This window comes from Salmo trutta, chromosome 3, assembly GCF_901001165.1.
Source record: "Salmo trutta chromosome 3, fSalTru1.1, whole genome shotgun sequence".
In the NCBI taxonomy this organism is placed as follows: domain Eukaryota; kingdom Metazoa; phylum Chordata; class Actinopteri; order Salmoniformes; family Salmonidae; genus Salmo; species Salmo trutta.
Window position 1 is genome coordinate 56367017 of NC_042959.1, and position 144179 is coordinate 56511195.

Genomic DNA, 144179 nt, shown 5'->3' on the forward strand with positions numbered 1-144179 from the left:
CTATCTATCTATCTATCTATCTATCTATCTATCTATCTATCTATCTTTCTGTCACGTCTGCTCCCGCTCGCCCCCCCCCCCCCCCCTGCATCCCCCGCATCAAGCACTCCTATCATCCATTACGCACTCCTGCCTTCCCTCGTCACGCGCATCAGCGATATTGGACTCACCTGGACTCACTCATCACCTGTTATTACCTCCCCTATATTTGTCAGTTCCCCAGCTCTGTTCCCCGCTTCTGCATTAATAGCTTTTTGACTGTATTATTAGTTTGCTGACGCGGTTCCTGTCTCGTTCCATGTCCGTTATTTATTAAATGTTTTACTCCCCGTAACTGCTTCGTCTCTCCAGCGTCAATTCCATGTGACAGAATGCAGAAGCCTCTGTCACATGGAATTGACGCTGGAGAGACGAAGCAGGTACGGGGAGTAAAACATAGATCTATCTATCTATCTATTTCCCCATGGAGACATTTTCCAGCTTGCAGATGTCAACATTAAGACCGCTAATTAATAGTTGGTGAATTCCCTCCTTTTCTCCAGTGTTCAAAAATCCCTAATAAACTCCCCATGTGTATTCTAGTGGTGCGTGCTTTGTTATTGAACTTGGTGACGTGGAAACCCCACACCCTTGAGCCTGCTACACATCAAACATTTAAATATAGAGTATTATTGAAGAATATACTACATAGGACCTGACAGTCACAAACTGTTCCTGACACAACAACAAAAAATAGAATCCAAGCTATCTTAAGCCTGTTTCCTGTAAGTGGAATCTTCCATATAATTTTCCATAGGACTAGGAACAGGGATTTCTGGTAGTGTCTGTTGTCACATGTTGGGTTGTGTGGGGAATATATATGTTTTCATCCATTTGTCCCCTGTCCCCACAGAAATAGACTGTCATTTCAAATTCAACTTGGCATTCATTTGATCTGTGGCAGGTGTGACTCCTCCAGACAGGATCGTCCGCAGCTTCTGGCACAGGGAGCCCTCAGGGAATTGCATTCGGTTTACCCCAGAGCATACAGTACTGAAGAAGACAGGACAGTACTATATGAGTGCTTGAAGTTACACAGCTATCTGTAGGCTCTTTGGCAACTGTTCCCATTTTTTATACTGAGTTCACGCTCTGGGTTTATATATTAATACTATAGTCATCAAACCTCATACTGGAAGTATGAGAACAGGAAGCTGTTCGTGTGTGTACTATTTTTCCAACTTTTGTGTCACATCTTTTTTCTTACACAAGATAAGACATTGCTTGCTCTGTTGTAACAGACCTATGACAGACAGGAATGACAGAGCTATTTTGGAGGATCGTCAGATGATTAACCCAGGTTAATTATTGGTCATAGAGAGTGGAACAAAATCTGTGCTCCTGAAGGTTTGTTTCCATTCTTTCCCACACAGATTATATCAACATGAGACATTTTTTATTCAAATTGTCACTCAATATTCATCAAGATGATGAAGTTGATTTAGTTCCATAATACTTTGCATTTCCAACAAACTGAGATCTAGGGGCTATATTCAATACGTATCTTGTAAGATTAAGGTCACTATTGGTCAATTGCACACAAGGTCCAACTGAAACTTGACCTCTGCTTTTAACCCATCCCCTCCTACAGGTTTTGGAGAGACTTGGGGCCTGGGGAGTTGTTATTGTGAGGGGTTAAGTGCCTTGATCAATGGCAGGCAAAGGCCTCAATGATTTGATACCAGCAATAAACATCCAGTTGTCAGCTCACTTCCTGTCAGATTTTTCCCGTTGGACCCAGGATTCAAACTGGCAACCCGCAGTTGCTGGCCCTCCTCTAACCACTAGGCTACCTGCTGGCCCCCTAGTGTGTTTGAAATGTTAAGGTCATTTCTGATTGAGCCGACATGAATGCGGGAACACTTCCTTCATTTCAATTGCGCTATTGTGCGGGTATTGCGCGATACGGCTTGTATCTTATGCCCTAATTGCTATCCCTCAACCTTTCAGACAAAACTGATGACAAATCCCCCGCCCTTTTGTCAGCAAAGCATGCGCAAGATTTAACATTTCTGGCTTATGTAATCTGACTCCGGTACACCCTATGTAGGTGGTGGTAACAAGCCTTTTTTTAAAGACAGTAAAGAGCAATTTGATCCTCCTTTCCTGTTAGGAAGTTTACCTTTAGTTGACTTGACAGTGTGTATGGAACGTTTTGGGAGTCTGCTGTGACATGGTATTGATTTTCATTTTTCAGTCTCATCTCTAGAGGGCCATTATGTTATTCAGGCCTAACCATGGAAACAACCTGCAGATAACACACAATACAGTCCAGGATTGGAAGGACTTCTTCTTGGTGTGCTTGGTGTGCTCTGTCAAGACTGTCAAAACCTGAGTGATTCTGCCATTTTAATGATTTGGTGACTGGATCTCTGGACATTCTTCTCAGCATGTTCCACAGGCAATGCCCCGGTAGTTGTAATCGCGTTCGCAAACTTCCAACTTAATAATTACAAGCAATAATTGCATCTGTACAGCTGCGCATTTCAATTTCGCACGCTCAGACTGTTGGCAGTGTTTTAGAAATAAGGAAGAAAGTAATTTATGAATTAACATGGAGTGGGGGATTGCACAGGCCTTCTGAGAGATCTGGTGAAGGAGAAGATGGACAATAAAAAAAAGACATGGAATATTTTTTTGAGTGAATATGGGATGGAGGATCACACAACTTTTGGAAGAGCTTCAGGAGGAAATGGAACATGACGAGAGTGAAGATTAATTAAAGGTGGTGGCAGGTGCAGTGATGATTGCTGAGACGAAGGTGGGTGTCAAGTGCAAAAACAAGGAAATGTGCTCCAGTAGTTCAGAGATGGAACTTGTTGAGAGTGAGGCTGAAGTACCTATGGCTTTCGGGCCTCATCCCAAGGATGATAAAGATGATTTTGTTGGAGTAAGATTTGTAGAGAATGGATCCTTGCTGTTTGGTTGATCCATATGGGGTGTCAGGTTGGGTGGAGGCGAGTGTTGGGGATTGTTGAGATGGTGAAGGTAACTCTGAGTGGACTCGTGAGGATTTATTGTGTTTCTTCCACCCAGAGGGAGAGGGTGCTCCGGATTATGAGATTAGGGACAAGAATTGTGACATGCTTTGCTCTATGGAGCAGGGCGACATTGAGAGGAGTGATAACGGGTGTGGCATTACAGTAGGTGTTAAAGAGGAGCAGTTGAAATTGAAGATCCCGGTGTCTGACGCCCGCCGCTTGATGAGACGTAGATCTGGTGGGGAAACTGAGAAGACATTATCTGTCATGCTGAGCTTTGATGCAGAATCAATACCAGATAAGGTCAAGGTAGGAAGTGTCAGTTATCCTGTTAGAGTTTATGTTCTGAAAATATTACAGTGTTTTAGGTGTCAACGTTATGGCCATATTGCAGCAGTGTGTAGGAGGGCATGAGACTAAGGAATGTGTGGTATCGGTGGAGAAAGTTGTGTGTTAGTTGTGGGGGTGATCATGGGGCTTATAGATCAGAGGTGTCCAGAGAGAGAAAGGCAGCTTGAGGTTTCCAGGGTTAGAAAAGTACAAAAAGTATCGTATGCCAAAGCAGTGAAGAGAGTACTAGAGGAAGATGGGTACAGCGTGAGGGAACCTGAGAGGATTCCTGTGAGTAGGCAGAGATCAAGAGAGAGTGAAGAATATGTGCTTCAGTAAGGTGGGCTTTTTAGCATTCATAGCCATGGTTGTTAACTGTACTGCAGAAATGAATCGAAACACACAGAAAATAGAGGTTGTAGTGGCAGCGGCAGAGAAGAACTTGGGATTGCGAGGATTTACTGCAGAACAGCTGCAGGAGGTGTTGAGTGGTAGAGTTATGTCCTCTCAGACTGTTTGTCTGGAGTAGGACTAGGTAGGGTTAAATAGTGGAACGTGTGGTGTTTTTTTCGAGAGGGCTAACAGGTGGTAGGGTCATTTTCCTTTTTACCCAATCACGATAAGCACAACCAGGTTACAGCTGAGACTGATTGCGCAATGTCCACCAAAGAAACCCAGCTGTTAGCTCTCATGGCTGGTAAGTTTACATGTCTTTCTTTTATGGCTAGGTAGCATTATTTGTTTTTTATTTTGAATGTTTTTGGAAGCTATTGTCCAAGTCATTGTAATTAAGAGTTTGTAACTAACATTGGAGTCTGATGCTAGCTACTGAAATTGACTAGGTAAAGTTATGGAGCCATAGCTAGCTACAGTAGCTAGCATTATCATTAGAAAATGAGTTCTACTAAGAACTAGCAACTGACAGAATACCATCCAGTTAGATCTGGAGTTTTAGTAGAAGCATGACTGAAGGAAGAAATCTATTTGTTTATCTTTGACATTGGTTGCATTCTGTGAATGTGCACTGCCCTTTGATTAATGTAAAACCCTATCTAAACCATTTACAATTGTGTGTCCCCACTCTCCTATTCTATATTTATTGCAATTCGATACTGTGATTTTATTGCGTTCCAAACATAATGCTCACCATATTGTTTTCTGCAGAGAGCCATAAGAAAATGAGTTTTGATCAGTCATGGAAATGCTGAAAAGATGGGGGAAAATGTTGCAGTTTTGTGTAGGTACAGCCAACTAGCGCAAAATAATATTACAATATTCTCAAAACGATACAATATATCATCAAAAATAATAACCCAATATGTATATATATTTTTTAATGTACTGTAACACCAATCAGTGATATTACATTTACATTTAAGTCATTTAGCAGACGCTCTTATCCAGAGCGACTTACATCTGGGCACTAATCCAAACTATCTACCTAACTGTCTACATACCACCACAGACCAGACCGATGCTGGCACTAAAACCGCACTCACTGAGCTTAATACCGTCATAAGCAAACAGGAAAACGCTCATCCAGAGGTGGCGCTCCTAGTGGTCGGGGACTTTAATGCAGGGAAATGTAAATACATTTTTCCTCATTTCTATCAGCATGTTAAATGTGCAACCAGAGGGGAAAAAACTCGAGACCACCTTTACTCCACACACAGAGATGCGTACAAAGCTCTCACTCAACCTCCATTTTGCAAATTTGACCATAACTCTATCCTCCTGATTCCAAGTAAAAATTAAAGCAGGAAGTACCAGTGACTCAGTCTATAAAAAACTGGTCAGATGAAGCAGATGCTAAACTACAGGACTGTTTTGTTAGCACAGACTGGAATATGTTCCGGGATTCTTCCGATGGCATTGAGGAGTACACCACATCAGTAACTGGCATCATCAATAAGTGCATCGAAGACGTCGTCACCACAGTGACTGTACGTACATACCACAACCACAGGCAACATTCGCACTGAGCTAAAGGGTAGAGCAGAACTCTAACCTGGAAGCTTATAAGAAATCCTGCTATGTACTCCGACGAACCATCAAACAGGCAAAGCATCAATACAGGATTGAGATCGAATCGTACTACACCGGCTCCGACGTTCATTGGATGTGGCAGTGCTTGCAAACTATTACAGACTACAAAAAGAAGCACAGCCGAGAGCTGCCCAGTGACACGAGTCTACCAGACGAGCTAAATAACTTCTATGCTCACTTCGAGGAAAATAACACTGAAACATGCATGAGAGCATAAGCTGTTCCGGATGACTATGTGATCATGCTCTCTGCAGCCGATGTGAGTAAGACCTTTAAACAGGTCAACATTCACAAGGCCGCAGGGCCAGACGGATTACCAGGACATGTACTCAGAGCATGCGTTGACCAACTGGCAAGTGTCTTCACTGACATTTTCAACCCCTTCCTGTCTGAGTCTGTAATATCAACATGTTTCAAGCAGACCACCATAGTCCCTGTGCCCAAGAACACTAATGTAACCTGCCTAAATGACTACAGACCCATAGCACTCACGTCTGTAGCTATGAAATGCTTTGAAAGGCTGGTCATGGCTCACATCAACACCATTATCCCAGAAACCCTAGACCCAATTTGCATACCGCCCCAACAAATCCACAGATGATGCAATCTCTATTGCACTCCACACTGCCCTTTCCAAAAGGAACACCTATGTGAGAATGTTATTCATTGACTAGAGCCCAGTGTTCAACACCATAGTGCCCTCAAAGCTCATCACTAAGCTTAGGACCCTGGGGAAAAAAACCTGAGACAGCCTTATAGGGAGGAGGTCAGAGACCTGACCGTGTGGTGCAAGGACAACAACCTCTCCCTCAATGTGATCAAGACAAAGGAGATGATTGTGGACTACAGGAAAAAGAGGGCCGAGCACACCCCCATTCTCATCGACGGGGCTGTAGTGGAGCAGGTTGAGAGCTTCAAGTTCCTTGGCGTCCACATCACCAACATACTAACATGGTCCAAGCACACCAAGACAGTCGTGAAGAGGGCATGACAAAACATATTCCCCCACGGGAGACTGAAAAGATTTGGCACGGGTCCTCAGATCCTCAAAAGGTTTTACAGCTGCAGCATCGAGAGCATCCTGACGTGTTGCATCACTTCCTGGTATGGCAACTGCTCAGCCTCCGACCGCAAGGCACTACAGAGGGTAGTGCGTATGGCCCAGTACATCACCAGGGCCAAGCTTTCTGCCACCTAAGACTACTATACCAGGTGGCGTCAGTAGAAGGCCCTAAAAATTGTCAAAGACTCCAGCCACCCTAGTCATAGACTGTTCTCTCTGCTACCGCACAGCAAGCGGTACCGGAGCGCCACATCTAGGTCCAAGAGGCTTCTAAACAGCTTCTACCCCCAAGCCATAAGACTCCTGAACATCTAATCAAATGGCTACCCAGATTATTTGCATTGTAAGTAAGCATTTCACTATAGGGTCTACACCTGTTGTATTCGGCGCATGTGACAAACACAATTTGATTTGATTTGTTATTGTGCATCTACTGTAGTTCCAACCACTGTCAGAAACATTACAATAGAAGGTATGATTTGACTGGTGCCCAGATAACACTGATGCTACATGAGTCATAGAGAGCGCAGTACAGACGCACTTTTGTAAATATGAATTGAGGACACAGGTGAAGCGGTACACAACCTTTTTGGCCGTCAGGTCCTCTTTAGTCAGTTCCTGCACCCTCACGGACACAGTTTTGTGGTAGAACTTGAAGAACCTTTCAAGGTGTTGTAATGTGTTGGGAAGCCTTGCCCATGGCGCGCTGCAGCACTAACCACAGTTGCTTGACCAGGTCGTCCGACAGGCCCTCCACCCTGCCAAATTAGTTTCGAATGAGGTTCATGTTGTGCGTGTTCTTGCTGCCCATGTGGTACTGATCATACATGAGGTCATTCCATGAGCACTCCAGGTTCATCAGCTTGTGGTGGCCCTCCAGTAGCCCGGCTTGCTCTATCATTAACCTCAGTCACTGCACAGGAAAGTAGGAGAAATATTATTACACAAATACATTGTACATTTGAAGTCTGAAGTTTACATACACCTCAGCCAAATACATTTAAACTCTGTTTTCACAATTCCTGACATTTAATCCTAATAAAAATCCACTGTTTTAGGTCAGTTAGGATTACCACTTTATTTTAAGAATGTGAAATGTCAGAATAATAGTAGAGTGAATTATTTATTTCAGCTTTTATTCCTTTCATCACATTCCCAGTGGGTCAGAAGTTTACATACACTCAATTAGTATTTGGTAGCATTGCCTTTAAATTGCTTAACTTGGGTCAAACGTTTCAGGTAGCCCTCCACAAGCTTCCCACAATAAATTGGGTGAATTTTGGCCCATTCTTCCTGACAGAGCTGGTGTAACTGACTCAGGTTTGTAGGCCTTCTTGATCACACACGCTTTTTCAGTTCTGCCCAGACATTTTCTATAGGATTGAGGTCAGGGCTTTGTGATGGCCACTCCAATACCTTGACTTTGTTGTCCTTAAGCCATTTTGCCACAACTTTGGAAGTATGCTTGGGGTCATTGTCCATTTGGAAGACCCATTTGCGACCAAGCTTTAACTTCCTGACTGATGTCTTGAGATGTTGCTCAATATATCCACATCATTATCCTCTCTCATGATGCCATCTACTTTCTGAAGTGCACCATTCCCTCCTGCAGCAAAGCACCCCCACAACATGATACTGCCACCCCCGTGCTTCATGGTTGGGATGGTGTTCTTCGGCTTGCAAGCCTCCCCCTTTTTCCTGCAAACATAACGATGGTCATTATGGCCAAACAGTTATATTTTTGTTTCATCAGACCAGAGGACATTTCTCCAAAAAGTACAATCTTTGTCCCCATGTGCAGTTGAACCATAGACTGGCTTTTTTATGGCGGTTTTGGAGCAGTGGCTTCTTCCTTGCTGAGCGGCCATTCAGGTTATGTCGATATAGGACTCGTTTTACTGTGGATATAGATACTTTTGTACCTGTTCCTCCAGCATCTTCACAAGGTCCTTTGCAATTGTTCTGGGAATGATTTGCACTTTTCGCACCAAAGTACGTTCATCTCTAGGAGACAGAACGCCTGTCCTTCCTGAGCGGTATGACGGCTGCATGGTCACATGGTGTTTATACTTGCGTACTATTGTTTGTACAGATGAAGGTGGTACCTTCAGGCATTTGGAAATTGCTCCCAAGGATGAACCAGACTTAATCTTTTTTTTTTCTTTTGATTTTCCCATGATGTCAAGCAAAGAGGCACTGAGTTTGAAGGTAGGCCTTGAAGTACATCCACAGGTACACCTCCAATTGACTCAAATTATGTCAATTAGCCTATCAGAAGCTTCTAAAGTCATGACATCATTTTCTGGAATTTTCCAAGCTGTTTAAAGGCACAGTCAACTTAGTGAATGTAAACTTCTGACCCACTGGAATTATGATACAGTGAATTATAAGTGAAATAATCTGTCTGTAACGGAGGCCTGAATGGACCCTGTCTAACTGGGAGTGGATTGCAGCCTGGAAAGTGTGGACAGACAATTGTAAATGGTTTAGAGAGGCTTTTACATTTATCAAAGGGTAGTACAGTTTCACAGAATGCAGCCAATGTCAAAGCTAAACTAATTATTTTCTACCTTCAGCCCCAAACAAGTCCCACCTCCCAGAGCCTCTGCTCACTCACTCTCTCACACACAGAAATCACTGTTTGCAGATCTACAAATAAAGCACTGACAAAAGTCTGAGTGCGTGAAATTGACATGTGCAGTTGTACAGATGCAATTAATGCTCGCAAATATTAGAATTTGATTACAACTACAAACTCATCAGTTACATGTTTGAGAATGTGCTTACTACTACAGATTATTACTTCATGTTCACAACTAATAAGTTACACACTGGCAAATTGTGCTTACAACTACAAATCTATTCCACACACTCAAATCATTATGCCAAGGATTTACCTTCAATATTCTCTATTTTCCACACCAATTGTCCTTCTGAAGGACAGTTCCCTGTGTGTGTGTGTGTGTGTGTGTGTGTGTGTCCTGCCCATTGTCTCAAAATAGCCCTGTTAGACAGCCAGAGATTCATATCTCTCATCTACCTTTCAGCCAGGAAGATTGCACGCTGACAAAAACACTAACCTTTGGAGTGTCCTTGTTTGCGTCAAACATTGTTTATTCCCCTCCACACTCCAGGATATTCCCTGTATAGCTCATTAACAAGGAATGAAAGCATTCAAGTGTTCCAAACATTCAAATGAAGCACTGTGCGTAGGGAAGCAATACAAAGTTAAACAATGCTAGTGAAGAGATCATTTCCGGAGCCTGTTTATTCGGTAGGACAACTGCTGCTTTGATGTTACATTTGTATATTTCTTTAATCCATTTCTCTTGAAATCAAAAGGCATACTTGGATACATCTTCATTTTGGAGAGATCTTTACATTTTTCCCCTTTTTATTCAGCTATCAAGACAATACATTTGAAGGCTGTCATATAGGATCCAGTACTCTCCGAATTACATTTCTTCTCCATATCGCTATCTCTTCACTAATAAGAGCTGTGCTTATGCAGCATTGCATTAGTGTAAACCAAGACTGTTCTCAGGGCATGCCTGGTTGTAACTAGATACACTACATGACCAAAAGCATGCGGACAGCTGCTTGTTGAACATCTCATTCCAAAATCATTCCATGGGCATTAATATGGAGTTGGTGCCCCATTTGCTGTTAGAACAGCTTCCACTCTTCTGGGAAGGCTTTCCACTAGATGTTGGAACATTGCTGCTGGGACTTGCTTCCATTCAGCCACGAGCATTAGTGAGGTTGGGCACTGATGTTGGGCGATTAGGCCTGTCTCGCCGTCGGCGTTCCAATTCATCCTGAAGGTTTTCGATGGGTTTGAGGTCAGGGCTCTGTGCAGGCCAGTCAAGTTCTTCCATACTGGTCTCGTCAAACCATTTCTGTATGGACCTCGCTTTGTGCATGGGGGCATTTTCATGCTGAAACAGGAAAGGGCCTTCCCCAAACTGTTGCCACAAAGTTGGAAGCACAGAATCGTCTAGAATGTCATTGTACGCTGTAGCGTTAATATTTCCCTTAACTGGAACTAAGGGGACCAAACCATGAAAAAAAGCCCCAGACCATTATTCCTCCTCCATCAAACTTTCCAGTTGGCGCTACGCATTGGGGCAGGTAGCGTTCTCCTGGTATCCATCAAACCCAGATTCCTCCTCGGACTGCCGTCCTCAGACTCCAGAGAACGCATTTCCACTGACCCAGAGTCTAACAGCTACAAGCTTTACACCACTACAGTCGACACTTGGCATTGCGCATGGTGATCGTAGGCTTGTGTGCGACTGCTCGGCCATGGAAACCCATTTCATGAAGCTCCCGACGAACAGCTCTTGTGCTGACGTTGCTTCCAGAAGTAGTTTGGAACTTGGTAGTGAGTGTTGCAACCGAGGACAGACAATTTTTACGAGCTGTGCGCTTCAGCACTTGACGGTACTGTTCCATGAGCTTGTGTGGCTTACCACTTCGCGGCTGAGCCGTTGTTGCTCCTACACGTTTCCACTATAACACCATAACCGTACTTACAGTTGACTGGGGCAGCTCTAGCAGGGCAGAAATTTCACAAACTGACTTGTTGGAAAGGTGGCATCCTTTGACGGTGCAACGTTGAAAGTCACTGAGCTCTTCAGTAAGGCTATTCTACTGCCAATGTTTGTCTATGGAGATTGCATGGCTGTGTGCTCGATTTTATACATCTGTAAAGAACGGGTGTGGCTGAAATAGCTAAAACTATTAATTTGAAGGGGCATACTTTTGTATATATAGACTGTTTTCAGGTCAGGCCTGGTTTTAGCTAGATACGTTAGTCGTTTTGGGGACAATTTTAGTTAACCCTAACCCTTTTTCTAACCTTAATTCTCCTAACCTGCCACGTTAATTCCCATAACAACCTGCATAAGTTCTCCTAACCTGCTACGAAAAGACACTTCTGCTAGTCAAATTCGGCAGACTTGCCCTGAGAACAGTCTTGGTTTTCGGTCCTGAGCCTCATGTTATCTTTCAATGAAGTATCGACCAGGAAGGACATCAAAGAAATATGTAAAGATCCAATTAGTATTTATGGCTCTGAACTCTGGATTTCAAGGGTTGTTTTACCTCCTAGTCCAGGGTTTGTGAAAGTACGGAGGTTAAGCAGTGTGTCCTCAAGAGAAGGGTAGAAGAGGCTGGTGATTGACTGTGGTGTTTTACACATCATAATGCTGTATCATGGTGAAGGTCTTGGCCGGTGTAATACATCTCTCTGTTGCTGCTCAGGCATTAAGCATGAGCCCATGTTGGTTCTTCTCAGCATTGGATAAATAGGAATAGAAGACAGCCTCAAACATATCACCCTTATTAGTACAGTATATGCCTTAAAGGGCACGGAATGGACATTTCCAATGTTTTCAGTCCCTAGCTTTTTGGATTTGGGAGTAGAGGTCTTCTCGGGTGCAAAATGTTTGTCCTCGGGTCCATCAGACCCCGAACCGACTTGATTGTTTTTAATGTAGGGGGACCCAGACAGACCCTGAGAACAATCAGACCCCAACCCGAAAGGACCTGACAACAACCAGACCTAGACCCGACCCCTACCCTAACCAATATCTGATTGGATGCGAGTGACAAAAACAATGATGTTATTCAGAAGTTGCTATTCTGGTTAACAAATAGGTCTTCATATGTTGGCTAGGCCTTCTATAAGTCAATAAATTCACATTATTAGCGTAAAATAAATATGCTATAGGCTATGCAGGGCTGTGGTCGGGTCCACTCAGGTCCATCAGCTGTAGTTACATAGACCCGAGACCTGATGACAATCAAACAGGACCCGACCTGGACCTGAAAATAATTTTGGACCTTGACCCTCTCGGGTATTCGGGTTTGGGTGGACCCGTGAAGACCTCTAGTTGGGAGCAAACCATTTAAGTGTTCTGTTGCTTCAAATTAGTTTTCAAGGACAGAACTCCATAATAACATGTTAGGGCATTAGATGCTTTAACAACCCGCTAGATTAAGAATATTATCTTGAGCACCAATGTTTGGGGCATTTTAAAACTCTATTGAGGAATTAAAAACAGGATTGATGTGACAAATCCTCAGAACCTAAAGCCTGGAAAAGGTTGCCATGGAATCGAGAAAAGCAACAGGGGAGAAACTTTGATGGTACTTGCTTAATTATCAAGACGGAGCCCGACGTGTGTGTGTTTGCTAATGTAATGCATCATTGTTATTTACCCAATGTGAATCCTTGCGTCTAATCACTTGGCAGGGTGTTGTATGAGAATCTGTTTCTTCTAAAGCACAGCTTGGCCTTCCACACTCTGCCTTCTTCAGCTGTCACCAAGCATCAATCAAACTCAACAGCAAGTATTCTGAATGTACATGTTGTTCCTACAACCTCCTCCAATGACAGACAGTGCACTTTTCTAGCCTGTAACTGCAAGACTGCTGTCAATCTCTTCCTTACTGTATGCACAGTGCTTGATTGGGACAGTCTGTCACTCACACCTACACTTTTTGTCACCATTTTGTTTTAGATAGTAGTATGGAAAGTATGAAAAAAGATAGTATTCTTCCTATGAAATATCTTAGCACATATTTTTTATGTGTGTCAGACGGTATGATGAATCCTTCTCATGGCATGCAGTAATGATTCCTTTCATCTCCATGTTCACACTTTCATGTTCTCACTTCCCACTGGGCAAAAAACGTGTTGAATCAACTTTGTTTCCACATCATTTCAACAAAAACATTCAATGTGATGGCGTTGAATCAACGTGGAAAACTGGATTTGCAAAAAGTTATCAACAAAAGGGAAATTAGTAATTTTTTTTCACCCAACTTTGAACCTAAATCCAGTGACATGGTGACATTTTTTGTTGATTTCACGTTACAACTCAACCAAATGTAAATCAAAACTGGACGTTGAAATGATGTCTGTGCCCAGTGGGTTATTACCCATAACTAGCTGGGAAGGAGGAGGGATTTCATATTCCGGTCTTCCAGGACAGTCTTCCAAGCCTCTGGGAGAATCCCTCTGCACATCCCCTGAGTCTGGTGCTCTCTTCCCTTCTTGGAATATAATAATCAAGAGACAACAAAAAGCACACACACGCTCGTGCTTGCACATGCACACACTCACCACCTGCCCTTTTTAATGAGCAGCCTCATCCTGATGTCGTGTGTGTGTGCGTGTGTGTGTGTGTGTCTCTCTCTCTCTCTCTCTCTCTCTCTCTCTCTGAACTGCATGGGGAGCCATTATGGAGACCTTCCAGTAGATAAGAGAGCAGTTCTGTTCCTGGTTAACTAAACCCTGTCAGCTCAGCAAACCTCTTCGGCCTCTATGGACCACAGGATGGTTGTTACCCCCACATGTCACTAACACTGGCAGCTATGATAGATTCATTGATTTCTAGTTGACACTGGTTTCCTCCTCCATCTCTTCCTTTATCTCTCTCAAGCTCTATTTTCACGGTGATTATTAATGATACGATTCATTAATATCGACCACATGGAGCATTCAATAAATGTGCAACTTCTGTGACTTCTGGAAGATTTTATACCCACTTAACTTCTCCATGTTTTCACGATCATTGTAAAGCCCTAGATTATCATTTATTTAATGTGATTAGTATTTCAATTAAAGTATGTATGGCCATCATTTTAAGGTCAATCTTGTTACGTGAACTGAACTCTCGTTTTAATATAGTGAAACGATTACTTAAAAAAAAATATATATATATATATTGTACATTAATAGTCAAATCAGTGTAAAAGCAGGTGAGCTGGTGGGCATTTTCTGGTGTTTGGTGGTGGGAAACTGAGTGGGTCGAGCATAACATGTCAACTCTGTTACCCATAGACAGAAAGGCTAGAAATGTTTAAACAAATGTTTTTATTTAATTTTTAGCTTGCATTCAGTTGCCACTCCCTGTTGAACACACAGAACAAGCTTCCATTCCCCCTGTCACAAGGGGATTTGTGGCTGATTTTAAGATGAAGTCATCAACCCTGTTATTGTCAACCCTGTTACTTTATAACCCTGTGAATTCCGAACAACAGTAAACAGCAAATACTGTACACTGAACATTACAATCATTCCAATGCCTTACACAGACGTACATTGTGTATTGATTCTAAATGCATTTCCATACCTTGTTATCTTGCTACCCTGCTTCATAAACAACGTCCTTTACTTGAAGTGGGTAAAAACAATTATGTGTCGACATTAGTATAATTGTCTTTTTTTGTATACTTTGGCAAATGTCTGTTTTTCCCCACAAGGTTCAAGGCAAATCTCAAATCAAATCACATTTTATTTGTCACATGCACCGAATACAGGTGCACACCTTACCGTGAAATGCTTACTTACAAGGCCTTAACCAACAATGCAGTTCAAGAAATAGAGTTCAGAAAATATACACTAAGTAAACTAAAGTAAAAAATCAAATAAAAAGTCACACAAATAACAATAATGGGGCTATATACATGGGGTACCGGTACCGAGTCAATGTGCAGGGGTACAGGTTAGTCGAGGTAATTTGAACATGTAGATAGGGGTAAAGTGACTATGCATAAATAGTAAACAGCAAGTAGCAGCAGTGTAAATGTAAATGGTTCGGGTGGCCATCTGATTAATTGTTCAGCAGTCTTATGGCTTGGGGGTAGAAGCTGTTAAAGAGCCTTTTGGACCTAGACTTGGCACTTCGGTACCGCTTGCCGTGCAGTAGCAGAGAGAACAGTCTATGACTTAGGTGACTGGAGTCTTTGACAATTTTTTGGGCCTTCCTCTGACAAGGCCTAGTATATAGGTCCTGGATGGCAGGAAACTTGGACCGAGTGATGTACTGGGCCGTGTCCACTACCCTCTGTAGCGTCTTACGGTCGGATGCCGAGCAGTTGCTATACTAGGCGGTGATGCAACCGGTCAGGATGCTCTCGATGGTGCAGCTGTAGAACTTTTTGAGGATCTTGGGACCCATGCCAAATCTTTTCAGTCTTCTGAGGGGGAATAGGTTTTGTCGTGCCCTCTTCACGACTGTCTTGGTGTGTTTGGACCATGATAGTTTGTTGGTGATGTGGAAACCAAGGAACTTGAAACTCGCCACCTGTTCCACTACAGCCCCGTCGATGTGAATGGGGGCGTGTTCGGCCCTCCTTTTCCTGTAGTCTATGATCAGCTCCTTTGTCTTGCTCACGTTGAGGGAGAGGTTGTTGCATACTCTCCCTTTATGAGAACTCTTACCGGCTCAGGAACATACATATATTGATATTCAGAACATTCCATAAGAAGGTGGGCATACAGTATGTGTACTCTGTATACCCCCAGGACAGACATCCCATGATATTCTTCTTACATGACTCTATCAATCTGGCTGCCTCAAGCCTCAGAGCATACCGTAGCTACAGGAGAATGATCAGGAGAATTGATTTGTATAGCCTAATGACTATGGCTTAGCCCACTACTTGTGACCCTACTAACAAGTATCTTCTTGGCCCTTTAGCACAATGGTAAGATTAATGGGCTTGATGCATTATTGATTCCACCTGTCTGCACTCTGCTGCCATATACAGTGACTGTACAAAACACTGCTCTTCCCGTGACATAGACTGACCAGGTGAATCCAGGTGAAAGCTATGATCCCTCATTGATGTCACCTGTTAAATCTACCTCAATCAGTGTAGATGAAGGGGAAGAGATAGGTTAAATAATGTTTTTTAAGCCTTAAGACATTTGAGACATCGATTGTTTATGTGTGCCATTCAGAGGGTGAATGGACAAGGGAAAATATTTAAGTGCCTTTGAAGGGGGTACGGTAGTAGATGCCAGGCGCACCAGTTTGAGTGTGTCAAGAACTGCAACGCTGCTGGGTTTTTCACGCTCAACAGTTTCTCTCTCGTGTGTATCAAGAATGGTCCACCACCCAAAGGACATCCAGCCAACGACAGGCCAGTGGTCAAAAAAGGGTCATTGATGAAAGAGGACAGAGGAGGCTGATACGAATTGTGTAGAGCGTCAACAGACGGGCTACAGTTAACCATGTTTTCATGGCTCACATTGGGCCCATTGATAAAAGTGGAGCAACATTTGAACGCCACAGGATATCTGAACATCAATGCCAATCGGGTGCATCCCTTCAAGGCAGCAGTGTATGACCCATGCCACAAGGCTAGGACTGTCCAGGAATGGTTCCACAAACATGACAGATATTTCAGCTACTGCAGTGTCCTGCCCAGTCACCAGATTTCAATCCAATTGAGCATCTGTGGGATGAGATGGAATGATCTATTCAGAGTAGAGATCCACTACCAGCCAACTTAACACAACTGTGGGAAGCATTGGAGTCAACATTGGCCAGCATCCCTGTGGAACGCTTTTGAAACCTTGTAGAGTTCATGCCCCGACAAACTGAGGCTGTTCTGAGGACAAAACGGGGTACAACTCAATATTAGGAAGGTGTTCCTAATGTTTTGTACACTCAATGTATTATAATATTTTCTGTAGTTGTGCTTTGGTTTTCAAGCCTGAATGGCTGAAGTGAATGCATGAATAGTAAATACAGTACAATTATGTTTTTCTCCATGACATGCAATGAATGTGACAGTTCTCTGGACTGTTTGTCTTCCGAGTGAAACGGCCAACCATTTTATTGTACCATCAACTGCATTTGTAAATTTGTTTGTAATTTGACAGTTTTGTATAGTGATGGTTGGCTATGGAGATCATCTCATGCAGCCTGGCATTGTAAGGACACAGTGTTGCATTGAAAAGCAACCTGTAGGCAGACAGCGAGCAGTGTGACATACTGTAAGCAGCATGGTGTATATATATATCAAGGGACAGCCAAGGGTTTTAATGGTTCGTAGAAAGTTGTGGAACAGCACTTAAAATGAGTTTGCCTTTCCATTTGATAGTAATTGAAATAGAATGGCATGTGCTTAACTGTTGCTGTATAACTGGATATGCAACGTTGGCAGAAACGTGTTGCAGCCCAGTTGATTCTGTTCTGCCTCCCTCTGGACCTCTTGGACACAACAAACCATTAATGTAAGCTCGCAACATCAGGGTGGCTCCTAGGTCTACCTCTGAACTGCCTTAGCCATGGTGCTTAACGCTGTAGATTAGGCCCAGAAAACATGTTTTTTTCTGGGTAAAGTAATCCTGAAGGATTTGAACCCTTCAACCCTTGACTTCCAAGATAGTTTTGTCTCTTTATCCATCTATCCCCTTTCATCTCAGGTTGGGCTTGACCCCTAACTCAAGTGCCTCTTCCCATGCTTCAACAATGTCCTCAAAATGTCAAAGATGGGCTTACAATCAGAGGGGAAATATTTTGGTGGTGCTGTTTAGCCTGTCACTGTCTTCACCTCACACAATAAGTAGGTCGGTCTACATACTCCTTAGTACCGCTCATTTCCAAGTCTGCTCTCCCTCAGCCCTCCAACCTTACAGATGTACTTACTGTCAGCGCCAGTCATCTACCGTCACCTCCAGTCTCTTTGGTCTGTTCCACACCGGGGGCGTCAGAGTCCTGCTCTCCGCTGTGGGGGCCCTGGTGGGCGGACAGGCGGTCCAGAGACCTGGGCGACATATTAATATCCCTTCTTCTATAGCACCAGCACATGGCCAGATCGGCCCGGAACGAGGGCGTGTAGAAGCCATAGATGACCGGGTCAAAACATGTGTTCAGGTTGCCGAAGACAAACAGGGCGTGATGGATGTATTCAGGCGTGACCTGCAGCATCTCCGGCTGGAACCAGTACCAGATACCCAGGAGGTAGTAGGGCGTCCAGCAGACCACGAAGGACATCACGATGATGATGGTCATCTTTAGAGTCTTCATTCGTGCTTTGGGGAACATGTCTGTGCCACTGCGTCTCAGGCAGGACTCGCCAGCTGGAAAAGTATGGCGCTGGTTAGTAGCTTCCTAAAGCTAATGTAGCTATCATATCTTGCCTAAACATTGTCAATGTATAATTCATGTTGGAACAGCATATAGGCCTACTGAGGTTGCCATTTTGGACATGCAAGTATTGTGGTTGCCAGATTAGAATAGCTAGCTTGTACCTTTGTTCCTGTGGAGTTGCTGATTGATCTCAATGAGGATGCGTGTGTAGCAGAAGCTCATGACCAGCAGGGGGAACACGTAGAGAGTGACGAAGTAGAACATGTTGTAGACCGTCTCCTGCCATCGCTCTTTGAAACTGCCATGGGTCACACACTGGGTGAAGTCTACGCCCTCTGCCTTGATGGCCCGGAAGATGAACAGCTGGGGAACAGGAAGTCACTGAGTAACAACAACCACAACATCTAAGATGTATGACAATCCACCTACTGTAAATACAGTAGTACCTTTCACACAGATATACACTGGGCTACTACAGTACTACTTTAGGTTGTGTTGGGGATCATTTAATCTACCTTCAAAGTATAAAACTCAATTGAGGCCTTGGCTGCTATTTTGTGCTGGAGCACTGGGCAGAAATGGGTGGTTTAATGAGAAAATGCAGTGGCTGATTCATGTCTGCAGTATTTTCTGATTAATGAATGCAGTGGTCAGTAGCATCACAATAACTTTCAAGGTGGATCCATATTCTGCAATGGCTTTCAAGATTATTTGGGGACATAAATCACCATGACAGACATATATAAATACTGAATTGATATATGATTTTATACTTTCAGTTGTATCCAATCTGAGTCGGGGGCAGAGTTGTTTTCCAATCCTCCATGTATTAATAAAACGTTAGCTTGTTTTCAGTGTTTAAATACTTGCTTTTACAACATCTTCCTCCTTCCGCTGCTGATGTGGCACTTTCCTAATTCTCAGGAATATAATCACATTTCACACTCTGGGGGGGCACAATTAACTAACTAATATCAGCATGCCAGGAATTTTAAGATTTCTCGCTGAAATGCCTCCTCATTTCCAGGAAGACTCCAGAAGGCATATCCCTATCTGTCTATCTACCCCCTTGTCCTTGCCCCTCGGCTGCATAGGGGCGGTGATTACGTGGGATCTCTGACGGTGTGGCACTGATATGTAAATCCTGTTATGCCCCTCTGCACTCTACAGCCCTGAAAATGTAATTAGAGGGGAAGAGCCTGAGGCGAGACATTCAAGATGCTCATGCACTGTGGTGAATCACTCACCTACCAGCAGGTGCACTGATAAAACTCCCAGCAGCCCCGGCGCCACTCAGACAACAAATTAGGCTTATTTGTCTACTCAGATTCATAAATCTATCCTCATGAGGGACGCATGCCGTTTCCCCCCCCCCCTTTGAACCTCCCGTCCCACACCCTGACACTCCCCCTTCAAGCAAACAGTCACTCTCCCCCCTTCAAGTAAACAGTCACTCTCCCCCCTTCAAGTAAACAGTCACTCTCCCCCCTTCAAGTAAACAGTCACTCTCCCCCCTTCAAGTAAACAGTCACTCTCCCCCTTCAAGTAAACAGTCACTCTCCCCCCCTCAAGTAAACAGTCACTCTCCCCCCTTCAAGTAAACAGTCACTCTCACCCTTCAAGTAAACAGTCACTATCCCCCCTTCAAGTAAACAGTCACTCTCCCCCCTTCAAGTAAACAGTCACTCTCCCCCTTCAAGTAAACAGTCACTCTCTCCCCTTCAAGTAAACAGTCACTCTCCCCCTTCAAGTAAACAGTCACTCTCCCCCCTTCAAGTAAACAGTCACTCTCCCCCCCAAGTAAACAGTCACTCTCTCCCCTTCAAGTAAACAGTCACTCTCCTGCCGCTTGAAGTAAACCATCCAAACAATGTAGAGAAGCTTGGACTACTTTGAAGTTGTGGTGCAGTAGTATGCCATTACTCTTTGAAACCATTTTACACACTGTGCAAGAATATACCCAAGAACAATCCTAGCTATGGTAAGTTATGTACTGTACATTTTATATTTCCTTAGGCTACATTCTAAATCAGATGACTTGTAATATATTTATTTATGTATTTTCAACAGGGAAACAAAAGATGCCCCGCAGTGTGATCTTGAATTGGTTGTAGCCCAAAACAAATTCAAGATCACACTGTGGGGCATAATAATATATTACAAGGCATAAACCACTCTGTCAAGTTCAGAGGAAATATTTCATTTCCCTGTCAAAGCGAATCAATGAATGCATCCATCCACATTTTCCTCTACACCGGCTGTCCTCACAGACCAGTGCACCATTAACTATCGCTTTCACATAATCCTTAATGCACTGTTTTTGTCAAGGGGTTTTCAGGAAAGCATTTTTCAATGACATAGCAGACAGGATTGTGTTTTTGATTCAAGGAACACATTGCCAAAGAGCCAGGGAGATCCCCAGCATATATTCATTAAATCCCCATCTAGATCCATCAGTATGTGTGCACAGTAGGCGAAGCGGTTTCAATTTCTGGATGAGATGACAGTTGAGTACAGCACACCATGCAGGAACAGAATCGTAGGTAATGCCTCCTCGTTTGTCACTGTGTGTGTATGTGTGTGTGTGTGTATTAGATGTACGCTTGACCTTGACCGGATTAAATTCAGTATCTGTCACAAATGGTGACCTCAGCCATCCTTTCACCTGCCATCTCCCATCAGCCACTGGGTCGAGAGTGTTAACTGGCACTTGAAACATCTGTGCAAACTGATTGATTATGTGTACACTCCCACTCAGCCCAGTCAAAGCTTCTCTCTTTTCCTGGCACCCCCAATTGTGGAACGAGATTCCCCCTGAAGCTAGGACAGCAGAGTCTCTGCCCATCTTCCATAAACAACTGAAACCCTACCTCTTCAAAGAATATCTTAACAAACTTCTGTATTGAAGCAAAATGTACTTACGACAACTGTGATATGTGGTTCTCACCTAGCTATCTATTTTTTATTTATTAATGTAATTTTTACCCCCTTTTTCTCCCCAACTTTGTGATTAAGATCATGTCTCATCGCTACCGGGCTTGGGAGAGCCAAAGTCGAGTCACGCATCCTCCGAAACATGACCCGCCAAACCGCGCTTCTTAACACCTGCCCGCTTAACCCTGGAAGCCAACTGCACCAATATGTCGGAGGAAACACCGTTCAACTGATGACCGAGGTCAGCCTGCAGGCGCCCGGCCCGCCACATGGAGTCACTAGAGCGTGATGAGCAACATAAACCCACCCCCGGCCAAACCCTCCCCTAACCCAGACGACGCTGGGTCAATTGTGTGCCACCCTTTGGGACTCCCGGTCATGACCGGTGATCAAACCCCAGGCTGTAGTGACGCCGCAACACAGCGATGCAGTGCCTTAGACTGCTGCACCACTTGGGAGGCCCCCACCTAGCTATCTTAAGATGAATAAGTACCTAAGATGAATAAGTACCTTTGGATAAAAGCATCTGCTAAATTACTAAAATGTAAACACATATTTCTAAGTGCCTTGACTAAACCACAGCTAGAGCTGCACTTGGCATGAACACGTCATCTCAACAACATACCAGGAATGAACAATATCACTTTAATTTTAAGGAATTGACCTTGAATTTCTTGGAGTGCCACACTATTTATAGTAAACAAGGCTACCAGGGTTTTAACTCACCTGTGGTAAGGCCAGAAGCACGCTGAGGCCCCAGGCCAGACCCAGCATCCTCTTGTTCCTGTGGTGGGAGTTGAGTGAGTCCAGCGGGTGCAGGATGGCGTGGTGCCTGTCCAGACTGACCACCACCAGAATGAAGGCTGACGAGTGCATGGCAAACAGCTTGAGGAAGCACAGCATCTTACACATGGCGTCTCCGCCATACCACTGCACCGTGATGTTCCAAATGGCGTCCAGTGGCATCACCACAAAGGTCATCATCAGATCGGCGGCGGCCAGGCTCATGATGAGTGGTCGCAAGTGAGAAGCCAGGCGCCGACCACGCCCCCGGCACACACTGACCAATAACGCAAGGTTGCTGCAGGCAGCAAATAGGAAGAGGATTAAGGTGGCGCCGACACGGAATTGGGCGGCTCGGGTGAAGGTGGGCGCCTCCCAGTCAACCAGAGGGGGAAACTGGGACATGTTTGAGAGGGCGGGTTGCATTGACCTGGTGGCACCCACTAAGGGAGGCCTCAGGAGGGACAGGTTGCCAGACATCCTGGGTTGGAAAAGACAAGGTTTATATGAATGACTGTAGATGACAAAGTAAAACATGTATGTCATTATCGTGATTACATACGTTATTATCATATACACATCAAAGTTTTTATGCGTCGTCAGATATTCTACGTTGCTCTGGATAGTATAAGTGATTATTAATGTAAAATAAGACCACATGCGACTGATACACAGTCCACAGTCCACAGTCCACCAACCAACTCATCAGTGAGAAGCGTACCCACTGGGTACACCACATAATTTCAACGTGGATAATTGGGTAATATTTGGTTGAGATGTTGATCAATTAGATTACAACATATATTCACCCACTCAAAAAGCAGTGGTGTAAAGTTCCTCAGTAAAAATATTTTAAAGTACTACTTAAGTCGTTTTTTGGGGTATCTGTACTTTACTATTTATATTTGACAACTTTTACCAAATATTTTACCCCATACAATTTCCCTGACAACCCAAATAACTCGTTACATTTTGAATGCTTAGCAAGACAGGAAAATTGTGAAATTCATATACTTGGTCATCCCTACTGCCTGTGGTCTGGTGGACTCACTAAACACAAAGGCATATTTTGTAAATAATAGTGATGGAGGATGCCCCTGGCTATCCATACATTTTAAAAACAAGAAAATGCTACCTCCTGCTTTGCTTAATATAAGAAATGTGAAATGATTTATACTTTTACTTTTTATACTTAAGTACATTTTAAACCAAATACTTTGACTTTTACTCAAGTAGTATTTTAATGGGTGACTTTCACTTTTACTTGAGTAACTTTATATTAAGGTATAATACTTTTACTCAAGTATGACACATAGGTACTTTTCCACCACTGTCAAAAAGAAAGCCAAAAGTTAGTTGAATTGCCAATGTGTTATCACTATGCTTTCAACCATCTAAAAGCACAACCAAATTCCAATGGAAAAACATCTGATTTTTGGTTTAATTGTCACCCAAATGTCTATCACTTCACTTTCAACCATCTTAAAGCACAGCAAAGTTCAAATGAGAATACAGTGTCAGATATTTTGTTAAATGTGTTATCACTGTGTTTAATTCATCTAATAGCAGAACCAAATGACCGGTATTGCAGTTGAGATTACATTAATGCCATTTGAGATTCTGTGCAGATTGTGAAGATCTCCATTGACCTGCAACATCCTATGCATACTATCTTGAACATGCATGCTTTATGTGATTACATAAGAAGAAATGTATAGTTACAATAACATCAATGTGCCAATGGACGTATTACTAATTTTAAGGTGGAATGTTATATTAGTTTGGAAGATAACTTTAGGCTAAGGCTATTTACTGTATTACAAAAGTAATATTAAATTCTGTTTGGTTGACAATGCAACCAAATACCAACATTTAAAGGAGATGCACTGTATATATCAAGTATGAAGGGAAGACCCAGATGCAGACCACATCGAATAAACAATAGTTTAATGATCCAACAGGGGCCTGCAAGACAGGTATGGGTCAGAAAACCAGAGGTCAGGCAACAGTACCGGACTCCAGGCAGGCTCAGGGTAAGGTAGAGGTCGGTAATCCAGAGGGGGGCAGAGGTACAGGGCGGCAGGCAGGCTCAGGGTCAGGCAGGGTGGTCAGGCAGGTGGGCTCAGAGTCAGGACAGGCAAGGGTCAAAACCGGGAGGGCAAGAAAAGAGAGACTAGAAAAAGCAGGCGCTGAGACACAAACCGCTGGTTGACTCGAACAAAGAAGACGCACTGGCAACGGACAAACAGAGAACACAGGTATATATACACAGGAGATAATGGGGAAGATGGGCGACACCTGGAGGGGGTGGAGACAATCACAAGGACAGGTGAAACAGATCAGGGTGTGACAGTATATACTGCTTGGATAGTTAGATCTAAGCCACTGTCTTAATCCTATTCTTTAACTTATATTTTTGGCTGAGTTAGAGACGTGAATCCAACATATAATTTGTTAACTTGTACCAACATTTGAAGGAGATTTATATTCTGCATGGATAGTTCCATCTGTGCCACTGACTTAGTCTGGCTTTAATTCCAGTTTGTCTACAAATTAATTATTGATATGTTGGATTCACGTCTTTATCTCAATAAAAAATAAAAGGTAAAGAATAGGACTAAATCAAATTAAATCATACTTTAAATGCATTTTAAATTAAGTTTGTATTGTCTATTTTTTGTTGAATTCTGGGTTTAATTTAAACAATAGCTGTTGATAACTTTTCAAATGCTATACAGGCCTAAATAGCATCATTGATGTTATATGATTGATAAAGTATGGTCACATTTCATTTGCTCTGTTAAACTACCCTGTGGAAGGACTTCGATAGCGACAGTGAATCTATTTAGTTTTAAGTGGAGATCTCCCAACAATAATTCTCATGATAGCACATTAGTAATAGTTAGTGAAAAATAGCATAGCTAAGCAGGGCTGGGATTAGTTAAAACCTTAAAACCCTGGATGGGAGACCAAAGGGTAGATTCTCCAGTAGGAGGTGCTGCCCAGCCTATTGTTGTTTTCTGACAGTGGATTTTTTAACGTTGAAGATCTGACGCTGTTTTAAAGGTACAAATTCAACATATTTTACAGGAGGGTTGTCTATGTATAAATTTCGTTACCATAATGACATAATCCTGAGGCTGAAATTTCACCCTCAAAACCACAGTTGATGACTTTTTTCAAATCTAATGTATTTTCCATGCAGATTCCACATCACAATACGTTGACAAATTAAGTCGAAACAACGTTGATTCAACCAGTTTGTGCATGGTGGGTAATAGCATCAAGATGATAAACAATTATCCCACTGACAGAATCGCAGGGTAACATATTGTAATCTCCTGGTAATCAGAATATGACGCTGCCTGTTATTGCTCAACTATACACAGAAGGCCAGTGGAGATGTATGGGTATTCAACACACTGTTTTGTCACTAATGAGACACGAGGCAGCCTCCCCTGCTAATAACAAACCTCTGCAGTATAACTCACACAGTAATCGCACCAGCGCTGCATCTTCCCTACTCATAACTGCTGTTTTTATGGCTCTAGTTGGCCTCCCAAATATCCCTCTATTCTGTTAGATAGACACAGGTTTGGCATGTCAGCTAAACTCTTGCCCAGTGTAACATATTTATCTGAAGTCCTGAACACCAGGAAAATGGCCATATAGATACTACTGTACTTTTCACGACAGATGTTTGTGAGGAAATGTACATAGGATGTATGTTTGAATGGAAGGCTCTGTGTGGAATTGGACTCGGGATAAATGCACTGTATTGAAAAAACAGACATTAAATCATATGCTCAATAAGAAATACAGGACCAGCTGTTTCAAATAGGCTGTAGTGTTGGTGATAAGCATTGCAATCATTACTTTGGAAAACAATGATCCAATCTGATCCGATTCAGTGACCCCAATTGGGTTGTAATAGAGGCCTACCTACCAGTGAATAACCCCGTTGACTCTGACCATGATGGATCTGTATTTATACCACTTTATGGCCAATGCAAATCAGCCCACACACAGAGCACAATAACCTGGCCTGTGTTGTGTCCTAGCCCCAGAGGACTGCAATCAGTGCCCTAAAGCATCATTGTGTGCACTGTTTGTGGACTGTGATTCATAATGGCACAGTGATGTACAGAACAGCATGGACCATAGTGGGGGAGCGAGATGTCTTTGCACATTAAAGTGTAATGACAAAGCCTCAAAGTGAGAGGCTGATCCAGGAGGACTTCATGTACTGTATCACACACATCAGAGGTAATAAGGTTGGAAATAGGATTATAATAGAATGATCAGATAAATGATCTGTATTCATCATCATTCATTTGATCTTACAGCATAACATCAAATGAGATAAGATGATCAGACAGTATGTCACAGTGACTGTACATCTTCTCTTAGCAAGTGCAGTAGATTTAAACACCACCAATCAACAATCGTCAAAACATTATTAACGACTACTCAAACACATGAACTGTTCACCTAGAGTAAGATGGAATGACACTGAACCTGGAAACAAGAAAAGCCAGTGTTGTTTAGACTACATGTGCCGTCTGCCTGCTGACTATTGGCTTGAAAGTCGATGTAGAGGACTGCAGAGCCTGAACTTACCCCACTCCAGAGCTGTCAACACCCTCTCCAAACACATTGCCCTGTGAATACTAAAAAAAATGAAGAAAGATCATGTGTTTCTACAGCAGGGACATTGGGACAGGGAGACTTCTGCTCTTCGCCAGAGAAAAATGTCACACCAGAATGTGCTGAAAAGGCCGACTGGTGCAATGGATGCCTCATCAGCTCATTTCGTTTGTCAGCCTACCCTGGGAATTATTGGAGTTTATAAATATTTTACAAAGGGCATTGTCATGTGTAATGACTCATATGCAGAGATGGTGTTTGTTCTTGGTTTGTAACACAGGGAAAGGCACATTAGATTGATATAATGGTAATTTTCAGCCTCTTCTGGCCATGACTTGCTTCAATTCGGCCCCGTCAGATCCCTGATGGCCCCAGTACTGATGCTGAGAACATTGACACAGCACTGCACTTAAAGTAGCAGCACAAAGACAACCTTTCTCTCTGTCTCCCTGATTTAGAATACCCAACCATATCCCCCTTTCAGTTTAGATGACCTTGGACCAAGTGTGTGTGTGTCCTATGCCACACACACACACACACACACACTTTCTCTCTCACCATCTCACTCTCATTAATTAAGTATTTCAACAGTGATCCTCACTCTGCCTCCTCTCAATATGTTAACGTATTCAAAATGAAGTCTTGAATAGGTGTTAATCACGTAATAGAATTATGTGAGTTATTTTTTGTGGGTGTGGTTGTTCTCCCATCCACTGAAGAATCCCTGGCACCGGCACGCGAAGGTGTCTGAAGGACATTAGGATCAAGTTTAACGCAGTAAATCGATCATCCCAGCAGCCTACTTGGGTCTTCAATCAGTGTTTACGGTGTACATTCATGAATTATTTTTTGGCGTCACTGCACAGCGGCGGTAATGTAAGTCCTATATCGAAACCCCGAGCCGTTCTACTCTTGAGCAAGGCAGTTAGCCCCCAACATCAACTGCTCCCGGGGCGCCGTGAACGTCGTAAGGCAGCTCCCCGCACCTACCTGATTCAGAGGGGTTGGGTTAAATGCGGAAGACATATTTCGGTTGGCGTCACTGCTTTTGCTATAGTGGCGTGTATGCACGGAAAAACGTCGCGGTCCATTCGGAAACTGCAGCAATCTGATGGATGGGTCAATGGGATTCTAAACTTTAAACTTTACCTAACCTTTGAAAACGGAAGGTAAAAAAATGAAAGTATAAAACCTATATATTTCCAACGTTTTGCCTTTATATTTTGGACATTTGTTTGTTTTCATGGAGTAAATGGACAAGAAGCGTAGATATGCAGGGTTATTGCATATTTTATTCTATTGATTGTTTCGTACCATATAGTCCTATAGCAAATTAGGATATTTATTGTTATGCCACTATAATGTAGGCTATACAAGTTACTCCAATGTATCCTATAGCACGTTTATGTAGGCTAGTCATCTGTCCAGATAATGACAACATGCAGTGAGATATATTACAGGACTATGCTCACTCTTACCTTGTTTAACGCTCAACTCACTTGGAATGCGCGCATTCCTCACAATACGCCACAAAGTACAGTTTCTCTCCGATACAGTGTTGCCTCTTCCAATTGATCAGCTAAGCCGTAATGCAATGAAATATGTGTTTTATCTTCAGTTGCCGCAGCATGAAAGATAATTGAAAACCAAAATTACGTATTCGTCTCCAAAGTAGGCCTACAACAATTTCAGCGTTTCGGTTGATCCATCTTTCACTCAGTTTTCTTTTTGTATATCGCAATATCCATGGGAGTTTCAAAAAATGATCCAATGTCCAATCCTTGTCGGGCTCCGAGGTTGGTGAAATAGGTTCTGCAGCTACAGTGCAGTTCAACAGACCACTCTATCCCACTACTTGCGTTCATCAAAAATAGACATGGGAGGGGAGCTGTCCATACACGCAGGTGCTGAAGTGCTGAAAAGAAACCTGGTGCATCAAAAGCATAGACTACAGATTATTTGGCAATACTGTTTTGCAGGCGCGTGCACAATATGGGTCTACCTGTGCCAGAACACCTGCCCCTTTTCCCTCCCACTTGCCAAGTGCTCTTTTGTGTGGTGGTATTTTTTTATATTTTTGTACAGTTTTTGTCATTGTTGTTCTGAACCCACTTCCACCTAGTTGTCATGATGACGTCAAATTCGCCACCCCCTGTATGGAGATTAGTGCTGAGCGATTAGGGTTGTTTGAGGTAGGGTCAGTTTCGATTTCAGTTGATTTTTTATACATTAAATGCACTATGCATTATGTGGGTCGAATGTTGTAGCAACACAGAATAAAACAATTAAAAGTAAACATGTTAGTGATGCCCATTACTGCTTATCACTTATTAACCAATGTATTCACATTACTTCACTTTAATAAAATAGGTTTTATTTGATTACTTTATTATTTCATTCCAAGTAATCATCTCATCTCTATAGAGCTGCTGCCTATGCAGTCTGCCAAATCAACATTTTAGTAGTTCTTCAAAGTAAGTAAGACAAACTTTTATATACTAAAGTGTCCACACAAGCCCCATATCATGAGTTAGAAGATTTCATAATATACCCTAATACAGCGAGGGGAAAAAAGTATTTGATCCCCTGCTGATTTTTTACATTTGCCCACTGACAAAGAAATGACCAGTCTATAATTTTAATGGTAGGTTTATTTGAACAGTGAGAGACAGAACAACAAACAAATCCAGAAAAACACATGTCAAAAATGTTATAAATTGATTTGCATTTTAATGAGGGAAATAAGTATTTGACCCCATCTCAATCAGAAAGATTTCTGGCTCCCAGGTGTCTTTTATACAGGTAACGAGCTGAGATTAGGAGCACACTCTTGTTTGTTACCTGTATAAAAGACATCTGTCCACAGAAGCAGTCAATCAATCAGATTCCAAACTCTCCACCATGGCCAAGACCAAAGAGCTCTCCAAGGACGTCAGGGATAATATTTTAGACCTACACAAGGCTGGAATGGGCTACAAGACCATCGCCAAGTAGCTTGGTGAGAAGGTGACAACAGTTGGTGCAATTATTCGCAAATGGAAGAAACACAAAAGAACTGTCAATCTCCCTCGGCCTGGGGCTCCATGCAAGATCTCACCTTGTGGAGTTGCAATGATCATGAGAACGGTGAGGAATCAGCCCAGAACTACACAGGAGGATCTTGTCAATGATCTCAAGGCAGCTGGGACCATAGTCACCAAGAAAACAATTGGTAACACACTACGCCGTGAAGGACTGAAATCCTGCAGCGCCCGCAAGGTCCCCCTGCTCAAGAAAGCACATATACATGCCCGTCTGAAGTTTGCCAATGAACATCTGAATGATTCAGAGGACAACTGGGTGAAAGTGTTGTGGTCAGATGAGACCAAAATGGAGCTCTTTGACATCAACTCAACTCGCCGTGTTTGGAGGAGGAGGAATGCTGCCTATGACCCCAAGAACACCATCCCCACCGTCAAACATGGAGGTGGAAACATTATGCTTTGGGGGTGTTTTTCTGCTAAGGGGACAGGACAACTTCACCGCATCAAAGGGACGATGGACGGGGCCGTGTACCGTCAAATCTTGGGTGAGTACCTCCTTCCCTCAGCCAGGGCATTGAACATGGGTCGTGGATGGGTATTCTATCATGACAATGACCCAAAACACGCGGCCAAGGCAACAAAGGAGTGGCTCAAGAAGAAGCACATTAAGGTCCTGGGGTGGCCTAGCCAGTCTCCAGACCTTAATCCCATAGAAAATCTGTGGAGGGAGCTGAAGGTTCGAGATGCCAAACGTCAGCCTCGAAAAGAAGATCTGCAAAGAGGAGTGGGACAAAATCCCTCCTGAGATGTGTGCAAGCCTGGTGGCCAACTACAAGAAACGTCTGACCTGATTGCCAACAAAGGTTTTGCCACCAAGTACTAAGTCATGTTTTGCAGAGGGGTCAAATACTTATTTCCCTCATTAAAATGCAAATCAATTTATAACATTTTTGACATGCGTTTTCCTGGATTTTGTTGTTGTTATTTTGTCTCTCACTGTTCAAATAAACCTACCATTAAAATTATAGACTGATCATTTCTTTGTCAGTGGGCAAACGTACAAAATCAGCAGGGGATCAAATACATTTTTCCCCTCACTGTATTCAGTTATTATTTAACAGCATTGAAGATAAATCCCAAATCAGTAACAAACATAATCGAGCTAGCCAACTAGCAGATTTATATCAATTAACGATCAGCTGATAGCCTACCCTATTTTCCCAATGTCAATCATGTCTTTAGGAGGCACTGTAACTAGCTTGCTTTCAATTTGTGATGAGTTAGTGTGTTGTTGCAGAAATAAATAGGCATATGCTAAAAAATAAAAAATAAATGCTAGAGGCATTTAGTAGGCTATGTTCTGAATTTCTAGATGGTTAACAATTATGAAAGTAAAAAATAAAATAATCAAGGGGGGAGGAGGGGGTGCCCTTTTTTCATGTTGACCACCTGACCCCTGAAAGGTCTGTGCAGAGCCCTGCTAATTTGTGAAAAGTAAAAAAATAATGTTCACTCGCTTTCAGATTGAAAATTGTCCGACCACGTTTTATTACCCATTTAAATCGAACCAGTTTATTAACCAGTTATTCGAAGATCATTAGATATTAGGTGAGATTCGATTGAGTCAGAATCCGAAGAGTCAGAAGTTACGACAGCACTTTGTCAACAAAAGGCGGGATTTTAATTGACCAGTTGGGCAAAGTAAACTTGAGCCTACATCATGAGTGACGCATGTTTCAGGGTAAGGGTGGTTTGATGGGTCCTGGTAATGGAGGTCGGGCTGCTCATATGTATTATTCAGGTTCCTGGAGGTGAGAGGAAGAGGCACGCTCAAACATGAACATCTCAAAAATAACTTTTCAAGAATAATTTAAAATGACAAGCAGCAGTGTAACATTGGCCACACACACACCGGAATGCCAAGTTAAAGGCATATATGATATATGGTTACTCTGGGAACGGGAGAATAACAAACAGTGCAGCTATGCAGAAATGAGTGTGTGTGTGTTTACAGGGGGATGGTAGTGAATCATCAGTGGAGGCCAAGGTCATCGCCATGTACATGAATTATGTATGCGGTTTTGTTTTCTCTGCTGGTGCTCTTATGATACATCTGTGGCTGGCTAATAACTCACCATTTCCATATTATTCAATTCTTCTCTGCAGAGCAGACACTCACAGAGCTCATCTTCTTCAGTGTAATTTAAGAAAACCCAATAGGTGTTTATACCTTAAAGACATTCTGCAAAAATAAACAATTTAAGAGGCCAGAGTCTGGTGGCACGAAATGAAAAAGCGTTTGATTTTCCAGTGTGCTAATAAAGAATCAAAGTCAATCACAACAAGTAAAATTACCCTGGGTTTCTTTATGAGTTGTCTGGATGGGTGTTATTGGGCGTATGCACATGTGTGTATAATGGTGCATCTGTATATGTGTGCTAATGTGTACAGTAAATGAGTGATAATGTGCACTGTGTGAGCATGTACGATGATGTTTACAGTGTGTGTGTGTGTGTGTGTGTTAAATGCATTGCCTGTTTGCCCCTGGCAGCACAGTCAGATATCTTTCACTGAGAAGACGGGCTCTTGTCACCGGTGACTGGGAGTCACCTGCTTCTCCCATCGTCACTGTGTGTGCCTGTTCTCCATCTGGCCCCGGGGCTTCCTCCTCCTTCCCCTGCTCTCCGGCAGACACCTCTGCAGAGCCAGCTCCACTCACTAGGGAACAACAGCCCAGTCAGTACACTGGAGATGAAACTGTATAAACGCATGAGTACACTTACAAGTTCTACAAGAGAGTTGAAAGTGGCTTGAAATGGAAACATATTTTTCACAGTCAACACACACACACACACACACACACACACACTACATTATAGTTCCCACCAACAGACCAGAAGATGGTTAATACAGTGCCTTGCAAAAGTATTCATCCCCCTTGTCGTTTTTCCTATTTTGTTGCATTACAACCTGTAATTTAAATAGATTTTTATTTGGATTTCATGTAATTGACATACACAAAATAGTCCAAATTGGTGAAGTCAAAAAAAGCACTTGTTTCAAAAAATTGGTGCGTGCATATGTATTCAAACCCCTTTCCTATGAAGCCCCTAAATAAGATCTGGTGCAACCAATTATCTTCAGAAGTCACATAATTAGTTAAATAAAGTCCACCTGTGTGCAATCTAAGTGTCACATGATCTGTCACATGATCTCAGTATATATACACACACACACACACTTGTATTGAAAGGCCCCAGAGTCTGCAACACCACTAAGCAAGGGGCACCACAAAGCAAGCGGAACTATGAAGACCAAGAAGCTCTCCAAACAGGTCAGGGACAAAGTTGTGGAAAAGTACAGATCAGGATAGGTTACAAAAAAATATCCGAAACTTTGAACATCCCACGGAGTACCATTAGATCCATTATTAACAAATGGAAAGAATATGGCACCACAACAAACCTGCCAAGAGAGGGCCGCCCACCAAAACTCATGGACCAGGCAAGGAGGGCATTAATCTGAGAGGCAACAAAGAGACCAAAGATAACCCTGAAGGAGCTGCAAAGCTCCACAGCAGAAATTGTAGTATCTGTCCATAGAACCACTTTAAGCCATACACTCCACAGAGCTGTGAGTTACAGAAGAGTGGCCAGAAAAAAGCCATTGCTTAAAGAAAAAAATAAGCAAACATGTTTGGTGTTCGCCAAAGGGCATGTGGGAGACTCCCCAAACATATGGAAGAAGGTACTCTGGTCAGATGAGACTAAAATTTATATTTTTGGCCATCAAGGAAAACGCTATGTCTGGCGCAAACTCAACACCTCTCATCACCCCGAAAACACCATCCCCACAGTGAAGCATGATGGTGGTGGCATCATGCTGTGGGGATGTTTTTCATCGGCAGGGACTGGGAAACTGGACAGAATTGAAGGAATGATGGATGGCGCTAAATACTGGGATATTCTTGAGGGAAACCTGTTTCAGTCTTCCAGAGATTTGAGACTGTGACAGAGGTTCACCTTCCACCAGGACAACGACCCTAAGCATACTGCTAAAGCAACACTTGAGTGGTTTAAGGGGAAACATTTAAATGTCTTGGAATGGCCTAGTCAAAGCCCAGACCTCAATCCAATTGAGAATCTGTGGTATGACTTAAAGATTGCTGTACACCAGTGGAACCCATCCAACTTGAAGGAGCTGGAGCAGTTTTGCCTTGAAGAATGGGCAAAAATCCCAGTGGCTAGATGTGCGAAGTATATAGAGACATACCCCAAGAGACTTGCAGCTGTAATTGCTGCAAAAGGTGGCTCTACAAAGTATTGACTTGAGAGTGAATAGTTATGCACTCTCAAGTTCAGTTTTTTTGTCTTATTTCTTGTTTGTTCACAATAAAAAATATTTTGTATCTTCAAAGTGGTAGGCATGTTGGGTAAATCAAATGATAAAACTCCCAAAAATCAATTGTAATTCCAGGTTGTAAGGCAACAAAATAGGAAAAATGCCAAGGGGGGTGAATACTTTCGCAAGCCACTGTATATTATCTGGTTACAGTGTTGGTATATTAGCTAGATACTGGCTGATAGATAAACAAATCATTTTGTTTTCCTGCAACTGAGTATGATGGTCAGGAGTGTGGTGTCCAGACAGTACCTACCTGGGGTTTTCCAGGGGTGATCAGTGACAGCCTGTGTTGCAGGGCCTCACTCAGCTTGTTGACCAGACGCTCCTGGACCGAGCTGGACGAGTCCTGGAAATGAAGACGGCAGTTAACCAACGTTATATGGTCTGATAAGGTCTGAGCAACCATATATAACTGAAAAAGTATATTCTATCGGGGATCAATTGTATGGGTTGGTGTATTTGTAGTAGTGACCTCTTTACCTTGCACTTTGACAGTAAACCCAGAGATTGTTTGTAGTAGAGGGTGGCTCTCTCCAGGTCTCTCAACTTAAAGCGAGCTTCCCCTAAACCCTCACAAGCCTGCCATTGGCCCTTATAGTCATCTAGATAGATAGATAAGGAGGAAGAAGAAAGATAAATATAAAGAGATATTGAGAAAGTTGAGTAAACAAGATAGAGAGCGAATGAGGGTGAGACTTAGTGTCAAAAGGGGTCAATGGATGTAAAGAGTCATTAATAGTCTGTTTAAACATTTAGAACACACTTCAACATGAAAAATGTGCTTATTATTATTATTATTCTTATAAAGAATAAAGTTGGACTTGATTTTGTACCAGTGTCTTTGAAGGCCTGCAGGGCTTGGAGGTAGTGCTCTGCTGCCTCCTCATGCTCCCTCAGCCGACTGATGGCAAAGGCCAAGTTACTGAAGCAGCGGCCATGAGCATGACGACTGCCCAAAGACCCTGACGCAGACACACAGAATGATGGGGAGAAAGGGGGAAGGGTATCAGAGAGAGACAAAGAGTTTGAGAGAAAGATAGATTACAAAGGGAGAGGGGTTACTACAGGGAACAAGAGACAATCTTTACAGCGTCATCACTTTTTCACCCACTTAAAAAAAGCACAAGTAGCTATGTCACGTTCACATCCCCAACAGCATGTGGGCTGATGAAAAAAATACGTCTTAGAATCGTCACAAGCACATACGCACAAGACATACCAGTGGGTGAGTCACTCAGTGATGCTGTGGTAAGCACTCTGTAAGTCCCAATGGGATTGCCTCAGTGGAATCTCAGCCACACACACCCCTGCGCGTGCGCGCACGCACGCACACACACACCTCTCTTGCTAATGTGAGAGCTGCTCACAGAGACAGATCAGAGGCATGAAGAGCACTGGACACACCTAGATACTGTAAAGGATTAATCAGGGTATAATGAAATGTTTGAGGAATGGTCTGCCCCTCTGCCTAAACAATTACTCCTTTACACGCCTCAGGTGACATGTTCCTCACACACACATGATCCTCTTTGGCTCAGTTGGTAGAGTGCTTGCGCCACTCATACAAAAAAATATGCACGCAGAGTACTTTGGAGAATAGCGCATGCTAAATGGCATATGCACGCAGAGTACTTTGGAGAATAGCGCATGCTAAATGGCATATCATTATTACATGCAGTACATAACAGCACTGAACTGTGCAGAAAATACAGTATAACTATACTTTCCAGCGTAATTGATGTAATAAGCTCACCATGCAGGCTGGCTGCCTGGCGGTGGTAGTCCGGGCCTGCCGGTACTGGCTCAGTGTGTTGTGAACAGCTCCCAGGTTCTGTAGGACCACGGCCAGCCTGCTGGGCCTGGTGCTGACCAGGGGCAGGGCCCGCTCATAGCACCCGGCTGTCTCCTGGAACAACTTCAGCTGGGAGAAACTCAGGCCCAGGTCGTTGTACACCTTACCTGAAAGGCTGAGGGATAAAGTCACAAAACTGTGACTGTTGTCAGTCAACAATTTGCTGTTACTCATTTGTTTTTTCCTCAATTCAGTTAATCTGACAGTTTACCTACCGAGCAACTGTGGGTCTTTGATGTTGTGCTCACTGATTGCCTCGAGCTGAGCAACAGTGATGATATCATCCATGGTGAAGTCATCTGATTGGAGCATGTGACTCCCTGCCTCTTTGAAGGCCGTGGCGGATGAGTCCAGCTTGCCTGCCATCCTGTAGCTCTCCCCAGCCCTCTGGAAGCTCTGAGCTGCCTGGGTCCAGTCCTGAAAACACACAGCTTGAATCAGAACCAGCTCTATGTAGGACAGTCAGTGAGCTGTCAGTATATAGACCTGGCTGCTACACATCTCAAATGAGTCAGTCAGACATTGCAGAAGCTCTTAAAAATGAGGGATGTGCATCTTTACCTTTCAAGACAATTCAATACATATAGATACATGGGCTACAATACCATACAGGAACGATAAGTTTGAAACGATCTGTGCGATTCGGTTTGTTTATAGGAACGAATCAATGCAATTCAGTTCGATGCAATGCACTAACATCTGTTGCATAAACACATTCCTTTTCCATTCTAAATTAAAATATGCTGCTGATGGAGCTTATGAGCTGGGCTTCTCTGTGTGTGTGTGTGTGTGTGTGTGTAAATGATGTACTGTATATGTCTATGTTGTATGTAGGCACCTGGGCTGAGCCATAAGGGAAACTGGGTATCTACCTTGCTTTTGATCTGAAATCCCCATCACCCACTAATTCAGTCGTCATTTTTGCATATTAAAAAAGTGTTAGCTAGTAATGTATCAATATTTATTTGTAAAAAATTTGCTATGACATAGCCAATGAATATAAAGCACAACTTTGGATTTCACCCCCGTCACAGAATGGAATGGTCTAGATCTTTTGGAAGTTGGACCTTTTGGACTCGAGTGAGCTCCTCTTCCTCTCCCGCTTCGACCATGCAGTGCAGGTAGCAAAAGTGATTGCTGTCCTCATTATGAAATGATCAACTTTACCTTGTATATCTAAAAATGACCGTATATACTCATTGTTTCAAGCAAACTACCAAAACTATTGCAGATGGTGAACCTGAACAATCAAAATAAAATCCAATGTAAGCCCTGATCAGCATGTATCGCCAGATGAGAGCCGTGTGTCCCACGGTAGCTTAGGCTACTTTATTATGGTAAAACACCATTTTCAACAGCGCATTTGATAAAAATAACCTCGCAAATTACATTGGTTGTCACTCAAGTGATAAAGCCTAATATTGCACAAGACATTTTCAAACATCTGAACGCTGAAGGTGAAGCGCAGATGTGCCAGATCAGAAATAGGCACGCCTCGCATTGGCCAGCGAGCGAAGCTGCTCGCAGTTTGACTACTGATTGTGCTTGGCGTTGTTCGGCATGCAAAATGACTTGTAGATCAATGACTGTCAACACAATTGTATGCTTAGTTTGACACTAAAGGAGAGGACACAGATGTCACAAAAGATGAGAGGCATTTTCGGGGAGTCGGAAATAAAGTAATTTGAGCAACAACAAAATTGTGAACAGGCGATTTGTAACGTTTGAATTGATTTTCGGACATATGCATGTTACATTTGGATCGGTTTGGGGTCCCGCTGACTGATGCACTCAAATCTTAAACATTTGAACCAGGGACTGATGCATATACAGTTGAAGTCGGAAGTTTACATACACTTAGGTTGGAGTCATTAAAACTAATTTTTCAACCACTCCACAAATTTCTTGTTAACAAACTATAGTTTTGGCAAGTCGGTTAGGACATCTACTTTGTGCATGAAACAAGTAATTTTTCCAACAATTGTTTACAGACAGATTATTTCACTGTATCACAATTCCAGGTGGTCAGAGGTTTACATACACTAAGTTGACTGTGCCTTTAAACAGCTTGGAAAATTCCAGAAAAATATGTCATGGCTTTAAAAGCTTCTGATATGCTCATTTACATCATTTGAGTCAATTGGAGGTGTACCGTGGATGTATTTCAAGGCCTACCTTCAAACTCAGTGCCTCTTTGCTTGACATCATGGTAAAATCAAAAGAAATCAGCCAATAAATTTTTTTTTGAGACCTTCACAAGTCTGGTTCATCCTTGGGAGCAATTTCCAAACGCCTAAAGGTACCACGTTCATCTGTACAAACAGTAGTACGCAAGTATAAACACTATGGGACCACGCAGCCGTCATACCGCTGAGGAAGGAGACACATTCTGTCTCCTAGAGATGAACGTACTTTGGTGCGAAAAGTGCAAATCAATCCCAGAACAACAGCAAAGGACCTTGTGAAGATGCCGGAGGAAACACGTACAAAAGTATCTATATCCACAGTAAAACGAGTCCTATATCGACATAACCTGAAAGGCCGCTCAGCAAGGAATGCATAAGCATCTTATTATCTTTGCAGAAGATATGGGTGGGCTTCTAAATTCTGACTCAGCACAATCTTAATGTGCATGAAGGCAAATCTCCTGGTGGTAATACCTCATTATAAAAAAGCACAGCTTGGGATTTTCTCGGAATGTATTGGATTGGTGTTAAATCTCTTTAGGGGAGTATTCCACCTAAATTTTGGAATGGCTTAAGGTGAGGAAGATAAGTACAGTTTACTGCTGTTTTACAGTTCTCCTCTAATGGTTAGGGGTTGATATTTTTGGCAGGGTAATCTGATTCTCGAGCTGGACCATAAAAAACATACACCTTGAGCTGACTGACCTTTAGGAGCAGGTGACAGTGGGACATTTTAATGCATGTCTCCCCCTCACTGGCCCCATCCCCCTGGGAGTGGTACAGCTGGGCTGCCTGGAGGCAGTGACCAGCCACTTGGCTGTGGTTCCCCAGGGTCTCATGGGCTACGGCCAGGTTGAACTGGAGGTCTGCTATCTGCTCGTCCCTCTCTCCTGGCTGGGCCCACTTCAGGAAGTCCAGCCCCTTCAGGGCTTTACCCGCCTCCACGTAGGCAGCTCCCAGGTTAAAGGCACATGCCCGCTGGACCCTGGTCTCCTTTAGCTGTGGGTGATAGAGTATGGTAAGAGAGAATACTTAAACATTATAAAAGCTAACATAAGTACCAGTAACTATTATGCAGCATATTTCACTTTCTTCCATACAGTATGTCTAAATATTGTGGTTGTCAGATGTATGTCATTGTGAAAACCAAGTACTATTTGGAGACAATAAAGATTGTGTAAATACTGTAATTCATTTGGACTTGGAACCAGACAAGTTTTTGTTGCCTGGACATTTTCCAAACAATAAAATCAGGTGCTCAGTTCTCCCTCTCACAGTTTTAGCAAGCCCTATATTATATGGGTGAGGTGCAGGACAAAATGTCTCAAAAGGGACAACAAGGAAGTAGCCTAAGTAATGTCACCTCTATGGAAGCTTTGAAGGCCTTTTTGATGAGGCTGAGGGCTTCTTCACAGTCCCTTGCTTTAGGGCAATGTGGCCAGAGGCTGTGAGCTTCTCAATGTCCACCTGGACCTTCAGGACATCAGCCTCTTTGTCTTTGCTCTTTACACCCCGTCACTCTTATGTTTCCTGCCCTCATGTGATGGGTAGCTATCAGATGCCATGTTGGTTTCGCCAGGGGGTGGCTACAGTATAGCATTATGAGGAAACTGATGGAAAGAGGAGAGCGAAATAATTATGAAGGTCAGATTGTCACACTCACTCAGGTCATGACACTGACAGAACTGCCCTCCTTTGGTGATAGTGAAAACTTGCTATGTGGCAAACAACATGAGGACTCACTCAGTGCATGTCCTTTTCAAATAAAATGTTTAACCAAGTCTATTATGAGCTCACTGAAAGGCATTTCTTTTAGGCATATATAGCCAGAATTATCGCATTCAAATAAACATTTTTGAGAAGTAGCATGGACAGTTGTTTAACTTACTTACTTGAAACCACATGACTAATTAACGCATTAGGTTCTCGAGTCTTGGTAACATGGCTAACGTAGCTAGTTTAGTTAGCTATTTCACTCACAATTCAAGAAGAACAGCCGTCCAAGACAGAGCCGTTGAAATTAGTTAGTTAGCTTGACATTGGTCAATTATCCGTACAGCCGTAAACCCTAGTTAGTCTATATCACACGTTTTAGCTGGTATTTCTTGCTAGCTAGCTAATGTTAGGGTGTTACTGGTTTGTGGAGCCAGGGAAAGCTAGGAAGTATCAGGTCTGTTGCTATGGCAATATTAAATAGGAAGTGAGTAGTTGGCCATATACATTATTTTCGGCACAATTAACAAGGAGACTGAAGCAGCAACTTAAATATCGTATTGCTGGCTATGGTTATTTACAAAATGTTTACATTATTATTATTTATTTTTGTAAGTAACAAGTAAACAGCTCCCAGAAAGTTATTTATGGTTATCAGGTATGTTTCGAACGTTTCTAAAATACACTTCATGTACCACAATACAAAGTGACCAACTGTATTGGCCAATCAGAACAGCTTCTGATTAGCCAATGAGTGGATGGCGGGATATTCAAAGTTCAAATTTGACGGAACCTAAACAGAAAAATGTGTGCACTGTAGTTGAATCAGTAGGAAGGATTGTGTATATTTTTTTTGAATGTGGAAACAGCATCAACAATTTAATTAAAACACTATCCACATGCGAAAATCATATTGATAACTTGAGACCAGAAAATATAACTAGCGTTTTGAGAGAACGTGCCAGTAATCTGTCGTCGTCGGAAAAGTCAAGAAAATGGGAGATTCGGGCACACATACGCGTTCAGGTGGATGTAAGTTAAGCGACCTTGCAACCTAATTAACATTACGTTTGTTAGACAGTAAATAGTAAACTGGTTGTTTTGCCTGTTTTAGGTGGGTGGCTAACTATAGATCGCAGGTGACATTAGCGAATGATCTAACCTTAACGTTAAAGGCTTACTGTAACGTTATAGCTAGCAAACTTGCAAGGCTCCTAATATAACCTTAGCTAACTTGTCAAGGTTAACTTGGGTCAAGTTCATGTCAGCTCAGGTATTTAGCTAAGTTAGCTAGCTGGATGGTACTTTGTATAAAGTTATGATTGTTCGACATTTTGTTACAGATGAGCGGTTGACAGCTGAGGAGATGGATGAACAACGCATCCAGAATGTTGCCTATCAATACCTGTGCCGTTTGGAAGAGGCTAAAAGGTAAGAACAGTTGACACTTTCGTCTCAGTTGGTTTCGGACAATAACTGACGTGTACTTCAGACTATATCAGTATTACTTCACCCTATCATGGATAGCTAACTTGCTTTTGAAGACCGAGGTAAAGACAGTTTCAAGATGGATATTCGACGGATATTTGCGCTTTCAAACTACTTGTGCCACAGACTCCAAATAAGTGTTGGAAAAATTGCACACAACATTGCACAGGTCTTATTTTAACGATTTGGACATTATTTCGCTTTCCAAAGCTAATAAACATGTGGAAAATTGAGCAATATTTTGTATTCCTAGTTGAATTAGTTAGGGAGTGTAAACAAAGTACAATTGTTATTTTTTTTTACATTCAAATTTCAATAGCTCCTTGGTCATGTGACCTACTTGACTCAAACAAGGTTCAGAATGTTCACTGACTACCCTTCTATATTGCACACCCTTTAGTTTGTCCATTTTCATCACATGATTTTACATTAATTATTCCAAATTTTGAATTTCAATAGCTCCTTGGTCATGTGACCTAGTGACTTCAAACAAGGTGAATAAATGTAGAGCGTTTGTAGACTTTAAGAAAAAAATATTAGGTGACAGTTTCATTAGTACGCGCTTAAAGAAAGTCATATCACAAAGATGAGTGTCCACCAAATCTATGACAATAGAGAATGAATTGTAAGCACCAAGGTGTGTTTGTCAAAATAATATCTGAAAATGTCAGTTGTTGAACATAATACTTCTATTTGCAATAGCAATTTATGATATATGCAGTTGAGGAATATTCCATGTACCAACACTACTTATAGGACAGACATTTCCACATACAGTATTTCATTTATTTTAAAAAATGTATTTTTTATTTAACCAGGTAAGCCAGTTGAGAACAAGTTCTCATTTACAACTGCGACCTGGCCAAGATAAAGCAAAGCAGTGTGACACAAACAACAACAGAATGGAATAAACAAATATACAGTCAATAACACAATAGAGAAGTCTATATACAGTGTGTGCAAATTAAGTAAGATTAGGGAGGTAAGGCAATAAATGGGACATAGTGGCGATATAATTACAATTTCGCAAATAAACATTGGAGAGACAGATGCGCCGAAGATGAATGTGCAAGGAGAGATGCTGGGGTGCAAAGGAGCAAAATAAATATGAATAAAATAAATAACAATATGGGGATGAGGTAGTTGGATGGGCTATGTACAGGTGGAATTATATGTAAGCTGCTCTGATAGCTGATGCTTAAAGATAGTGAGGGAGAAGAGTCTCCAGCTTCAGTGAACTTTGTTTGAAGTCACTAGTCACATGACCAAGGAGCTATTGAAATTTTAAATTGAGAAAAATTCATCCAAAATGTGTGAGATGAAAATTGACAAACTAAAGGGTGTACCATATAGAAAGGTAGTTAGTGGACATTCTGAACCTTGTTTGAGTCCAGTAGGTCATATGACCACTGAGCTATTGAAATTAAAAAATGTAAATAAACAATTTAAAATGGTGTGAGATGTAAATCTACAAACAAAAATGTGTGCAGTGTGTGTCTATGCCATCGGGTTAGCTAGAACCAGTTTTGAAAGTTTTAGGAGTAATGGTTAAATAGCTATTGAAATGAGAAAAATGTGATGTGTCACTGTTGACGGTTCCTAACTGCTGTTGGTGGCGGTAAGAAAAACTACAGGTGAATATCCAACCTGAAACCATTTTTACCTGTCTTTTGAAGTGAATTGGCCAATTCTCTGTCTGCAGGACATTGCAAAAGCAACTATCTCTGTCATTAAGTCTGATTGCTCTTACTTCATCATGTTTCAACACATCACATGCAATACTTGGAAAAATCTTGCGTTAACATTCGCTAGTAAGTTAACATTAGACGTATGTTCTCTCTTTATAGGTGGATGGAAGCTTGTCTCCACGAGGAGCTGCCTGCCCCTACTGAGCTGGAGGAGGGGCTGAGGAACGGGGTGCTGCTGGCAAAGCTAGGCCACTGTTTCGCCCCCAAGATAATCCCCCTCAAAAAAATCTATGACCTGGACCAGGAACGCTTCAAGGTCTGCTCTATTGTTCACAGCCCTATGGTTTTACTGAAATGCCTCTGTCAGTAAGAAAGACTGAGTTTCCTGCTGAGAAACTATCTTTTGACAGTCTTGTCATTTTATTTTTCTCTGAAAAATAACACTCTGCCTCTTGCTTACCTTCGCGGTCCTTTAGAACTACCTATTTTGCCAAGTACCTGCTTTTCTGCTCTAATGCAGTCTTTTCACATGTGACTGTGATTGAAAACCAACTCCATTAGAGCTGATATTTGAATTAGTGCTGAGCAAGCGTAATACTCTATTTTAAAAGGCATTGAATAGTGTAGCTGAATATCAAAGAGGTGTCATAATGCAGATTTCTCCAACGGATCGTATGTTTCTCCCTCAGGGTATGGGATTGCAGTTCCGCCACACGGACAACATCAACCATTGGCGCAGTGCGATGGCGGAGATCGGACTACCAACGGTACATTTTAAAGGGAGAAATAAACTCTTTATTAGGCCTCTCCTCACGTATAACAGTAGCTATCTTGTTTACTGTTATACCTGAACTGCACCTAACCTGTCCTTGTTGTTTCAGATGTTCCACCCAGAGACGACTGACATCTATGATAAGAAGAACATGCCCAGAACTGTGTACTGCATCCATGCTCTCAGCCTCTACCTTTTCCGACTAGGTTTGGCCCCTCAGATCCATGACCTCTGTGGCAAGGTCAAATTTACAGGTAGAGTCTTACTTAGTAGCCCCTTACTATTCAATCACAACTGGTAACTGGGTTAAGGGGAAAATATATTAATATTCTTCTCTCATTCCTGTGTTTTTGGGGTAATATTTATTCTCCAGAGGAGGAGATTAACAACATGAAACGGGAGCTGGACAAATATGGCATCCAGATGCCAGCCTTTAGCAAGATTGGGGGAATCTTAGCCAATGAGATAACAGTGGATGAGGCTGCTGGTAAGCACAGATGTTTTGCTTTGATGTTTTCAGATGTAGAAAATAAACCTTATTTCAAGTTAAATTATGAATTCACACTGGTCCAAAATGTTAGTTTTAGACAAGGGGTTGTCTGTTGGCACATTGGTACTCTCTACTTAAACTGATATGGATAGGATTCCAAAATTGAAACGCCTTGAGACGCATCAGATACTGTTGAAGTTCCTTAGTCATCGACTGTCATCTAAGAGTCAATGTTTTCACTGTCCTTGAATAGTTTATCAAAATGTTGCCTCCATCTCCCTTCTCTCTCCCTCCAGTCCATGCTGCAGTTATAGCTATCAACGAGGCGGTGGAGAGTGGGCATGTGGAGGTCACTGCCCAGGCCCTGCGGAACCCCAGCGCCATGCTCGCCAACCTGCAGGAGCACCTGATGCCAGTCTACCAGGAGATGCTGCGCCAAGCACGGGCACAGAAGGCGGCTCTCGCCTACACCAAGGTGACTGACTGAATTAATATGATCATTTAAAAATGCATTTATAGCCGTATCCCTGGTACAGAGTTTCTGTTGGTGTCAGGATGGTAATCGTGTACTGAATTTCTAGTGTAAAGGTTCAGAGGAGAAGGATATCTATGAGGAATACCTGACCCAAAGTGAGATTCAAGAGAACATTGACAAAGTGAATGGTGAGTAGGACTTAACCATCAAACAGATAAATAACAAGATGACGGAAAAAAATCGGAACTAAACCAAATATTTTTGTTACTGTTTGCAGTGCGTGCGGCCATAGAGCAGGTGGACGAGGCCCTGGATTGTGGGGACTCTCTGGTCCTCCTGGCAGCCCTCCAGGTCCCCTGTCTGGCCCTGAGGGGTCTCCAGAGAGACCACGGGCCCTGGTACCTGGAGCAACTGGCCACTGACCGTGAACAGAAGGCCCTGGTGAGAAACTGCACATTAACACCACGCGCGCGCACACACACACACACACACACACACACACACACACTGACCCCTGACCTTTGCTCACTGACATGTGGCAGGACCTGGGCTGTGTGGACCCTCTGGAGCGAGATGAGCTGCAGGAGGCGGTGTGTGAGGCTAACGAGGAGGCCCAGCGCAACCAGACAAGTCAGTACACACTTAATTAAATACTGTATCGTAGTCGGTTCTTATAACAAGCGGCATTCACTATATCAATTCCAGTGACTCTTGAGTTGCTGCATGTGTGTGTAAGTATATTAATGACCTGTCCTTTGCAGTCACAATGGTCCGTTGTAGATCCATCCAAACAAAGTGTGGGTGTTTATTCAGTGCAGAAAGCTGTAAGGTCCATCAATGAGGCCCTGCGTGTTGGGGAGCCCAGGCAGACTGTTCGTGCTCTTATGGACCCTGATGCCCACCTCCCAGACGTCTACCCCTTTGCCTCAGCGCTCTACCAGAGTGAACTGGCCCCGCTGCAGCGACAAAGTCCTCAGGTAGGTTAGGCTACCATGGCCACCTAATCTCCCCCATCTCACTCAACTCCTTTTCTCTGCAATTCTGTCTTGGCTGTAAACAAGACTGTGTTCCATTAACATTTTGGTAAAAAAAAAAAAAAAAATGGATAGAAATATACTATATTTTTTATATAGTAATATAAACAATATAGGGAGAAATGACCAGGTTACTGAAATTGAATAACTTTGTTGTATGTAAACTAACTAGTGAATGTGGTCCTCTGTGCCTGCAGGGGGACCTGCAGCAGGAGGAGCTGTACGTAGCAGTGGAGATGCTCTCGGCGGTGGCACTCATCAACCAGGCGGTGGAGGCCAAAGATGCGGGAGCCTTCTGTGCCACGCTGATCAGCCCTGCAGCCGGTCTGGCTGATATTAACGACAGCCTGGTCCAGAGGTGGGTTTCCAGTACCACTCTCCTGACAATTCTCCGTTGTCTCCATGTAGCCTGGTTGCAGATCTGTATACTTTAACAAACTCCTTTGTCATTTGCCTCAGGTACTTTGAGGCGCTGGGTGATCAGAGGAGGAAGGCTGGGAGAGCTCTGCTGTCATGGAATGATCTCCAGAGAGGACTAAACTCTGTAAATGCAGCAGCGCAGGAAGAGCATGACCGTACGTTTGGAGAACTGGACACCAACTCCCAGAAACACTCTGGGTTTAGGTCCATTGACAGAAATATTTTGTTGGATGCTATTTGATTCTAAAACCACGGAAACACCTTGTATTTGACTGGATCTGCTTCCTGTTTGTCCCCAGAGGTCCTCACCATTGGCCTGATTAACCAGGCCCTGTGCCGAGGCGACCCTCAGAAGACTCTGGCTGCACTGCTGCTGCCTTCTAGTGGCCTTGAGGAGGTGACGACACTCAATGCCCGCCGCTACCATGATGTACTGACCAGAGCCCGGAAGCAGAAGGCTGAGGTATGTCAGCCAGGAAGACATAATAGTTTAAAACAGGGAATCTAAACAAGATTTTGTGGTTCACTATTCAATGCTGTGCCCTGTTCTATCACAGGTGAACCGTGACCCAGGAGCAGAGTTGTGGTTGGCTGACATTCAGGAAGGAGTGAGAAGAGCCAATCAGGACACTCAAAGAGCCCTGAAGAGTGAGTTGGCATAATACCCTCCACATCGTGTTTTTAAAGCCATGGTGAAATTCTATGCTAATGGGTTTCCTCACAACAGCTGTAATTCATATTGTCACAAAATGTATACCGTTATCTTAACTGTGTGTGTGTGTGTGTGTGTGTGTGTGTGTGTGTGTGTGTGTGTGTGTGTGTGTGTGTGTGTGTGTGTGTGTGTGTGTGTGTGTGTCCCTTGCCAGTGTCCCTGGGCTTGGCGGCCGTGAACCAGGCAGTGAAGGAGGGCAAGGCGTCCCAGACTCTGCGAGTCCTGCGTCTGCCAGAGGTGGCGCTGCGGAGCGTGGTGGCAGAATGTGCTGGAGGGTACCAGGCTGAACTCGTCGCCCTACTCAGAGCCAAATCTGCGGGAGGTCCGTACCCACTACCCTGATAAATTTGCGTTCATGCTGGTGGTGATCTATGCACTTTAGTAGCATATTAGCTGCTCATAATTGGTCAGGATTAACTGTAGACTCAGCGACGCACAAAGTAAATGTCAATTTCAGCAACAACTACCTTGTTTTGGTCCCGTAGCCGCCACATTGTAGCAGAGTGAAGCGTACCCGTGTTCATGCGCAGCTACTATGTTGCATCGTGCTCATCTCAGTATCTGTGGTGCTGCTCCTGGCAGCGTCATAACACTGAGTCTACCTTTAAGCTTCTAGGTAGTGACAAGCCCTAATCTCTATGTACTGGGACTCAGGGGACAACCGGAGCCCATGGCTGAAGATCAAGACTGAGGACAGCCCCTACTACTTCCACCTGCACAAGCTGGAGGGCACCTGGGAGAGACCGCAGGGCTTTGTCCAGTGCACAGTGTTCCTGGCCCATGAAGAAATACAGGTCAAAATACAAAATGACCTGTAAATTCAGTACAAACAAGTATGGCTGTAGAGCTAGAGTTTGTATTGATTAGATAAGCCAACAGTTATTATGGCTGACTGTCTCTGTGGTCTGTCTCCCTCTACAGGCGGTGCTGAACAGTGTAACTGCGGCCCACGGCCGGGAGGTGCATTGGAAGGCCAGCGAGGGCCTGGTGGTGCAGCTGCAGGCCAGGGCCCAGGGATTCCTCCTCAGACAGAGGCTGGGTGCCCGTCTGCACTTCCTCAACACCCAGCTACCAGCCATCATCACCATCCAGGTCAGATTTCTGAGAACCATAGAACTACAGTGCAGACTAACGTTACAAACCCAAATACTTTTTTCAAAACTGAAAGGTGCTCAGTGTGTGTATTTGTTTCCAGTCCCACTGGAGAAGGTTCGTACAGCAGAGAGCCTACAGAAAGAGGCTACAGTATCTCTACCAGAACTGGAGGGCTGTGGTCAGGGTAAGGTTGACCAAATAATCTCTTTGTAAATTAGAAGACGAACCCTGTGTTGAAGTTGACATCGGTTGTTCTTACTCTCTGTGTGTGTGTGTGTGTGTGTGTGTGTGTGTGTGTGTGTGTGTGTGTGTGTGTGTGTGTGTGTGTGTGTGTGTGTGTGTGTGTGTGTGTGTGTGTGTTAGGTCCAGGCCAGTGTGAAGATGCGGATTGCTCGGAGGAAATACCTTTCTCGTCGGCGCTTCTTCAAACGTCAAGTGAGTACAACCAACCATCACCCCTGTACACAACCCCTCAGCTCTAAAAATGGCTACATACCTTGAAATGTAGCCTGACCTTGGTCCTTCTACAGGTGGGCGCCATTATAAAGATCCAGGCATTCTTCCGAGCCAACAAGGCCCGTGAGGAATACAGAATGCTAGGTAGGTGGCCACAGCTCCACTCACAAGTCTGCTTGGTTTCCCACACTTAAAAAAAAAAATAATATATATATATATTTACAATGATCATAACTTAAGTCCAATGTAAATACCAAGTCTTTTGCATAACACCAGTCTCACTTGCATTGACATCCCCCGTATTAACACCGTGATCTTGCTCTCTTCCAGTCCACTCCACTACCCCTCCTCTGTCAGTAGTGAGGAAGTTTGCCCACCTGCTGGAGATGGGTGACAACGACATCCGCCAGGAGGGGGAGCTGCTCCGTATGAGGGAGGAGGTGGTGAGGACCATTCGCTCCAACCGCCAGCTAGAGACTGACCTGGACCTAATGGACCTCAAGATAGGACTGCTGGTCCGCAACCGTGTCACGCTGCAGGTCGGAGCCTATTTCATTCCATTATTACTACACCGGTTTCAGAAGTTCTATTCATTTTTGATTTGGAAGGTACCTAGAAGTGTCCGTAGTCCATCACACTTCTCATCCATTTATTTGATTAACTAACGTGACTACAGGAGGTGGTTTCCCACTGCAAGAAGCTGACCAAGAAGAACAAGGAGCAGCTGTCGGACATGATGGCTCAGGAAAAGAGCAAGGGCCTCAAGGCCCTGAGCAAAGACAAGAGGGAGAAACTGGAGGCTTACCAGCACCTCTTCTATCTGCTACAGGTGAGCTGATGGAAACAAACATTTTTTAGTAGGTGTTATCGATACAGGGTCGACTATTTTATTTGCCCCCTCGTATGTGGCCTGTGCTGAGTTTTCTCCAATGGCTTGCTTAATATAAGTGTGTGTGTGTTCTCCAGACTCAGCCTCTGTACCTGGCCCAGCTGATCTTCCTGATGCCCCAGAATAAAACAACTCTCTTCATGGAGACGGTCATCTTCACCCTGTTCAACTACGGCTCTGACTGCAGGGAGGCCTACCTGCTGCTGCAGCTCTTCACCACCGCGCTGCGCCACGAGATCAAGTCAGTGTTCACACACACACTACACACAGGCTGTCAGGGGGGTCAAGTTGCACTGAACACAACTTCTCTCTTACTCACTCCCTCCCTCCTCTCTCAGGTGGAAGGTGGACCAGCCCCAAGAGGTGGTGACTGGGAACCCCACAGTCATTAAGATGTTGGTGAGTTTCTACCGCCATGCCCGCGGTCAGACCGCGTTGAAGGAGATCCTGGGGCCGGCCATTAGAGAGGTGCTGCAGGACCGCACCCTCAGCATCCGCACGGACCCCTGCGAGATCTACAAGAGCTGGGTCAACCAGACCGAGTCCCAGACCGGCCACAAGAGGTCAGCACTGAACCAGGAGCAAATGTAGTATCACAGCGGCACACACTCGTTCTCCTATAGAGAGCCATCTACTAGAGTTGACTAGACAATTTTAGCTTGGCCACTAGAGGTCAGCATACAGCAAGAAATACATATACTATGCAGACTGATTTACTTACATTAGTTGAATGCACTGATTTTGATTTTCTCATGACTAGTATTTTAAAGATATGTACGCTTACACTCTCAGATTGGCTTCAAGAGGTCCATTGAGAAACGTACATCTATACAGACACAACAACATACTCTGTCTCCTCTCCCCAGCTCCCTGCCCTATGAAGTGAGTGCAGAGCAGGCCCTGGCCCACCCCGAAGTGCAGCGTCGCCTGGACATCTCTATCGTCAACCTCAAGAACCTCACAGACCGCCTGCTCAACGCTATCACCAGCAACCTGCATAAATTACCGTAAGAGGCCCTTCATATGCACTCTGCAGAGCTTCCTTTTCATTCTCAGTGCAATTCATTTGAATTAACAGCAACTTAATCAAACAGCTGTTGGGCATTCACATCTTCCCCTCACCAGATTTGGCTACTAATTGATTTAGTTTGACTTGTTTCTCTGATATGTTCTGTGATGAGAGTTCAACACTCTGACGTTCTCCTTCCTCCCACAGATATGGGATGCGCTACACAGCCAAGGTCCTGAGAGATTCTCTACATGAGAAGTTTCCTCAGGCCAGCAAGGATGAGCTTTACAAGGTACACTACTGACCAGACTCGATGATTAAATCACTTCGATACGGTTATCAGCTAGACAGGATCTGAACCTTCCATGTGTGATGACGTGCTGTTGGATTGTGGGGAACCAGAGGGGTATTCCACAAAGATGGTTTAACAAATTCAGGATTTCCCAAACGTATCCGGCTTGTCTTAACCAGATGAGGGAGTTCAGGATTTCTTGGTTCCAGAACCGTTGCTTCTCGTTTAAATTATTAGGCTAAGCAAAGCTCAGATTGGTTGATCTGACAACTGGCTCGTGCACGCAACATTTTAAAAAGGTCCTCATGTCGATAGATATGGAGTCAAAAGACTGAGCCCAATATTTAACAAGTCTGAAACAATTGTAACACAACAAATATTTTCACATACCCTACATGACCAAATGTATGTGGACACCTGCTCGTCGAACATCTCATTCCAAAATCATGGGCATTAATATGGAGTTGGTCCCCCTTTTACTGCTGTAACAGCCTCTACTCTTCTGGGAAGGCTTTCCACTAGATGTTGGAACATTGCTGTTGGGACTTGCTTCCATTCAGCCACAAGCATTAGTGAGGTTGGGCGATTAGGCCTGACCCGCAGTCTGCATTCCAATTCATCCTAGACGTGTTTGATGGGGTTGAGGTCAGGGCTCTGTGCAGGCCAGTCAAGTTTTTCCACACCAATCTTGACAAATCATTTCTGTATGGACCTTGCTTTGGGCACGAGGGCATGCGTTGTCATGCTGAAACAGGAAAGGGCCTTCACCGAACTGTTGCCACAAAGTTGGAAGCACAGAATTGTCTAGAATGTAATTGTATGATGGAGCGTTAAGATTTCCCTATACTGGAACTTAGGGGCCTAGCCCGAACCATGAAAAACAGCCCCAGACCATTATTCCTCTTCCACCAAACTTTACAGTTGGCACTATGCATTCGGGCAGGATGCATTTTCAGCTCTTGGAGGTCCTGTTCTGTGAGCTTGTGTGGCGTATCGCTTCCCGACTTAGCCGTTGTTGCTCCTAGACACTTCAACTTCAAAATAACAGCACTTAAAGTTCACCGGGGCAGTTGACTGGGGAGAAATTTGACAAAAGTGACTTGCTGGAAAGGTGGCATCTTATGACGGTACCACGTTGAAAGTCACTGAGCTCTTCAGTAAGGCTATTCTACTGCCAATGTTTGTCTATGGAGATTGCATGCCGGTGTGCTCGATTTCATACATTGGTACTGTACTGTGGTGTATTTACCAAAATAAGTAATACATCCACTACTGCAAAAGCCAGAGGGGGAGCCTGGCAGACAGAGTAAATGCGCAAGTGAAGTGGCATGATTCCAATATTTAATAGGCCTAGCTTACACACATGGGTGACTAATGTTTTCACTTCATAAGCATTTTTATTGCAACGCTAGTGATATATTAAGTGTCAAGGCTATGGCCTAATATGTAAGTTGTAGTAGCCTATGTCACAAATGCAATGCTAGGCCCATTCCATGGCCTATGTAGGATGAATAATCATTTATTGAATTCATAGTGCTTTTCATGACCACCCGGGCAACAATGTGTTCTATGTTTAGTAGTCACAGATCATCTGACCAAAGAAGTAAGGAAAATCATTGAATTGAATGACTGTTTCTGAAAATGATTTGGTTTGCTGGAAGTGTTGGCTACAATATTCAATAGCTACCTGTTTATGCTGTGAAATTCACTTAGTCTCCTTTATTTGGTCCAGAGGGTCTTTGAATTTGGAATATGTGTCCATTTATAACACCAATGACTTTGGAAAATCTGAAGGCTGAATTAGGCTATTTTTATCATGTTGTTAGATGTGCTATATATGTGTTGAGCAAATTGACTGGATATGAGTGATTGTATTTTTGAATGTTATTGTTTTTCTGCACAGTCTTCTGAATGATCTAAAGGATGTATTCGAGGTCCAGTTTGTCGTTCTTCTTTGTAAAGAATTGCCAAAGCCCTCAGGATCCGATGTCAAGTGGATTTTCTAAGATAGGAACAAGTCATAGTGCTGAACAATCTTATTGGCGGAGAAGTCCCGTATTTATTCACCAAGACAGGCTAAGATCAAGTTAACCTAGTAGGTAGCAGTTTTACTTCAGAGAATTCAGTGCTACTATGGTTTCTGATCAGGCTGTTTTTCAAGCTCTTTTTCTGGAGCTGGAAAGTTCTGGTTTGACAGATCTCGCTAAGTCACTAGTCCGGCTTTCTGGAATACTGCCGTTCTGGTCAGCTTGTGGGGATGCTGGTGTTGTGGTCAGATTGTAGGGAACATGATGGTTGTGTTGTGGTCAGATTGTAGGGAACATGATGGTTGTGTTGTGGTCAGATTGTGGGGAACCTGGTGTTGTGGTCAGATTGTGGGGAACATGATGGTTGTGTTGTGGTCAGATTGTGGGGAACATGATGGTTGTGTTGTGGTCAGATTGTGGGGAACATGATGGTTGTGTTGTGGTCAGATTGTAGGGAACATGATGGTTGTGTTGTGGTCAGATTGTGGGGAACCTGGTGTTGTGGTCAGATTGTGGGGAACATCATGGTTGTGTTGTGGTCAGATTGTGGGGAACCTGGTGTTGTGGTCAGATTGTGGGGAACATGATGGTTGGGTTGTGGTCAGATTGTGGGGAACATGATGGTTGTGTTGTGGTCAGATTGTGGGGAACCTGGTGTACTACCGCTACATGAACCCAGCCGTGGTGGCACCGGATGGTTTTGACGTGGTCGAGTTCTCGGCCGGCTCCTCCCTGCTCCCTGAGCAGCGCCGCATCCTGGGTTCCATCGCACGCATCCTGCAGCACGCCGCCGCACACAAACACTTCCACGGTGACAGCCCTCACCTGCGCGCCCTCAACGACTACATTACCCTGACGCACTCCAAGTTCCGGTGAGTCGTCCAGGCATTTTAGCGCAGCCTCCACCCCTTTTCAGAGGAGAGCTTTATTACTATAATTAGGCTATACATGCTAAATGGTTCTTAAGCATTGTTCATATATCTTCCGCAGTAAGTTCCTGCATGCTGCGTGTGACGTGCCGGAGCCAGAGGAGCGTTTTAACATTGATGAGTACTCTGAGATGGTCATCCTCAACAAGCCTATCATCTATATTTCCATCAGTGAGCTCCTCAACACCCACAAGGTCTGGATGCCACATAAGATGAAGACTCATCCAAACTTTTAGTTTAATGGGTTCTGGGGGACGTTGGTTGGGTACAAACCTTTTCATTTTAGTAGATCCTGTGCACTAAAGTAAGTGTGTGTGTGTGTGTGTAGCTTCTGCTGGAGCACCAGGACTCCCTGTGTCCCGACCAGTCTGACCCGTTGCTGAATCTGCTGAGAGACCTGGGGAAGGTGCCCACTATCCACGCTCTGGTTGGGGATGGGGCTGTGAGCGCCGCGGAGCCCCAGACAGAACAGACCCTGGCCCAGTACAGTAAGATGGAGGTGTCCCTCACCCTCACCAGCAAGTTTGATGTGTTCAGAGGCTCTGACGATCACCCTGACGCCAGGGGGATTCTCCTCAGGTAGGGGCTTAAACCATTTAACATTTCACTGTGGTACGACTATCGCACTATGAAAATGGCATGTCTAATGTGAAGTGTGCTTGTGTTTTGCAGTACCAAACAGTTGATCATCGACGTGATCCGAGCCCAGCCTGGAGACACACTGAGTGAGGTCCTCAGAGCCGCCTCCTCTCAGGATCAGGTATATTCCACAGCTCTTCACTGGGCTCCCACACACCCTCTTCCTCACTCTCATCCCTCCGCAGGGAGTTGGTAGTAGTTAACCCCCTAACTGCTGGTGTATTCCTCTCCTCTCAGGAGGTGCAGCATGGGTGGATGATGCATCGCCGTGCCCAGAGGGACGCCCGCACCCCCGAGAAGATGAAGAGGAACCAGTCAATTGTTGCCGACGGCAACCTGTCTCTGGAGGAGAAGAAGCGGAAGATCCAGCGTAGCCTGAGGAGGCTGGAGAGCCTGGGGGTCCTGACCCCACCTGACTCTGAAACACAGATACTACAGCTCATAGCCAAGGTGGATAGAGACACTACACATCACACACAATGGCATTTTAATTAAGTTATCATACCAAATCAACTACACCTAAACCAAGATGGTGTAGCTCGTCACCAATTGGTCGCCATTTGGATTTGCCCCCCCAAATGTAACCCTATCTTTCCAAACCATCCTTCCCAGGACATCCGCCACCAGCGTCTGTACCGGCAGCGTCGTCAGGCTGAGCTGGTCAAGCTGAGACAGACCATGGGCAGCCTTCACTGCAAGAGCTCCTTCCACAGCGAACAGGTGGACTTCTACAGCCAGTACATCACCACCTGCCTGGATAACCTCACCGCCAAACACAGGTACACATAAACACATGTGGGAGTGTGACCACACTGTTTGAAGTTCAGTAGTAAAACGACTGCAGACTGCTACTGTGCTGAGCTCTATCTCTCTCTCTCTCTCTCTCTCCCCCCTCAGTAAGGTGAGTGGAAAGAAGGCAGCAGAGAGCAAAGGGAAGAAGAGCAAGCAGCCCACTCTGACCTACACTGCTGCCCGTTTACATGAGAAAGGAGTCCTGTTGGAGATTGAGGACCTGCCAGTCACACAGTGCGTATACACACACACACACTCAAGCAGGAACGTTACCTAGGGCCTCAAATCAAATATATTTACATTTCTTATTATCTCTCAGGTTTAAGAATGTGATCTTTGACATTGTGCCCGGTGAGGAGGGCGGCACGTTCCAGGTAAAGGCTCGCTTTATGGGGGTGGACATGGAAAAGTTCCCCCTCAAATACCAGGTGAGTCTGGGTAGTAGTAGAATGAAACTAGAACTGACATTTCAATACAAACCTATGGACTGTGATTGATGCATATCCCAGTCTCACTGAAATCAGTGCTCTATATTGTAGGTGCTGTAATGGTAAATTATTTAGTGTTGCTATTTTGAAAGATCTTGGATTTCAGAAGTGTGTGTGTGTGTGTGTAGGACCTGCTGCAGCTCCAGTACGAGGGAGTGGCGGTGATGAAGATGTTCGACAAGGCCAAAGTCAACGTCAACCTGCTCATCTTCCTTCTCAATAAGAAGTTCTTCAAGAAGTGAGGGGTTAGAGGAAACTGCCAGATCTGCCACCCCAAAATGCTATTTAAAAAAATAATAATAATAATTGTACTTTGGCTACTTTTTGTAAATGTACCAATGGACAGATTTAGTTCATATCTAACTACATTTATCAAATCAGTTAATTTAGAGTGATGTTATTCAAACAGGAAATTCAAAAACGTGGTCACAAAGGATGAGGGTTGCTCATTTAATAATGAACTTGTGTGAATTGGAAATGTGTTTTTGCATATCCCAACTCCTGAGACACCCTCAGCGAGTTGGGGTCAGAGCCAGCTAGGGGCAGACATAACCCCAATTGCTCCAGGTAGGCCGTTAAGGTTCTTGCCCAAGGGCATTATACAGATTTTTCACCTTGTCAGCTTCGGGATTTGATCCGGCGAACATTTGGTTATACTGGCCCAACGCCATTGTCTTATGTCAGATCGTGTCACTCTTACGTGGTGCTTGTCCCTCAACCTCAATTCAGCGCAGACTGCCGTCGTGCTATCTGACATGAGACAATGGGGCCGAACACTAACCTTGAGGTTACCTGCTGCTCAACTATTTGCCTTGAGTGATGTTGTTCCTCATTTTGCTTGTCTAGTGGCGCTATCTGTGTACAAACGGCTTCATCTGTTATCATTTATTTAATCCTCTGATGTTATACGACTGTATCCTAATCGTTTTTCAGCCGGCTGATTTCGCCACCTTTCTCCCTTTCAAAAACTCACTGAGCAACTTCTCATACATTATGGATGGATTTGTTTAAATAGAAACACTACAGTTTGCCACGTAGCAGCCGACACAATCCTCTAGTATTTTGTGCACTACTTAAAATGGGCACAGGACCGCCGCTAAGCTACATATGCCTCCCGCTCCACATACATATGCTCTCGGGATTTTATGTTGTGCAGCTTAATGTTTCAAATGTCACATTCATTAGCCTAGCAACAGGAAATGGTACTGTAATATGTGCCTTGGGACTTCCTGTGATTATGGCTTATTGTCTCCTTGATGTGTAGGTTACTGACAGGTCTGGCTACATTGTAAGGTATTTGACCCTAAAGACAGATGATATTGCAATGAGGGTGACTCCATTTAGCTAGGCTTCTGTCAGCTGGAGATGTGGTTGAGCCTTGTTGTCCAACCTTTGACATTTTGTTAGTCTGGGCTTGAAACTTTGTTCAAACTTATGTACATATTTTCTGTCTAATTGTTTCTGTTCTCTTTGTATTGTCATTCTGCTACCCTAATGTTAGTCTTGATTAGTTTTATTCTTTCACTTTTTCTTTTCAACACTAACATGTTCAGGCCAGTCACAATTGGTTGGTAAATATGAATGTGGACCAACATGCCAATACAACTGTCATTTCTTTACATATCAGTGCTGTAGCTGTAAGGGACATTTAGTCTATTGTCTGGTTAGATGAATTAACCAACTGCCTGATTGAAGTTGTTGTAATGAATCTTACTATGCAATGGAAACTGTTAACACTCCTGTTTTTTACTTTTATATTCAAATAAAAATGTATTTTTTCTGTCATAATTTTGGTTTTACATTCATGATTAATCTATTTTCTTCACCTGTTATTCTTAATGATAGTTTATTTCTAATGAGAGCTTTATTTTCATAATGGCCATAAGTTTATTTTTTTTATGATTTGTGCTGTGAGCTTCACAAACTGGTAAATAACAACACCCACCATAGATATTCACCATGTATACTACACGACCAAAAGTATGTGGACAGCTGCTTGTCAAACATCCCATTCCAAAATCGTGGTATTAATATGGAGTTGGGTCCCCCCCCTTGCCGCTATAATAGCCTCCACTCTTCTGGGAAGGCTTTCTACTAGATGTGGGAACATTACTGCGGGGACTTACTATTGCTCTTGTGGCTGAATGGATGTAAGTCTGGCACTGATGTTGGGCGATTTAGGCCTGGCTCGCAGTCGGCATTTCAATTCATTCATAAGGTGTTCGATGGTGTTGAGGTCAGGACTTTCCACTTCACAATAACTGTACTTTGACCGGGGCAGCTCTAGCAGGGCATACATTTGACGAACTGACTTGTTGGAAAGGTGGCATCCTATAACCGTGCCAGGTTGAAAGGCACTGAGCTCTTCTGTAAGGCCATTCTACTGTCAATGTTTGTCGAAAGAGATGGCATGACTGTGTGCTCGAGTTTATACAACTGTCAGAACGAGTGTCGCTGAAATAGCCGAATCCACTAATTTGAAGGGGTGTCCACATACTTTTGTATCTGTATAGTGTAATTGGTCAAATATAATGCCTCTACTATACAGTAATGTGTCCGCGCAATACTACCAGGTAGCCACTAGAGGGCGCAGTTAGCATTGCGGTCAATAGCTTCCAGGCAGCATCCTGTGCAGAATAAATAGACAATGGTTTAACAGTATTTGTTCAACTAAATTGTAGAAGCATAGGGCTGATAATCTTTATGTTTAATGGTAGCTTACAAAAGTTGGAATACCCATTAAAATGCAAACAGATTTGCATGTAGGCCATTAAGTGTTGATTACTCATGGCAATTAAATGACCTTTGTTTATTGTTAGACCGGGCATAATGCATGCTGAATGCGGGTCCCATACTGGTAGCTTACCTCAGCCGTGAAATATGTTTAACATAAATAAGGTCCAAGTGATTGCATAAGAAATAGGCTACAAAAACCTGACAAAATTGTCCCTTTACTAACAATAGTATAAATGCATCAAACAAAGTAGGCCCAGTAGGCTACAATCAATTAATTCGACGTGATGTCTACACTAGAATAACTGACGACATGACTAGAACAACTGACGACATGAGCATATGTCACATTTTTGATGGCATATAGCCTAAATGTTGTATTGTTCACAGGATGGGCATCTCGGTCAATTTCTCCTCTTTTCTCCCCTCCAGACAACAACATACACCTTTGAGTAGAGGCGCGTCAGTGACACAAGCGCGGTCCAATAATTTGTCTGTCTGGTTACGGACAGAGCGTGAGAGCTTGTCGGGGCCCAATCAGCGCTTTTGTATTGCCTGCCAGTACCGGGGACTGACTGGTTGTGAGTATTTACTGCAGCGCCCCAGGATCCCAAAGCCAAACCCGAAGCCAGTGGAACCTGCGGGGTGAAGGCGAGTCAGGTGAGACCGAGGATTTTGCCGCGGCCTATCTGAAGTGAAGTTTAACTAAAAACCTCAATGCCCGGATCATGGTTCTAGATGTGATGAGGCTCCAGACTTCAGTCCAACTGAAGTACTGGGACAATGTGAGATGAGTAGCGAAATAACGGTTACATAGTAGTTCTATTGGGTTAATAGTGATGAGCTTTGCCGTTATTTTTAGTTACAAAATGTAGGTAATGAAAGAGGTCTGCCTAAAACAGCGGACACAAACGTTGATAATGTTTTAACGTTGCAAATTTGTTTACATTATAGCAATAAATGATACAGTGAGCGCGGATCATATTGATAGACATAGAGCAGAATACTTTTATTGTTTAATCTCGAGTCCCTTGAGGTTAACCTAGATTGGTTGGGGGGAAAAAATGCGTCTTCGTGGTGTCGTTATGAACAAAATGTTAATCTGAAACCGATGATTGTAATTTGATTGTTGAAATATATTTATCAACGTTGCTACGATCGAGTTTGTGAATATGAAGGATATTTTTTGAGCGAACTGGAGACAAATGGCATGAAGTGTTGTGCATATGTCATACAATAAAATTAATTCAAAATGCATCAGCCATTTACGTAAGTGAAGACGTGTTCACCCTCTCAACTTGTTTCCTAGCCCTATGCAAATGGCCACCATGGTTGGCGATGACAAGTGCTGTTGAAGGAATCTGTGAATGCCTGTAGTGATACGTGGGGCAACCAGATGATCAGAGTTCTTATCAGTTTACTTTAATCAAATTTTGTTCAGCTGGTGTCAACTTCGTTTTTTTCTTTGAGTTTCATGAACATTTCAGTGGCAGGTCAATGTATGACAGGTTAATGTATGTTTCAGTGACAGGTCAATTGATGTATTTTTGCATGAGAAATGTCACGTGTGAAAACCAATAGATAAGCAGATAATCTATTTTGTGTATGTAAGTGTTTATTTATTATCATTTTGTAACTTTTGTATTTATTCCCACTAGGGTTAGACTTTACCTCTGTTTTTTTGTGACCAACACAGAGGGACAATGTTTCACTAGTCAGTGCCACTTTTTCCAGGAATCCAATAGTAAATCTTTTCCATCCTTGTGAACCACTTGTTCAAACTATCATGGCATTTACTGATGGAGGTCAAACAGAGACCTTACCACTCCTATTCAGTAGAACTGAATTATACAAAGATATAACAAACGGATAAAAAGCCCAAATCTTTGATTTATGCCAAATTTTGACTGTCATGTTCCTGATGATTTATTCCTACAAGAACTTGTCTAGTTGACTTTGACTTTTGCAGGTGAGATGAAAGTTTGGAGATTCCTCTGCCATACATTTTATTTTTGGAATAGAAATGCAGTAAGGGGGTGGACAGGTGGTTGTCTACCCTTCTGTGCTCTTCTGCCATTCTAGTCTCCATTTGTATATCCCCTGGCTGCAAATGATAAATCTCTTGGGCTGTTTATCTCCAGAAGCAAATTGGACTGAAGTGTGCCATTAAAGGAACACAGCCTGGGTTGAACTGAAGTGGGACCCGAACTGGCAACTCTTTAGGGTTCATATACCTCACATCATCATCACAACACAAACCCTGACATGAGTGGTTGGCAGACGATGTGTGGGTTAATGTGGGTTAGAAGCAGTGTGGATGGATTGAAAGTCTTCCACAATACAAACTCCATAACTAATCTGAATTTCGCACATCATGCGTTTGTACGCCCCCCCACACACATACCCACCTCTCAATCTCTCTCTCAATCTCTCTCTCTCTCTCTCTCTCTCTCTCTCTCTCTCTCTCTCTCTCTCTCTCTCTCTCTCTCTCCCCCGTGTGACGTCACTAAAGGCTTCACATTAAGAGATCATTCCATATCCTGAGGTTATAGACCGGCTCAGACTGGCTAGTGCGTTAGGACAGTGCTTGGCACCACAGGGGAACGGAAAGGAGAGATAATGGGTGACACTTGTTCCTAAAGGGACAGGGGGCCCAACTCTGTGACCCATGTTGTAGGCTAGGCCTTATCTACCTAGATGGGATAGGCCTTATGGCAGATGCAATGCATTTGTGTATGGGCAATTCCACGGTAACAGAATGATGCTGAGGCTCACATGTTTCACTTTAAAATGTATGTCAAACAAAAACCAATGATTGCAAAGCTAAACAAACGATACAACAATGCAGAATGACTACTTAAACAATTTCCACAGAAAATTTTACAAAAGCACATGTACTTGAAGAACAATGCAAATGCAGAATGATGGTTGTGCCGTCCTTTTACCGAACTTTGCATCTGCACTGTTCTTCAGCTAAATGTGTTTTTGTAACATTTTCTGTGGAAATTGTTCAAACTCATCCATGTGCATATAATTTTTGGTTTGTTGGTTTGCAATCATTGGTTTTTGTTTGGCATACATTTTAACCCAATGAGTACCATCGTCGCGTTTTGGACTTTTGACCTCCTTTAAACATCATGTGTTTGACCTACAGACCATCGGGCTCTGAGTGGGGCAGCGGTCTAAGGCACTGCATCTCAGTGCAAAAGGCAACACTACAATCCCTAGTTCGAATCCAGGCTGTATCACATCCGGCCGTGATTAGGAGTCCTATAGGGCGGCACACAATTGGCCCAGCGTTGTCCAGGTTTGGCCGGGGTAGACCGTCATTGTAAATAAGAATTTGTTCTCAACTGACTTGCCTAGTTAAATAAAGGTTACATTTTTTTAAAACGAGTACGAGACAAGGGTGGATCCCGAAGGGGCCCAGGGCCGGATCTTTTTATATCTGTGCTACAAGTTACTAAAAGCTATCTATGGAAGGCTGAGACCCTCACAAACACTTACATGCAACACGTTTTGCTCTATGACGCTCACAAGCTACACAAGAGTCGTTAGAAGATAAGGGGTTCTTATAGATATAACATCATAGGAAATCCCAGGACATAGTGTCTATTATGCTGTAATAAGCATACATAGTTGCGGTCACAAACTCCAAACTCCACACAGTTGTCACTGACTAGCTGCATATTCATTTCCCAGTGAGCAAACAATTTCTGTACTTACAGCATTCATATAAATGAATTTTTATCAGGTTTCTGCTTTGGCTGACCTTTTTTTTTTTAATTGACATTTGTCAATAAAACTCATGAATGCAACTGTTTGTCAAACTGATTTGAGTTTTACTTGTGCGCAATGGTTGTCCTGAAAATAAAACGGTAGGCCTAAAACACTTAATTGGCTTAATATAAGGGCTGGACATGCAGATAATTGAAAGTCGGATAAATGAAAAGCAGATTTTTGCTGGGGTCTTGGGACTGATAGGATTAAAGTGAAAAATCTGAGTCTCAGCATCATTCTGTTACCTGTGGAATTGCCCGTTTTCATAATATGCATGTATATGTCTGTCCATCTTGGTCCATTTCAAAATCCTCTTAACAAACCTTCTGTCTCGATCAATCATGGTTCGGCTATGAATGATCGGCTATGAAAAGCCAACTGACATTTACTCCTGAGGTGCTGACCTGTTGCACCCTCGACAACCACTGTGATTATTATTATTTGACCCTGCTGGTCATCTATGAACATTTGAACATATTGGCCATGTTCTGTTATTATCTCCACCCGGCACAGCCAGAAGAGGACTGGCCACCCCTCATCACCTGGTTCCTCTCTAGGTTTCTTCCTAGGTTCTGGCCTTTCAAGAGAGTTTTTCCTAGCCACCGTGCTTCTACATCTGCATTGCTTGCTGTTTGGGGTTTTAGGCTGGGTTTCTGTACAGCACTTTGTGACATCAGCTGATGTAAGAAGGGCTTTATAAATAAATGTGATTGACGTATCATTAGGACAAAGGTATGGATGTCTTTCTAGGAAATTCAGCATCTCCACTGTAAACAGAACACAAAACTCTGACATCTCTGCTCTCTCCTCCTCTTCTTCTTGCTCCCTTTGTCCCTTGCTCCCTCCTTTGCTTAGGAAACCGCAGAAATTAAATTGATTAGTGGTGTGGTCTATAAATAGACAGGCCATAGTTGCCATGGCAACCATGTGATAAGTGTTGTGTGATGAAGAACTGGGCCTCCTAAGTGTTGTTGTAGTGTTGTGGGAGCAGGAAGATGGGTGTGGGTGACAGTGTGTAGGTTCGTTTGTCTGGATTATGTGATCTGACACTAACAGGTGTGTGTATGATATGATATCACAGTGTAATGTTGGACTGTGTGTGTGTGTGTGTGCGTGTGCATGTGTGTTTTGCATTTGCTTTGTGCTAGATTCATTGTGTGAGTAAATGGATTCATCCAATTGAATAGATTCAGATTTTTATAAAAAATGTCTGACTTTTTTGTCAAGGTGACCAGCTACCCCTTGGTTTCCCATGGACACTGTTTCAGTCTAATCAGTCTCATGTCAGGAACCCTCTGTACTCTGGGGTTGATCGTGTGATGAAACCCTATTGGTTGTAGACAACAACCCCTGATGCCATCACTGCCATGTCGTCATATATTTTTCCCTTTCTTTTCAGTCAATACAGATTTCGTCAGGCTACATTTATGAGATAGATAAACTTAAGGCCCTGTTAATTATTTGTGTCCTGTCCTAATTTCTCTCCTCCCCCCATAAACACACGGATCTTGAATGGAGTTAGATATGATTGTGTTTGATTCCCTCTTAATGACCACAGTGACCCGTCAGGAACCACCCATGTTCTTTATGAACGGATCATTACATGTTATTATAGTAATAATGGTGATTTATAATGATGATAGGATTTTTAGATTAGCCTTATAGTCATTCTAGGGATTCAGTCTGACAGTACATATTCATTTAAATTAAATACAACTTTATTTAACCCCTCGGGGGCAATTATGAAAGGCAAGTCAGTTACAAGTATCACAACACAACACATATACAAGTAGCACAACACAACACATATACAAGTAGCTAGTTTTAATATTACACAGACCAAAGAATAAGTACAAAATATCACCTTAGCAGAGGACAGAAAAATTTATATTTTTAAACGTAATTTCCAGCTATTATACAAATGTTGCCATGGAGCTTTTGCTGTTATTAGCTAATCTCCTGCAATTCTATGCATTTTTGCATGTCTAATGCTGTGTTCTTATGCTCAAACATTATAACAAAATGAATGGGACATTATAACAAAATGAATGGGACATTATAACAAAATGAATGGGGGCCTGATAGTCTAGCATTTATTGTGTTGTATGTTCTCAAAGATTATAGGCTATTCTATAGGTCCATTATCTTTTCTACATACTTTCTATTTGGTTTTAGTCATTTAAGTTGACACTGAAAGCGTTTTTCCATTCCAAAAAGCTATTTCTAAATATGTGCAATGCGCAAAAAATTCAAACATGCGACCCACCTGGTCCTGACCCACAGTTTGGGAACCACTGCTATATGGTATTATGTTTGAACAAAGGTTAAAACAAGATTGTTTGGTGTTGGTATTTTTCAGAATTTAGCTCAGGGTTCTCCCACATTAAGTCAGGACTCATATGGGTGGGATCATGGCTGATTCCTTTCTTCCATTTGGTTGCACCTTGCTAACAATGTGTTGTCAAATGTGTGGTGATCATCAGTACTTCAGTATTTGCATACAACCTGTGCTCCCTCGTTGACAGGTTAGGCTGAGATTGGTGGGTTTCTAACGCTGCTTCTGCACTGACTTCTGCTAGGACCAAGCAACAATAAGGTTAACGAAGGAAATCACATCTCTGTTTGTAATCTGCTCCTCATTCACCACGTACATGCACATACTTGGTCCCTACATAAATCAAAGCCCTTGGGACTATATTGCTAACAGTACGACATAAGCCCTTATTCTTCACTTCCCTTCCCCCCTCGGGGTCTTGCAAACACAACTATGCAGCATATGTTTACGATAAAAAAAGTTGTATTTGCTCCCCAGTGTTTTTTGAGGGATGGATGGAGGGAAGTGGAGTCAGGACAGGGAAGGGGGAGGGAGGGGAGTGTTTATACGGGTGCTTTGTTGGCATCGCACAACTGTAGGAAAATGGAGGAGGGGTGGGGGTTGAGGAACGGGAACAAAGGAGCCTTATGTTGGCATGGTCTCTGAAATCCCAGTGTGTGTGTGTGTGTGTGTGGGTGTGTCCGTGTGTGCGTGTCTTCTCGCAGGGCTGGGTATGGCTGAAGAATACTGTACATATCTTTATCTGTTACTGTGTCGAAGTCTTCTTTTGTATAGCTCTCTTTTACAGGATATAGGCTACAGTGACTATGATATATACTGTATCGTAGCAGTCTGTCCGTTGTCCCTGTAGGATTGTTTATTTGGAATGCCAATATGATCATTGTAAAAAAGAAAAAGGACAGTAAGACAGATTTGTGTATATCACTGCATCTTTTATCCGAGGGTGCTGGTCCCAGTAGAATGTATTTTTGTCCAACCTCTACATCACTTCAACAGTAGCTTCACTTTGCAGGATAATGATTATGTAGCTTTGGGGAATGTTAGTGTGTATGTCTGACTGTCTGTCTGTGTCTGTCTGTGTGCTGTTTAAGTATGTCTGTGTGTGTCTGTGCTTATGCTGATCATCCCCTCTCGTTTACCATCCTTCCATCTTAGCACCCCCTTTTTCTTCCTCCTCTCTTCCTCTCGCGGTATGGAGGCGTCTGACTTGTGTTGTTTGGCAGCGGGCCCAGAGTGTGGTGTGTGTGTGCATGTGTGCGCGCATGTGTGTCGATGCGTGTTGGGGTTGGGCGCTGTGGGAGGGGACTGGTGAGAGAGGGAGAGAGAGAGAGATAGATGGTGGTTTGTTGCAGCTGAGGGAAACAGTCATCACATTATATAAGGAGCAATAGGGACAGAGAAGGGGGTGGGGGGGCAAGAGGTGCTGGGTAAAGATGGTCACATGTACACACACAGACACAAAAACACACACCACAAGACAATTCTGATTGGCTTGTTAGCCACGTTTGGTTTTACTCACACTTACTCACTATTCTACCTTCTCATCTCTCTCGCTCTTGCTCTCTGTCTCTCTCTCTCTCCACAGTTTTCTATGTGGGTTACCACTTCCTTTTTCCTTTTGTAAAGGAAGTGGTAACTTCCATGTCTCAGGCATGATGACTCTCTGGACCTGGAGAGAGAGTAGTAAACATATTTTTTAGTATTTTTTTAATTGCTACATAGTATGGTTTTTCTATGTGTCTTTCCTTATAAATGGGTGTGGTAGTGTGTGTGTGTTAGTGTGTGTGTACACAAGAGTGCTACCATTTCTACATAGCAAGGCATTATGCTCTAATTATAACCAGTCCACCATCCTAGTCCCCTGACAACCCCTCCCCCCACTCCCCCCCCCCCCTCTTCCTGGCCAATCCTCATCACTCTCCAACTTCTTCAAGCATATCATTGGTCGAAGTTGCAGGACAAACTAACTCCCTGTGGCACAACCTACATTGTCTGCCTGTGCATCCTCAACCAGCCTTCGTATGACTCAAGTGTGTCAAATACAATCGGATTTGCGCACACACATGGGGAACCATTTCAGGGCCTGATAGAGGACATGACATACTCATTAATTGACCGTCTTTATGCGCATGTGTGTGCATGTTTAAGTCATCATATGTGCCCATGCATGTTACAGTAACACACACACACACACACACACACACACACACACACACACACACACACACACACACACACACACACACACACACACACACACACACACACACACACACACAGGGTACATCCATATAGATACATAAAGCTCTCAAGCATGTTCTGTCTATCATATTACATACCCTTTCAACTCAGACTGGAGAAGGTCAGGAAGGAAAAAGTGTGGGTGTGTGCCTTTTACTGTACCTTCCACCATGTTCAAGGACAGAAAGTATTTCTCCCGTTGTTTTCTGTTGGCTTTGATGGAAAAATGAACTTTTAGGATAGAAGTATGAATTATTGGAGTTGTAACACAGTTGTTACACGTGCTTATTTTACTCTTAATTCAATAGGATATGTGTGTGCTGTACTGTGCTAGCCTGCTGCTAGTCTATGGTTATGGGACAGGGGTAATAACAGCTAACTGTTAGCGCTGTCTGAGGTGGCAAAACAAACAATATGGCGGGAGAGCAGCAGACCTGTCAGCTATCCTTCACTGTGGTGGGTGCAACACTAATCCATTGAAAATGAGCAACTTATTATAAGTTGGGGAATTTTGATCAGTCGAAAGGGTCCCGCAGGGATGCTGGCCCATGTTGACTCCAATGCTTCCCACAGTTGTGTCAAGTTGGTTGGATGTCCTTTGGGTGGTGGACCATTATTGATACACACAGAAACTGTTGAGTGTGAAAAACCCAGCAGCGTTGCAGTTCTTAACACACTCAAACCAGTGCGCCTGGCACCTACTACCATACCCTGTTAAAAGGGACTTAAATATTTTGCATTGCCCATTCACCCTCTGAATGGCGCATACATATACAATCCATGTCTCAAGACTTAAAAATCCTTCTTTAACCTGTTTCTTCCCGTTCAGCTACACTGATTAAAGTGGATTTAACAGGTGACATCAATAAGGGATCATAGCTTTAATCTCGATTCACCTGGTCAGTCTATGTCATTGAAAGAGCAGGTGATCCTAGTGTTTTGTACACTCAGTGTTTTACTGTATTCAGTTTGTCATGTTAACGACAGATATCCAAGCTGGGGTGCATGCTAATCGTCATTAGCATGCTAACCGAAACCCATGCCATGTCAATCGGACTAACAGGCTAATTCGCTAGCTAGCCATGTAGATTTTACTTTTTCGTTTTTCGTTTTGGATAGTTTTTTTGTATGTTAAACTAGTTGGATAGCTTGATGAATACCATTTACACTCACTAGCTTAGAATTGTGAAGCAAAACGTTTGCTAAATCTAGTTATCCTTATGTCTGCATTGCCATTGTTGACTTGACTGACAGTAGGTTGAGTTCTTTGTTGCTTGTTTGTTAGCTGACAAATTCCAGTACAGATGTGTCAGTCAACAGGCAACAAAAAGCTATAGGAGATGAGTAAATAAATGGGGAAATGTAGGTTTTAAGTTCATATGCTATTCATGGCCATATTGCTTATAATTGCTCCAGTGTCTCATACCCCACTCCGTTGCCAGCAATATTGTCTCCAAAAATTGCGATTGTATCATCAGCTCAAGTATGCCCACTGTACGTACAAGTGAAGATATTTTCTTTCTTTGCTTGAGTAGAGGTTTTTATTGTTTGTGTTTGAGTTGCACATTTCAATATATGTCATAATCATGTTGCTCTTTTGATCTTAGAAATTCTTTGTTTTATCTTAGGACAAATAATCACGGGTAACTTAGAGATGTTCCGACGTACTCCTTTCCATCCCTTTATCCCTGTCTCTTGTCTCTCTCTTTCATCCATCCAGTCCAGTATGGAGCGACTGAATGAGGAGGCGGTGCGGCTGAGCCTGCTGAAGCGAGGCCTGGACTCCTCCTCGCCTGCAGGCGGTGCCACGAGCAGTGAACGAGATGAGCTGCTCTCCAAACGCATCAAGATGGAGGGCCACCAAGCCATGGAGCGCCTCAAGATGCTGGCCTATCTGAAACGCAAGGACCTGGCCGGCCTGGAGGGGGGAGGATTGGGAGGGGTCTCAGGAGGCGGGGCCCTAAGGGGTGAGGTCAAGGGTCATGGGTCTTCAGGGGGAGGGGCTTATGAGGAGAAGACCAATGGGAGCCTCCGTGGTCAGGTTGTGGGAGCCCATGGCATGGTGGGAAAGAGCGGGAAGGAGAACATGGGCGAGGAGCCAGTGGATTTCAGCGCCCGGAGAGGGTGAGTGGAGGAGGAGAGAGGGGGAGTACAAGAGGATAGGAGGGAAAATAGAAATCCTTCTTACAATTAAGAATCAGTCAGTCAGAGTTGAAAGTGTGTGTGTTCCTCCACAGTGACGTGGACCGGGAGCGACACACACCCTCCCCTGATGTGATCGTCCTGTCAGACAATGAGGCGTCCAGTCCAAGAGGGCCCAGCCAAGGGGAAGAACGCCTGAGGGCAGCGAACCTGGAGATGTTTAAGGTGTGTGTGTGTGTGTGTGTGTGTGTGTGTTTGTGTGTGTTACAGCACATATTAGCGCAGTCTTGACAAATGTTGAAGTATGTGCATATTGTCTTTATGTGTGTATGAGTGTTAGAATAGTGCATAGTTGTATAGAGTTGTTAATACATTAATTAATTATAAAAAACACATTGTGGACCACTCGGATAGTTTTGAGACACTGTAGGCAAACAGTACAGATATTAATTTGGTATTAGCTATAATACATTATATCATCTATACATCATTGGTATCAGCTATAACACATCATCTATACACAAAAACCAAGTACAATAGATGAAATGACAAGTTTTATAGTTGTATATGTGTGTATGGAGAGGAATGGCAGAAGTGGGTACAGTATGTGGGCTCATTTGTTTCTATGTGTGTGCTTCAGGGTAAGACAGGGGAGGAGAGGCAGAAGATGATCAGGGCTCTGAGAGAGGAGCTGAGGCTGGAGGAGGCCAGGCTGGTGCTGCTGAAGAAGCTGAGGCAGAGCCAGATGCAGAAGGAGAACCTGGTGCAGAAGGTCAGTCACCCACCCACCCAACGCTGTCCCATCCATCCTCTATACTCATCTACTTCAGTCATTCACTCGCTCATTCCTCTGTCATCCACTGCTCACTCTGTCACACTATACTCTCTCAGCCACCGCATTCATACCTCTCCCACTCTCTCTGCCGCCGCACTCATCCCTCTCTTATTCTCTCATCCACCACACTCATCCCTCTCTTATTCGCTCAGCCACTGCACTGCACTCGTCACTCTCTCACTCACTCATCCACTGCACTCATCCTTTTCTCACTCACTCATCCACTGCACTCATCCTTTTCTCACTCACTTACTGCTTATGCATTAACACTTTACACTCGGGGGAATTGGCCTATACGGATAGGGCCTAAACATAAAAAAGAAGCATATGCATAACCATTGTAGCAATTGAAAGGGAACACTAAAGATTATGGGGAAACAAACAGTTCACCTGACACAAGAATCCAAACATTACACTGTTCATTTTATCTGCATTTGACATTTCTTGTACTTTCCGCAGCATTTGTTGATAAAGAAATCTGGAAATACTCTGGACACATTCAATAACACAATGAGAATATCCATGCAACATTTGGGGTAGATGCAGTATAAGACAAAACAATTTCAGGGTCAGAGGTCAAATTGGTGTCTCCAAGTTGCAACACACCACACCTATGTGTGCACAGTTCCTAAGTCATTTAAATACACGTTTATGAGTCAAGGAAAGAGCCTTCAACTATTAGATTCTCTTTTGAGCTCTCCTAGCTGTACTGTTAAGGAACTGAAGCAAGCACCCTTGTGTTTTTTGTTTGTTTGGAACACAGCCCTTCATCACACAATTATTGTTGTTAATGCAATCCAAAAATGGTCCATTACAAATTGCAATCAGAGTTAGGTGTGAATATGTGAATTCTTATTATATTGCCAACATGAGTAGCGAAGTTCTATAATCTGATTTTTAGTGTTAGGCTTTCACAAGGCACTTCAGAGGAACAGATAGTAATTTTGGTGTGCATGGAATGGAGCCATGGGTGCATTCAGGTGCTAATTCACGGATCATTTTCTTCACATTACGCCGAATATAGGCTCCTTCTGTTCAGAACAACAACCCAGGGTATGACGCCGTAACTGTACATCAACATAGCAATCATTAATGCCAAAGTAACCCAATTGGCACGAAGAATGTTGCAGGTGGTGCTCCCGCTTGGAATGTCTGTCAGTTGATTCCCATGTCATGTGTTGCTGCCATGCTATGTTGTCATCTTAGGTCTCTCTTTATGTAGTGTTGTGGTGTCTCTCTTTTCGTGTTGTGTGTTTTGTCCTATATTTTTATTTATTTTATTTTTATTTTTAATCCCAGCCCCCATCCCCGCAGGAGGCCTTTTGGTAGGTCGTCATTGTATATAAGAATAAGTTCTTAACTGACTTGCTTAGTTAAATGAAGGTTAAATAAAATAAATAATAAATAAAAAATAAAATATACCGCTTTAAAACGGATACCCAGAGCTCTGATGTAATGTATATGTTACTATACTGCTGTCCAATTAATGCGCGTATCAGTGACCAAATCTGCTATTTTCACCCAATATACAGTAGAGTGAAAAAGGCTTACCTATAAGTTGCTTAGGATAAAAGTGTCAGGTAAATAACCTTATTATATTAGTATTATTCTATGTTTGACCCCTCTATCACCTCTACCCTCTGTCCCCCTCAGGTCCCTGTGGTCCAGAACACAGCGTCTGCCCTCCAGAGCGGTGCCGTCCACGGTGCTCAGAGCATGAGCAAGATGTCTGGCCGCCCTGGCCACCACACCCCAGAGCCCCAGAACCATCGCACTGCACAGGTGGGCTACAGCATTGCACAGGTGGGCTACAGTACTGGTTCTTTTAGAGTTCCCTTTGTGCCTTGGGTCGGTCACAATGCAAGTTGTGCAGGAGCAAGGAAGCCAAAGTTGGGGGATGGGATTGAACAATGATTTTTAATATTTTGCATGAGAACCATCTCACAATAAAGCAGTCTCCAGTTTCAATAGTTGCACAGTAGTGCCATCTCGTGCTATGAAGAGGCATTACCCTCTTAAATAATCTCTGGTGAATATGAGCAGGAAAATGACATGACACTGAAAATCGACAAACAACACCACCCGTGTCTTACTTATGATCTTTTTCTCCTTCCTCCTTCTTCTCCTCTTTCCTCCCCCAGGGTCACTCGGTGATCAGGTCAGCCACCAACAGCTCCATGTCTCAGATGATGATGTCACAGAGCAGGGTGATAGCGCCCAACCCTGCCCAGCTGCAGGGCCAGAGGCTGGCACAGCAGAAGCAGGGTGGCATGCGCTCCTCGACTGGCAGCTCTAACAATGCCGTTAGCTACCAGCAGGTAAACCCCAATGCCATCCCTGTTATTGGTCATAATCATCATAGAGCAGTGGAAAAAATAAGAGTTCAGATTATTGTAGGGGATAATGCTAACTTTTTTGAGAGATATATAGAAAATACTATTTTATTGATGAAATTGTATTTATTGGTTCTCTCAAACTGAAGGGATGGTTCACCCAAATTAAAAAATCACATATTGGGTTCCTTAATCTGTAAGCAGTCTATGGACAGGGTATGTCCATTGAAAAAGTGCTGGAAAAGTTTGAATACCACTGTCATAGAGGTTCAAAATCAGTTGCTTCCACTCAGATGCCAGGATTTGAGGGTTATCATTTTTAGCAGATAAATGTAGCTGTCATGCCATCAGACTTAAACTTAAAAACACTGTTCTGAATGACGGGTATGGTTCTCTGTGTTTACTTGCAGTCTTCCACCCAGCAGGTGGCAGCTTCTCAGCGCTCTGGCTCCTCCTCCTCCTCGGCCATCTACATGAACCTGACCCACATGCAGGCGGCCGGAGCCGCGGGAGGGGTCAGCGGGGTGTCGGGGGTGGGGGCGGTCAGCCCCTCAGCCACACACAGCCCAGGGGGGACATCGGTGGGCTCCTCCATGGCCGACACAGCCAGCAGTCAGGCAGCCGCCAAACTTGCCCTGAGGAAACAGCTGGAGAAAACCCTGCTGGAGATCCCTCCTCCCAAGCCGCCGGCGCCGCTCCTCCACTTCCTGCCGTCAGCGGCCAACAGCGAGTTTATCTACATGGTGGGCCTGGAGGAGGTTGTGCAGAGTGTCATTGACAGTCAGGGTGAGGGAAGGAACTGGAACTCTTTTGCTGATGCCTAGCTAGCCATTTGTCCTGCACACAACCATCAAACCAACAATGTTATCAGATGAGTCGGTTTGGAATTGGGCCCCTCTCCCCTCATTGAACTCTTGTGGCTCTCTCTTTAGGTAAACTGCGTTTGCCCTCCTCCATGGAGCCCTTCTCGTGTGCCCAGTGCAAGACGGACTTCACCCCTCACTGGAAGCAGGAGAAGGGTGGGCGCATACTTTGCGAGACCTGTATGTCGTCCAATCAGAAGAAGGCACTGAAGGCTGAGCACACCAATAGGCTGAAGAACGCCTTCGTCAAGGCTCTACAGCAGGAGCAGGTCAGCATTCCATTGGCTCCCCGTTGCTCTGTTCAGGCAACCATTGTTTATAGGGAAAGTATGTGTGTGTGTGTGTGTGTGTGTGTGTGTGTGAATAACCATATTTTACTAATTGTGTCACAGGAGATTGAGCAGAGAATCCAGTTGCAAGCTGCTCTTGCCACCAGTTCAGCTCAAACTATTCCAAGCGTCAGTAAGGCTGAGTCTATGAGCAGACATCACACACACAGACAGGTATGTTACTGTCACCGCTGTTAGTAAGTGCTCCCTGCTGCAACAGACACCCTGTCATCTAGCATTGTTCAGCAAAGTTGATAAAAGGTCCAATTGTAACAGCTGCATAATGGATACTTGATCAATCTTTTTTTAATCGATCAAATATTGACTGAATTATAGCTCATAAACCACATAAACCTCTGTCTTGTGTAATATTAAACCCCCTATTTATGAGATTTGGTTGTACATTTTCGGGAGCGACTGGCTGAGTTACTTTGTAAACACTTAAAATGAATTAAATCTGAACTTTTTTAAACTTTACAAAAATGTACCACCCTCTTGTGCAATGATCACTTTCTCTTCTGTCTTTAATCCCCGTCTAAGGGTGGGCGTTGAAATAGATGCATATCAAAAACCACATGTCATTGTTGACATTTTGAACAGGACTGGCATGTGTTTGAGTGGTTGTTAAAAAGCGATCGCAAAATCAATTGAAAAGTGTATTTACAAGCAAGGGTTGGAATGTGCATTGCTTTCACGTGGTCCTCTGTAGCTCAGTTGGTAGAGCATGGTGCTTGCTATGCCAGAATAGTGGGTTCGATTCCTGGGACCACCCATACTTAAAATGTATGCACGCATGACTGTAAGTCGCTTTGGTTAAAAGTGTCTCCTAATTGGCATATGGTATTTTGAAATAAATCCATCCAGTGACGATTATGATTATGTGACAAGTGAATTTACACCCCACAAAAACAGGGGTAAAATGGCTGCAAAAAGGGGAATCCTGAGGTGGGTGGGGAATGTGCATTGATACTTTCACATTTCCCCAACCATCATCACACCCCCTTTAGTTGTTGAGGATGTCCCGTGCTGACAAATGGACTCTCCATCTGATGTGTGTGTGTGACCTCCAGGCGCCTCAGCCCCAGGTGACCCAGTCACAGGCCTCCCTCCAACGGGGTCTGTCTGGCTCGGCCCGGGGCGTCCTGTCCAACTTCGCCCAGGCCTCCCAGCTCTCGGTGGCCAGCAGCCTGCTGGGCATGACTGGAAAGCGCAGTGGACAGCTTGGCACTAGTGGGCACAGCCGGGCACAGCAACAACAGCAGCAACAGCAGCAGCAGCATCACGACAACCGCCGCCAGCTCTACAGCATCCCTGGTGAGTAAACAGACCAGGGGTTGGGCTGGGGATGGGACTGAGATCAGCCAAAGAACTTTATAGACCAGGGGTTGGGCTGGGGATGGGACTGAGATCAGCCAAAGAACTTTATAGACCAGGCGTTGGGCTGGGGATGAGACTGAGATCAGCCAAATAACTTTATAGACCAGGCGTTGGGCTGGGGATGGGACTGAGATCAGCCAAAAACTTTATAAACCAGGGGTTAGGCTGGGGTTGGGACGGAAATCAGCCATACAACTGTATGGACCAGGGGATGGGATGTGGCTGAGATTAGCCAAAGAACTTTATAGACCAGGGATGGGCAGGGGATAGGGCTAAAATTAACCATACAACTGTATAGACCAGGGCTGGGGATGGGGCTGAGGCAGGCCTTTCTGACAATCTCTCACTGCCTCCCTCCCTCTTTCTCCCTCTCCAGGGGTGAACATTGCCTACCTGAACCCAGGCAATGTGGTCGGCCACAAGGGGTCCAGCCTGGCTGACCGCCAGAGGGAATACCTGTTGGACATGATCCCGCCTCGCTCCATATCCCAGTCCATCAGCGGACAGAAATGAACCTCACCCCGCCCCGACGCAATACCACAACCCTTCCCCACACCACACCTCAACCCCCATCGCATGCAGTGCCTGTTAGTGTGCCTACCAAACTAACCTGTATGAAGAACACAATCAACGAGTCAAGAGGCCACCAAACTCTGAAATGACTTTTCATTTGAACGTGATGCAAACCCCTTTTAATTCCTCTTGTTATTACTATCGTCATTAGTGCTATGGATGTTGTTACTGCATTGCCGCTACCAGTTATGAGCGTGCCCATCTTTGTGGAGAACCCCTGTCTTTATATGCTTGTGGCCGTGTCCCGAGTGTGGGGTGTCTTTTGTTTTGGATTTATGCGCTTGTTTTTGAAGCAATATTTTGTCTCGCTTGAGCTTTCCTTACCGGACTCAAGTCTTTGTTATGTCTGGAATTACCAAGCTATCTTTTTGAGAACTGCACCACTCTCAAATCCCTGCTCTTTCTCTGATTTCTGAATTCAACCATCACCCTGTTTTTCCACATTTGGTTGTGAATTATTGGAGGAGAAATTCTACCAGACCGGCCAAACCTTTGTTTTAAAAAGGTGATTGTGATGGTTTAACTTTGACCTGAATCTCTCAAGCCTTTGAGCTTGAGCTTTCTTCAAAGATTTGTGGGGAGAAAAGAGGATGATTGAGACCCTGGAGTTGTCTGAAGCAATGCTTCTCTAACTGATTGTTGAAACAAGGATGGATAAATATCCCACAAAGAGAGACAGCCCAATGCACCATCTGGACTTGGATTGGATGCACCGCTGAAAAAAATACTACTCCCATTGGATATGAAGGCACAGAAACTGAACCTATAGCAGTTGCCCAGTATCCTGGGGGCTGGGGGCTGTAGTTCAGAAGTGATGGAATTGAGGAGTTAGTATCCTAAAGCATATATCATTGATGGGGTATTGATTGGAGAGATCATTTAGAGGGATTTGATTGGACGAGAGATCATGTGAACGTACTTAATTGGCTGAGAGATCAGGTGAATAAGGTTTTTCCCATAGGACCATGGTTTGTACTTATTTAGGAGTGGGAATGGGGGGGGGGGGGGGGGGGGGGGGGGGGAGGCACAGGGGTTCCCTCTCTCCTCTGTTTTCATCTCTTAGCTAATAGGATTTGCTATTTTTCACTCTACCCTGTCATTCAAAGTTATGGATTCTGTTTAGATACTATGTCAACATTATCCCCATGGTGTCTGGGAGGCATTTGAAAAAGGTCAGGGAGAGTGGCTAGCTAGCTATTAGCTTTAAGCCTGCTCTAAGCTATTTAGCCTGCTCTAAGCTATTTAGATGTTTGGTGTCTTCTGAAGTGTTTGCGTATCTGAAAGGTACTTTGCACAGGAGACAATAAATAAATACAGAATGACAAATGCAACTTGAATATCTACATAAATCAAACAGTTATATAGAAAGAGACATTTACAGGATATACAGTACCAGTCAAAAGTTTGGACACACCTACTCATTCAAGGGTTTTTCTTTATTTTTACTATTTTCTACATTGTAGAATAACAGTGAAGACGTCAATACTATGAAATAACACATATGGAACCATGTAGTAACCAAAAAGTGTTAAACAAATCAAAATATATTTGAGTTTCTTCAAAGTAGCCACTCTTTGCCTTGATGACAGCTTTGCACACTCTTGGCATTCTCTCAACCAGCTTCACCTGAAATATTTTCCCAGTAGTCTTGAAGGAGTTCCCACATATGCTGAGCACTTGTTGGCTGCTTTTCCTTCAATCTGCGGTCCAACTCATCCCAAACCATCTCAATTGGGTTGAGGTCGGGTGATTGTGGAGGCCAGGTCATCTGATGCAGTACTCCATCACTCTCTTTCTTGGTCAAATAGCCCTTACACAGCCTGGAGATGTGTTTTGGGTCATTGTCCTGTTGAAAAACAAACGAGTCCCACTAAGTGCAAACCAGATGGGATGGTGTATCGCTACAGAATGCTGTGGGAGCCATGCTGGTTAAGTGTGCCTTGAATTCTAAATAAATCACTGACAGTGTCACCAGCAAAGCAACCCCACACCATCACACCTCCTCCTCCATGCTTCATGGTGGGAACCACACATGCAGAGATCATCCATTCACCTACTCTGCGTCTCACAAAGACATGGTCATTGGAACCAAAAATCTCAAATTTGGACACATCAGACCAGTCTCCTCTGAACAGTTGATATTGAGATGTGTCTGTTACTTGAACTCTGAAGTATTTATTTGGTATGCAATCTGAGGCTGGTAACTCTAATGAACTTATCCTCTGCAGCAGAGGTAACTCTGGGTCTTCCTTTCCTGTGGTGGTCCTCATGAGAGCCAATTTCATCATATCGCTCGATGGTTTTTGCAACTGCACTTGAAGAAACTTTCAAAGTTCTTGAAATGTTCTGAATTGACTGACCTTCATGTCTTAAAGTAATGATAGATTGTCGTGTCTCTTTGCTTATTTGAGCTGTTCTTGCCATAATATGGACTTGGTCTTTTACCAAATAGGGATATCTTCTGTATACCCTACCTTATCACAACACAACTGATTAGCTTAAACGTGTTAAGAAAGAAAGAAATTCCACAAATTAACTTTTAACAAGGCACACCTGTTAATTGAAATGCATTCCAGGTGATAACCTCATGAAGCTGGTTGAGAGAATGCCAAGAGTGTGCAAAGCTGTCATCAAGGTGAAGGGTGGCTACTTTGATGAATCTCAAATATAAAATATATTTTGATTTGTTTAACACTGGTTACTACATGATTTCACATGTGTTATTTCATAGTTTTGATGTCTTCACTATTAATATACAATGTAGAAAATAGTACAAATCTAAGAAAAACCCTGGAATGAGTACCAGTCCAAACTTTTGACTGGTACTGTACATTATGGGTTATGGCAATGCACAGGACTGTACATGCAGAGCACTTAGGTACAGAGAGTAGGGATATTGTTTCTGTCCACCAGGAATCTAGGGTGAATTGATTGATTATTATTGAATTGATTATTGTTCCATCTCATGATAATTGTGGCTCTATTTCAGTAATGCCTGATGTTGAATTATTTCAGGATAAAATGTAGAAGTAACAGATACTGGTGCATCCATTTTAAAGCAGCAGGCAATATTAATTCCAATTTCATTTTCTTCTTGTAAGCAGGAGTTGCCTGTTATTGCCTCTTATACCCTGCAGTTTTAAAACATATTGCCAGAGAGCAGTGGCTTACTCCTTGCCCTTTTTGATAAACTTCAAAAGCAGGTGCAATATTTTGAGACACAGGGAAGATAAAGTTAATTCAAGTATTTTGTGCTGAATGTTACTATTTTATCCATTTAGTATCCCAACTACAGTTAGGTAGCCTTACTCCCATATACAGTAGTATAAGCACTATTTTTGTTGCACCCAGATGGAACAGATGTTGTATTGGCCGTGTTCAGTAAGCACCAAACTGAAGCAAATATTTTAAACAGAGGTAGTACTACCAGCACTTATCCTATAGGGGCGTTCATTTCTGTTGTCCGTTTGAAAACCTTTCCTACTGTTTGTGCCTAATGAACACGACCCAGGGTTTGCCGTAGTCCAATAACACAGAACACCCCACAGCTAGATCACTGTTTGGGATGGACAACAGTGACCCTTGGGTGATTTTCAGCCTCACTGTTTTTGATAGTTATCTTTGTCCTCTTTGTTGTATGTATGCGTTGTGGACTTACTTCATCATCAATCTTTCTCTCTTTCTCAAACTATGCCAGATACACGATTTTAACATTTTTGTTTTAAAGAAAGTAAAGAAAAAAAACAGGAAAAATAGCATTTTCAGATGTAATTTTTGTAAGGTTTCAAACATTTAAAAAAATGCATTTTGCTGACCTGTCTATTCAATTTCATTTCTGACCATTTTTTTTTTACAAACAAATAGGGAAAAAGAAATCAAGAAATATAATTAACTTAAGAAATTGAAATTGTCAGGTAATATTATCTTGAACGGCTGTAGTTATAATAATGGCATATTTATTGTACATATGCGTTCCTCCTTTGTGGAATAAGACACATTGAATTCAAGGTGGGTATACATTGTATAGAAAACTAACAAAAAGCCATGGATATTGTGAAGCTTGTCATTTTGTTTATTGATCACTGTATATTCCTGTGCCACAAATGTGCAAAAATGTGTGGGGTTTTTCTATTTACTATCAAAAGCATTCTCAACTTTCTATATCTTGTTTTCTAGTACTTAGAGGCAGTAGGATCATCTTTTATGGAGAGTTGTTTGATCTATCCCAGGACCACTTTGTCTATACATTGTATGAAGTGCTCTGTTGTTATTACATGCTTTACTTTCAGCAGCATTGATGTTCAGTTAGCGATTAGTTTATATTATTATCATTATCGTACACTTTAAAAAATTTCTCCTCGTAAAAATTATTGTAAGGCTTGGCGTAGATCAGACAACTGGAATGGGACTTTTCATTATCTTTTTTTCTCCTAGTATATATTTTACAGGGAAAGGCAGTGCATGGTCCACATATAAGTAAGAAAGAGACTCATGAAATGAACTACCCGCTGTGTGTTTAAACTACAGTCCTAATGGATAAGCTATGTTCTAACCTAGCCATGGTCATAAAGCGAGTCTTCAAATACCCCTTTTAAAAGATGAAGGAGTACTAGATGTTGTGTCAAACAGAGCATGGAATACTCTCAACAACACAACGCAATACTGTCACAATATGACTCCAATGGCTTGCATCTTATTCTGTCAATAAAGTTTAAGCGATGTTTTCAACTATTTGATGTGGTCAAATGATGATATGGTCTATCATATGTGGACCTTTATTATGTAATGGAAACATCTGAAAGAATACACTCGATATTTGAATAAATAAATGGAATCAAGTGTTTTTTGTGCTGTGGCCGTGTGTGACAGACACACCTCCCCTTGCCTGTGTCTCAGGGTCATTATGGTTCCGACTAAAAGGAGTACAGCTACGACCAGGACAGACTTTAGTAGCAGGTTAGAAGAATTTACGCAGCAGGTTAGGAGAATTAACGTGGCAGGTTAGGAGACTTAAGGTTAGGAAAAGGGTTAGGGTTTTGCTCTCCTAACCTGCTATTAAAAGTCACTACGGGTGGTAGCTGTATAGTCACATCCGGTCATTATGGTCGACATGATCTACATCACTTGTCTGTAAACAAGAATTATACAATTGCACAAACCTAAAAAAGAAATATTAAAGAATACCCAAATGATATCCTAATAATTTCCAGGACAGGCTGCTGTATATTCCATCCACCTCTCAACCTAAAGAGAAATTGCATCAAAGATCTCTCATTATAACAATGTTTTCAGCCCCTTCAGTGACTCCAGAACACCTGAGTATTTCCTATGGAAATGTTATTGTGTGGACAATGAGGTAATGATCTTTGTCAGGACATCCATTCACATTCATTTGGGTTGTTTTAATATTCTAAAAGGTGATGCCAGATCAACTTTCAACAAAGTATTTTGTCTTATAACAATCATTGGCAAAACTAACATGGCTAAACTGTGGTTCCTTTTCTTTGATGAATGTAATATTTTCACACAATTCTGGCTGTCAGTTAAAGAACAAATATAAATTACAAATACATTTAAAAATAATGCTATGATATTATTAACCATATAGCTAGTTAACATAATTAGAGAAGTTGTGGACAATAACAGACACCATCAATATAATAGTGTGGTCACAGTGATGTGCTAGCCATTGCCTGGCTTTCAACGGAAACATAGCTAACAAAATAATTTCAACAAAATAAATAGTGTTTTATTTACTGAGGTCTGTTTTTCAGGGGATGACTGCAATGTATTGCGGGGGCAGGTGGTTCTGTTGAACCCCAGTACCCATATCTGCTCCCTCTGGACCCTTTGGGTAGCTCATAGTCTGCAGAAATAACACAGGACATCATAGGATATTTATTACCTTGACAATGACATACAGTGCATTTGAAATGTATTCAGATCCCTTGATTTTTTCACATTTTGTTACATTACAGCCTTATTGTAAAATGTATTAAGTAGTTTTTTCCCCTCATCAATCTACACACAATACACCATAATGACAAAGCAAAAAGAGGTTTTTAGAAATTTTTGCAAATGTATACAAAATAAGAAATATCACAGATGACACCGACAGAGATGGTCACCTTCGAGTTTTTAGAAAACTGCAGTATTTCGTTTTTTTGATGTATTATTGCTTACATTGCTACACCAGGAAATCTTAAGTCTTATTACATACAGCCGGGAAGAACTATTGGATATAAGAGCAACATCAACTTACCAACATCACGACCAGGAATACGACTTTCCCAAAGCGGACCCTCTGTTTGGACCACCACCCAGGACAATGTCTCTAATCCCACCAGCCGACCCAAAACAATGGCGCCATTAAAGAGGCAGACGGAGCGGCCTCCTGGTCAGGCTCCATATACGTGCACATCGCCCACCGCTCCCAAGTATACTACTCGCCAATGTCCAGTCTCTTGACAACAAGGCAGATGAATTTCGAGCAAGGGTTGCCTTCCAGAGAGACATCAGAGATTGTAACATTCTCTGTTTCACGGAAACATGGTTCTGTCGGGATATGTTGTCGGAATCAGTTCAGCCACCGGGCTTCTCCATGCATCGCACCGACAGAGATAAATACCTCTCTGGGAAGAGGAAGGGCGGGGGTGTATGCTTTATGATTAACGACTCATGGTGTAATCATAACATACAGGAACTCAAGTCCTTCTGCTCAGCCGATCTAGAAATGCCCGCCAAGAGAATTCTCGTCAGTTAAATTCACAGCTGTGTACATTCCCTCTCAAGCAAACGCCAAGACGGCCCTCAAGGAACTTCACTGGACTCTATGTAAACAGGAAACCATATATCCTGAGGCTGCACTTATTGTAGCTGTGGATTTTAACAAAGCAAATTTGAGAACAAGGCTACCTAAATTCTATCAGCATATTGATTGCACTACATGCAAGGGTAATACTCTCGACCACTGCTACTCTAACTTCCGCAATGCATACAAAGCCCTCCCCTGCCCTTCCTTCGGGAAATCCGACCACGACGCCATCTTGCTCCTACCGTCTTGTAGGCAGAAACTCAAACAGGATGTACTAGTGACGGGAACCATTCAACGCTGGTCTGACCAATCGGAAGCCACGCTTCAAGATTGTTTTGATCACGCGGACTGGAATATGTTCCGGTCAGCCTCAGAGAACAACATCGACCTATACACTGACTCGTTGAGTGAGTTTATAAAGAAGTGCATTGGAGATGTTTTACCCACTGTGACTATTAAAACCTACCGTAACCTGAAACCGTGGATGGATGACGGCATTCGCATAAAACTGAAAGCACGAACCACCGCATTTAATCATGGAAAGAGGTCTGGAAATATGGCTGAATATAAACAGTGTAGTTATTCCCTCCGCAAGGCAATCAAACAAGCTAAATGCCGGTACAGGGACAAGGTGGAGTCGCAATTCAACGGCTCAGACACGAGATGTATGTGGCAGGGTCTACAGGAAATCACGGACTACCGCCCCGTAGCACTCACTCACTGCTTTGAGAGGATAGTCAAGGATCATATTACCTCCACCTTAACGGCCACCCTAGACCCACTTCAGTTTGCATACCGCCCCAACAGGTCCACAGATGACACAATCGGCATCACACTGCACACTGCCCTATCCCATCTGGACAAAAAGAATACCCATGTAAAAATGCTGTTCCTTGACTACAGCTCAGCATTCAACACCATAGTACCCTCCAAGCTCATCATCAAGCTGGAGGCCCTGGGTCTCAACCCCACCCTGTGCAATTGGATCCTGGACTTTCTGACGGACCGCCCCCAGGTGGTGAAGGTAGGAAACAACATCTCCACTTCGCTGACCTTCAATACTGGGGCCCCACAAGGGTGTGTGCTCAGCCCTCTCCTGTACTCCCTGTTCACCCACGACTGCGTGGCCATGCATGCCTCCAACTCAATTATCAAGTTTGCAGACGACACAACAGTAATGGGCTTGATTACCAACAACGACGAGACAGCCTACAGGGAGGAGGTGAGGGCACTCGGAGTGTGGTGTAAGGAAAACAACATCAACAAAACAAAGGAGATGATCGTGGACTTCAGGAAAAAGCAGAGGGAGCACATCGCTATCCACATCGTCGGGACTGCAGTGGAGAAGATGGAAAGTTTTAAGTTCCTCAGCGTACACATCACAGACAAACAGGAAATGGTCCACCCACAAGGAGAGCGTGGTGAAGAAGGTGCAACAGCGCCTCTTCAACCTCAGGAGGCTGAAGAAATTTGGCTTGTCACCCAAAACCCTGACAAACTTTTACAGATGCACAATCGAGAGCATCCTGTCAGGCTGTATCACAGTCTGGTACTGCAACTGCATCGCCCTCAACTGCAAGTCTCTCCAGAGGGTAGTGAGGTCTGCACAACGCATCACCGGGTGCAAACTACCTGCCCTCCATGACACCTACAGCACCCGATGTCACAGGAAGGCCAAAAATATCATCAAGGACAACAACCACCCAAGCCACTGCCTGTTCACACAGCTACCATCCAGAAGGCGAGGTCAGTACAGGTGCATCAAAGCTGGGACAGAGAGATTGAAAAACATCTTCAGACTGCTAAAGGCCATCAGACTGCTAAAACAGCAATAACTAACTCAGAGAGGCTGCTGCCTACATTGAGACCCAATCACTGGCCACTTTAATAAATGGATCACTAGTCATTATAAACAATGACACTTTAAATAATGCCACTTTAATAATGTTTACATATCTTACATTACTGGGGCGTATCGCCGACCGAAGGAGGAACTTGAGGCAGCGAAGGCAGAGCGACGATACTACGAGGTGTTATATGCACCGAAAGGCAAGTGCGAGAGGCAGCCCCCCAAAAAATGTTTTGGGGGGGGGGCGCACGGGGAGTTTTGCTAAGTCAGGATGGAGACCTGAGCCAACTCCTCGTGCTTACCGTGGGGAGCGGGTGACGAGGCAAGCACCGAGCTATGCAGTAATGCGCACCGTATCGCCCATACGCATTCACAGCCCGGTGCGTTTGGTGAAAGCTCCTCATCGTTGTCGGGCTAAGATTGGCATTCAGCCAGGACGGGTTGTGCCAGCCATAAGCTCCAGACCTCCAGTACGCCTTCACAGCCCAGTACATCCTGTTCCTGCTCCCCGCACTCGCCCTGAGGTGCGTGTTACTAGTCTGGTGCCTCCAAAGCCAGCCCCACGCATCAGGCCTCCAGTGCGTTTGCCTAACCTAGTACGTCCTGTTCCTGCTCCCTGCACTCGCCCTGAGGTGCTTGTTACTAGTCTGGCGCCTCCTATACCAGCTCCACGCACTCTCCCTCCAGTGCCTGCTGTGAGCACTCGGCCATTAGTGTGTCTTCCCAGTCCGGTGAGACCGATTCCTGCTCCACGCACTCTCCGTCCAGTGCGCATCAATAACCCGGTACAGCCAGTGCCTGCTGTGAGCACTCGGCCATTAGTGCGTCTCCCCAGTCCGATGAGACCGATTCCTGCTCCTCGCACTCTCCCTCCAGTGCGCGTCCATAACCCGGTACAGCCAGTGCCTGCTGTGAGCACTCGGCCATTAGTGTGTCTTCCCAGTCCGGTGAGACCGATTCCTGCTCCACTCACTCTCCGTCCAGTGCGCGTCAATAACCCGGTACAGCCAGTGCCTGCTGTGAGCACTCGGCCACTAGTGCGTCTCCCCAGTCCGATGAGACCGATTCCTGCTCCTCGCACTCTCCCTCCAGTGCGCGTCCATAACCCGGTACAGCCAGTGCCTGCTGTGAGCACTCGGCCCCCAGCGACGCTCCTCAGCCCTGAGCCTCCAGCGACGCTCCTCAGCCCTGAGCCTCCAGCGACGCTCCTCAGCCCTGAGCCTTCAGCGGTGGTCTGCAACCCAGAGCCTTCAGCGGTGGTCTGCAACCCAGAGCCTTCAGCAGCGACCTTTAGCCCAGAGTCTTCAGCGGCAGTTAGCGGTCCGAAGCCTCCGGCGATGATCCATGATCTGGTTCCTCCGGACATACAGAAGCGGGGGGGGGGGGGGGGGGGGGGTTCGGCGGGCGGTGGGGGTACTACGCCCGGAACCAGAGCCGCCGTCATAGACATTAGTCACCCACCCTACCCTCCCTTTGTGTTTTTTTTTTTTTTTATCTGGGTGCATTCGGAGTCTGCACCTTTGGGGTGGGGGCGGGGGGTACTGTCACATCCTGACCAATATAAGTTGTTATTTTCTATGGTAGAGTGGTCAGGGCGTGACAGGGGGTGTTTTTGTGTTTGTTCTGTGTTTTCTATGTTGTAGTTCTGTTTAAATTCTAGTTTTCTATTTCTATGTTGGATTGTTTGGAGTTGATCTCTAATTGGAGGCAGCTGATCCTCATTTGCCTCTGATTAGAGATCATATTTAAGTAGGGGTTTTTCTCATTGTGGTTTGTGGGTTATTGTCTTTTGAGTAGTGTGTTGTACTCTCTGCGTCACGGTTTGTTGTTTACATATTTTCAAGTTGTTTAGTGTATTGCATTTAGTTTCACTATAATAAAATATGTGGAACTACGAAAACGCTGCATCTTGGTCCGCTCCTTCGAACAGCCGTGACAAGAAGTTAATTGACAGCATGCCAGGGCGGATTGCAGAGGTCTTGAAAAAGAAGGGTCAACACTGCAAATTTTGACTCTTTGCATAAACTTCATGTAATTGTCAATAAAAGCATTTTACAATTATGAAATGCTTGTAATTATACTTCAGTATTCCATAGTAACATCTGACAAAAATATCTAAAGACACTGAAGCAGCAAACTTTGTGGAAATTAATATGTCATTTTCAAAACCTTTGGCCACGACTGTATGTGCGTCGCAGAGAGACCTGGTTGTCATTTTTGGCGCGCGGGGACACTGCAGCGAGAGAGTGAGAGTCACGCCTGATGCGTGGATTCTCCGTCAACTCATTCCTGCTTGCTATATTATCGCTGGTCAAGTTGACTAAATAAATGTATAAATACATTTGTGCACAACATTTTGGAGAAATAAGCTTTTTGTGCATATGGAAAATGTCTGGGGTCTTTTATATCAGTTCACGAAACATGGGACCAACACTTTACATGTTGCGTTTATATTTTGTTCAGTATACATTAGTCATTAGTCATTAGATAATATATAAGTCATTAGATAATTAAGAGATTATGAAGGATTACCTCAAATGAAAGATTTTTTTTCAATTGCATAAAAAACAATTGGAATGCATTGTTATTCAAAACTACATGATTCAATTATAAAGATGTTTACATTGTTTTTACATATACATTGTTTACATCACATACAATGATGGATCCCCAGACAAATATTAAACTGATTCCTCCAATACTGTCTATCTGTGGTGCTGTAATCATCACAATTCCTATCAACAGCATCATCAAACCAATCATTATCTGTATGGTCTGTGGGAGAAAAGCTAAGGATTAGCTTCTGCCAGGATTTAAATTAATAAACCATATAAAACATAAAACATCTTAAATTAGCATAGTACAATGGTTCATTGTGCAGTAAAACAGTATTATAGTACCTTTCGCTAAAGCCACAAACCAAAATGTTGGTTGGAAAATAAATATAAATTATCTTAAACAGAAATGACCCCCAGCGCTTTTGGATGGCCCATCCGGAATCTTCCCAGCACTGAGAAGACTGTCTGTCCCAGACAGTGAGGGAGAGAAGTGTCCTTCATTCTGTTTCCAGAAGAATGCACATGGGTGATGATCACCACCCCATTAGTGGTTGTTGTTACAGAGCTGGACATTTTCAGAGAGGAGAACAGGATGTTTATAGTAAGAGGTGATCTGACCAGTGAGTGGTGTATTGTTGAGCCTGGTTATTTGTACTTTACCTGGAACCTCCGTTAGTCATCCATCTGTGACGAAATGACATAAATGAACAGTGTCAACCTAGTCATTCTGCTTACAATTTGAACTCTCTCTTCTTCGAATATAGGCTACTAATTAACGTTTCCAATGTTGCAGGAGCTGCATTTACTTTGCTTTGTTATGGGACAATGTGGACCACGTTGACTGTTAATGTAGCAACTACTTGCTTGCCGAGGACTACAGGAGTGAAGTAGCAACTCTTAGCAAGCAAGTAGAAAACCTACATAAGCTACTGGGGAACCCACACCCACCTACTTTTTCTTTTTCTTCCACCCCAGTAGCCGGACGCCGCTCTGGTCTGATGGATGTTTCGCCGCCATGTCGGCTCTCTACAGCCTACTGGCCGGTGCTAGGCAGGGTTCCATCCCCGAAGGGGTCTCCCCCTTCCCTGGAGAACGGAGCTGATCTCGACCCAACCAACCAGACATGGAGGCACGTCACTCGCCGTGGAAGTCGAAGAAGGCGTCCTCTGGCAACAGGGGTCTCCATGGAGATGTTGAGCCCGGAACTGACACAGACCAGAAACAGTTTTGCCGCCCTGGATCCAGAGGTTCCGGCGCCTTCGTCCGTGGTGGCTTCCCAATCAAGATCAGATCCGGAGGTACCGGTGTCTTCGTCCTCGGCTCTGTCTCCCTCTCCGGTGGCTTCTACCTCGGGTTCAGATCCTTGTAGCTCCCAGCCTCACCAGACTGTGAGGCTGCCTGAGAGACCGGCCACCAGCTGTCATCATCGGCAGCTCTATGGTGAGAAACATCTCGGTCCCCAAGGCAAAAACCCTGTGCTTCCCAGCAGCACGAGTACAGGACATAACAAGGCTGCTTCCGACTGTTCTACCACAGATGTCGGGAGCTGACACTGTCGTAGTCCATGTTGGGTCAAACGACATTAGGAGGGCAAGCTCGGAACATTTGAAAAAGGATTTTAAAGAACTGATTTTAGCATTAAAAGACTCCACAAAATGGCCAAACATTTCAGGTCCAGTACCATCGTTGGGTCGCGGGTGTGAAAGATTCAGCACATCTGGCTAAAAGACTACTTCAGCTCTGCTGGAGTCACTTTTATTGATAACTATGACACCTTCTGGAAACAGAAGATACTCTACAGGAATGACAGAGTCCATCCAAATCATCTTGGCTCCTGGACTCTGTCCACGCATTTCAAGGCTGCGTTGAAACAATGACTGGTAAATGATCCAATACCAGCTCAGTTAATCCCTACCATTGTGACAATAAGTCCTCATAATGCTGCATCAAATGTACATGATCTTAGGTGCATTGGCAAACACAATGTAAGTAATTTAATTTATGTACCCCTAATTGCACCGAATACATCTGTTTATCCTACAGCCATTGTAAGCAGTGATCATGAGCCTATAAACCAGAGTTACACTGTTAGCACTGAGGCAGTGTGCAATAGTAGGGAGACCACTTTATGCAGCTCACCCTGCACTATCAGCTCCAATGTAAATAACACGAGTACGTCTACCTCTGATAAGCTTCCCAGTAAAGCATTAAAAACAATCAAGCAACCCAGAAAAGTGCTAAAAATAGCCCATATTAACATACGTAGCCTAAAAAACAAGGTCCATGAAGTCAATAACTTGCTTGTAACAGATGACATTCATATTCTGACTATCTCTGAAACTCACTTAGATAATACCTTTGATGATACAGTGGTAGCAATACATGGTTATAATATCTACCGAAAAGACAGAAATGCCAACCAAGGCGGTGTTGCGGTCTATATTCAGAACCACATTCCTGAAAAGCTTAGAGACGATCTAATGTTAAATACTGTTGAAGTAATATGGCGACAGGTTCATCTGCCTCACCTAAAGCCCATTCTTGTGGGAGGCTGCTATAAACCATCAAGTGCTAACAGTCAGTATCTGGATAATATGTGTAAAATGCTTGATAATGTATGTGGTATCAACAGAGAAGTATATTTTCTGGGTGATTTAAATATTGACTGGCTATCATCAAGCTGCCCACTCAGGAAAAAAAATCTAACTGTAACCAGTGCCTGCAACCTGGATCAGGTTGTCAGTCAACCTACCAGGATAGTTACAAATAGCACAGGAATAAAATCATCAACATGTATTGATCACATTTTTACTAATGCTGCTGATATTTGCTTTAAAGCAGTACCCAAATCCATAGGATGTAGTGATCACAATATAATAGCCATATCTAGGAAAACCAAAGTTCCAAAGGCTGGGCCTAATATAGTGTATAAGAGGTCATACAATACGTTTTGTAGTGATTCATATGTTGATGATGTAAAGAATATTTGCTGGTCGGTGGTGTGTAATGAGGAGTAACCAGACGCTGCACTTGACGAATTTATGAAACTACTTATTCCAGTTACTAATAAGCACGCACCCATTAAGAAAGTTACTGTAAAAACGGTTAAATCCCCTTGGATTGATGAGGAATTGAAAAACTGTATGGTTGAGAGGGATGAGGCAAAAGGTATTGCAATTAAGTCTGGCAGCCCAACTCATTGGCAAACCTACTGTAAATTAAGACATCATGTGACTAAACTAAATAAAAAGAAAAAGAAACTACACTATAAAACAAAGATAAATTATATAAAGAATGATAGTAAAAAGCTTTGGGGCAGCTTAAATTACATTCTGGGAAAAAAATCGAACTCGGCTCCTTCATTTATTGAATCAGATGGATCACATTCATCACAAAGCCCACTGATATTGCAAACTACTTTAATTACATTTTCATTGGCAAGATAAGCAAACTTAGGGATAACATGCCAGCAACAAACGCTGACACTACACATCCAAGTATATCGGACCAAATTATGAAAGACAAAAAATGTACTTTTGAATTCCGTAAAGTCAGTGTGGAAGAGGTGAAAAAATTATTGTTGTCTATCAACAATGACAAACCACCAGGGTCTGACAATCTAGATGGAAATTTACTGAGGATAATAGCAGACGATATTGCCACTCCTATTTGCCACATCTTTAATTTAAGCCTACTAGAGAGAGTGTGCCCTCAGGCCTGGAGGGAAGCTAAAGTCATTCCGCTACCCAAGAATAGTAAAGCCCCCTTTATTGGCTCAAATAGGCGACCAATCAGCCTGTTATCAACCCCTAGTAAACTTCTGGGAAAAAATGGTGTTTGACCAGACACAATGATATTTTACAGTAAACAAATTGACAACAGAATTTCAGCATGGAATTGACACTCCACAAGCACAGCACTTACACAAATGACTGATGATTCGCTGAGAGATATTGATGATAAAATGATTGTGGGGGCTGTCTTGTTAGACTTCATGCAGCTTTTGACATTATTGATCATAGTCTGCTGCTGGAAAAACGTATGTGTTATTGCTTTACACCCCCTGCTATAATGTGGATAAAGAGTTACTTGTCTAACAGAACACAGAGGGTGTTCTTTAATGGAAGCCTCTCAAATATAATCCAGTTACAATCAGGAATTCCCCAGGGTAGCTGTTTAGGCCCCTCGCTTTTTTCAATTTTTACTAACGACATGCCACTGACTTTGAGTAAAGCCAGAGTTTCTATGTATGCGGATGACTCAACGCTATACACGTCAGCTACTACAGCGACTGAAATGACTGCAACACTCAACAAAGAGCTGCAATTAGTTTCAGAGTGGGTGGCAAGGAATAAGTTATCCCTAAATATTTCTAAAACTAAAAGCATTGTATTTGGAACCAAACACTCACTAAACCCTAAACCTCAACTAAATCTTGTAATAAATAATGTGGAAATTGAGAAAGTTGAGATGACTAAACTGCTTGGAGTAACACTAGATTGTAAACTGTCATGGTCAAAACATATTGATGCAGTAGTAGCTAAGATGGGGATAAGACTGTCTATAATAAAGTGATGCTCTGCCTTCTTAACAACACTATCAACAAGGCAGGTCCTACAGGTCCTAGTTTTGTCACACCTTGACTACTGTTCAGTCAAGTGGTCAGGTGCCACAAAAAAGGACTTAGGAAAATTGCAATTGGCTCAGAACAGGGCAGCATGGCTGGCCCTTGGATGTACACAGAGAGCTAATATTAATAATATGCATGTCAATCTCTCCTGGCTGAAAGTGGAGGCGAGATTGACTTCATCACTACTTTTATTTACAAGAGGTATTGACATGTTGAATGCAGACATTCGGACACCCTTGCGTACCCCACAAGACATGCCACAAGAGGTCTCTTCACAGTCCCCAAGTCCAGAACAGACTATGGGAGGCACACAGTATTACATAGAGCCATGACTACATGGAACTCTATTCCACATCAAGTAACTGACACAAGCAGTAAAATTAGATATAAAAAACAGATTAAAAAACACCTTATGGAACAGCGGGGACTGTGAAGCAACACAAATATTGGCACAGACACATGCATACACACACACACACCACACACAATAACATACGCACTATACATACACATGGATTTAGTACTGTAGATATGTGGTAGTGGTGGAGTAGGGGCCTGAGGGCACACAGTGTGTTGTGAAATCTGTGAATGTATTGTAATGTTTTAATATTGTATAAACTGCCTTAATTTTGCTGGACCCCAGGAAGAGTAACTTCTGCTTTGGCAGCAGCTAATGGGGATCCATAATAAATACAAATACAAACACTGGCTTTGTCCTGATGTTTATTAAACATTTTGTCATATTCTTAATTTAGCTTTATTCTGTTTTTTATGTTTTGAGAGAAGGTCTGTCTGTCTGTCTGTCTGTCTGTCTGTCTGTGTGCTTTTTTTGAGTGGGTGTGTACATGGATAGTGGCCATGTATCGTGACTGTATTATCGGTTTCCTGGAATAACTTTCCTTATAAACTCAGCAAAAAAGAAATGACCCTTTTTCAGGACCCTGTCTTTCAAAGATAATTCGTAAAAATCCAAATAACTTCACAGATTTTCATTTTAAAGGGTTTAAACACTGTTTCCCATGCTTGTTCAATGAACCATAAACAGTTAATGAGCATGCACCTGTGGAACTGTCGTTAAGACACTAACAGCTTACAGACGGTAGGCAATTAAGGTCACAGTTATGAAAACTTAGGACACTAAAGAGGCCTTTCTACTGACTCTGAAAAACACCAAAACAAAGATGCCCAGGGTCCCTGCTCGTTTGCGTGAACGTGCCTTAGGCATGCTGCAAGGAGGCATGAGGACTGCAGATGTGGCCAGGGCAATAAATTGCAATGTCCGCACTATGAGACGCCTAAGACAACACTACATGGAGACAGGACGGACAGCTGATCACCCTCGCAGTGGCACACCACGTGTAACAACACCTGCACAGGATCGGTACATCTAAACATCACACCTGTGGGACAGGTACAGGATGGCAACAACAACTTCTCGAGTTCCACCAGGAATGCACAATCCCTCCATCAGTGCTCACACTGTCCGCAATAGGCTGAGAGAGGCTGGACTGAGGGCTTATAGGCATGTTGTAAGACAAGTCCTCACCAGACATCACCGGCAACAACGTCGCCTATGGGCACAAACCCACCGTCGCTGGACCAGACAGGACTGGCAAAAAGTGCTCTTCACTGACGAGTCGCGGTTTTGTTTCACCAGGGGTGATGGTCGGATTCGCGTTTATCGTCGAAGGAATGAGCGTTACACTGAGGCCTGTACTCTGGAGCGGGATCGATTTGGAGGTGGAGGGTCTGTCATGGTCTGGGGCGGTGTGTCACAGCATGATCGGCCTGAGCTTGTCGTCATTGCAGGCAATCTCAACGCTGTGCGTTACAGGGAAGACATCCTCCTCCCTCATGTGGTACCCTTCCTGCAGGCTCATCCTGACATGACCCTCCAGCATGACAATGCCACCAGCCAAACTGCTCGTTCTGTGCGTAATTTCCTGCAAGACAGGAATGTCAGTGTTCTGCCATGGCCAGCGAAGAGCCCGGATCTCAATCCCATTGAACATGTCTGGGACCTGTTGGATTGGAGGGTGAGGGCTAGAGCCATTCCCCCCAGAAATGTCTGAGAGCTTGCAGGTGCCTTGGTGGAAGAGTGGGGTAACATCTCACAGCAAGAACTGACAAATCTGGTGCAGTCCATGAGTAGGAGATGCACTGCAGTACTTAATGCAGCTGGTGGCCACACCAGATACTGACTGTTACTTTTGATTTTGACACCCCCTTTGTTCAGGGACACATTATTCAATTTCTGTTAGTCACATGTCTGTGGAACTTGTTCAGTGTATGTCTCAGTTGTTGAATCTTCTTATGTTCATACAAACATTTACACATGTTAAATTTGCCAAAAATAAACGCAGTTGACAGTGAAAGGACGTTTCTTTTTTTGCTGAGTTTATTACTGAGCGACCTTTGGATTTGCTTCATAACTTTCCATCGTGAGTTATCGCTAAGATACAAACCACATGTACTGTATTACCAAGTAGGTACAAGTAATTTATAATAGTTTTTATCTCAATATCAAATCATTTCCGGGTAACAATTAAGTACCTTAATGTGATTGTTTTCAATTAAAATGGTAAAAAATAAGAAAACAATTGCTTTTTAGCAAAAAGCAATTTCTGAAGATTTTGTTTTGCTAGGACTGTCTGGTAATGGTCTGAGTGGGGACGGAGAAAACTGAAAACTAGCGGTTATTGGCAGAAGGGCTGGAAATGTCTTTCTTATTGGTCTATTAACTAATTTACCATCTGGCGATGTCACCAGGCAGGCCAAAACTCAATCCCACCAAAACTGGCTGATTTTTCAGGCAGTCTTTTTAAACAGCTCTTACACTAAAAGGGCATTATCATAAAGACAGGAATCGAGGCATTCAGTTACTGTTCGTTTGAACTCTAGAAAGGGCAAAATAAGTGAACTAAGTGATTGAGAGTGGATTGATCGTCGTGCCCCCTCAAAAAACAAGAAGAAGTGGCTGCAGTGGGCATGCAATCACATACACTGGACAACCGAGGAGTGTAAAAACATCGCCTGGTCCGACGAATCCCGGTTCCTGTTGCGTCATGCTGATGGTAGAGTCAGGATTTGGCCTAAGCAGCATGAGTCCATGGCCCCATCCTGCCTGGTGTCAACGGTAAAGGCTGGTGGCAGTGGTGTAATGGTGTGGGGAAGGTTTTGCTGGCACACGTTAGGTCCCTCGATACCAATTGAGCAACGTTTTGAACACCACAGCTGATCTGAACATTGTTGCTGACCAGGTGCATCCCTTCATGGCTACGAAGGGTCCGACCCAGTACTAGATGGGTGTGCCTAATACACTGGCCACTGAGTGTATATAAAACACAGGAAAATCACATTTTGACTGCACTGTGCCTTTAAAACAGCAGGCTAGTAATGAATGGACCAATAACTGACATGGTTGGGTAAAGCAACCTGTACATTCCTGTCCTTCATTCATTCTCTGCCATTTTATTCCCCCAAGACTATTGTGGCTAATACATGAATTACAAAAATGGATCTCAAAATGCATGTGTATCAAGGTCCATGTGGTGTAACATATCCCAACTGTGAGTACAACCCAACCCATATCCCAACTGTGAGTACAACCCAACCCATACCCCAACTGTGAGTACAACCCAACCCATACCCCAACTGTGAGTACAACCCAACCCATATCCCAACTGTGAGTACAACCCAACCCATATCCCAACTGTGAGTACAACCCAACCCATATCCCAACTGTGAGTACAACCCAACCCATATCCCAACTGTGAGTACAACCCAACCCATATCCCAACTGTGAGTACAACCTAACCCATATCCCAACTGTGTACTTTTACACATAGGGCGTGGTATAATAAAAGTGTGGTTTAATAAAGGTGTGGTATAATAAAGGTGTAGTTTATTAAAGGTGTGGTATAATAAAGGTGTGGTATAATAAAGGTGTAGTAAAATAAAGTTGTGGTATAATAAAGGTGTGGTATAATAAAGGTTTCTTTTAATAAAGGTGTGGTATAATAAAGGTTTATTTTAATAAAGGTGTGGTATAATAAAGGTGTGGTATAATAAAGGTTTATTTTAATAAAGGTGTGGTAAAATAAAGGTGTGGTATAATAAAGGTTTATTTGAATAAAGGTGTGGTAAAATAAAGGTGTGGTATAATAAAGGTTTATTTTAATAAAGGTGTGGTAAAATAAAGGTGTGGTATAATAAAGGTTTATTTGAATAAAGGTGTGGTAAAATAAAGGTGTGGTATAATAAAGGTTTATTTGAATAAAGGTGTGGTAAAATAAAGGTGTGGTATAATAAAGGTTTATTTGAATAAAGGTGTGGTAAAATAAAGGTGTGGTATAATAAAGGTTTATTTGAATAAAGGTGTGGTATAATAAAGATGTGGTATAGTAAAAAAAAATCCAGTATAGGCAATATTCTGAATTAGTAAGAAGGAAGTAAGAAACTGAAATATTCTGTTTGTATTGTTAGTTTTTGGCCTATATCTGGTCAGTAAATGGAACACTCATTCACTTCACCAAGTTAATTTTACAGCAACGTTAAATAACATATCCAACATCTGAATGAAAGTGTTTGAACAAGCTTGATGCTTTTGGCTACAGTGGCTTATATCATCATCATCAAACAATCTACTTTGAAGTGAAAGGGACTACGCACAAATATCCAATTGTTTACAAGTTTATATGGTTGTCATTATGTTGAGAATCAGGTCTATAATGGCCTATGTAATACATGTTGCCCACCCTCAACTCTATAGTGGCAGGTTTGTCATCCATGTACTTCATATAAATGCGCACTAGAGGACAGTACTGTTTAGCACACATCAAATTGGGGCCACTACACAATAAATAGCTTTCACTTGTATATAAGAACCTTGACAGCGGGGTTGGAAAGGGATTTTGTTGATTTTTGCCTATGTAAAGGGAGTGTCAGATGGTCTTATTGATTGTACTGATTGTATTATAGTCGCGCAATTTGCAAATCAACTTGATTGGCGGTACACAACCCACTCCCCGCCTCTCGTCAACCTGGTCTCTGGGGTAGACATAACATAGTAAAATGTCAATCCAGGAGACTTATACGTCACATTTTGTATGGAATGTATGAATTTGTGGATGTCCATCATCCATTTTGTATATGTTACAAATTGTAATTCCTACAAATTCGTACGAATTTGTTAAAGGTATGATATGTTACGAATGCCAATTTGTTGTGGCTAACGTTAGCTAAGTTGCTAACGTTAGCTAGGCTAGGGGTTGCTAGACATTCCTATGTAACGTTATACGCTCACCCATCCAACCACCCTACTTCGGTTTTTGCCTTGAGTAAGCTTCTGTCATATGTAACCATACCAAAGGTATATCATATCAATAGTGAGTGTCCGGATATACATTTACTATGTTACGTCTAGTCTATCAACCAGGCTGCTATACCGGATTTTTGACACAGTTGTTAGTATGATGCCCCATTCACATAGTGAAGTGTTATTTCATCTTCATGAATTCTTGCCCCGCTACTGAATGGACAAGTGTAGTGTTTGTAACACAAGATGGAGGAGAGCTTGTCTCGTAAGAGATCACATTTATTTTGGGAGTTTGTAAAATATGACCTTTTCATTCAAGACCAGATAAATATTGTTTCATGTGATAATAAAACACGTTCGTTTAAAAAAAAAAAAAATCCTCAACTTGTATCTCTAACTTTATAGCGAGTCAAGCTAGCTTGCACTGCAGAGCAGCTAGCTAAACGCTAGGCTAAGATACCATTGTAGCTAGCGACCTCCACCTAATAGTTATAATCAAAACAAATGTCATTACCATCACAATAAACTTCAACGGGAGGCAACAGTCATATAATATAATTGGCTTAACAGTTAATGTGTATTATTCAACATTACTATTAAAATTGTACTCACTTATAAGAATGGGTTATTGTTTCAAGTTGCTAGCTGTCCCATAAAGCCATCACCGAAAACCAAGTATTTATCTTCCTCTATGGTTGGACTGAAGACGATACAAAGTTTAAAAAAAATGGTAAGTAAGTATGCTGCGTGTCTCACAACGGAGCCTTCAACCGCAAGGGGGCGTTGCATTTCCAATCTGTTGCGGACATCCCCATTGAAATGCAGTACATCTGGCGCAATGTAACAGAGTGCTTATGGGTAATGTAAACTTTAGAGGCTTTAGGGTTGTCAGACAATTTCTGGGCCAAACCTAGCTCAAATTCTACACGCCGGAGTAAAACGAGGCTACAGCGTCCATAAGGTAACCATTATGCCTCGTTCACAGTACCCATAAGCACTCCATTACGTTGCGCTGGATGTCATGCATTTCAATGGGGACGTCCACAACGGAGTGGAATTACAACACCCCCTTGCGGTTGAAGGCGCCGTTGCAAGAAGGACACTGCATAATTTGACATTTTCCAAACTTTGCATTGTCTTCAGTCCAGCCAGAGTCCGGAAGTTACCAAACAACAGAAGAAGATGAAATATGTGGTTTTCGATGATGGTAGATACCGAAATCGATTAGATAAAGTTATTTTGCAAGCTATTTTTAAGTTAGCTAGCTAGCTTGATTCTGTTTGGAGCCATAGCTAGCTAGCTAGCTAGCATAATCATTAGAAAATGAATCATTCACCTGCTAAGACCTAGCAACTGACATAAATCCCATGATTTATTGATCACCCAGTTAGATCTAGAGTTTTAGTAGAAGCACGACTGAATTTAGAAAATAATTTGTTTAGCTTTGACATTGGCTGCATACTGTGAATTTGTACTGCCCTTTGATTAATTAAAAACCATATCTAAACAATTTACAATTGTTTGTCCCTACTCTCCAGGCTGCAATCCACTCCCAGTTAAAAGGGGTCCGTTCAGGCCTCCGTCAGCTCCACAATGCCCTGGGGGATGTGAAGGACATCCAGAACTCCCTGGTAGAAGTCAGCATGACTGGAGGCAAATTCAATGACTGGAGGCAAAGCATTAACACCATTGAGAACCTGAAGTACGTAAAATATGCTGGGATGCAACATCAGTGGAGGCTCCTGAGAGGAGGAAGGTGAGAACCATTCTCCTCAGTGACAACACATGGCGCTCTCATTTGTTGACTTCTGTAACCGTAAAAGCATTGGTTTCATGCATGTTAACATTAGAAGCCTCCTCCCTAAGTTTGTTTTATTCACTGCTTTAGCACACTCCGCCAACCGTGATGTCCTAGCCGTGTCTGAATCGTGACTTAGGAAGACCACCAAAAATCCTGAAATTTCCATCCCTAACTATAACATCTATTGACAAGATAGAACTGCCAAAGGGGGCAGAGTTGCAATCTACTGCAGAGATAGCCTGCAGAGTTCTGTCATACTATCCAGGTCTGTGCCCAAACAATTCGAGCTTCCACTTTTAAAAATCCACCTTTCCAGAAACAAGTCTCTCACCGTTGCCGCTTGTTATAGATCCCCTTCAGACCCCAGCTGTGCCCTGGACACCATATGTGAATTGATTGCCCCCCATCTATCTTCAGAGTTCGTACTGCTAGGTGACCTAAATTGGGATATACTTAACACCCCGGCCGTCCTACAATCTAAGATCACACAAATTATCAAAGAACCTTCCAGGTACAACCCCAAATCCATAAACATGGGCACCCTCATAGATATCATCCTTACCAACTTGCCCTCCAAATACACCTCTGCTGTTTTCAACCAGGATCTCAGCGATCACTGCCTCATTACCTGCATACATTATGGGTCCGCGGTCAAACGACCACCCCTCATCACTGCCAAATGCTCCCTAAAACGCTTCTGCGAGCAGTCCTTTCTAATCAACATGGCCCGGGTATCCTGGAAGGATATTGACCTCATCCCGTCAGTAGAGGATGCCTGGTTGCTCTTTAAAAGTGTTTCCTCACCATCTTAAATAAGCATGCCCTATTAAATTTAAAAAAAACTAAGAACAGATATAGCTCTTGGTTCACTCCAGACTTGACTGCCCTTGACCAGCACAAAAACATCCTGTGGCGTTCTGCATTAGCATCGAATAGCCCCCGCGATATGCAACTTTTCAGGGAAGTCAGGAACCAATATACACAGGCAGTTAGGTAAGCTAAGGCTAGCTTTTTCAAATAGAAATGTGCGTCCTGTCACTGATTCCAAAAGGTTTGGGGACACTGTAACGTCTGTGGAGAATAAGAGCACCTCCTCCCAGCTGCCCACTGCACTGAGGCTAGGAAACACTGTCACCACCGATAAATCTACAATAATCAATAATTTCAATAAGCATTTGTCTACGGCTGGCCATGCTTTCCACCTGGCTACCCCTACACCGGCCAACAGCTCAGCACCCCTGCAGCAACTTGCCCAAGCCCCCCCCCCCCCCCCCCCCCCCCCCGCTTCTCCTCTACCCAAATCCAGACAGCTGATGTTCTGAAAGAGCTGCAAAATATGGATCCCTACAAATCAGCTGGGCTGGACAATTGGACCCTCTCTTTCTAAAATTATACACTGAAATTGTTACTATTCTGTTCAACATCTCTTTCATATCGTCTGAGATCCCAAAAGATTGGAAAGATGCCACGGTCATCCTCCTCTTCAAAGGGGGAGACACTCTAGACCCAAACTGTTATAGACCTATATCCATCCTGCCCTGTCTTTCTAAAATCTTCGAAAGCCAAGTTAACAAATAGATCACCGACCATTTCGAATCCCACCGTACCTTCTCCACTATGCAATCTGGTTTCCGAGCTGGTCATGGGTGCACCTCAGCCACGCTCAAGGTCCTAAACGATATCATAACCACCATCAATAAAAGACAGTACTGTGCAGCCATCTTCATCAACCTACAGTTGCACACACTGTACATATATTTTTCTATTGTGTTATTGACTGTATGTTTGTATATGTGTAACTCTGTGTTGTTGTTTTTATCGCACTGCTTTGCTTTATCTTGGCCAGGTCGCAGTTGTAAATGAGAAATTGTTCTCAACTGGCCTACCTGGTTAAATAAATGTGAAATAAAAAAAAATTAAAAATACAATTGGTCCCACCCTTCAGCTTCTCTATGGTATGATGGTTTGACTTGGATTATTTTTTTTTGCCTGGTCACAGACAGACGTTTCTTAAAACGAAGCAAATGGAACTAAACAGGGATGGATCTACCTAAATTTGTCCAATAGAAACTCTCGTTTTGGACTAATGATTACAACCTAGAGTATCTAGATGCAGTCAACAGTGTGCAAGGCGGTATTGAATGTGTCACTGTCTGTAACTTTGATTACGCAAATGTTTCTCTCGACCTGTGCAGCTACACTGTAAACTTTCATTCGCAGGTTGTAGCAACCTTATGATGGGTATAGGGAAAATTAGAGTGTCATATAGTAGCCTAAACCTATCGATGTTACATTGAGCTGGGTGAATGGAATATGAATAACAGTCATCCAATATGCTCTAATAGAAGTTGTAACGATGTGCGTTGAGAGTCGGGAAGCAAGTTCAGGGAGTGAGTGTTTTAATAAATAAACACAACGAAGTACAAAACAAGAAACACAAACAACGCATAGACATGACACTGGAACAGAAACAATAACGCCTGGGAAGGAACCAAAGGGAGTGACATATATAGGGAAGGTAATCAGGGAAGTGATGGATGCCAGGTGAGTCTGATGCACGTAACGATGGTGACAGGTGTGCGAGCAGCCTGGTGACCTGGAGGCCGGAGAAGGCGCGCACATGACAGAAGTAAGGCCATGCTCATAAAGAAAACGTCACCGACCGCCACTGAACACAGTCAGCTAGCCTCAGCCGTGAAGAACCTGAAGAATATATTTTCAGGTTTGTTCAGCTGCAAAATTACATATGATTGGGAACTATTATTGTTGGTTTGCATTGCATTTGATGTGACACTACAGTTACAATGTATTTGTGTAGTAATATTTCTTCTATATTCCTGTGCATTGCCTGAGTTGGTGGCAGGACACTCTGTTAATGATAGAGCAAGCCGAGATGTTGGAGGGCCACCACAAGCTGATGAACCTGGAGTTCTCATGGAATGACTTCATGTACGATCAGTACCGCATGGGCAGCAAGAACACGCACAACATGAACCTCATTCAAAACTACTTTGGCAGGGTGGAAGGCCTGTTGGATGACCTGGTCAAGCAACTGTGGATAGTGCTGCAGCGCGCCATGGGCAAGGCTGGAGATCACAGTGAGCAGTGACACTGGTGCAGTGCTTCCCAAAACTTTACAACACCTTGAAAGGTTCTTCAAGCTCTACAACAACACTTGTGCTCTTGAGGGTGCAGGAACTGACTACAGAGGACCTGACGGCAAACAAGATTGTGTCCCTCCTCACCTGGGTCATTTTAAGTGATGCGAGGGTGTTCCTGACATAATTATGCACCAATAGCGGTATTTTAGAATTTTCGAAACAGTAGAGTTCAACCAATGACGTCATTGTTTGATTGAGCCTGCTGTCTGATCCAAAAATGTATGGAGTCATGCTTTGTAGCAATTATTGTGGCATTTGTGTTACGCCGATTGTACAATCACACTAGCAGTGAGTAGATATGGTTACCCTTGTTCAATAGAGCCATTGGACTTGTCTCAACGATCTTCCTATCTGATACAACATTGCAGGATATCTAGGTTGACTCATTTTCTCTAGATATTTTTAATGTTCTTTTACATACTAACATAATTTGAGCCGGAATACAGTGAAGAGGAGTTGAGACAGCGAGAACAAGAATTGTGAGACCAGCAAGCAGCGATGGGGAGCCACGGGCAGACTTTGACTAGTGGTGCCTATGCAGGTGCTGTCTAGCCATGCCGACAGAAGAAAAATGTCTGTGCTGCAACTAATTCGATCGTGGACGGTTCGTACTGGAGATGGTCACTGCAGACCCCATGGATTGTGTGTCTGATACAGACCATCAAAGTTTTGACGCACATATGGATAGAGGTGTGCTGGAAATGTTTTTCAGAACCACTAAAATCAACTGGCGGCGGCAGCCTAGACAAGCGGGACCAGGAGGGCAAATTACAAATGAGGTAGTAAGTTGTTTTGCTGTTGGTAGCTACTACCTAGCTAGCAATATAAGCTCTCTTTTCACGAGGCAGTGTTGTTCAGTACAGTATAATTCCGTGATCGATTCAGCCATAACGGGGCTTGCTAGTACCACTACGAGTTGAGCTAGCTAGCTTTGTTTGCTATACCCAAAATGTTCTGTAGCCTAATGTTGTCGCTAGCTAGCATAGCTAGCCTCAGTGCATCTTATTAGTAGCAAAACTGGATAAATGTTATGATGAAGAGTAAAGGAATGACTTTGGCTTTATGACTCATATTGGTCTTTGAGTAACTATACCTGTATGTTGTAGCTAGCTGGCTAGCGTGTGTCTGTGAGATGGGTAATGTTCTGCATCGTGCTGCTACAGTAGAAATACAGACAGTGCACAATTGCCCATTAAAGTCTAATAGCGTTTTTGTCATTCTCTTACAGACAATACTGCTTGGTGACCTACAGATTATTTTTGGAATTTGTTCTAGGTGGGGAGAAGCTAGGCACAGGACACTGAATTCCCCTTGCCTGTGTGTTATGGCCATTCAAGAAGTTTATCCCTCACACGATGTTGGATATAAATAAGTTTATGTGAAAGGTCCATAACAATCTCCCCTTGTATCAAAGTGACTCTGAACACATCACTGCACCCACCAAACACTCCCTTTCTAGAACTGTAGTATTTATTATAGATGTCAGTAATATAGTTGTCTACTGCATATGTCATACATTGCCATAACTGTTCCTGCATAATGCTGTGTAAACTCACCTTGGTCTCCAGAACAAATAAATGTAGTCTTGTATACAATCCATGTCTACATTGACAGTCTAATCTGTTTTACAGAAACATGTTTACTTGCCAAGTTCAAATGATAACCAACTCCCTGCATCATTTGTTTTAGCAGTATGATTTTAGCTCGTTCCTTCCAAATACATTTCATGAATATCACAATCAATTGATCCAGAAGTTGAAGTCAACAATTTATTGGTTTCTGATGCAGCTGGAATCATTCAGTACACTTGTAACCCCATTATATACATATGTACAAGAGCTAGCAATATCTATACTACAATGCAGTTGTGAGCATATTATGCATTCTATATTATACTACATCAGTCTAACTCAGTGCTTGACTTGGGTAGGAGCGCACTAGAGCTGAGTACCGGCACCTCACGTTTTACTGCTTGAATTCATGCACCTTTTATTGTGAAGCTCCTGTACCTAAATATAAACATTTCCGGCGCCTACTTCAGTCCAAGTCAAGCACTGGTCTAACTGAATATGGATGTTGTGTTGGCTGAATGTTCCAGGCAGGGTCCAGAATGTTCTTCTGCTGGTTAATCTTGTCTTGTGCAATGGCAGCTGGTCTGGCAGAACTTCATGAGCTCCGTGACCTTGGACTCAAACTTTGGCTCTTGCCAGCCCCATGCAGTCAGTCCCATGCTATAAGGGCACAGAGTGAGACCCAGATGCAGACACGGGAGGCAGATTGTTTGAGTCTCTGATATTTATTATAATCCAAGGGGCAGGCAAGAGAATGATTGATATTTTGCCTGTCCATAACCAATGTCAGAGTCCAGGAGGCACAGAGTGGCAGGCAGGCACGAGGTCAGGGCAGGCAGTATGGTCAGGCAAGCGGGTTGAGTCAAGGCAGGCAAGGGTCAAAACCAGAAGGACTAGCAGAAACAGTGATGAGAAAAAGCAGGAGCACGGAAAAACACGCTGGTTGACTTGACAAACAAGACGAACTGGCAACAGACAGAACACCTGGAGGTGGGTGGAGATAATCACAAAGACAGGTAAAACAGATCAGGGCGTGACAGTACCCCCCCTCCCCCCGGGACGCCACCTGGCGTCCTACCTGGCAGACAGGGGTGTCGGTGATGAGGGCCGGGTCCAGGATGTCTTTAGCGGGAACCCAGCACCTCTCCTCCGGGCCATAACCCTCCCAGTCAACCAGGTACTGGAAACCCCTGTCCCGTGGTCGAAACCTCAGGAGGCGTCTCACCGTCTATGCTGGCTGGCCATCGATGACACGGGGGGGGAGGGATGGGCCTAGAAACAGAAGACAAAGGACTGTTAGACAAGGACTTAATCCTGGACATATGAAAAGTAGGATGAACACAGAGGGTACCAGGTAACAGTAGGCATACAGCAGTGGGACTAAGTCTCTAGAAATGGGGAAAGGACCAATGAAACGGGGGGAAAGTTTGTGGGATTCCACCCGGAGGGGCAGGTCCCGAGTGGACAACTATACCCTCTGCCGATATGATAGTGGTGAGCCGGAGGTGATCCACTTGTAGACGATACCTGGAGGTGGACTTGAGAAGAGCCGACCGAGCTCTACGAGCTCTACGCCGACAGCGGCGGACGGACATCTGGGCTGAGGGTATGTCAACCTCTACTTCTTGCTCTGGGAAGAGCGGAGGCTGATTCCCCCTACAAATGCTCCATGGGGTGAGTCCAGAGGCCGAGTAGGGGAGAGTGTTCCTGGCATATTCCACCCACACCAGTTGCTGGCTCCAGGTGGTGGGGTTACTAGCAACGAGACACCGGAGCGCCGTCTCCATGTCTTGATTAGTTCGCTCCGACTGGCCATTGAATTGGGGATGAAACCCAGAGGACAGGCTGGCCGATAACCCGATAAGGGTGCAGAACGCCCTTCATAAATCGGGATGAGAACTGAGGACCCCAATCCGAGACAATGTCGACCGGGAGTCCATGGATTTGGAAGACGTGCTACACCATGAGCTGGGCCGTCTTCTTGGCTGAAGGTAACTTGGGGAGAGGGATGAAATGGGCAGCCTTGGAGAACCATCTGACGGGGGGAAGCCCAGTGACAAAATCCAGGGAAATATGTGACCAGGGGTGATGAGGAACAGGGAGTGGCTGAAGGAGACCAGATGGATCTTGCTGCGGAGTCTTGCTTTGAGCACAAACCATGCATGCGGTGACATCAGGAGCCATGGTGGGCCACCAGAAGCGTTGTCGGAGGAAACCAGGGTAAGACGAGTACCAGGATGACAGGTAAGCCTGGAGGAGTGAGCCCATTCCAGCACCGGAGGCCGGGTCGAATCAGGGACGTACATCCGGTTATGCGGGCCCCCCCCAGGGTCCGGCTGGAAACGTTGTGCTTTGCGGACCAGAGCCTCAATACCCCAGACAACCGAAGCCGCCAAACATGAGGCAGGGAGGATGGTCTCCGATTCAGAGGATGTGACAGTGGAACTGTACAGGTGGGAAAGGGTGTCCAGTTTCACATTTTTTGGACCCTGGGCGGTAGGAGATGGTGAAATTGAACCTGGTAAATAACAGGGCCCAACTGGCTTGCCTTGAGTTAAGGCGCTTGGCAGTGTGGAGGTATTCTAAATTCTTATGGTCAGTCCATACCAAAAATGGATGTTCTGCCCCTTCCAGCCAGTGCCTCCACTCCTCCAGAGCCATCTTAACCGCTATGAGTTCCCGGTTCCCAATGTCATAGTTCCTCTCCGCAGAGTTGAGACGATGGGACATGAAGTCACAGCGATGAAGCTTTTGGTCCTGGACGGACCGCTGGGTAAGGACGACCCCAACTCCCACGCCAAAAGCGTCAACCACAAACTGACGGGTCGGGTCCGGGTGGATGAGGATGGGGGCAGTAGTGAATCGCTGCTTCAGATCCACAAAAGCCTTGTCCGCTGCTGGGGGACCATGTGAACTGTACCTTGGGAGAGGTGAGTGCAGAGAGGGGAGCCGCCAGGTTGCTGTAGAACCGAATGAAACGGCTGTAAAAGTTAGCAAACCCCAGAAACCGTTGTAGCTGCTCCCTGGACGTGGGTTGTGGCCAATCCACCACCGCTCTCACTTTTTCCAGATCCATCTGAACATTCCCTCCAGCGATGACGTATTCCAGAAAGGAGATAGTGGAGCGGTGGAACTCGCACTTCTCAGCTTTTACAATCAACTGATTCTCCAGGAGGCGCTGAAGGACTTGTCGAACATGGAGAACGTGTTCTTGGGCAGAACAAGAGAAAAACAGAATGTCGTCGAGGTAGACAAAAACAAAATGATTCAACATGTCCCGGAGCACATCGTTGACTAGGGCCTGTAAGACAGCGGGAGCGTTGTTAAGTCCAAACAGCATGACCAGGTACTTATAGTGTCCACTGGCTGTGTTGAAAGCCGTCTTCCACTCATCTCCTTCGCGTATCCAAACAAGGTGGTAGGCATTCCGGAGGTCCAGTTTGGAAAATATGGTAGCCCCCTGGAGAGGTTTGAAAGCCAAGGATAGGAGTGGTAGCAGGTATGGATTCTTCTTATATAGCTTCGAGATGGTGTGGTGCCCGGGAGGAGGTTAATAGCACAATCGTAAGGACGATGTGGAGGAAGGGAGGTAGCACGAGCCTTTCTGAAAACCTCCAGGAGGTCATGGTACTCTGTGGGAACAGCAGAGAGATCCGAAACCGTACTTAACCCTGGAGGCAGACGTTCAGGGGAAGGCTGTGCCGCCTTTAGGCAGTGTGAATGGCACAACAGGCTACAACCCAGGTTTAAACCCGTGGTCCAGTCAATATCAGGGTTGTGCTTCTGGAGCCAACAAAATCCCAAAACAACTGGGATGTGAGGAGACTCAACGAGGAGAAGCTGTATTGATTCTACCAATGGAGCGGCCGTCCAGTGCTCTGGCATCCACGGGAACGGAGAGGAGTTGAGTGGGGATACCTAGTTCCGATACCAGGGTAGAGTCCATGAAACTCTCATCAGACCTAGAGTCAGTGAGCACCCGAAGAGACTTTGAGTGGTTTCCCCACAACAGGATAACAACAAAAGGAGTACAGGTAATGGGAATGTGAGGGTTCCCAGTCTGGCTTACCAGTGTACTTGTACCTACTAATGATAGAGGTCTCTTCACTGGGCAGGTGGCTATGAAATGCCCCACAATACAGACAACTGTTGGAGCTTAGCCTATGTGAACGTTCCCTAGGCGATAATCTAGTTCTGCCCAGTTGCATAGGTTCCGGTGTATCTGACTCACCCGTCTCCGATGATTCTTGAGGGAGCTCGGGTGGCCTCAGATCCTCTCAGAAAAACAGCCTTCAGGGACTTCCGGATTCCTTCAGAGATGAACGAGCAGCAGCGGATGAGCGAGTGTGCCCAAGACCAGACCTTCTCTCACTCCTGCATTCCCGTGGACGCCCATCAATCCTAATAGTAAGAGCAATAAGGGAATCGAGGTCCAGCGGTAACTCCCGAGCTGCTAGCGCGTATTTTATTTCCTCTGAGAGTCCGTGAAGGCAGGCAAGGGTCAAAACCGGAAGGACTAGCAAAAACAGAGATAAGAAAATGCAGGAGCACGGAAAAACACTCTGGTTGACTTGACAAACAAGACGAACTGGCAGCAGACAAACACAGGAACAGGAACACAGGAATTAGTACCCAGGGACTAATGGGGAAAACAGGTGACAACTGGAGGTGGGTGGAGACAATCACAAAGACAGGTGAAACAGATCAGGGCGTGACACATGCAGTCTTACCTTTTCTGAGTCAGATGATGTTGAGCTTGAGTTTTTCCCCAGATGAAATATTTCATTCAATGGGTCTACAGGATCTGTATACTAAAGCACCAGCACCAGGATTATTCTGTAGGACATACACTAGTCAGTGATTAGGCAACATTTTACTACTTTGTCCCCATCAATACACACTCCGACAATGTACTATGTCCACCCTTCACCCTTGTGTCAATAGATCATGCATACTAACCTTCACACACAATACCCACTCCCAATAGACACCAGTCACCCACACCATCCCCTCCTTACAAAGAACTATGCTTTTCTCCAATTTACACTTCAAGCTTTGCATAAACAATCAATTAATGCTGCAATATGTAACTTTTTGGGCGTCCCACCAAATTCACATAGATTTTGTTTTATTTAACCGTCATTTAGCTAGGCAAGTCAGTTCAGAAGTTGGCAGGTAGCCTAGTGGTTAGTGTTGGACTTTTAACTGAAAGGTTGCCAGATTGAATCCCTGAGCAGACAAGGTAAAAATCTGTTGTTCTGCCCCTGAACAAGGCAGTTAACCCACTTGCTTTTGTATGTCTAGCCAGCGTATCATGAAATATAGCTATATTTCTGTTTAGATAAACAAATGTAGTTCGCTAGGTTAGCTATGATCTCTCTGCTTATTAGTAGGTTAACAGATGAAAGGATACCCCAACAGGCTGTGCTTGCTTGTAGTTTGCACATCAAGGTACTGAGCACCACGCTATGACTAAACTTTACAGTTGTTGTCGACATAAGAAGAAAATAAATAGTTATTCGCAAGCTGATGTTCTATGAACAAGTGACTGTCCAGTGAGTAACATTAGCCACCTCAACAGGGGCAGTACTTCGTCCTCAAATTGCTATGAATTTTGGATATTGTGGTTTGCTTACAACTAGGAAATGTAGATGGCCCGTTTCTACCGGTGATTTGTTTAACACTTTTTGGGTCACTACATAATTCCATATGTGTTATTTCATAGTTTTGATGCCTTCACTTTTATTCTACAATGTAGAAATTTGTAAAAAATAAAGAAAAACCCTTGAATGAGTAGGTGTGTCCAAACATTTGACTGGTACTGTATGTCTTGATCTAACTATTCAGTAAATTTCAGCCAATATCTTATGACTTCTGAAGTAATCAGCCACCTTTTCACCACTATTTCCACGGATACTGTTATTGGTGTGTATTGTAATGTATACTGCTGTTACAGTTTGTCTGTCCTGTTTCTATTCGATTCCAGGCTGAGGGGACTCCTTCACTGCCATAGCCGAAGTGTTCAAAATCAGACCCCACTGCAATCTGCTGCAATCTGGCACTCCTTATGTTCTACATCCTTGCCTAAACTGAGTGCTGTGCCTTTCACTAAAACCAAGTGATCTCTTTGTATTTTGAGTGGAACGTCCCCTCAACAACCTAAATGGACTTGCCAAAAGTCTAATGCAGACACTTCGAATGCAGCAAGGGTACATAGGAAAACTATTTGACATAGAAATCACCACCTTGCTGTCAATGTTGGTTGCAATTACACAACATACAGATGTAGGATCTTAATTTGAGCCACTTTGCTACAGCAGGAAAATAATCCTGCAGCAACAGAAAATGTAAACTATTATGTGGTTTATAATTAATGGACATTTTTGTCTGGGTTCATACATTTTTATTAGGGCAAATCAAGTCTGAAATGTCAAAATGGAAATTACAAACTTTAAAAGCCTTTTTAAAACTCCAAAACACCCCCAGAGCTAGCTAGCTTAAAAATTGCTTTCAAAACAACTTTACCTAATCGCTGCCTAGCCTTAAAAGAAAGACATTTAAACTTACCCGCCATGACAGCTAACAGCTGGGCTTGTGCAATCAGTCTCAGTGGTAACCTGGTAACGCACATAGTGATTGACAGGTGGTTGCGCCAGATAATACCAAGTGTGCTGGTCTATGAAAACCTCACCTGATTGGTTAAAAGAAACAGGCCCCTCCTCCCAGAGCGCGTGCTCTCTCTCGCTCTTGCTCTCTCTCGCTGTCTCTCGCTCTCTCTCTCTATAGCTATAGCTCAGTGCTCTCTCTCCTTGTTTGCAAATTGCTGTTTGCACATCTACAATTTTTTATGTCACGGTAACGCACTAAAGCATTGCCAAAAGTCTGAGTTCGCTAAATTGACATGCGCAGGTGTACAGATGCAATTATTTCTGGCAAATATTAAGTTTGCAAATGCGATTACAACTCCAAATTAGTTTTTTTCATGTTCCCAACTCATCAGTTACATGTTTGAGAATGTATTTACAACTACAATTCAATTTTACACATTCAAATCATTATGTCAATGATTTACCTCCATAAAGTTACTTTTCAATGTGTTCACGAAAACCTGAAGTCGCCATCCACAAGTAAAAAGTAAGAAGGGGTGCGGATTGCACATGAAGCATCCAGGTAAAACAACAGAAGGCAACACCATGCTTGCTAACTTGAAGAGCCTTTGGGTTCATTGGGCATCATTGACTGGCAAGGTACAGGGAGTGTGACGTGTACTAGTCCGTGCGTCTTGATACTACGGAAGAGAGAACGGTGGAGAGACCAGCTCTCAAACTCTACTCCCACCTGTTTCCAAATTTATACCGCCATTTATGGACAGTTGTGTACAGTATTACGAAGAAAATGTTTAGATATAAACATATTGTAAATGTGTATTATTGTAGCATCATCGTTTGTATTGCAAAAATAAATACAAATACACTCAACTTGACAGAGGTAATGAACTGTCCATTGTTCAGCACAGAAATGTATAAAACAGGACCATGTTTGAAAAACAATTGTTTCTGATCTTATGTCAAAATTACACAGGCAAGCTAACGGTTATAGAAATCAGGAATGCAGACAGGCTCTATAGACCTCTATATCTACTGTGGCAAGAAAACGTATGTGAACCCTTTGGAATACCTGGGTTTCTGCATAAATTTGTCATCAAATTTGATCTGATCTTCATCTAAGTCACAACAATAGACAAACAGTGTGCTTAAACTAATAACACAGAAATTATTTTATGTCCTTATTGAATACATCATTTAAACATTCACAGTGTAGGTTGGAAAAAGTATGTGAACCCCTAGACTCCTATTGGAGTCAGGAGTCAGCGAACCTGGAGTCCAATCAATGAGACGAGATTGGAGATGTTGGTTAGAGCTGTCTTGCCCTATAAAAAACACTCACAAAATTTGAGTTTGCTATTCACAAGAAGCATTGCCTGACGTGAACCATGCCTCAAACAAAAGAGATCTCAGAAGACCTAAGATTAAGAATTGTTGACTTGCATAAAGCTGGAAAGGGTTACAAAAGTATTTCTAAAAGACTTGTTCATCAGTCCACGGTAAGACACATTGTCTATAAATGGAGAAAGTTCAGCACTGTTGCTACTCTCCCTAGGAGTGGCCGTCCTGCAAAGATGACTGCAAGAGCACAGCGCAGAATGCTCAATGAGGTTAAGAAGAATCCTAGTGTCAGCTAAAGACTTACAGAAATCTCTGGAGCATGCTAACACCTCTGTTGACGAGTCTACTATACGTAAAATACTAAACAAGAATGGTGTTCATGGGAGGACACCACGGAAGAAGCCACTGCTGTCCAAAAAAACATTGCTGCACGTCTGAAGTTTGTGGAAGTGCACCTGGATGTTCCACAGCGCTACTGGCAGAACATTCTGTGGACAGATTAAACTATACTTGAGTTGTTTGGAAGGAACACAACACTATGTGTGGAGAAAAAAAAGCTCAGCACACCAACATCAAAACCTCATCCCAACTATACAGTATGGTGGAGGGAGCATCATGGTTTTGGGCTGCTTTGCTGCCTCAGGGCCTGGACAGCTTGCTATCATCGACGGAAAAATGAATTCCCATGTTTATCAAGATATTTTGCAGGAGAATGTTAGGGTATCTGTCCGCCAATTGAAGCTCAACAGAAGTTGGGTGATGCAACAGGACAACGACCCCAAACACAGAAGTAAATCAACAACAGAATGGCTTCAACAGAAGAAAATACGCCTTCTGGAGTGGCCCAGTCAGTGTCCTGACTTCAACCCGATTGAGATGCTGTGGCATGACCTCAAGAGAGCAGTTCACACCAGACATCCCAAGAATATTGCTGAACTGAAACAGTTTTGTTAAGAGGAATGGTCCAAAATTCCTCCTGACCGTTGTGCAGGTCTGTTCCGCAAGTACAAAAAACCTTTGAATGAGGGTCAACCAGTTATTAAATCCAAGGGTTCACATACTTTTCCCACCCTGCACTGTGAATGTTTACACAGTGTGTTCAATTAAGACATGAAAATGTATAATTGTTTGTGTTATTAGTTTAAGCAGACTGTGTTTGTCTATTGTTGTGACCAAATTGAATGACCAATTTATGCAGGAATCCAGGTATTTCCAAAGGGTTCACATACTTTTTCTTGCCACTGTATATGAGTGACTGAGTTGAACACACCACCTCCTGTTGCTATGTTGGTATCTACTCACCAAAAAATAGGTGAGGTGAGGACAGCTTATAATAATGGCTGGAACAGAGCGAATGGAATGGCATCAAACACCTGGAAACCATGTGTTTGATGTATTTGATACCATTCCACTGATTCTGCTCCAGCCATTACCACGAGCCCGTCCTCCCCAATTAAGGTGCCACCAACCTCCTGTGTTTGAATCCTAAGCAATCTGCCTACACATTGTTGGAGGTACAATAAACCAACATAGATATTGTAGTAGTTCTAAGCTGTGTGCTGGAAAACCTTGGTAGAGCATGGGTGAAGTATGCACTGTGGTGCTCATGTGAATTTTCTTAATTTTTTCGTCTTAAGACCAATGCCTACTTCTCACGCACCCTGCAGTTTCACCGGAAGTTGACCCGCTAGCGGACACCGATCCTTAAGAAGTTTTAAAACATTGTTTTTTGTTTTTAATATCAATATGACAAAGGCCTGTTCTATATGTGCTCTGTGACACACAACAAGAAGTGCACTCAAATAGGCTACAAACCGTATTATGTGAGATCCACAGCTATTGAACAGCCCTATGGGAGCCTCAGCTTGCTATAGTATTTTCTGTATACAGAAGCAGTAAATGTACTTTGGCTGCAGCACACAGCCCCTTTGTATCAGCATTCAGCAGTCAGGTCGCTCCCTGGAGCTCACGCCACAATCAAAGAAATGCAGGGGTCACACCGTCTGGTTTCAAATGAAATTGGGATGAGCTGGCCTCGACACTGATAGAATTCCTAATGGGATTTTCCTGAGAGGAATGCAGTCTATGGACACATGCCACATGGTCAGTTGTACAGTGGAAAAACTTAAATTATTACAATTTCTTTGTCTTTGTTATGTTTGAATGTCACAAAAAAATAACAGAAAGGCTGTTTATGTCACCCTGATTTACATACATAGAGGTTTGTGACAGTGTAAAAATCATGATTAAAAAAAGCATTGCAGCTTTGCACTGTCAGTGCAAATTTGGAAATAATAACCAACGGGAAAGCCCTATTCCCTCGTCTGTCTCCTTTGGCAGATTATTGCATTCTATGGTGTCACAGTGCAAATTGCTGCCCAATTGATTTTCATCATAACACTTATTCATCAGGGCTGCAAGGAGTATTCTCAGTCCCAAAGGCAATGCATAGAGTAGAGTGTAAATGAGTGTTACACTGCAATGCCAGGGAAAACGTATACTACCATGATGGGATACATACTTTCACGTATGCTATATAGGCATATAAACAGCATATCCTTATACAGGGCGGGAGTAATGTAGGGGCTTACAGGGGCTGCATAATAATACATATATGAAATATACAGTTGCAAAAAAAAGTATGTGAACCCTTTGGAATTACCTGGATTTCTACATAAATTGGTCAAAAAATGTGATCTGATCTTCCTCTAAGTCACAACAATAGACAAATACAGTGTGCTTAAACTAATAACACACAAATTATCGTATTTTCTTGTCTATATTGAAAACATAATTTAAACATTCACAGTGTAGGTTGGAAAAAGTATGTGAACCTCTAGGCTAATGACTTCTCCAAAAGATCATTGGAGTCAGTAGTCAGCGAACCTGGAGTCCAATCAATGAGACGAGATTGGAGATGTTGGTTAGAGCTGCCCTGCAATATAAAAAACACTCACAAAATGTGAGTTTGCTATTCACAAGATGCATTGCCTGATGTGAACCATGCCTCGAACAAAAGAGATCTCAGAAGACCTAAGATTAAGAATGGTTGACTTGCATAAAGCTGGAAAGGGTTTTAGAAGTATCTCTAAAAGCCTTGATGTTCATCAGTCCACGGTAAGACAAATTGTCTATAAATGGAGAAAGTTCTGCACTGTTGCTACTCCCCCTAGGAGTGGCCGTCCTGCAAAGATGACTGCAAGAGCACAGCGCAGAATGCTCAATGAGGTTAAGAAGAATCTTAGACTGAATCTTAGCTAAAGAATATTTGGGGTGGCAGGATAGCCTAGTGGTTAGAGCGTTGGGCTAGTAACTGAAAGGTTGCGAGTTTGAATCCCTGAGCTGACAAAGTACAAATCTGTTGTTCTGCCCCTGAACAAGACAGTTTAACCCACTGTTCCTAGGCTGTCATTGAAAATAAGAATTTGTTCTTAACTGACTTGCCTAGTTAAATAAAGATTAAATAAAAAATCTAAAGAAGCCACTGCTGTCCAAAAAAACATTGCTACATGTCTAAAGTTTGCAAAAGAGCACCTGAATTTTATGTGGACAGATGAAACTACAGTTGAGTTGTTTGGAAGGAACACACAACACTATGTGTGGAGAAAAAAAGCACACCAACATCAAAACCTCATCCCAACTATACAGTATGGTGGAAGGAGCATCATGGTTTGTGCTGCTTTGCTGCCTCAGGGCCTGGACAGCTTGCTATCATCGACGGAAAAATGAATTCCCATGTTTATCAAGACATTTTGCAGGAGAATGTAAGGCTATCTGTCAGCCAATTGAAGCCCAAAACACAGTAGTAAATCAACAACAGAATGGCTTCAACAAAAGAAAACACACCTTCTGGAGTGGCCCAGTCAGAGTCCTGACCTCAACCCGATTAAGATGCTTTGGCATGACCTCGAGAGCAGTTCACACCAGACATCCCAAGAATATTGTTGAACTGAAACAGTTTTGTAAAGAGGAATGGTCCAAAATTCTTTCTGACCATTGTGCAGGTCTGATCCGCAACTACAGAAAACATTTGGTTGAGGTTATTGCGGCCAAAGGAGCGTCAACCAGTTTTTAAATCCAAGGGTTCACATACTTTTCCCACTCTGCACTGACCTGAGAGAGCCGTTTTTCTCTGTTTGGTTAGGTCAGGGTGTGACATGGGGTGGGCATTCTATGTGTTATATGTCTATGTTGTTTGTTTTCTTTGATTGGCCGAGTATGGTTTCCGATCAGAGGCAGCTGTCATTCGTTGCCTCTGATTGGGAATCATACTTAAGCAGCCCTTTTTCCCACAGTCAGGTGTGGGATCTTGTCTTTGTGTTGCATGTGTTTGCACGCCTAGCTTTTCGTTCGTTGTATTGTTTTTGCTGGTTCACATTGAAAATAAAATATGATGAGCCCAGCCCACGCTGCGCCTTGGTCTCCTCCTAACGACGAACGTCACACTGTGAATGTTTACACGGTGTGTTCAATAAAGACATAAAAATGTATAATTGTTTGTGTGTTATTAGATTAAGCAGACTGTGTTTATGTATTGTTGCGACTTAGATGAAGATCAGATCAAATTTTATGGCCAATTTATGCAGAAACCCAGGTAATTCCAAAGGGTTTACATTTTTTCTTGCAACTGTATATTAAATATGTATTATGTTTTTTATTGTTTTACTGCAACCTTCAACCACAGAAGGATTCAGGAGCCCACTCTCAACGAGTGTAGACAGCCTGCTGCTGCCTGCTGCCGCTCTGCTAATCGTCAGATGGGGGAGGAGAGATGGTAGGGAGCCCACGTGGGTAACTGATTGCTTGGGATTAATAAAATAAAAGGCATAATTAATACATGTGGCCGGTCAATTCTGTGAGTCAGGGGCTGGGCCCAAGAGGAAAAATAAAAAAACAATTTATTTTTGTATTTTATAAATGTAAAAAAAAATATCCTACCACAGGAGCCTGCTCTCAATGTTCAAAATACACCAGAGAGCACAATTAACCACAAAGGATCAATAGTAAAAAAACATTTAATCACAAGCACATACAGGTAACTTCCAAAATAAAGAACACACCAACATATAGTGTCTTAAGTCTTAATAGGGTGTTGGGCCACCACGAGCTGCCAGAACAATGCGCCTTGGCATAGATTCTACAAGTGGACTTAAACCATGCCAGGAAAATGCACCCCACACCATAACATCAACTTTGTATCCCTCATTTACTCAAGTGTTTCCTTTATTTTGGCAGTTACTGGTTGCCTACAGTCGGGAAGGCTGCAATTTGGGCAGCATGTGCGCCAAATAAACTATGATTTCTTAATCCGGCCATGTCCTTAAAGATGCAGCCTGATAAATAGTGATGTTGTTTGAATAAGTCCCGAATTGTTATTTATTTATATCAAACTCACATCCCTGATCTATGTGTATGCGGGCTAGTCTAGTCATACACTGTGGTGTCCAAAATGATTGGATCCCTTGATAAAGATTAGCATATAAGACTTGGTGAACACATTGGGAGGGATCATAGACCCTTCCTCCATACAGAATCCTTACAGATCCCTGATATCCTTTGTCTGCACATATGGACTAACCTCTTCAATGCAAACCACAGGTTTTCAATGGGATTCAAGTCCGGAGACAAAGATGGCCAAAACAGGGGATCCAAAAATGTTGACCACTTTCTTTTTACATTTTTTTAAATTACTTGTTATACAAAATCGCTGAGCAATTGTATTCGTATAAAATAATATACTTTTGCCATTTATATGAGCATACAATATAACTCAGTATTGTATTATTATTATTATTGTATTTCTTTGCTCATCTTTATCTAAGGATCCATTGACTTTGGACCCCACTGCAGTAGAAAGTTTGTCACTTTCACAAAACATACTTTATTAATCTATTAACCATGTCCAAAGTTATGCTTTTATGGAGATGAAGTCTACCTCACCAAATGACTCCTTTATCCATTGCAGTGTTAGTGTATGTTATCTCATGCTTAGCCTATGATGACGCAATCTAAAGTCCCTTCTCCAGGCCTTTGCCAAAGAAGACATCTTCCACCTGTGCTGGAGTGCATCTTGTTTAACAGATGAATGTATGGAGGTCCCTTCTGGCTAAAATAAATACTTTGTCTTCCCGCAATAGGCAGTAGAGTCAGGCAGGCTTCTAATCAATATTGGTCGTGGTGGATATTTTACTAAATTAAGAGATGATTTTGTCATTCAGGCTGGCTAATAATCTCAAACCTGTACTGAATACCCAATACCTAAGACTAGTATGGAAAATATTTTGCACCCTGTGGTTCTTGCCATCACAGAAAATTAAGCATATAATTTTTTTGGAACAAATATGCAAATTAATGGAGATTAGTTGATTCTTGTACTGAAAGTACAGTATTATCAATTTTATGAATACATTTCTTATATCAAATTGACATGACAAATCTCATATTAAAGACACATGACAACTAAAGATTGTTATAATTCACTTACGAATATTTAACAAATATTTATTCCACAATCAAATTACAATCAAGTTCAAACGTGAAAATAGATTACATATTAGAATTGACTTTGCTATTTCCTAACAGGCATACAAAAATATGTATTTTTTGTTTGTATTTCTCTTAAACTTCAAGTAACCTACATACAGTTCAATCAACAGGAGGTCAATATTAAACCTTGTAGCACATAAACATTATTTCATTAAAGACAGAAATATTTCAAATGGAAGCAGGACAAGCGGTCACATTGTAAGCTTGGTAAACATTTTCTAACTTTTTTTCTCTTAAATCTCACAATATACAAATGGGAATTATTTATAAGTGACAATCTAAATGTGTAAGTAACTGTAAATGTTAGTTCTGTGAGCGTAAAAGTCTCCCTTTCGGCAAATCTGTGTACAGTAAATGTTAAGAAGTGCTTCAGATTGCTTTCAATGTACAATTTGTAAAGACAACTTCACATCCACCATAGATGAAGGAAATCCATTGACATTACAGTACAGCATATTGCACATGGACATATTCCATAAGCAAATTAGGTTTGTCTTATCTTTACATTATTTACAGTTAATATGTGCTAGGAGCTCTTTCCATATGGAAAGGCATAGCACCAATGTGCAATTATTTTAGGTTAATTCTTCTAAAAGCCATCTTACAGTATTCACACACTCTAATGTAAACAAACATGCATTCATGGGATTTCTTTGGAATTTTGTATGAAATTAATTGCACTTCAATTGACTTTTTTTTTTAAATCAATTGATAATAACATTATTACAGTGTGATACTCATAAAGGGTACCACATGTTGATAGTTGTTAGGGTAAGTCAGGCGTGTGGTTAGACCATATAGCCAAATAGCTCTCGAAAACACAAAATCTCAAGTGATTAAAAGGTAAAGGCAAATAAATACAGTGAAAGTAGATAACAGCAACAATACAATGACAGTGAAATCTTCAGGAAATATGTCTTGAAAGCTATTTCATGGAATGCAGCATCATTCTCCCCCAAACAAACCCATCAACATGAGAGCATTTTAGGGTTGAAGTTTGACGTTTTAAAGCAGCTAACGCAATAATTGAAAATCGGGAAGACAGGGCATTCAGAATGACAATTCAAGGTAAGCTGTTGCTAGCATCTCTACTGTTGATTTCTTCTTTCGACTTAAAGTGTCATAGATAGATAGGGTAACTGATTTCAGAGGGGACAAAAATTTATTCAGCACACTTAACAATAGTCATGACATTGGTGCACATTTTGCAGTGTGTAAATGGTATATTAATAAATCATTTGAGGAGAAATAAAAAGAGCATCTGCTGTAAACCGTATTACTCAATCAACCAGCTTTCTGTGACAGCACAGAAAGGAAACACAACAAATTAAAATAGGTCACCTAAAAATAAAAAGAACCATCTGCACTCGACACAGAACAAGGATGGGACTGAGGTCTCACTCTGAATGAGCCAAATTCACGTTAGTAGTCCTGGTTTAAGCACTGGTTGAGGATAATGATGGACTAATTAGATAGATGTGATCCACCACTGTACCCCAACTTGCCCTCATATGTCCTTTTAAGTCTCAGTCCCCATTGGACTCAATGACCTTCTCTGTCAGGATCTCCTGGAAGGTGGAGAGCTGCTTCATCTGTTCCGTCTGCATGGAGTGCCTCCTCATCAGTTTCTTCTTCATCTTGAAGTCTGGGCCTCTCTTGGGTGAGGCAGGGGCAACTGGAACCAGGATCTTGGGACCAGAGTGGACAGGGGAAGTGGGCTTGCCATTGGCCCGGATATCTGGGATGGGCCGGTGGGGGTTGACATTGAGTGGGGGCAAGAACCCGGGGCGGGTGTGGGAGATGTGGTCCAAGAGGAGGGTGCCTGAGCCTCTGCGCTCCAGGAGGCCGGGGGGCCGTCTGCGCATGGTGATGGGGGAGACAGAATTGGGGATGCTCTCAAGGGACTCCCGGGAGGAGGTGGTGAGCAGAGAGAGGGGCGAGGCATTGTACTTCCTCCGCTCCACCGACATACGCCCCGAGTCTGGAGATCCAGGGATGGACTCAGGACACAGGTGTGTGTCTGACTCATAGTGCTCCATACGTGTAAGTTTGGGGTGAGCCAGGGTGTGTGAAGCCACCACCCCTGGTCCGCCTGTATTTTCCTGAGACTCTGGCGCGGTGTTCCTGCGGTACAGGATCTGGTGCTGTTGGACCTTGTCGGCCCAGGAGGAGCTACAAAGGGCTGCGCAGTCCTCTGAGCAGGATCGGTCAATGAGTTTGGGCGAGCAGGGGTCATGTGTTTCGATGCTGTGCCGACGAGACAGGAGAGGCCTGCCAGGACCCGAGATTGACAGACCATTCATCTCAGTGATGATCCTACCCCCACCTTCCTCCTCCAGTCCACCATCAACCCCCTCCTGTGGGACCCTGCTGAGCACTGAGGGTGCTACCAGCCCCCAAGGCTCAGAGTTGAGCCTCTTCAGGAGTTTGCGGGGAGGCGGCCTTTTCTCCCCTAGGGTTCTAGTGGAGGGTAGGGGTAAGGCTGATGTCAGCGCAAAGCTGAAGATACTGTCCTCCTCCTCAACCTTCTCTGCTGCTGGGGAATTGGAGGTCCGGATTGCCACCTCTGAGGGCGACATGCAGGCCACGGGCGAGAGCTTGTCCACCACCCCTGGTGATGGGGGGGAGTTGAGGTACTGCTTGGTCTTCTTGGTGCCCGAGGGTGACGTGTCGGTGGTGATGATGATCACCTCCTTGCCCTTGGCCTTGCAGGCATCCAGCAGGACCTGGAGGGTGTCTCGGTCACCTCTGTTGATGGCATGGACCAGGGCGGAGGAGCCTGTGTAGTCCTTGAGGCTGGGGTCAGCTCCATTCTCTAGGAGCAGGGACACCACCTCTTTGCCCGCCTGCTCGAGACAGGCATGCATCAGGGCGGTCCGCCCAGACTTGTCTGGGATGTTGGGATCGGCTCCTTTCTCCAGGAGGTAGCGCACCATCCTCTGGCGGCTCTGGGGGTCCTCGTAGCCAGCCAGGCAGGCAGCAGAGATGGGGGTCTCGCCCCGCTCGTTGCCTTCATTGATGTAGGCACCCCCTTCCAGGAGGAGCCGGGTCAGTCGCAGCTTGCCCTGGAAGACGGCTTTGAGGAGGGCGTTCCCCTCCGTATGGAGGGCTCCTCCATCTCCCATGGTGCCTCTGGCACCTCTTCCTCCAGTCAAATCTGGTACACCCAGCTAGTTAGCTTAGCGCTGACTGGCCATCTTAAAGAGGAAGCTGGTGAACCTGTGATGAAAAAGAAAGTGATGTCATAGAATTCTAAACGTACAGTACAGACAGGCAGTGCTAAAAGGTAGTTAAGATGGTTAGTTTGGTTGGTCTACGCATCTATCGAATGTCTAGTATGCAGCGGTACAACAGTTATACTGCATTACCAATGCAATCTCAGACTGCAATTGAAGCCTTTGATATGAAGTGTGTCTGTAAGAGCAAGACAGGGAGTGTCTGGATAGCCATCTCATGAGGTGAAATGACAAAAAGATGCAGCACCCATCTGGTGTAACAAAAACATTTTAGACAGTCTTTTTCAAAGGGAAAGCGTTTTTTCTCCTTCAAGATTGACAAGATCTCTGCCATGATTGGTGAATGCATGGTACTGGTCCTTGACCGCACTATGCTAAGATTGGATTATTTTACTAACTTTCCTAGTATTCCTAAATTATAACTATGCAGAGTTGAATAAAGTTTGACTTTGCAGAGAATTAACTATGCATGACTTGGACTTTTTTGCTTTCCCATCAGCAAAAGAGCAACTTCCTGCTGCAGTAATATGGTAATATGTTAAACATAGTGAATAATTAATAATTTGGTGCTTGAAAGTGAGATTATCTCAAAATCTGCAAGTGTGAGATACAGAAAGATGAGGCAATGACTCAAAAATGTTTTTGCTGATATCCAACAGGATGTGATAAGGTAAATTGATTTGTCTAAACTTTTAAATGACTACTAATACTGATTTAATTATTATTATATTTTTTTCTGTGACTGAAAATCAACATAATGATGTTCATGGAATATTAATTCTACCAAACCTTCCTCTAAGTAATCTATTTGAATGATCTCAAACAATTGATTATTATCCACCAAATAGACAACAACAAAGAAATCCAGCCACAGCTTTCACCGTGACCCAAGAGGAGGAGGGACTGGCTGCCTGTGGCTCACCAGTGGGTCCCGACCCACCCTATGGGATCTAGTGATCTATTTGGATGGAGAGAAGGAGATGCATCTTGTGCAGAGAGAAATAAACAGCTGTCTAGCTATGAATGAGCTTCCCCCATATGTCAACTGGGATATTTAGTTCTATGCTAAGGTGATTCAACGTGCCCTGTTCATGTTAATAAACAATTGTATTTCATAACCCAGGTGAACAACGAGCATGGGGACAGACAGTGGCTATACAAACCGAAACACAGAGTGTAATCATCTGGGTATAGTAGAGAAGTAGTTAGTGGTGGTTGTGGGGAAGGGAGTTGGGGAGCCAGAATGAAGAGGGAAGATATTATTTGTCTATTTCTGTTCTTCATTCTCCCTGAGTGTAGCAATATATCCAACAACCTCACATGAAATAGGTTGAGAGACTCGTGACTTCTGTTACAACAATATTATAAGCCAGAGTCTTTCTTTGGCTGTGTTGAAACACATATTGAGATTTCTAACTAACCATCCCTAAGCATGCATATTATAATACACACTGTAAAAATAGAATGTCTCAAAACACCATGATTGTGTAATGAAACCATGAAAAGTAATGCACCTAAGCTGAGATCAGGTGTTTGAAAGGGTGTTTGAATGTAAACCCAATGTAAGTGTTTTACTACACAGAATGTGTTTGACACATTGTTTTAGAGAGCGGAAACGGCACCAAAAGAGAAGGTATCTAATTCTGCACTAAACAGGACTCGAAACAACAAAATAGTGTTTTCAATCTTTTCTGTTAGGGCTCCCAGTCCCTGGCAAGGTGTTGCACAACACTTGATTAAGTGGTGTTTCAACACACCATGTTATGTTTCAAAACATCTCAGGATGATGTGTTTCAATACTCCTGCAAAGTTAAGGTTTTGTGTCTTTCAAGTTGGTGGCAGCTCAGTTGCCACTAGTTTTGGTGTTACAAAGCACTTCATTTTAACAGTGCTGCATTTACAAACACAGCTTAATTTGAGTGAGTCGGAGTAAGTCCTTACAATGGCTAGGGCTCGGTCTTTCTTTCATTTAGACTGTGATCAATACACTCAATTACATTTAATCCATCCACCCCTTTTTATTATGGCCTATTTGCATAAATAATTCTGTTGGGAATCAATGGCAGTTTAATAACAGTTGTTACTTTGTCATTACTGGCTCGCTGCCAGGGGACTCCGTGGGTGGAGTGGGAAGCAGTTGACAGGTGCTGAGTTGAGACGGGCTGAGGGAGAGGCTCTCTATCCTGAGAATGTGGCTACGAGGCTGCCACGTACAGCTCTCTGTGTGTGTGTGTGTGTGTGTGTGTGTGTGTGTGTGTGTGTGTGTGTGTGTGTGTGTGTGTGTGTGTGTGTGTGTGTGCGTGTGTGTGTGCGTGTGCGTACCCCTGCACATTAACTGGTACTGGTAGTCCTTGTACAGCCAAGTTATTATTACTCCTTATGTATATATCTACCTCTTACCTCGTACCCCTGCACATCAACTGGTACTGGTAGTCCTTGTACAGCCAAGTTATTATTACTCATTATGTATATATCTACCTCTTACCTCGTACCCCTGCACATCAACTGGTACTGGTAGTCCTTGTACAGCCAAGTTATTATTACTCATTATGTATATATCTACCTCTTACCTCGTACCCCTGCACATCAACTGGTACTGGTAGTCCTTGTACAGCCAAGTTATTATTACTCATTGTGTATATATTATTACTTTAATATTACATGTTTTACTTTTCTAGTATTTAGCTATTTTCTTTCTCTCTGCTTTGTTGGGAAGTAAGCATTTTACTGTTAGTCCACCCCTGTTGTTTACAAAGCATGTGACAAGTTAGATGTGATTTGATTTGATACTACTGTATACATACAGATGTAGGATCTTAATTTGAGCCAGTTTGCTACCGCAGTAAAATAATCCTGCAGCAATAGGAAATGTTAATTATTATGCAGATTATAATTAATGGACATTTTTGTGGGGGTTGATACATTTTTCGTTAAGGCAAATCACGTTTGAAATTTCAAAGTGGAAATTACAAACGTTAGAAGCCTTTTTAAAACTCAAGTTTGCATATTTTCTGAGTAACCTAAATATTGAGTGGCTTTCGTCAAGCTGTCCACTCAAGAAGAGGTTTTGCAATGATTCCTATGTTGAAAATGTGAAATATATTTGTTGGTCTGATGTGTGTTATGAGGAACATTCTGATTCAGCACATAAATAATTTACGAAATTGCTTATTCCAGTTACTAATAAGCAAGCACTCATTAAGAAAATTATTGTAAAAACTGTTAAATACCTGTGAATTGATGAGGAATTGTGGTTGAGGGGGATGAGGCAAAAGGAATGGCAAAATGTCTGGCTGCACAGCCGAGTGGCAAACGTACTGTAAATTGGGAAACCACGTGACCGAACTTAACAAAAAGAAGAAGAAATTACTATGAAACAAAAATAAATTATATAAAGAATGATACCAAAAAGCACCTTAAATAAAATGTTGGGCAAAAAGGCAAACTCAGCTTCATCATTCATTGAATCAGATGGCTCATTCATCAAAAAACCCATTGATATTGCTAACTACTTGAAAGATTTTTTCATTGAAAATTCAGAAATGACATAACAACAACAAATTATGAACCTACACCTCCATGCATAACTGACCAAATTATGAAAGGCAAGTATTATCATTTTGAATTCTGTAAAGTAAGTGTGGAAGAGGTGAAATAAATGTTGTTTTCTATCAACAATGGCAAGCACCCTGGGTCTGAAAACTTGGATGGAAAATTACTTAGGATGATAGTGACTATATTGCCACTCCTATCTGCCATCTATTCAATCTAAGCCTACAGGAAAATTTGTGCCCTCAGGCCTGGAGGGAAGCAAAAGTAATTTCGCTACCCAAGATTAGCAAAGCACCTTTTACTGGCTCAAACTGCCGACCAGAGTAAGCCTGTTAACAACCCGTAGTAAACTTTAAGAAAAAAATGTGTTTGACCAGATACAATGCTATTTACCAGAAAAAAACAACAACAACAGACTTGAAGCATGCTTACAGGGAAGGGCATTCAACATGTACAGACGGCACTTACACAAATGACTGATGATTGGCTGAGAGAAATTGTTAATAAGAATCTGCTGCTGGAAAAACGTATATGTTATGGCTTTACATCCCCTGCTATATTGTGGATCGAGACTTACCTGTCTAACAGAACACATAGGGTGTTCTTTAATGGAAGCATCTCCAACATAATCCAGGTAGAGTCAGGCATTCCCCAGGGCAGCTGTCTAGGCACATACTTTTTTAAATCTTTACCAATGACCTGCCACTGGCACTAAGTAAAGCCTGTGTGTCAGCTACCACAGCAAGTGAAATCACTGCAACACTTAACAAAGAGCTGCAGTCAGTTTCAGAATGGGTGTCAAGAAATAAGCTGGTCCTAAATATTTCAAAAACTAAAAGCATTGTATTTAGGACAAATCATTCACTAAATCCTAAACCTCAACTAAATCTTGTAATGAATAATGTGGATATTGAGCAAGTTAAGGAGACTAAACTGCTTGGTGTGACCATGGATTGTAAACTGTCATGGTCAAAACATATTGATGCAACGGTAGCTAAGATGGGGAGAGGTCTGTCCATAATAAAGCACTGCTATGCTTTCTTGACATCGCTATCAACAAAATAACTACTATAGGCCCTTGTTTTGTCGCACCTGGACCACTGGCCAGTCATATGGTCAAGTGCCACAAAGAGAGACATAGGCAAATTACAATTGGCCCAGAACAGAGCAGCACGGCTGGCCCTTAGAGGTACCTCACAAGACATGCCACCAGAGGTACCTCACAAGACATGCCACCAGAGGTCTCTTCACTGTCCCCAAGTCCAGAACAGACTACGGGAAATGCACAGTACTACATAGAGCCATTACTACATGGAACTCTATTCCACATCATGTAACTCAGTCAAGTCGTAAAATCTGATTTAGAAAACTGATAAAACTACACTTTATGGAACAGTGTGGACTGTGCAGGCACACACACATCATTCACAAACATGTGCTAACACACGCACTCTACACACACATACATTTTAATATTGTTATTTTGGTGTATTATTAAATCAAATCAAATGTTATCTGTCACATGCGCCGAATACAACATGTGTAGACCTTACAGTGAAATGCTTACTTACAAGCCTTTAACCAACAATGCAGTTTTAAGAAAAAATAAGTGTCAAGTAAAAAATAGATAAGTAAAAAATTTCAATAACAAATAATTAAAGAGCAGCAGTAAAATAACAGTAACGAGGCTATATGCAGGGGGTACCGGTACAGAGTCAATGTGCAGGGGGAACAGGTTAGTCGAGGTAATTGAGGTAATATGTACATGTAGATAGATTTAAAGTGACTATGGATAGATAATAAACAGACAGTAGCAGCACCGTAAAAGAGGGGTTGGGGGGGTGGACAATGCAAATAGTCTGGGTAGCCATTTGATTAGCTGTTCAGGAGTCTTATGGCTTGGGGGTAGAAGCTGTTATAAGAAGCCTTTTGGACCTAGACTTGTCACTCCGGTACCGCTTGCCGTGCGGTAGCAGAGAGAACAGTTTATGACTGGGGTGGCTGTAGTCTTTGACAATTTTTAGGGCCTTCCTCTGACACCGCCTGGTATAGAGGTCCTGGATGGCAGGATGCTTGCCCCCAGTGATGTACGTTCGCACTACCCTCTGTAATGCCTTGCGGTCGTATTGTAGATATGTTATGGTAGAGTTGTGTGTAATAATGTGTTGTGTTATGTAATTGTGATTGGACTCCCGGAAGAGTACCTGCTGCCTTGGCAAATTAAGATCCTACATCTGAATGCAACCTGCGGCTCTACTCAGTATTTCTCCAGTGAATTTATCTGTCAAGCACCTCTGAAGAAGTAATGTGTGACCATAAACATCTCTTTTAGTGCTGAAGAAAAGAGGCAGACAGTATGTATCTCCTGGTTCTTGACAGTATGGATTCACTACAACAGGAGATGAGGCAGAGCAGACATGGCCTTTTCCATTTACATCTGGGATACTCTTGACAACTCAAGGATACAATCGTAGAGGTACTGTTGATGATCCGTCGTCATTATTGTGAAATAATTATACTGTTATTAAGGTGAGATTTTAATAGGAAAAGCTGACCCGAGAGCAGAGCTCACTTTCTTTCGATCCTATCAGTGTCGACACATGCTCCAACGACACACACTGCGTGGTGTTTTGGGAAACGCATGTTACATATTCGGCTGCATCATTAAAACACTCGTAAAACTAAATTCCATCGCTGTTGGTAAACTGGGCCCAGGTGTATTGTGTGGGTCTGAGCAGAGTTTTTCCCACAGCAGACGAGGGAGAGAGAGCTGTCTTGTCTAAGATCTATGAACTCCAGCTCAGAGGCACTAGTCATTTCTGCCAAGATGGACCAGGAAAACAGGCGCAGTGTGAGTGCTCCAGTCCAGTGTTGCCAACTTAGCGACTTTGTCGCTATATTTAGCGAGTATTCAGACACCTCTAGCGACACGTTTTTTTAAAAAGCGACTAGCGACAAAACTAGCGACTTTTTCTGGTGTTATTGGAGACTTTTGGAGACTGACGTGACAGCACGTATCGTTCTTACTCTTCTCAACGAGCAGTGGGTGCTGCCGTGGGCCCCACCCCGTCCCAAAGCACTCACAGGCGGCTCAGTCCTCTCGCAGCAGTCCCTCCCAGCTGCAGTCAGAGCAGGAGATGTTCACCCTTCCGCGTCCAGACTGCAAATGAATCGCGCATGTGGGAAGCCGCTGGCTGATCCCACCCTGGCTTACATAAAAAAAACTATTAACCTGAATTAGGGCCAGACTAGTTACCATAATTTTCTCACATTGCCATTGACAGTTTTTTCTATTGTCTCTTTTTGGTCCATTTAGATTGTTAATGTAGATTGTAAACAAAAATATATATATATACACTGCTCAAAAAAATAAAGGGAACACTAAAATAACACATCCTAGATCTGAATGAATGAAATAATCTTATTAAATACTTTTTTCTTTACATAGTTGAATGTGCTGACAACAAAATCACACAAAAAGAATCAATGGAAATCCAATTTATCAACCCATGGAGGTCTGGATTTGGAGTCACACTCAAAATTAAAGTGGAAAACCACACTACAGGCTGATCCAACTTTGATGTAATGTCCTTAAAACAAGTCAAAATGAGGCTCAGTAGTGTTTGTGGCCTCCACGTGCCTGTATGACCTCCCTACAACGCCTGGGCATGCTCCTGATGAGGTGGCGGATGGTCTCCTGAGGGATCTCCTCCCAGACCTGGACTAAAGCATCCACCAACTCCTGGACAGTCTGTGGTGCAACGTGGCGTTGGTGGATGGAGCGAGACATGATGTCCCAGATGTGCTCAATTGGATTCAGGTCTGGGGAACGGGCGGGCCAGTCCATAGCATCAATGCCTTCCTCTTGCAGGAACTGCTGACACACTCCAGCCACATGAGGTCTAGCATTGTCTTGCATTAGGAGGAACCCAGGGCCAACCGCACCAGCATATGGTCTCACAAGGGGTCTGAGGATCTCATCTCGGTACCTAATGGCAGTCAGGCTACCTCTGGCGAGTACATGGAGGGCTGTGTGGCCCCCCAAAGACATGCCACCCCACACTATGACTGACCCACCGCCAAACTGGTCATGCTGGAGGATGTTGCAGGCAGCAGAACGTTCTCCACGGCGTCTCCAGACTGTCACGTCTGTCACATGTGCTCAGTGTGAACCTGCTTTCATCTGTGAAGAGCACAGGGCGCCAGTGGCGAATTTGCCAATCTTGGTGTTCTCTGGCAAATGCCAAACGTCCTGCACGGTGTTGGGCTGTAAGCACAACCCCCACCTGTGGACGTCGGGCCCTCATACCACCCTCATGGAGTCTGTTTCTGACCGTTTGAGCAGACACATGCACATTTGTGGCCTGCTGGAGGTCATTTTGCAGGGCTCTGGCAGTGCTCCTCCTGCTCCTCCTTGCACAAAGGCGGAGGTAGCGGTCCTGCTGCTGGGTTGTTGCCCTCCTACGGCCTCCTCCACGTCTCCTGATGTACTGGCCTGTCTCCTGGTAGCGCCTCCATGCTCTGGACACTACGCTAACAGACACAGCAAACCTTCTTGCCACAACTCGCATTGATGTGCCATCCTGGATGAGCTGCACTACCTGAGCCACTTGTGTGGGTTGTAGACTCCGTCTCATGCTACCACTAGAGTGAAAGCACCGCCAGCATTCAAAAGTGACCAAAACATCAGCCAGGAAGCATAGGAACTGAGAAGTGGTCTGTGGTTACCACCTGCAGAACCACTCCTTTATTGGGGGTGTCTTGCTAATTGTCTATAATTTCCACCTGTTGTCTATTCCATTTGCACAACAGTATGTGAAATTGATTGACAATCAGTGTTGCTTCCTAAGTGGACAGTTTGATTTCACAGAAGTGTGATTGACTTGGAGTTACATTGTGTTGTTTAAGTGTTCCCTTTATTTTTTTGAGCAGTATATATATGTTATGGTTAAAAATGTTTTACTGTGACTTGTTGTAGGCTCCTAAGTGGACCCTAAGGTTAAAAACCAAACCAAATGAAGAAAACTAAACTAAAAAATAAATAAAATAAATAAATAAATAATCAAATAAAAAACGAAGTAACTTCGCCAGAGTGTCTCTTTTGGGTCACTTTTGCAGGACCCAAGCCCGGATAAAGGAGGTGGGTTGGAAAAGTGAAATAAAAAAAAAACAAGAATCGACAGAAGAAAGTTCATTTGTAGTTCTAAACATATTTAGGGTGTTTTTTACTCACTTTTTGTCTCTCTCACGACATTATTCCTCTCTCCTACAGCGTCCATCACAATTACATGCACATGGCCAATTATGCAAATTAGGTGATGACGTCATTTAGCAACTTTTAGGACAGCCAATAGCTACTTTCCTTACTGAGGAGTTGGCAACACTGCTCCAGTCAGATAACGATGCTCAGCGGCCTTCATGGAGCTGCTAATCCAATATAGTTGCAGCATACGAATCCCCGACACAGATTTCTTCCCTGAGATCTCTCAATGATTCACACCAAATGTTTTCTTCCCTATCATACTGTGTTTATCTAGGCATGTCAAATGAGAAGTTTTCATTTTTTACAACCAAATCAACAAAATAAATGGTGTAAATGATATATTGCAGAAGGATCCAGACAATTTTTTCTTGATTTCATGTTTTAGAGTCATTTACCCCAAACAGCAAATCACTTCCTCATCCTAGTGATGCAGGTCTTTAGATGTCATACACATGAAATTGTGTCATTTCGAATTTTATCCGCAACGTTAGGCTATATTCCATTTTGTTGCGACTCGAGCGATTCCTCCAAAGTCAATTTGGCCTAACTGCCTAAATAAAGTAAACACTTGAGTAAATGAGGGACACAATTTATATTGAAAGCATGGGGTGGTCGCCCAAAAATAAAGACACTATATGTTAGTACAGTAGTACAGTATTTCCTTTTTTTGGAAGTTACCTGTAGCAGCAGGCTACACGGAAAATGTAATTGCTTGAGAAGGCTTGAGTCGCGAAAAACGGAATATAACATTGCGGATACATTTCGGAATGACACAACTTCAGGTGTACAACATCTAAAGACTTGCATTACTATACTGAGAGCTTTGCTGTTTCTAAAATGATGTATTTGGGTGTTTTGATCATTTTTTCAGGGCTCCCAAAATACACGAGGATGAGGAAGTGATTTGCAGTTTGGGGTAAATTCCTCTAAAGCATGTGAAATCACAAAAGAAATTGTATGGACCCTTCCATAACATTCCATTTACATAAAATATAGAGATCTGGTTGTGAAAAAATTATTCAGGTAGTACCTGCTGCAGCTGCAAACACACACACGCCAACTCACACAGTGGTGTCATGATTGTCGCCGCCTCTGAGCGTCCCAGTTTGACCCCTTGCTCTGGGCTGTGGAAAGGACAGGAGCGACAGAGGGGTTGACATCGATCCACCCACAATTTTCCAACCAGACTCCCACTCTGATAAGGGAGGCAGTAGAAGCTATTTCTGGCTGGGTAGTTTCAGCTATAGAATGACATTTATCATCCTAGCTGCTATCTATCACTGCAGTTTCAACTGACGTAATGACTTAATCTAGGTAGATAGCGCATCCACTAATCCACTAAAACCTCATATTGTTTGCGCGTTAAATCTTGATCATCTATTGGCAAAAACAACATATTTCATGCATAGCACAACAGCAAAAGGTAATTGATAAGCAGTTGATTTATTTTTTATTTCATACTGTTGTTGTATTGAGTACCAACAATAGGTCTGCAGTAACTGTTTATTGATATCCCTCTTAAAACATATTTCAGGCTACTCAGTCTGTTGAGTAGATTGCTATCCTTTGTGTCCAAGGACAAGTCTTTAGTCCCTAATATATCAGAGTCTGTGCTTTTCCATACCAATTTCTTTCCCCATCTCTCGACAGGTCTCTTCATTATTGCTCTTCCTCTCTGACTTTCCGTTTATAGCATCTCTGTTGTTTGGTTTACACACATTATCTGTGTGACTCTGGAAAAAAGGTAACCTCTCAAGGCTGGATCTGTCTGGGTTTCTAAAACAGAGTGTGCATCTGACTGCCTTTGGAAAGTATTCAGATCACTTGACTTTTTCCACATTTTGTTATGTTACAGCCTTATTCTAAAATTGATTAAATTGTTTTTTTCCCTCATTAATCTACACACAAAACCCCATAATGATAAAGCAAAAACCTTTTTTTTATGTTTGCCAATTTATAAAACATTAAATATCACATTTACATAAGTATTCAGACCCTTTACACAGTACTTTGTTGAATCACCTTTGGCAGTGAATACAGCCTTGATTCTTCTTGGGTATGATGCTACAAGCTTGGCATACCTGTATTTGGGGAGTTTTTTCTATTCTTCACTGCAGATTCTCTCAAGCTCTGTTAGGTTGAATGGGGAGTGTCACTGCACAACTATTTCCAGGTCTCTCCAGAGATGTTTGATTGGGTTGAAGTCCAGGCTCTGGCTGGGCCACTCAAGGACATTCAAAGAATTGTCCCAAAGCCACTACTGCGTTGTCTTGGATGTGTGCTTAGGGTATTTGTCCTGTTGTAAGGTGAACCTTCGCCCCAGTCTGAGGTCCTGAGCTCTCTGGAGCAGGTTTTCATCAAGGATCTCTCTCTGTACTTTGCTCCATTCATCTTTCCCTCGATCCTGACTAGTCTCACAGTCCCTGCCACTGAAAAACATCTCCACAGCATGATGCTGCCACCACCATGCTTCACCGTAGGGATGCTGCTAGGTTTCCTCCAGACGTTATGCTTGGCATTCAGGCCAAATAGCTCAATCTTGGTTTCATTAGACCAGAAATTTTGTTTCTCATGGTCTGACAGTCTTTAGGTGCCTTTTGGCAAACTCCACGCAGGCTGTCATGTGCCTTTTACTGAAGAGTGGCTTCCATCTGGCCACTCTACCATAAAGGCCTGATTGGTGGAGTGCTGCAGAGATGGTTGTCCTTCTGGAAGGTTTTCCCATCTCCACAGAGGAACTCTAGAGCTCTGTCAGAGTGACCATCGGAATCTTGGTCACCTCCCTGACCAAGGCCCTTCTCCTCCGATTGCTCAGTTTGGCCGGGCGGCCAGCTCTAGGAAGAGTCTTGGTGGTTCCAAACTTCTTCCATTTAAGAATGATGGCCACTGTGTTCTTGGGGACCTTCAGTGCTGCAGAATGTTTTCGTACCCTTCCCCAGATCTGCGCCTCAACACAATCCTGTCTCGGAGCTTTCTGCGCAATTCTTTCGACCTCATGGCTTGGTTTCTTCTCTGACATGCACTATCAACTGTGGGACCTTATATAGACAGGTGTTTTCCTTTCCAAATCATGTCCAATCAATTGAATTTAACACAGGTGGACTCCAATCAAGTTGTAGAAACATCTCAAGGATGATCAATGGAAACAAGATGCACCTAAGCTCAACTTTGAGTCTCATAGCAAAGGGTCTGAATACTTATGTAAATAAGGTATTTCAAAATTTCTAACAACTTGTTTTCGCTTTGTCATTATAGGGCATTGTGTGTAGATTGCTGAGGACGTTTTTTTTTCATCCATTGTAGAATAAGGCTGTAACGTAACAAAATGTGGAAAAGGTCTTGGGGTCTGAATACTTTCCAAATGCACTGTATGAGTGTCTTAGTTAGTGTGTAAAAGCTTGTGTGAGTACATGTACATCAATCTTTGTGTGTGTGTGTGTGTGTGTGTGTGTGTGTGTGTGTGTGTGTGTGTGTGTGTGTGTGTGTGTGTGTGTGTGTGTGTGTGTGTGTGTGTGTGTGTGTGTGTGTGTGTGTGTGTGTGTGTATTTGTACGTGTAGGCGGGCAACATTATTAAAATCCCCCCACCCCCATCCCAAAGAGCTTATCGTTCATCATCAGACCTCTTTCTCACACACTCTCTTTCCCTCCCTTTCTCTTTCTCTTTCTCTCTTGCTCTCTTTCGCTCTCTCTCTCTTTCTCTCTCTCTCTCTCTCTTTCCTTCACTATCAGCTCACTGACTCATTATCAGCTAAAGTCATGCATTTCCATCTGTCCTCTAGAGTGGAATAGAATATTCCTTCTATGACATGTCTGTCCCCTGGTGTGCAGCTGCACCGTGTCAAGAACTGACATCACCCCAACACCCATTACTATAATTGGCCCTGTTGTACCCCCTGATCTGCCATCCTGGTATTCCACCTCGGGTGAGCTGTGCATGTCAGAGTGTGCCACACTTCCTGTTGGAAAGATGGATGTGATGGCACACAGCACTGACAGTGCCCTCCATTGGCCCTCTAGACAGATTATTCATAATTCCAGGTCTGTGGGGGTGGATGTGACCTACACCTAACCTTTCCTCCATAGGATGCCTGTGAGAAGCCATCCACGTGTCATAGTTGTCTTATGCCCTTGACCCTTAGTGAACCTGTTTTTTTCTGAGTAGAAACTGCGGTGCTCTCTGTAACATTTACAAAACCCATAGTTCAGTAGCTATACATCTAATTGCTACAGTACATATGCTATTAATCAATATCTCTATGTGAAATACATTTAAAGATATACATATAATGCAGAAGTATAATGATTATTCTCGGGAACATGAATTACAAGGGAAGTTTCTGCATATAATGTAAATTCGTAATACAAGCAAACATCGTTCCCAAACGTTTCATATTATTGTTTCAAAGAAACTTAATCAAGTGTATATATGTATACAATTCTACAATATCATGCAGGCCTAATAGCAAAAGATTCAGCGAAACTATTATGTGAAATGTTGCAAGAAATGTTGCAAGAAACTTAAATCCATTCCAAACTACGGTCGCTATCCACGGTGCTGATTTGGTCGTTCTGCCGGACGCCAACCTTCCGAGAACTGAGAAAAGCAATGTAAAGGAATTCATGCTTTCAATTCAAGTTCGTGATGGTGTTGGTAATATTGAATGAAACCGAGACGCATCAGTGTTATCATATCGGCTCCAAGAAAATCTAATTCAAAACCTGTTTCGGTGACCAATCACTACGTCAATTGGTTTTCTGACGTACTACTTCTAATATTAAACTAGCAGGGAAGTTATACTATTCCAGGTTATTGGGACAAAAACAGTAACTGCGCCAGTAAAAAGAAACAGCCGTTTCAACAGTCGGTTGATAGAAAACATGTTCCTCCACACTGAATGTAGCCTAGCCTATGCATTAGCAGAGATAATAAAATACGACCTAAGTTACATCCCTGCATGTATTGCCTTTCTCACACACATAAAATGTAACTGACTGTTTGCTTCTCTTTTTGCCACATTCCATCATACGGCTGCATCTGATCTTATAGGACCGCAATAAGCCAAATGACAGAATTTCATGACAATGCAGATTGGTTCATGATTTAGGTTACAGGGGTTGCCTCTCAGGCAAGAAATGTGCTGCTTATAATATGGGAAAATTTGTGACAGCAAATCTGAATCAGCTGAATCTATTTGCTTTTTGTAGCAGTTTATTGATTAGTCTTTGAATATAGCAAGGCTCAACAAATCTGATTACAACTGCCAAACGAATCGCGTTCGTTGGTCTGCGAGATTTTAGGCTATAGAGCATCTTTTACCTCTTACACAAATATGGTAAGAAACAATGAATTGGAAAATCTGAATAAGTTCAGTTGAATTGCATTTTTTTTTTATTGTTGGTCTTTCATCAAATTCAACTTGTTTTATTTTTTTCACATGGACTACCTAAACACTCTTCTCAGTTCATGTCGATATTGCTTTGTCAAGTCATTTGGCCATTACATTAACCACTCATAAGGAATAATTTAATGGCAACAAATATTTATGTAATCTACAATATGCAAATGTAACCTTCTATCACCATGCGCTGCAAACACGATTTAAAGAGGAAACATAAATCCTTACCATGGATGAAACGCGTTTAATTCAGATCCATTTGGCATATGTTTCTTTTCTGATATAAAAGCCAGACCTCAGTCTCTGTAATATTCCCCAGATATTGTGATAACGTCGAGCCTCTCTCCCCCTCCCCCTCTTCACCCGTATCTCCCCCGCAACCACTAGTTTAGAAGACGCGGAGCGTCGCAGCGGGGGTGGGGAGTGGGTCGCGTGGTGGGAGTGAATACGAACGCGGTGGATATGTTGCGCGCAGACGATGCGCTATGATGATCCCTGCGCTTGACAGACAGGTAAAGAAACACGAGAGAGAGAGAGAGACCTGCTGTGTATAGACATCATGTGCAGGAACGATATGACTGTTGTTCATTAAAACAGTAGCCTATACAATGTCTTTGGTGTCTTGATAGGCATACAAGTTTCCACACAGCCTGTTATAAGAAATATCAACAAAGGATAGGTTATATTTAAACCTGATTGAGCTGTAAGTATGGGCCCAATATTGTCTGTTCTGTGCGTATGACACTATTCCCGTCCTGTAACCTCAAGGGAAAATAAAGAATGTATACAAGGCTCAATGGCTTGGTTGGTATAGATGTCGCTACACCCGCAATAACAATGCTAAATGTATGTATGTGACCAATAAAATGTGATTTGATTTAGATTTATATAGACTGATTATGTAGTCCTCTATGTCTTTTCGCACCTCTGTAGTAAGGGGTTTTACACCTCTGCAGTAAGCACATCTATTATTTCCACTTGTGATCACAGCTAAGACTAATCTGCACCAGTGCCCCATCTCGTTGCCATATGAGTACCTGGTTCTTAAATAAGGTCATAAGAATTCAGTCATTGCAAATTTGCAGAGGAAGGAAGTGGCCCACATATCCTTGGTGGTAGCCCATAATTAGTCACCTGCTGTATAGATTAGATATTGTTTCAATGCAAAGTCAGATGTATACAACAGGTAGGCCTACCCAATGGTGAATGTGAGAGCGTTGTGAACATATAGCCTAATACACACAATTGAAGAAGTAGCCTAACTGTTCTGCTTCAACTGAATTTTTCACAAGTCTGGTCCACTTGGTGTTATAAATAGTATATTAAACTGAAACACACATTAAAAGCTCAAAATAAATGAGAAACTTGCATTACTAAAGATGGAGAGGAGGAAATACGTGTACTCCCCCGAATGCATAAAATACTTATTCAGCGACTGTTGCTATTATGGAACACAGTTGCTATGGCAACTGATTTGCTGGATTCCTACAGAAATGTTCCCACGGTGACACACTCACCGAGGCAGGCACGCACACATCCATGCTCGCAAGTACACAGACACACGCCGCATGCACACAGGCAAACAGATACAGACACACAGACAGACAGACTGACACACGCACACACACACGCACACGCACACACACACACAGCTGTAAGGTTCTATCAAAGTGATGGTGTTCCTATCCACCAATCCCCCAGATGGGAGGGGAATCATCACCAAGTGCTTTGAGGTTGTCACTCTCTGACCTAGGAAAGCTGTGTTTTCTCTGTTTAGTTAGGTCAGGGTGTGATAGGTGGGTGGGCATTCTATGTTTTGTTTTTCTATGTTTTGGCCGGGTATGGTTTCCAATCAGAGGCAGCTGTCTATCGTTGTCTCTGATTGGAAGCCATACTTAGGCAGCCTGTTTTTCCCTTTGTTTTCGTGGGTAGTTGCTTTCTGTTTAGTTTGTATAACCTGACGGAACTGTTGGCTGTCATTTTGTTTAGTGTTCGTTTTCATTAAAATAATAACGATGAGCACTTGGTCTCCTCTATATGACGCCCGTTACAGAGATTGTAGTTGGCTTAGGGTGACTTGGCCAAAAGCTTATTTATCCTCCTTAAGTTGAGGATAGACGTTCCGCTAGCGGAACGCCTAGCCAACATCCAATGGAACAGCAGGGCGCGAAATACAAAACATCAAAAATCGAATAATTTCAATTTCTCAAACATACGACTATTTTACACCATTTTAAAGATACACTTCTCCTTAATGTAACCACATTGTCCAATTTCAAAAAGGCTTTACAGCGAAAGCAAAACATTACATTATGTTAGGAGAGTACACAGACAAAAATAACCACACAGCCATTTTCCAAGCAAGGAGATATGTCACAAAAACCCAAAACACAGCTAAATGAAGCACTAACCTTTGACGATCTTCATCAGATGACACTCCTAGGACATCATACACAATACATGTATGTTTTGTTCGATAAAGTTCATATTTATATCAAAAACAGCATTTTACATTGGCGCGTGATGTTCAGAAAATGTATTCCCACCAAAACTGCTGGTGAATGAGCACATCAATTTACAAAAATACTCATCATAAACGTTGACAAAATACATAACAATTATTTTAAGAATTATAGATCCAGTACTCCTTTATGCAACCGCTGTGTCAGATTTTAAAATAGCTTTTCGGCAAAAGCACATTTTTCAATATTCTGAGTACATAGCTCACCATCAAAGCAAGCTATACAGACACCCGCCAAGTTCTGGGGTCACCTAAACTCAGAACTAGTATTATAAATATTTGCTTACCTTTGCTGATCTTCGTCAGAATGCCCTCCCAGGACTGCTACTTCCATAAGAAATGTTGTTATTGTTCAAAATAATCTATATTTATGTCCAAATACCTCCGTTTTGTTCGTGCGTTCAGGTCACTATCCAAAGGCATTGCGCGCGAGTGCAATTCAAGACACAAAAAGTCAAAATGTTCCATTACCGTTCTTAGAAGCATGTCAAACGTTGTTTACGATCAATCTTTATGGTATTTTTAATGTAAAAATGCGATAATATTCCAACCGGACAATAGCATATTAATTCAAGAAGAAAAAGAAGGAACAGTGGGATCGCGCATCATCAATCCCTTTGTTCCCAGGCAGTCCACTCATTGACTGAGCTCCTTTTCTCTGCCCGGTTAAAAGGAGACGGATGAAAAAACTTTCTGAAGGCTTTCGACAGCCAATTGAAGCCTTAGGAAGTGCAACGTGACCCCACAGACACTGTAGTTTCGATAGGGATTAGAAAGAAGAACTACAATTCTCAGATCTCCCACTTCCTGGTTGAATTTTTCTCAGGTTTTTGCCTGCCATATGAGTTCTGTTATACTCACAGACACCATTCAGAGTTTTAGAAACTTCAGAGTGTTTTCTATCCAAATCTACTAATAATATGCATATTCTAGTTTCTGGGCTATTGTAGTAACCAGTTTAATTTGGGTACATTTTTCATCCGGCCGTGAAAATACTGCCCCCTACACCTATACAGTTGAAGTTGGAAATTTACATACACTTAGGTTGGAGTCATTAAAACTAGTTTTTCAACCACTCCACAAATTTCTTGTTAACAAATTATAGTTTTTGCAAGTTGGTTAGGACATCTACTTTGTGCATGACACAAGTAATTTTTCAAACAATTGTTTCCAGACAGATTATTTCACTTATAATTCACTATATCACAATTCCAGTGGGTCAGAAGTTTACATACACTAAGTTAACTGTGCCTTTAAACAGCTCTGGAAAATTCCAGAAAATGATGTCATGGCTTTAGAGGTTTCTGATAGGCTAATTGACATCATTTGAGTCATTTGGAGGTGCACCTGTGGATATATTTCGAAGGCCTACCTTCAAACTCAGTGTCTCTTTGCTTGACATCATGGGAAATCTAAAGAAATCAGCCAAGACCTCAGAAAAGAAATTGTAGACCTCCACAAGTCTGGTTCATCCTTGGGAGCAATTTCCAAACGCCTGAAGGTACCACGTTCATCTGTACAAACAATAGTACGCAAGTATAAACACCATGCGACCACGCAGCTGTCATACCGCTCAGGAAGGAGACGCGTTCTGTCTCCTAGAGATGAACATACTTTGGTGCGAAAAGTTCAAATCAATCCCAGAACAACAGCAAAAGACCTTGTGAAGATGCTGGAAGAAACGGGTACAAAAGTATCTATATCCACAGTAAAATGAGTCCTATATCGACATAACCTGAAAGGCTGCTCAGCAAGGAAGAAGCCACTGCTCCAAAACCGCTATAAAAAAGCCAGACTATGGTATGCAACTGCACATGAGGACAAAGATTGTACTTTTTGGAGAAATGTCCTCTGGTCTGATGAAACAAAAATGTCCATAATGGCCATCAAGACCATCGTTATGTTTGGAGGAAAAAGGGGGAGGCTTGCAAGCCGAAAATCACCATCCCAACCGTGAAGCACGGGTGTGGCAGCATCATGTTGTGGGGGTGCTTTGCTGCAGGAGGGACTGGTGCACTTCACAAAATAGATGGCATCATGAGGTAGGAAAATGATGTGGATATTTTGAAGCAGCATCTCAAGACATCAGTCAGGAAGTTAAAGCTTGGTCGCAAATGGGTTTCCAAATGGACAATGACCCCAAGCATTCCAAAGTTGTGGCAAAATGGCTTAAGGACAACATAGTCAAGGTATTGGAGTGGCCATCACAAAGCCCTGACCTCAATCCTATAGAAAATGTGTGGGCAGAACTGAAAAAGCGTGTGCGAGCAAGGAGGCCTACAAACCTGACTCAGTTCACCAGCTCTGTCAGGAGGAATGGTCCAAAATTCACCCAAGTTATTGTGGGAAGCTTCTGGAAGGCTACCTAAAACGTTTGACCCAACTTAAACAATGTAAAGGCAATACTACTAAATACTAATTGAGTGTATGTAAACTTCTGACACACTGGGAATGTGATGAAAGAAATAAAAGCTGAAATAAATCCTTCTCTCTACTATTATTCAGACATTTCACATTCTTAAAATAAAGTGGTGATCCTAACTGACCTAAAACAGGGAATTTTTACTAGGATTAAACGTCAGGAATTGTGAAAACTGAGTTTAAATGTATTTGGCTAAGGTGTATTTACACTTCTGACTTCAACTGTAGAAACAAGAACAACGATTAATAATAAACATCACCAGGATGTGGTAATATCCAGACCAAGAGAAACCACCTTTACAATGTCAGCAAAATTAAGTATTTTTAGCTAATGCATGCCAACCCAGCTCACACACCAGGGAACAAATCTATCTACTTTATGTTGTATCACACTCACTCCCCTTGGAGGTTCCTACTTGGTGGCTCAAAACTTAATGCTCATTAGATAACATTTCAGCCATGACATTCAGCTAATCGAAATGAATTTATGGTATAGACATATTGTTCTCTCAGATGGGAAACAAAAATATGTGACCATACTTTTTTGGGAGATACTGCATCTCTTTTTCGAGGTTCTGGAATGTATTCAACTCCAATACAGCAGGGGGCAGTGTAGCGCAGGGTAGTCGACCCCAAGTCGCCAGAAATCCGCTAAATGTAAACAACATAGTGTTTGGTAAACAATAACGTAGCCCGCGGATTTGTAAACTAGCTAACGTTAACTTGATAATGTTTTAATATTTTTATATATTTGAAGATTAGTAGCTAGCTATGGCTCAGAAGGTGGGAGGCCGTGAATAAGTTGATATGGTTAGTTAGTAAGCGCGTTGTCTTGGTGAACGAAATTTTGTCGTGATAAATCTGACAGCACTAGCTAATTAGGTAGTAACGTTCGGCGCTAGTCGTTTTGCTACAGCTGTCATGTAGCTACTGTGCAACCAAGTTATCTGAGCAAGCAAGTTAATATCACTGAAATCACTAGAAGGTAAGATGGAACAAGTTAGCAAAAGGCACAACACTAGATAGGTAGCTGTTACAGGGGCGATATGCGATTCAAGCAACAACAAAGCTTTGGGGGTCCCTGATGATCTTCTTGGCCTTCCTGCAACACCTGGCGTTGATTTGGTACGCAGCTGGAGGATGGTAGCCTGGTTACCAGAGAGCCCTATTTCTGCCCAAAATCTGTCCACTTAAGCATATCCTTAATTATTAAGCAGGCGATGAGTTTTTGAATTGGGGCGAAATGATAGTGTTGAATTTAGTCAAGATAAATATGAATTGTTATTTTGATAGGTGAGGCTTGTTTAATCTAATATACATTTTGTAATGCGTAGGTTGTTATGAGTGTACTGATAAAAGTGTGATACACTTCCCTGTTGAAATTCGACAAGTTCTATGCATATTTATGAAGCTAGCATAGCATCTCAAGCTCCATTGAATACTAGTGGTTGATGTCAACACCCTTAATCGAATATATTTTTTTAAATTATTCAAATAACAAAATGTATCCACCAATCCAAAGAGTTGACAGCCCACCGTTCCACTCTGTGGACAACTAATCCTATTGTTAGGTGGAGACAAGCATCTCATTATATCCATATCTGGCGATATTCCACTCTTTTTACTCCGTGTCACATGCCAAAGAAAAGAAAGTGCTAGAGTTCCAGACTGGTACCCAGACCATCCATGAGACTAAAATTATAGTTTTAACCATGTTTTTTGTTTTAAGTCTATACAGTGTTTGTTTACTATTATATTGTTTACAAACAATGGAGTAAAAAAGCTTATAATTTGGATTGGATTGTGATGGGGTATGACAGTTGAATTTAGCTCAGGAGGCATTTATAAGTTACATTCTTCAAGAATCAATGGGTATATATCACTAATTTTACAGTCTGAAATGGATGTAGCAATCACAGATTGCCCCTTTAATGCTCCTCACGCCTCTCTGATTCAGAGGGGTTGTGTTAAATGTGGAAGACACATTTCAGTTGAATGCATTCAGTTGTGCAACTGACTAGGTGTCCCCTTTCCTCAACACATTAGCCATTGCCCCCCTTCACATAGTTTTTGTCCTTTTGTTGTGTTGTAGCTATACCTGTTCTTATTTAGCCCTGGCTATGTGACCTCTGTTATTCACTGTTCGTTAGCTAGAGCTAATAGTGTTAGGGTTATTGTCATATTACAGTGAACAGCAATCATAGGTGATCATACAGTGACTTGCGAAAGTATTCACCCCCCTTGGCATTTTTCCTATTTTGTTGCTTTACAACCTGGAATTAAAATGGATTTTTAGGGGATTTGTATCATTTGATTTACACAACATGTCTACCACTTTGAAGATGCAAAATATTTTTTATTGTGAACAAACAAGAAATAAGACAAAAAACAGAACTTGAGCATGCATAACTATTTACCCCCCAAAGTCAATACTTTGTTGAGTCACCTTGTGCAGCAATTACAGCTGCAAGTCTCTTGGGGTATGTCTCTATAAGCTTGGCACATCTAACCACTGGGATTTTTGCCCATTCTTCAAGGCAAAACTGCTCCAGCTCCTTCAAGTTGGATGGTGTACAGCAATCTTTAAGTCATGCCACAGATTCTCAATTGGATTGAGGTCTGGGCTTTGACTAGGTCATTCCAAGACATTTAAATGTTTCCCTTTAAACCACTCGAGTCTTGCTTTAGCAGTATTCTTAGGATCATTGTCCTGCTAGAAGGTGAACCTCCGTCCCAGTCTCAAATCTCTGGAAGACAAACCGGTTTCCCTCAAGAATTTCCCTGTATTTAGCGCCATCCATCTTTCCTTCAATTCTGACCACTTTCCCAGTCCCTGCCGATGGAAAAACATCCCCACAGCATGATGCTGCCACCACCATGCTTCACTGTGGGGATGGTGTTCTCGGGGTGATGAGAGGTGTTGGGTTTGCGCCAGACATAGCGCTTTCCTTGATGGCCAAAAAGCCACATTTTAGTCTCATCTGACCAGAGTACCTTCCATATGTTTGGGGAGTCTCCCACATGCCTTTTTGCGAACACCAAACACGTTTGCAAATGTTTTTCTTTAAGCATTGGCTTTTTTTCTGGCCACTCTTCCATAAAACCCAGCTCTGTGGAGTGTACGGCTTAAAGTGGTCCTATGGACAGATGCTCCAATCTCCGCTGTGGAGCTTTGCAGTTCCTTCAGGGTTATCTTTGGTATCTTTGTTGCCTCTCTGATTAAGGCCTGGTCTGTGAGTTTTGGTGGGCGGCCCTCTCTTGGCAGGTTTGTTGTGGTGCCATATTCTTTCCATTTTTAATAATGGATTTAATGGTGCTCTGTGGGATGTTCAAAGTTTCAGATATTTTTTTATAACCCAACCTTGATCTGTACTTCTCCACAACTTTGTCCCTGACCTGTTTGGAGAGCTCCTTCGTCTTCATAGTGCCGTTTGGTTGTGTCCCTTGCTTAGGGGTGTTGCAGACTGGGGCCTTTCAGAACAGGTGTATATTTTCTGAGATCATGTGACAGATCATGTGACATTTAGATTGCACGCATGTGGGCTTTATTTAACTAATTATGTGACTTATGAAGATAATTGGTTGCACCAGATCTTATTTAGGGGGGGGCTTCATAGGAAATGGGGTGAATACAAATGCACGCACCACTTTACTGTGTTTTTTTTTTTTTTTGAAACAGTCATTATTTTCATTTCACTTCACCAACTTGGATTATTTTGTGTATGTCCATTACATGAAATCCAAATGAAAATCAATTTAAATTACAGGTTGTGATAAACTCAGCAAAAAATGAAACGTCCCTTTTTCAGGACCCTGTCTTTCAAAGATAATTCGTAAAAATCCAAATAACTTCACAGTTCTCCATTGTAAAGGGTTTAAACACTGTTTCCCATGCTTGTTGAATGAACCATAAACAATTCATGAACATGCACCTTTGGAACGGTCGTTAAGACACTAACAGCTTACAGACGATAGGCAATTAAGGTCACAGTTATGAAAACTTAAGACACTAAAGAGGCCTTTCTACGGACTCTGAAAAAGACCAACAGAAAGATGCCCAGGGTCCCTGCTCGTCTGCGTGAACGTGCCTTAGGCATGCTGCAAGGAGGCATGAGGACTGCAGATGTGGCCAGGGCAATAAATTGCAATGTCCGTACTGTGAGACCCCTAAGACAGCGCTACAAGGAGACAGGACGGACAACTGATCGTCCTCGCAGTGGCAGACCACGTGTAACAACACCTGCACAGGATCGGTACATCCAAACATCACACCTGCGGGACAGGTACAGGATGGCAACAACAACTTCCCGAGTTACACCAGGAATGCACAATCCCTCCATCAGTGCTCAGACTGTCCGCAACAGGCTGAGAGAGGCTGGACTGAGGGCTTGTAGGCCTGTTGTAAGGCAGGTCCTCACCAGACATCACTGGCAACAACGTCGCCTATGGGCACAAACCCACC

At 43.1% G+C, this 144179-nt stretch overlaps 6 protein-coding genes across 16 annotated transcripts in view; 3 read left to right on the forward strand and 3 right to left on the reverse strand.

The window, feature by feature from the left end:
- Window positions 1-16884: 16884 nt before the first annotated feature.
- LOC115179884 (gonadotropin-releasing hormone II receptor) lies at window positions 16885-24117 on the reverse strand. 2 transcript variants are annotated; one of them, XM_029741773.1, is made up of 4 exons: window positions 24086-24117; window positions 22017-22554; window positions 18518-18719; window positions 16885-18346 (listed from the first exon to the last, which is right to left on the reverse strand). In XM_029741773.1, exons 2-4 carry the CDS (start codon window positions 22551-22553, stop codon window positions 17925-17927), a joined length of 1161 nt encoding a protein of 386 aa, XP_029597633.1. In that variant the 5' UTR covers window position 22554; window positions 24086-24117; the 3' UTR covers window positions 16885-17924. The 2 variants fall into 2 exon arrangements, with proteins under 2 accessions (XP_029597633.1, XP_029597632.1); XM_029741772.1 differs by lacking the exon at window positions 24086-24117 and having other exon boundaries at window positions 22017-22754.
- A 7150-nt stretch (window positions 24118-31267) lies between these two features.
- Window positions 31268-40089, reverse strand: LOC115165625 (tetratricopeptide repeat protein 24-like). Its single transcript, XM_029718863.1, is given in 9 exon segments — window positions 31268-32461; window positions 34401-34493; window positions 34628-34749; window positions 34981-35109; window positions 35901-35930; window positions 35933-36141; window positions 36211-36416; window positions 38891-39184; window positions 40078-40089. Coding segments are annotated over 9 exon segments (1098 nt in total). The 3' UTR covers window positions 31268-32458.
- Window positions 40090-40665: 576 nt separating this feature from the next.
- On the forward strand, window positions 40666-57381 carry iqgap3 (IQ motif containing GTPase activating protein 3). The gene is made up of 36 exons (XM_029741774.1): window positions 40666-40930; window positions 41242-41329; window positions 43234-43390; window positions 43764-43841; window positions 43956-44100; window positions 44220-44333; window positions 44633-44811; window positions 44918-44999; window positions 45089-45252; window positions 45354-45441; window positions 45625-45788; window positions 46043-46203; window positions 46305-46420; window positions 46565-46728; window positions 46823-46913; window positions 47132-47299; window positions 47632-47771; window positions 47899-48069; window positions 48173-48256; window positions 48436-48507; window positions 48603-48672; window positions 48859-49067; window positions 49205-49357; window positions 49495-49658; window positions 49756-49980; window positions 50284-50424; window positions 50634-50718; window positions 53385-53617; window positions 53736-53868; window positions 54003-54253; window positions 54347-54434; window positions 54551-54763; window positions 54926-55092; window positions 55211-55339; window positions 55425-55533; window positions 55722-57381. The coding sequence occupies exons 1-36, from the start codon at window positions 40894-40896 to the stop codon at window positions 55833-55835; spliced, it is 4947 nt and encodes a 1648-aa protein (XP_029597634.1). The 5' UTR covers window positions 40666-40893; the 3' UTR covers window positions 55836-57381.
- Window positions 57382-58708: 1327 nt separating this feature from the next.
- Window positions 58709-76463, forward strand: LOC115179926 (transcriptional repressor p66-beta). 6 transcript variants are annotated; one of them, XM_029741794.1, is made up of 11 exons: window positions 58709-58986; window positions 68403-68806; window positions 68920-69049; window positions 69465-69596; window positions 71313-71462; window positions 71801-71977; window positions 72403-72778; window positions 72925-73124; window positions 73248-73358; window positions 74255-74498; window positions 74938-76463. In XM_029741794.1, the coding sequence occupies exons 2-11, from the start codon at window positions 68409-68411 to the stop codon at window positions 75072-75074; spliced, it is 2055 nt and encodes a 684-aa protein (XP_029597654.1). In that variant the 5' UTR covers window positions 58709-58986; window positions 68403-68408; the 3' UTR covers window positions 75075-76463. The 6 variants fall into 6 exon arrangements, with proteins under 6 accessions (XP_029597654.1, XP_029597635.1, XP_029597636.1 ...); XM_029741775.1 differs by lacking the exon at window positions 58709-58986 and adding an exon at window positions 59017-59111; XM_029741776.1 differs by lacking the exon at window positions 58709-58986 and adding an exon at window positions 59017-59111 and having other exon boundaries at window positions 72415-72778.
- A 40830-nt stretch (window positions 76464-117293) lies between these two features.
- Window positions 117294-135226, reverse strand: LOC115179978 (ankyrin repeat domain-containing protein 34A). Of its 3 annotated transcripts, none has more exons than XM_029741821.1 (3): window positions 135004-135226; window positions 130444-130502; window positions 117294-120546 (listed from the first exon to the last, which is right to left on the reverse strand). In XM_029741821.1, exon 3 carries the CDS (start codon window positions 120450-120452, stop codon window positions 118854-118856), a length of 1599 nt encoding a protein of 532 aa, XP_029597681.1. In that variant the 5' UTR covers window positions 120453-120546; window positions 130444-130502; window positions 135004-135226; the 3' UTR covers window positions 117294-118853. The 3 variants fall into 3 exon arrangements, with proteins under 3 accessions (XP_029597681.1, XP_029597663.1, XP_029597672.1); XM_029741803.1 differs by having other exon boundaries at window positions 130409-130502; XM_029741812.1 differs by lacking the exon at window positions 130444-130502.
- Window positions 135227-140352: 5126 nt separating this feature from the next.
- LOC115179996 (DNA-directed RNA polymerase III subunit RPC7-like) overlaps window positions 140353-144179 on the forward strand; it is a 9878-nt gene continuing 6051 nt past the window's right edge. Inside the window, exon 1 of one of the 3 annotated variants that reach the window (XM_029741841.1) lies at window positions 140353-140842. The gene's annotated coding sequence lies outside the window, so the exon portion shown is untranslated. The remainder of the gene's footprint in view (window positions 140843-144179) is intronic. The other 2 variants (XM_029741833.1, XM_029741851.1) reach the window with 2 other exon arrangements.

Bases quoted from the DNA above. Each gene is read 5' to 3' on its own strand.
- LOC115179884 (XM_029741772.1), bottom strand. From the start codon at position 22,733: ATGTGGTCTTATTTTACATTAATAATCACTTATACTATCCAGAGCAAC. The intron at 18,720-22,016 runs GTGAGTTAAAAC...CCTGTTCCCCAG, and splicing joins TGCTTCTGGCCTTACCACAG to CTGTTCATCTTCCGGGCCAT. The intron at 18,347-18,517 runs GTACAAGCTAGC...ATACTTTTCCAG, and splicing joins GCAACTCCACAGGAACAAAG to CTGGCGAGTCCTGCCTGAGA.
- iqgap3 (XM_029741774.1), top strand. From the start codon at position 40,894: ATGGGAGATTCGGGCACACATACGCGTTCAGGTGGAT. The intron at 43,391-43,763 runs GTCTGCTCTATT...TTTCTCCCTCAG, and splicing joins TGGACCAGGAACGCTTCAAG to GGTATGGGATTGCAGTTCCG. The intron at 47,300-47,631 runs GTCCGTACCCAC...ACTGGGACTCAG, and splicing joins CAGAGCCAAATCTGCGGGAG to GGGACAACCGGAGCCCATGG.
- LOC115179926 (XM_029741775.1), top strand. From the start codon at position 59,055: ATGGTTCTAGATGTGATGAGGCTCCAGACTTCAGTCCAACTGAAGTAC. The intron at 69,597-71,312 runs GTCAGTCACCCA...TGTCCCCCTCAG, and splicing joins AGGAGAACCTGGTGCAGAAG to GTCCCTGTGGTCCAGAACAC. The intron at 71,463-71,800 runs GTGGGCTACAGT...TTCCTCCCCCAG, and splicing joins TGGGCTACAGCATTGCACAG to GGTCACTCGGTGATCAGGTC.
- LOC115179978 (XM_029741812.1), bottom strand. From the start codon at position 120,452: ATGGGAGATGGAGGAGCCCTCCATACGGAGGGGAACGCCCTCCTCAAA.